We start from the raw sequence: 144,179 nt of genomic DNA on the forward strand, positions 1-144,179 counted from the left end.
CTGAATTTCTTCTTCTTTTATTAGATCAGGACATAATGATGTGTTTTGTAGTTGATGACGTCTTCTACTGTAAGAAGGACAGTATTTTGCTAAGACAGAGAAGATATAGGGGAGCAAGAGATTTTCTAGTGGGTTTGAGAGAAAGAAAGGACATAATTAGTTTGATTGCTACAGGCTAGGCTTGAGAAGGACATAGAAGCAGTTGAAACCTTAGGACAAGAATTCAAGAGTGTGAATGGGGCATGTGATTAAATTTATGTAGGAAAATTCTCTGAGTCCATAGGGACTTTGATCATTTGCACCCATTTCCCAAAACTGATTTCAGGAAACAGTTCTTAACTACACATGGAAATTGTTTCATTGGTTGCCAAGGTCTCAAAAGCCTTGCCAGAGGTCATGATAATTTTATAAGATGATACTGTATTAATTCAAGGGTTTTCAATTAAATTAGCAATAAAAATATAAGATGTGATTTTAAAAATTAGTTTGTAGCCAGTAAATGATGATGGATTTTTGCCATGCCTCTGGTGATTTTGTGTGAAACTTCTGATAGAAATATCTGGTTTTAATTTATTTTTCTGGATGCTTTATTAAAGACCCATGTGCAAGGAAAAAATTGAAAACAGACAACTTTAGATCCACTGTAAATTTCTCATGCCATCAGAAATACTAAGATAAATGTTTCTTTTGGCCACCATGCATGAAATGCAAGCAAGAAATAAAGTCAACTTCTGTCCTAATGCTCCTAACCAATAAAATGCAATGTGCATTGAGTCATCCTATTAAACCTACTAGCATAATCTATAGTTTGGATGAAATTACATATAAAAAGACAACAACAAAAGAAAAGCCCAAAACTCTGCACACAGCAAACTATTTCTGTTTTATTATCCGGCTTATATCCAATACCTAAAATGTAGAAGATAAGAAAATTAAAGTGGTCATTATTAATTTTTTAAATGGAAGCTTAGTAAGAAGTAGATTTATGCTTCCAGATCTCTTTCCAGCCATAGGAAGACCTGATGTGCTATATTCACCAGGGTTCCAGAATATATCACTGGTTCAAGGGTCGCATTTCAGAAACCAGTAAGATCGAGAGACTGGAAAGAATGATCACAGTAAAAATAACTTATGCAAATATCTTTTAAACAATGAAATGAGAGGGACTATTTTCTTGCATTTTATATTTTTAAAATTATAAGTAGTTTTCCTTTCCTTTCTTGAGGTTCTTTTTCGTTTTGTCTTTTTTAATGGGACACTACTATGTGGTCCTGGCTGACCTGGAATTTGCAGAGATTTGTCAGCCTCTGCTTCTCAAGTCCTAGGTGGGATTAAAGGTGTTCACTAACACACTCAGCTTTCTACACATCTTTTGTTTCCCACTATTTATCAAGTATTAGGCCAAATGAAGCAGCATGCCTGACCTTGTAATACTCAGGAGGCTGAGGTAGGAGGAGGATGAGTTTGAATCCAGCCTGGGCTACGTACTAAGATGTCAGAAGCAGGAGAACAGTGAAAGGGCAATGAGCTAGGCTACACGTTGGGAAAATAACCAGCAGAGACAGAGATGGTCTTTTCCTTAGATAACTGACTTTGCATTCTAAAGAAAGAAAACTACATTGAATTAAAACTCAGCAAGGGAGACACTAGGAAGGAAAAAAATACCATCCTAAGGATGTCTACACAAAGAATTGATGCAGTCACAAAAGCCAGAGCAGTAGATGTAAGAGCATTAGAAAAGATGTTTCTAGCATGTTTATAGACATAGCATGCCTAATAAATAGTGAAATAGTAATTAAGCTATTTGTCACCTGATATCACACAAAGTGTGGACATATTTTGCTCAGGGTTGGTTCAAAACTAGATCAATGATGTTATTAAAGGCATAGGCTCTTTCCTTTTCTATGTTCTTCCTTCCTATCTTGTTGGCCACCATTAATCTCTTCTTGCTCAGAAGATGCCACAACTCTGGATATTACGTCCTTATATAACGACCAACAAACGATGGATAAGGGGCATTGTTATTTCTTCTTCTTTCTTCTCTTCCTCCTCTTCCTCCTCCTCTTCTTCCTCCTCTGCCTCCTCTTCCTCCTCCTCCTCCTCCTCTTCTTTGCTCCTTCTCCTCCACCTCCCTTGTTGCTCCTCCTTCCCTGACCCAAGAAGTCTTTCTTTCTCATAAGGGATTTCAGATCTCACTTGCTCTGGACATAGTAATATGCTAGCTGCAAGATCTCTTCAGGGAAAGCAAGTATAGAGCAGTTTTGGTCTCGCTTTGTAGGTGTTAGGTTCCATCAACAAGGAAGAGGGAGATAGGAAGGGTCTGAGATGTATCTGCTCCCTCATACAATGATCTGGAGCTATGATTTGGAGGCCTAGGGCATAATGAGGGAAGCAAGAGTGCTCCAGTGAACAACCGCCTGTGGAAGCCTGGGGTATAAAATAGAAAAACTTACAGTGAATGTAGTGGAAGGAGGCTGGAGAAGAAGACGGGAAATAACTTGTTTTGAGCAGATCAGGTATTTTCTCTTTGCCCCCAAAGCAATGATAATTCCTTGGAAAGATTCATAAATCAATGCTACATAAATTGGTGGTCAGGATTTGCTAATCCAAAATGGACCATGGTAGGCATTTAGGTAAAGGTGAGAATAAAATTATATAGCTTGGGAATTATTGTAAGTAAAAAGAAAATCTTTATTTGATCAATATTTATTGCAGAATTTAAAAAGATTTTTTTTTTCCTGGAGGTAAGAAAAACCACTAGAAAATTGATCTTCGGGGCTGGAGAGATGACTCAGCAGTTGAGAATTCAGCTGCTCTTTTAGTCTTGGGTTCAATTCCCAGCACCCACAAGGCAGCACACAGAACTTGTCTGTAAGACCAGTTCCAAAGGGATCTGACACCCTCACACAGGCATGCATGCAGGCAAAACATCAATGCACGTAAAATAAAAGTAGATAAACCATAAAAACCAAAATCAATCTTATTTCTTGAAGGATTTTTGCTCTTGCTTCATATCATAGAACTTTCACAAAGGGCTAAAATGTACAAAATGCAAAGCAGAAGCAAAAGAAGAAGCCTGGACATTCATATAGAAATTTCTACGGTGGGATTGAAATTGGAGGACAGAAAGAGCCTCCCAATGAAGGTGACGTGTGGGCAAAATCGTAGGATGAAGGACAGAGACAGAGAGTAGGGGCAAGGAAAAGAGGAGGCCAATGGAGAAGAGTATTCCAGATGCTAGAAAAGCATCCTGGGCCTGAAGAATGTCCAAGGTAACGTCTTTCAGACAGAAGCGTGCCTGGTATATTTGGAAATATCTACTGGGTGTAGAATATGGCAGTTGAAGGGGAGCAGAGTCCAGTGTGAGGACTGAACCCAGGGTCATCTCCGTGAAAGCAAATGTCATGCGGCTGAGCTACATCCTCCCCTCTACACTTGCTCCTAAAATATCATAATAAGCTGTCTCTGGCTTTTCCGCTGATGAGCTGAGTTACAAAGCTCAGCTTGGGGTATTTAGGAGGAAAGAAGGGAATGTGTGACTTCTGATTCAAAGGCTTTGATTGCTGAGCTGAAGCTCACTGGGTAAATGCAAACATCCCTGCAAACGGGGACTGTGGTTTGGGTCAGAGTACTACTAGAAGAGGCAGGGAACATAGTAAAATTCTGAATATATTTGAAAGATTGAGGCAAAGTGTTACTAAGGACCACCCTAAGAGATTTGGCTAGATAGCTCTGCGGTAAAGTACTTGCCACCAAGTCTAAGACGTTAATTGGAACGAGAAATCTGACTGCTGAAAGTTGTTCTCTGTGGCTTCTAGCATTTGCATGCATACACACATAAATAAATACATTAAAAAAGAGTCATCACAGTATTGTAAATAGGCAGGTCAACACTATATCAATATTACAAACATTTCCCTCCACCCCCCCCCCCCCCCCGGCAATCTGCCAAGCTCTTGCAAAACTAATGTTCTCTCATCAATGTTGGGGTATCATTTGAGAAATAACGTTGAAAACATTAGTGGATGAAAAGGTGTATTAATACTCTGAAGGCTGAAGGAGGAGGGTTGTAAGTTGAAGTCTAGCTTGGATAACATCGCGAGATCCTGTCTCTTCTAAGAAACAAAGAAGCTAGGAAATGTAGTTCGGTGATAAACTGCACACAAGGATTTGACGTCCAAGTCCGTATTCGATGTCCCCGACTTGGAAGAAGAAAAAAAAAAAAGAAAAGAAAAGGGGCCAGGTAAGATTAGATAGGACGCTTGGAAGTTAAAGCTGGTTATCGTTTATAATCTTTGGTTATTGTTCCTTTTAATGGCCATTGGAATGGGATGGGTGACAAATGGAAAGGGATGACGGAGTTAGGAAGAGTAATCAAGATGGCTCCGCCCCTTTTCCGGGTGGGGGTGGAAACGAGGTGTTTGCTTGGTAGTGATGACAACCTTCCATCCTCTACCTTCAACCTCAAACCCAAGGTTTACCAGAAATCAAAGGCTTACAGGAGCAGATCACCAGGCCTTTGGCTACCTGTATGCTAGGTAGACAAACAAGCACTCTTCCAACTGAGCCATATCCCCAACCCCTAGATTTCATGTAAATCCATATGGCCTTTCTTTCTTTCTTTCTTTTCTTTTTTTTTTCTTTTTCTTTTTCTTTTTTTTTTTTTTTTTTAGCGAGGCTAGATTTTTAGTGTGGAAAATATGATCAATATAACTGCAGACCATCAAACTGAGTGCAGTCTGTTCTGAAGGCTTGAAAACAGAATCTGGCAACACTTTGGGGAAGTACTACTTTAGTTTCTCAAAGACTCAAGGAGCCCTCCGGCTCTTCCAGTGGGCTCAGCCTCAGATATTGTGACTTCTTTGAAAAATTATGAGTTACAGGTGTTCACATTTTTGGGCTTCTCAGCCTCAATGTAAATGACCAACCTTGCTAACAAGGACTACTTTTTAAAGAGACATCATTTGCATTCATTGAATCCTTTCATCCATTTTCCTCTTTATTTCTTTCAACTAGAACTTTAATTTCTTTTCTAGATCCTCAATATCAAAAGGAAAACAGTACATGAATCTGTTTCACTGCGGCCTCATTGCTTTGAGAACGAAGGAAGTGAGTCCCTAGCAGGGATCCGTACTCGCATCCTGGCGTTTGCACACAGGAAGATGGCGGCGGTCTCAATGTCAGTGTCGCTGAGACAGGCGTTTTTGAAGCGAAGGGCAGTGGCTACAGCTGCCGTTTCCGTCTGTAGAGTTCCATCCAGGTAACATAATTGTCAGCCTTGTCGACCTATTCATTCAGGATTCCCAGGTCACTCCACTTTGGGGGAGGCTGGGCCGGCTGGGCCCCGGAGGCGGCCTTGGGAACGCGTCCTCCGTTGACCCTTCTTGGGGATGCGGGGACGTATTCTGGTCTCTGGCAAGGCGCCTGCGGGGCCTTGGGCTCTCGAGAGCCCAGGGTGTGCAGCTGCGGGCGAGGGTCTGTGCGGAGGAGCTGTGTACCGGATCGTGGCTCCTGAGAAGGGGAGGAGTCTGGGCGACTTCTCTCCCAACGTCCTGCATCCCTTTCGTTTGTCACCTGTTTGCCCCATTCCAGCCTAGAAGGGTAAATCCCTGCTTTCCTTTCCCTGGCTTTAGGTAAATCCCAGCTTTCCTTTCCCTGGCTTTAGTTAATATCGACTGAGCTTCTAAGCAGAAAGGTTGTTATATTCGTCTTTCTGCATAAGAGGAAAACTTCTTAGGACTTCAGAGTTTATAGTACTATTCATCGGAAGGTTAGAGCGTACCTGTTTTCTATCTTTCTAACTGTGCGTTCCAAGCTTGAGTTCCACCACGGAGCTACGCTGTCAGGCAGCAAGGTGGCTTTTATTTTTATTTATTTATTTCGTTTGTTCGTTTGAGACAGATCACACTATGTAACCCTAGATGCCGGAAGGTTTCTCATCTACGTTTTTACTAACTCATAGCAATAGTGGAGGGATTGTTATCTTGTGACCTTGAAGCATTTTTGTGGTGACTGTCCCCCCCCCCCCCGCAGCATTACTTTATTTTACATATTCTCGTTTCCTGGGTTTGCTACTAGCACGTGTTTACACATAAAAGCATTTTAACCTATGTGATACTGTGTTCTATCGCTTGTCTCGAAGTTTGCACCTGTAAAGAGTGGCCTTGTATTGACAGCTGCATGCTGTGGAGACTACATTAAAAGTTTACAGTGACGATGGAAGACTGGAAGGGGTGGGAGGAATGTGATAACTAAAAAAAAAAAAAAAGAAGAAAAAGAAAAGAAAAGTCAGGCCCACTGGCACAGCGTTTAATGCCAGCTCTGGGGAGGTAGAACCAGAGGGCAGTTGGATCTCTGTGAGTTCCAGGACAGCCAGGGCTTCTTAGAGAGACTCTGTCTCAAACAAAACCAAACCACTAAATACCTTTAAGAAAGAAAAAAAAAAAAAGGAAAATGGGATCTATCAAAATGCTTGTTAAATAGTGTTAAGCTCGATACAAAGGGAATACAGAGTTAAAGGGAGCTGGTTAGAACTTTCGGAGGCAAATTTTGTTGCAGTTTTAAGTGGTGGTCGTTTTGTGGGAAAGAAAAGGTTGTCTTTAGTCAAGTTAGGAGATTTGTAAAAGGCTTCAGAGACTGGGGATATAGTTGAGTTGATATGGAGAGTGCCTAGCATTCATGAGGTACTGGGTTCAGTCTTCAGCACCTAATAAAACCTTCCTGGGGCACATAAACTCTAATCCCAGCACTCCAGCATTGCAGAAAGGGGTGGGGGTGGGGGGGCTTTTCTGTAAACAATAGTAGAGCAGTATGTGTGTGTGTGTGTATATATATATATATATATATATATATATATATATATATATATATATATATATATATATGTGTGTGTGTGTGTGTGTGTGTGTGTATAGTATACAGTTACTGGAAAATAAGTATTGTAATACTGGTGGAAAGTAAAAGATAAATTTGCAATTAAGTGTTTAAACATGAGGAACTTGGGAAATACCAAATTGTTCTCTAAGATAGCAATGATTATTTTATGTCTAACATGATGGTGATCTAGTTTAGATCTTTTCTACTTACATATTCTGGAGATTAATTTACATAACTTAATGCTAATGTGCTCATTATAGAACTTGAACTGAAAACAAATTTAAGGGATCATTAATGTATTTCTCAACAATTATGGTAGTTGAAGTTAAGATAATACTGGATTTTACAAATGGGTAGCTATTACTACACGTCTAAACTTACCACGTTTTTCTTGTAAATATGTTGTTTGAAATTTGAAAATAGTATATATAAGTCATATAAGATCATGCTTGTTTGTTTCATAGTTAAAAAGAAATTAAAACCCAGGGGAAATCATTTTGACTTCACACTACCACTTTTTTTTTTCTTTTTTAACTTTTATGATGTGCTTCTTTCTTGAGGCACTCATGTTTCCCCTCCCGTGTTTCTATGGAAACAGTACAGTATACCCTTAAATTAATGATTTGTAAAGACTGAATAATAAGAAATCCAACCCATCGGGGCAATTTAAATGTCAGTTTCTTTTAAAAATCTTTTTGTAATCCTTAAAGAAATGAAAGAGAGCCAGACCTGTGAGGCAAGCGTTGAGAGAGCATGTGGTGAGAGGCGGAGGGGTGGGGACGGGCGCCAGTGGTGGAAGGAAGCCCTTGCCTACTACACTGACGCTCGGATTCAATTATAATGTCAATGCAAGAAGAAAAACCAGCACGTAAGAAGGAAAAAGTGAAACCACAGCCATGTGTCCTGACTGGAGAGAAGTTGAGTAGGACTGGCACTGGCAGCTTGTGTTCAGTGGGCTTCCACTTCCAGGCCTGGAGAGGGTAAAGGCTTGCTTAGTGACCCATTCTTGCCCTTACTATCCCTAACTATCCTACGGGGTTTTCTGGCATAAATTGTACCTATTTAAGATGTGAGTCTATCAACAGGTAAGTTGGTTTTCTTTCAAAATAGTTACACATGGGACTTCAGATGGTTGTTGCCCTGCTTGTTTCCCCTTCATTTTAACATGATCGTGCATGTGTGTAGTCTCCCCTTCCCTCACAGGACTTCTCAGATTTAGACTGGATCTTGTGTTTTCCAACAGCATAGCTCTTGGGATAGCAGATGCCCAGAGGGTGTTAACTAGTCTCTATGTGAAGAGCAGGTATATGAGACTTTTGTGAAGTCTGTTTTGTGCTCCCAACCTTTGGCTGTATTTTGTGGCTTCATTTCCCACTGTGAGGTTGAGCCTGTAGAGACCTCCATGGAGGAAGTGGTCCTAAGTGGTCCTAGGATACTGGTTGACTTCAGTTCTGTGTTTCCTGTATCTTAATGGCAAGGAAAAGTCTAAATTGATAAACATTCAAGATCAGTAGGTTGGTTTCTACTTTACTAAATATTTTTGCTTACATTTACTTACTTTGTACGTGTATGTTTGGATACTCATTTGGAAAAGTAGGTCTTAAGAGTCATATTAGTGAGAGCCAGGTAGCTACTAGCCTACATAAATATGAATTAAAAATATCTTCTATTTGTATTTTAAAGAATTATTTGTAGTGGTCTGAGTTTAGGATATTCACCTTGAATTCAGTTAATTTCTGTATTGAGATTGTTTTATGAATGGATTTGTAGTTAACACAACTTGATAGTATCCTGACTCATTTTTTATTTACAAATTTAAGAACAGGAAGTGGAAATGAGTGATTTGAGAAGGGTGCTTACTAGAATGTGAGAACTTCTTTGGAATGAGAGTAACTGACTTTATATGAAGTGTAACTTTCTCAGGCAGAATGGGAAAAGATGGAGACCCTTGATTTCTGGGTTAACATGCTAGAATAGGTTTGGAGATGAACTGAATATAGAATTCAAATAGGACACAGATTATCTGCCCAGGCCAGACAGTTTTATATGGAGAAGCTTATAAAATTTGTCATCTTTTTATTATTTTTGTAGTATTTATTCTGAGTACAAATTCAGCATAGCTACCTTTTCTAACTTACTGTGATTCATTCAGCCTGTGCCAAGGACTTCCCTTAATATTGTGTCTTGTGTTTCCTTCAGTACCTGTGAATCAGGATGTTCTCATTCTTGTTTTTAGGTGAGCAGCCGGTACAAATGAGAAGTGACCTGAGTTCTCCTTCTAGAAAATAGTTTAGTTTACTCATCGCCATGTTGACTTCTGTGACAAATGTTATTTCTGATAACATTAAAATTAAAATTCCAATGTCTTCTGTTTTTTCTTGTAGCAGCATATATTCTTTATTCGCAAACTACTTGGTGCCCTTGTCTTTTACTCTGCTATTGTCTATGCAGTAGGAGGGATGAATGTTTTGGGTTTCGAAGAAAAAGAGTTTTCTTTCTGAATTTAGTATAAGTGATGTTTTTATAGGTGACTTTATTTTACTTTTTTATTTTGAGACCGTATTATTTGACTAGATTAGGATGAAATTTCCTGTGTACCTAACTGTGGGTGACCTTGAACTCCTGACCTTCCAACCTTCCTCTTCCAGGTTCAGAGAGTGTGGATGTGTCTTTTTATACTTGTAAGAAAAAAAAATGCATATAATGTATGTATTAAGTCCGGTATTCAGAACATACTTTAAGAATTTCTCTTATATATTACTTCCTGGCTGCAGCTCCCCACCCCCAGCCCCTTCCCCACCTCTCTTCTCCCTTTTCCATTGCTCCATTTTCCTTCAGAAAAGAGCTGGCTTCCCAGGGCTGTCAGCCAAACATGGCATACCAAGTTATAAGACTAGGCACAAACTCCTGATATCAGGGCTGCATGAGGCAACCCAGTAGAAGGAAAATGGTCCCACAAGCAGCCAAAAGAGACACAGCCTGCCCCTGTTCCCACTGTTAGTAGTCCCACAGGAAGGCCGAGCTGCACAACTAACTATAACCTGTAAGCAGAAGGCCTAGGTCAGTTTACCTATAGGTTTCCTAATTGTCAGTTTAGTTTCAGGAACCTCTATGAATCCCGGTTGTTGATCTGTGTGTTTTCTTGTGGTATCCTTGACCTCTCTGGCTCTGACAATTCTTCCTCTCTTTCTTCCTAGGGATCCTGGAGCTCTGTCTAAAAACAAGATTTTTCTTATAAACTTCCCTTATTGTTGGGAAACAATTATTATATTATGCCTTTAAGAAGTAGTGAGTATGCCAGCTATGCTTTCTGAGCTCTTGAGTCTGTTTTTTAAGTTGTTTTTTAAATTTTTTCATTAATTAACCAGCATCAAACACAGATTTATTAGTATTTGAGTGAAAAACAACATGATAGGCAAGCTATAAATCCTGACAGCTCTTTGGGGAGGGAGCAGAGAAGAGAGAAAGCAGTGGTGTTTGTAAGTCCCCCCATGGATGAAGAAGGGAGGGAGGGTAGCTTCAGAGAAGGGACGTCCCAGGGCATCAGGGAAGCCATGCTCAGGCTTTGGTCAGTATCTGAAAGAAAAAGAGAGGGAAAAGCAGACAGGCATGGTGTCAGCAGCATGGACGTGCCATCCGATCTACTGAGCTCAGTAAGAGGCTACCATGAGGCTGGGCGGTGGTGGCGCATGCCTTTAGTCCCAGCACTTGGGAGACAGAGGCAGGCAGATTTCTGAGTTCAAGGCCAAACTGGTCTACAGAGTGAGTTCCAGGACAGCCAGCTCTATACAGAGAAACCCGGTCTCGAAAAGCCAAAAACAAAACAAACACAAAAACAACAAACAAACAAACAAAAAAAACTGAAGCTACATGAGGACTGTGCTTCTGGGGAGAATAAATTCGTTATCTCCCTAAGGGAGTAATTATTCCTCCCACTTCCTTAGCAATGGGTGAACCAGCTTTCCTGAGAGGTGGTCTCTTGGCCACATGTAATTGACCAGCTGAACTGTATTAACTTAAAGAAATATTTATTTTGCGCGCTCTCTCTCTCTCTCTCTCTCTCTCTCTGTGTGTGTGTGTTTTGTCTGCATGTATATTTGTGTACCATGTGCTCACCTGGTATCTCAGGAGGTCAGAAGAGAGCCTTGGACCTCTGGATCTGGTGTTATAGATGGCTGTGAGCTACCATGTGCTGAGACTTGAACCCGGATCTTCTGGGAGAAGCAATAAATGCTTTTAACCTCTGAGCCCCTGGTATTAACTCTTTAAGGAGGAGAAAATAATATGTAAAATTTTAATCTTGAAGCAGATGAGAATGTTTGAAGACCAGAGGTCGAGTCCCATATTCTGATAAAGAGAAAATAGCTTTTTCTTAATAGCCCTTAACAAGAGCTCTGATATCCATCCTCAGTGGCCTACAGAACTACTCTAACAGTATTCCTCACTCAATAGTTAAGACCCTAAAGTCATTTAAAGGATGGCTGAGATTGGGAATGACTATAACCCAATTTCAAATTTTCAGTTTCAAATTCATTTTCTAGAAAGGATTCCTGTCATGACTGAAGTTTCTGTCTCATCCTCTGTAGCCTCTAGGCTGGAGGGCTCATTTAACTGAAATACCGACTGACTTCTGGGCCTGAACACTAAGGTGCTGATTCTGAATGACAAAGGATTGTTTGCTTTGGGCTTCTTGCACCTGCCCAACCAGTTCTAACCTGGCTTCATCATTTTACCTTTTTTAAAAAATATGTTTTGAATACCAAATAACAACCTATTAGAATTTTGTGTAAAATTCTGAGATTTAATGAAGCCATGCGTTATTAAAGCCTTGGGCCTGTGCGTCAGATTGCATTCTGTGACCTGAGTTCGGTACCCAGGACCCCCATGGTTAAAGGAGAGAACCAATTTCTACAAGTTGTCCTCTGACCTCTCCACATAAGCACATAGATATACACACAAAAATGAATAAATATAAAAATAAAATAAAATCTTGTACTCTTTTAAGGTTAAAAGAATATTGTTGTTAATACCTGAGTTCTTAAAAGAGAAAAAGCTTTTCTTTTAGTTTCCTAGTCTGAAGTGCCTAAAAGAATCTGTCGTAACTGAATTACATAGTAGCCACTCTTCTTTTCTTTTCTTTTCTTCTTTCTTTTTTCTTTTCTTTTTTTTTGCAGCTTCTTTCATCTAAATATTTGAATATTTTTGTAAACTATTCTGTGTTTTGTAAACTATTCTGTTTGGAGAAGGGGACAATTCGGAACTCCTGTTTCAAGTTCTTTCTGTCTGTTAAGTATTTTGCTAGGTAAATGCAGCCTTAAGTTATTTAGAGTTAATCAAATGGAATCTTTTCTTCTTTCCTGGATTCACAAGACTTACTTAAAAAAACAAAACAAAACAGGATTACCCTGCAATTTAGTGCTTGTTTTTTAAATGTCAGCTGTTCCTTAGAGTCTGTTATGTGCACTCAGGTACTTTTGCCACAAATACTGCTTCAGTAATTTTGATTTAGCTTATCTCTGGAGATTCTGATAGGAAGCGAGGGCTGAAAACTCTGACTGTTTTTTTTTCTTCCCCCTCTAAGTAGCTTTAATAAGTTTTATCTTCAAAGACTTCAAAAATATGGCTTTCTTTGGGAGAGGAATAAAGGAGATTTCCACAAACAAAAAAGCTTCATTTTTTTACATTATTCCTTTATGTACTAATGAGAGCTGGGGGCGGGTCAGCGGCCTAGAAGGCATTGAGGTAATTTGGAGAGAGGAGGCCATGCTGCTCCTCTCTAGAGACTCTTGTTCTTCATTTTGGAAGGGCTCAGGTTTAATCTAGCACAGCTGTTGAACTCTGCCCTCCAGAGTTTTAAGAAGAAAGTGTCTTATCCTTTATAGTGGAAATGTGCTTTTCAGGGAGGTGGTCTTTAGCTGGACATAATTCTTAAGAAAGTTCCTTACCTCTCTAGAGTTCTTTGTTTCACTGATATCCTAGAAGTGTTTCAGCCGAGAGTACGTTCTCCCTGGTACAGGTCTGATTGCTTTTGGAGTATGTTTTGCTGTGTCCTTAACAAAGCCAGGTGAAGAGTTATTTCTTTGTGTTTTCTAGGGCTCAAAAATATGTTCTTTGCTTTATTTGGCCACTTCATACACAAATAAGAGGCCCATGCTTGACAAAAGATCCTGTTCTAGATGACTGTTCAACAAGCCATATGCTTCCCCTAAAAATGTCATTCTGTCTTGATGAACTTTAAAGTAAATGCAGATGTTTTGAGTCTTTTGAGAACCATCACTCTGAATGGAAAGAGCACTTCTTTTCAAGGGATTTCTTCACTGTACTTAAAGATATTTGGATGAAATTTATACCTTTTGTTTTAATAGTTTGAAATTAATTTTAATATCCTTATTACACATAAGTTTTTGAGAAATAAAATATACCTCATAATACCACATTGATTAAGAGCTAGTATTTATTGAACTTTTTAAAAATATGAAACTTGAAGTACTTCGTAATAATTACTTTTAGGTAGTGAGAAAAATGTTAGTTTTTAATCAAAAGAGTGGCTTCTGCCTTCATAGGTTTAAAAGTCTAGTTCAGAGAGTCATACTTGAGTCATACTTGAGTCATAACTTGAGTTGGAAGAAAATTATTCTAGGTTGTCAGCCCTGCATTTAATGTAAGAATCTCTGGAATCTCTGCTGAAGACCTGAGTTTCTGGTAACTCTAGAAGCAGTTTTCTTCACTGTAACAAAGTGCCGTCTAGAAATACCAAGGGGGACCAGCTCATTGTGCTGAATGGTTTCCGTCCATGATGTGCTTCCTCCATTTCCAAGGACCTGTGATGAGGCAGAGCAGCACTGGAGCAGACGGGTGTGGCCTAGCGGCGTTGCTCACCTCAAGGCAGACTGGGCCGCTAATCAGGAAGGGGCCCTAGCTGGATCCTGTCCCCGAGGGCATCTGCCTCTTCGAGCTACACCCACCTCCCAAGTTACCAGTACTTTCCAACTAGTGCTGTTAGCTGGAAACCAAACCCTCAAGACATGAAGGGTGTGGGAGACACTTTATATTCAAACCATAACACACACACCCTGTTCTTTTATACTCATTGATAAGTGTTATTCCTCTGTGCTCTGCAGAGCCAGTCTTTCCCGTGTTCTTGCCATCCTTTCCTTGCCTAGGCTTAGCATCTTCAACTTGTTTACTCTATTAAAATGGCCAGATTTCCTTGATCCTTAGGATGTTGTAATGGTTAATTTTCTTTATCATCTTGGTTGGATTAAGAATGCCTAGGTGATTAGTGAAGAACTCATTTGGATGGGTCTGTGATAGTGATGGTACTGGATGATTAGAATGTAAGGGCTTTGGCACGATGAACGGCTTCTTAGATGGATTTATGCTATTAATGCATAATTTAGGAGACGATGCAAAGAAGGAGGTGTGTTCTTTAGGTGAAGTAAGTCATTTGAGATGTGAACTGGCATTTGTACCTTACTTTGTCCCTCCCTGTACGGCCTCCCTCTCTGTTTCCTGGAGTGCCAAGAATGAACAGTTTTCATGCCACATATTTTGCCCAACCTCATGGGGCCACATGACTGGATCAAAAAATCTGAAACTGTGGAGCAAAACAAAAATTCTTCCTTTTAACCTGTTCTCAGGCAATTCGTCACAGCTATGCAAAAGTAACGACAATACATGTTCTCTGTTTTGCCACTGTCTGTGTTTGACCTGTGTATTATAGTTTTGCTTAAGTGTGATTATCAGAGTTATGGTTCAGTGAGCTAATGTATCCTCTCTCCCTGTCTCCCTCTTCCTCCCTCCTTTTCTCTCTCCCTCCCTCCTTCCTTCCCTCCTTTCCTTCTTCCCCATCCTTCCCTTTCCTTCCTTCCTTCCTTCCTTCCTTCCTTCCTTCCTTCCATCCTTCCTTCTAAAGAAAGTAGGTTTATTTAGTAGTACACTGCAAAGGGTGGCAGGCTGGCCTATGTAAGAATGCCACCTGCAGTCTCCTTTCGTTTTATTTTTTTAGTTACTTTTATGAGTATGAAGTATTTAAGCTGTGTGTGTGTGTGTGTGTGTATATATATATATATATATATATATATATGCACCACATTTGTGTCTGATGCCCATGGGGGTCAGAAGAGGAACTTGGGTCCTCTAGACTATTGTCAGCGGCCATGTGGGTCCTGGGAACAGAACCTGAGTCCTCTTCAAGAGAAACAAGTGTTCTTTAGCATTCAACTGGCTCTTCAACCCCTCTTTTCATTTCTTATCAGTACCTTCTACAAACTAAAGGTTTTTTACAAGTTTATTAGGTGTTTCCCCAGTGCTGGCTAGACTTACACACTTGACACACAAACTAGAGTTATCCGAATGGACAGAATCTTAATTGAGAAAATGCCTCCATAAGATCCAGCTGTCGTGCAGTTTTTAAATTAGTTACTGATGGGAGAAGGCTCAGCAGGTTGTGGATTGGGCCATCCCTGGGCTGCTGGCCCTGGCTCTATCAGAAGGGAGCTAAGCCTTGGAGAGCGAGCCAGAAGTAAGCAGCCCCTCCCCACCCCATCCCACTACTATGGCCTCTGCATCAGCTCCAGCCTTCAGGTTCCTGCCCTGTTTGGGTTCCTGTCCTGACCTCCTTCAGTGATGAGCGGTGATGGAAGTGTAAGCTGACCCAACTTGCTATTTGGTCATGGTGTTTTGTCACAGCAGTAGAAACCCCAAGGGCTCCTTTCTTACTCATGGTCCCTTTTCTCTATTTTTAATTTGGAAATTTTGTGTTTCACTTTTAGAGGGTCTCTGCATGCTAGAAGCCCCACTGAGCTGCCCATGGGCACCAGTTTCCTTTCTCTGATCCCTGGGGTTAGCTTTGTATCAGGATGATGCTGAAAGGAAAAGAGCTGGGCACAGATTGTCTGGCTTCCTCTGTTTTCTTTTGAATTGACATAATTTTATTTCACAGATTTTTTATATGTTGTATTTTATTTTGTTTAAAAAACCTTTTATTCTTTTCTGAGCATTTCATACCTGAATACTCTACTTACATCATTTCTCTCTTTCTAAAACATCTTATTTCCCCCGAGATTGCTTTTTCGATCCATGGATTATTTAAAGTGTTTTGTTGGGCTGAGAACCGTCTGCCAGGTGTGTGAGTCCCTGACCTCCACACCAGCACCTTGAAGCAAATGAGGGAAGTCAAAATGCTCTCTTGATTTCCAAATATTAGTTTACTATTTTCTGAAAACTCAGCTCTGTAGAACTTCCTTTTTTCAGTGTCCACACTAAAACTTGTGGCTCTGCTGGCTGGCTTTGTGGTCTGCCCCCACAGTGGCGTGGATTCAGCCAGGGGCTAAGGGATCTAGAACAACAAGAAGGACACAAACTAAAACTCGTTGTTGCATGAGCCCACCCCTTAGAACCATCACTCCAGTGACTAGAGAGAGAGAGAACTTCAGTTTTTGCTCTTGCAGATGTTCATTGTTTCCTCTCTGGTGTGGTTTTGGGATTACCTGAGATTGGTGCCAGGCATATGACAGACAAAGCAAATAGTGGCTTCTACACTCCGAGCAGCACTTTGCTTTTTTGTTCCTTGGGGCAAATTGCTACAGAAGTGCTTATTTCTGTTGTCAGCTATGTGGAGCATAGGCTTGGAGCGTCAAGGTGGCGTGGTAAGGTAGGACTCACAGGTGTTTAGATGATGCTCCCAGTGCTGGAGCTTTCCCTGTGCTGCCTACTCTGTGCATCTTGTCCAGATGATGATGATGATCTTCTTCCTCCTTCTCCCTCCTCCTTCTCCCTCCTCCTCTCCCCTCCCCCCTTCTTCCTCCTCATCACATTCAATGGGAGAGACAAGTCGAGTGTATTTACTACAATACAACTAGAAGTTGCCTTGGATCCATTGTCCTTGGATGAATTATCTTAAAAGCTGATTACAATATTTCTTGCATTATAGCATACCTGAACGGACTTAAATGATCTAAATTACCTTAAAAAGTCTTCTTATCTTCAACTTTTCACACAGTTGTTTCTCAACTCTAGTGGGCAGATAGGAGGACTTCACATGTTAGAGTCTGGGAAATAAGGCAGAGAAAGTATTTCAGAGTGTATGGTCAGACCTTCCCTAGAGCTGGAGTTACAGGCAGCTGTGAGCCGCCTGGCCCAGGTGCTGGTGCCTGAACGAATTCTCTGGAGAGTAGTAGGCACTCTTAACCACTGAGCCATCTCTCTAGCCAGTCCCACCCCCACCCCCATCCCCACTCCCACCCCCTCTCAAAGACTTACTGCCTGTGCTGGCTTGAATTCCTAATCTCTCTGCCTCTACCCACCCTGTGCTGGGATTAGAGGTGTATGCCACCGTGTCCAGCTATTTTTGTAGGTTTTTAAAAGGCAGTTATTACTACTTTGTGTAAATGCTGGCATGCACAGCTACAGGATGCATGTAGTCGTCAGAGGACAGTTTTCAGGAGTCAATTCTCTTCTGTTTCCATCTTTTTGAGGCATGAAAACCAGATTTCTGTCATAGTATGTCATACCCCAGGCTAGCTATCCCTCAAGCTTCTGGGACATTCTCCTGTCTTTCTTCTCATGTTGTCACAGACGTGCTGGGATTAGAGATGTATGTCCCTCCTCCTGTGGTTTTAATTTTTGTTTTGTTTGTTTTGAGATAAGTGTGTCACTGTATTACCCTGGCTAGTGTGGAGTCACTGAGTTCTGCCTGCCTCTTCCTCTTATGTGCTGGAATTAGAGGCATACACCACCATATCAGACTTCCAAATGTGTGGTTTTGTTTTGTTTTGTTTTTATTGTTTGTTTAAAGACAAGCTTTGACAAGTTCTAGTAAGGAAAAGCTTGCATGGTTTACTTTTCCCCAGACTGTTCTGGCATGTTCTAATGGTATCACAGTCACCTGGGTCCATGAAAGCCAGTCTGCGTACTCTGTAGAAGTCCCATTTAATACCATTGCCACTATAGGGATGGACACCAGCTCTGACCAACATGTCATAGCATTCTGTTTGGATTTTCTTAAAGCTGGAGAGTGTTGTTGGTGAACTAGTTTCCCTGTGCCCTGACTGGTCATTTCAGAGTCTGCTTGTATACCAGCACAGCACATAGTTTTTTACTTATCATAGCAACTTGATTGACTCCATAGAGTTTTTCATCTTCTTTGTGGCTACTGTTTTCCTGCTTTAAGTGCAGGACAGCCTCCAAACAATAGCAGCTGCCAAGATAGCTAAGGAATAAGAAAAGCCAAATGTAATTATTTTTTACATTGGATTTTGGGGACTAAACTCAGGTCCTCAGGCTTGTGCAGGGAAGCAGTTTTACTGCTGAGCCATCTCTTTGGCCCCAGCTATGTCTTAAAAATGCTTTAAATTTTATATACACACATGCACATATGTATATGTATATGCACATAAATGTGTTAGGAAATATAATAGGAAATGAATTCTTATGGACTCACTGTTCAATTTAAGGACTAGAAAAATTGAGTTGCCTAGATGACTGAGTGGGTAGAGCACTTGCTGCACAAGGCAGACAGCCTGAGGTTGGTCTCTAGACCCCACATAAAGGTGGGAGGAGAGAGCCAGCCGCACAACGTTCTCATCTGATATCCACACATGCACTCATGTTCTCCTCTCTCTCTCTCTCTCTCTCTCTCTCTCTCTCTCTCTCTCTCTCTCACACACACACACACACACACACACACACACACACACACGAATAAAAATAACTATAAGGTACCTTTATTCTTTGTATGCTGTCAGGTTGAAAAATGAATTCCAGTTGGGTCCATATGTTAATCCTAGGAACCTAGTATTATTACCATATAGGAAAAGAGCTTTTACATATGTAATTGAGAATTTTGACAAGGGAAATTGTTATGGTGGTCCTGATATTAGCACAGTGACAGAGGAGTCTAAAGAGACAGTGTAGAGTTGGAAACAGGTAGAGTAATATATACTAACCAAATATAGTCCAACAGTCATATACCTACAGAAATCTAGATTAGGAACAGAGTCTGCCTTAAAGGTTTAGAATGAACTAGGCCTGCTGATATATTGATATTAATTAGAATGAAATTAAGACTTCTGACTTACAGTACTACAAGAATGAATATATATTGCTTTAGTCTAACAATTGTTTGGTAATTTATATTTGGTTATAGCTTGTATAGGAAACTAATATACTTTCTATTATCTACTTTGGCTTCTTTCTTTTCCTCCCTCCTCATATTCTCATATTCATATTCTCTCTCTCTCTCTCTCTCTCTCTCTCTCTCTCTCTGTCTGTCTGTCTGTCTGTCTAGGTATAGTGTAGGTATTGAGACCTACAGTGCCTGTGCATGGTAGGCAAGTGCTCTTCCATTGCACCTTATCCCCGGCCCTTTACCATGACTTTAAAAAATAATCATTATTTGTTCTTTGACAGTTTCATGTAAATAATATGTTCTGGTCACATTCTTTCATACCTTTTATCCTCTTCCTACCTCTTCCAATGTTCACCCACTCATCTCCATCCCATTCTCATGTCTTTGTTTTTGCCTTGTGATCCACTGGGTTTAACCAGGGTAACTCACCAGTGATTATGTTACTAAAGACAATGGCTTCTTTCCTCCCTGCAGTCCTAGACTATAATAGCTTCTCTGGATGGAGCCTCTTTTATGAGTCCCTTCCCCATCTGTAACTGAATATTTATGGGCCTGGTCTTGTGCAGATCCCATGCAGGCAACCATAGTTGTGTGTTTATGAATACCATGGCATGTCCTATTCCATGACTTTTTACCATCAGTTTATACTAAAGACTCAACTCACATAGGGCAGCTAACAGTATTTTTAAAACACTTAACACAGTAATCACATTAATTTACTTAGTGATCGTTTATTTAGTACTTAACCAGTACTAAATGGTTGTAGGAACTTGTAGGAACATGGATCTCCATTGGAAGCTCCTTGGTAAAGAGTTAAAGCCATAACTTGGTTTGAAGCTTTGCCACATACTTATTTTATACTTAACACAGATTGTAGACTTTGTCTCTACTCCCCCTGTGAGTCTGTATCTTCCCAGAATTCTAGACACATCTAATCAGGATGGTAAATGTAACCTTTATTCACCAGCTGTAATTGTTGTCTTAGAGACTTACTGCTGCATAAACTCACTCTAGCTTTCTGAACTCTGGCTGGCTGCTTTAACCTAGCTGTTCTGGCCTATATTCCTCTCTAAAATGACTGATTCAGTCTGGCTTCTCTTGGCTTCTTACTGAATTGTTCTGCTTGGCCTCTAACTCTGGCAATGTGTTCCAATCTTCTGGCTCCTTCTCATTCTCTGGCTCCTTCTGTCTTCCTCCTCATCCTGTCTCTGTAAAACTGTCCCAGTGCCTCCTCCCCCAGCCACCTTGTACTGGTCTCTTAAGTCACCTCTTTTTCCTTTTTCTTCTTGAGAATTGGATGTATCCTATCTCTGAGTCATTTTGTCAACTCTCTAATTCATCACTTTGTCCCTCACAGTGAGATTTGACTTTCAAATGTGTGCTTCTTTTAACAAACTAACTTTACCTTTACTGTTTGGGATTAAAGGTAATTATCTAGGGTGTGTCTTTATTCCAGCCTAAGGGGTTAAAGGTGTGTACTTTAATAAGGGCTTGTTGTATTCCTGCCAGATCACAGACCTAGAAGGTCTTTGGATGTGATCCCTTACCAGAGCAGCTTTAAAATTTCTCTACCCAGGACCTTCCATGGACATCTTGACCTCACTGGAGTTGAAACAATGTGTTGATGATCATAAGCCTTCATCACTCCCCTGCCTTTCCTTCCTAATTACTTTCATTAGAGTCTGATTGGTTTCTGAGCTAGAAACTTGTTTCATTCCTATGTCCTTTCTCTCAGGCCTTATTTATTCATCACTAAGTTCTTATATTTAAAAAATTACATGTATTTAATATGTGGGTGTGAACACACTTGTGCCATAGCACATGTACAACTTGCCATAGCACAGAGAACAATTTGCAGAAGTCAGTTCTTTTCTATCATTTGGGTCCTAGGGGTTGAATTCAAGTCATAATGCACATGTCCTTTACCTTTTCCTTTGGAGCCATTTCTCCAGTTCCTAGTCACTAAATTCTAATGTTTATTTTCCTCCAGTTGAGCTCCCATTTTCCCCATGATTCTTAGAAACATGTCATCCAGCTTCCAACTGGTCTGCATTTGAAGTTTTATTTGTACTTCAGGTTACATACAGGATTAAGTGTAGATTTCTCAGTGTGTTATGGAGTCCTTCATATTCTCTGCTCTCACCTTTTGTTCTTCTGTTCATTCCTGGACATTCAACTCCTCCCCTTTTTAAAAATAGGAATTGGTTATACAGTCCAGATTGGGACACATTTTTTACCTTACCCAAACTGACCTCAAATTTACGGTATTCCAGCCTTAGCCTCCCATGTGTTGTGGTAATAGGCAAATGCAACCATACCCACTGATATCTGCATTTTTAACAGCTTCCTCCTGGCCCAATCTATAGGCATACATTAATACTATTTTGGTGATTCTAAGTTACCTACAATTCCATAGTTCTTCTTTCCTTCATACTTGTCTGAGACTTCTGTGTCTCTGTCCTGCCCTGCCCCCAACACTGTTTCCTCACAGAGCTCCTGCTTATCCCCATGTAGCAGTTTTGTTACTGATTTGTTTAAACTCAAAGTTTAGAATAAGTGCCAATCTGTGTGGATTTGGGTTCCTACTGGCATATCCTTGTGTCCTGCATAAGCTAAATATACCTACTTGAGAGTTTATAGGTTTATCTTTAAATTTTGAAATCTTTGCAAAACCTTTTAAGAAATATTTGTGTGTGTATATGTGTGTGTGTGTGTGTGTGTGTGTGTATGAGGTATCCTGGGGATAGGACCTAGTCTAATATAAAATTAACTTTGTTTCTTATACACATAACATTATAATGTAGAACTTTCCATTTGTGATATCATGCTAGTGTTCAAATAGTTTGAAATTTTGGGAGCATTTTGAATTTCCAATGTTTGGATTAGAGATTCCCTGTACTCCGTGTCTCGTTGTGATAGTCTGTTACTTGTCCATATCCCTCTAGACTTAATCACTGATATCTGGAACTGTTTTGTCATTACCTATGTGTTTTCAGAGTATACCTGTGGAGTCACTAGATTATGGAATGATGTAGAAATTTTAAAAATACTGCTCAGTTCTCTTTCCAAGGATAGCATATGGGATATTTTATTTCTTTAAGATATATTTATTTTATTTTATTTGTTTATGCTTTTTGCCTGTGTATGTATACCACATATATGCCTGGTGCTCACAAAGGCCAGAAGAGGGCATTAGAGTCCCTGGAATTGGAGTTGTAGATGGTTGTGAGCTGCATGTGGGTGCTGAGAATTGAATCTGGTCCTCTTCAAGACCAAGTGCTCTTAGTTACTGAGCCATCTCTCTGGCTGCTATTTTAGTATTCTTGTGGAGCTTTGGATTTTAAATATAACCATTATGAATAGTAAGTAATATCATAGATTGCCTAAAAAAGATACACTGTTTAGTTTAACAGCCCATATTGTTTTTTCTATATTATTGAATAGTCACATTGCAAATTTTATCTTTTCTTTTTTCTTTTTTGATGATCTGTTTTATAGTGCTGGCTGGTCAGCTTGTAGCTCAGCCTGACCTTGAACTTGGTATAATTGTTCTGCCTTTACTTCCAAACTGTTGGGGTTGTAGTTATTTGCCACCACACCCTGTAATTGTAGACTTAAGATAGTATCTACTAACACAAATTAAGTAGAAATTCTGTCGGAAAGCTTTTTGTGTGGTTTGGATTTTTGCAGCATAGTTTTACAGGATTTCATAAAAGTGAAAATGTATTGGGATCGAAGTTCCCAGTAATGAACTAGTATTCTTTTTAATGATGAAAAGATATCATAGCCATATTATATAGACTTTAGACAGGAGACTACAGAATAAAATATGTATAGAACTACATAATACAATTTTGAGGTTGAACATTTATAAGTTCTAGATAGTATTTAGCAGGCCACATAATCTCATCTCCTTGATTTTGTTAATTCTTATTTATTTTAGTCATGCAACCAGTTAAAAAGTAATATCCTAAGAATTTAAGGTATATGAGAATTTCACAGATACTGTTACATTTAACTGTGCTAGTTTATTAGAATTTGAGAAGAGACAGAGTAAAAAGCATCAGTGGGCATATCTGGGAAGACAAAAATTTAATAGGTGTCTACTTTACAGTTTCAGCCAAAATGTGTTGTTGTTATATGAACATTAAAAATTTGTGGAAAGTATTTTCATTATCAACATGACTATTTCACTTGTAATAGGTGCTAAACGTCTGAATGATCCAAAGAGAAACGATACTAAGTGTTTTTAAATCATCTTAGTCTTGGGCATTGGATGCACAGAGAAATCAAAAATTCCTGACAGAGTAGTTTTGTCAGTTAAATTTCTTTGACAGTTTTAATGCATAGCAACCATGCTCCAGTGTGTATGCTCCCACTTTGTGCCTTGAAAACGTCTTGCATTTATCTGTATCATAGAAAATGTCTATTTGTCATTCAAAACCATGACAGTGAAGTTAGTGTGTGTGTACATATGTAGTGTGTGTGTGGCTAACTACTGGGTCTAGCATTTTGTTTAAGACGTTGAAGATGTTTCAATACATGATGGATAAATTCAGTGGAAATTACCATATCTATATACATTAAAAAAATAAGGTCTTGCTAATAAGTAGCCATAGCTGCCCTTGAACTTATATATCTGGAGATCCTCTTGCCTCAGTCTCATGTGCTGGGATTACTGGCATGTTTTTGTGGAGATTTTTGGTGAAGAATATGGCTAAAGAGGTCATGTAAAGAAGTTTAGGCTTGACCCCACAGATAGAGCCTATGAGAGGCCAATGGTGAAGCTGAGTTGCAACAGAAGATCCCAGTGTATTGGAGATGCCAGTACCATAAGATCATCACCAAGAACAGCAGCAGCAGTGGAGTGAAGTCAACCACAGCCTAGAGTGCAATAGAGGGCAAAGCTGGAGATGTGTGATCCAAGCCCTTTGGAGGAGCCCAGAAAATCATGTATGGATTCCAGACACTGGAATAAGAAGCTGTAAAGTTGAAGTTACCTTGAAGACCCAAAGATGTTTGAGATGTCAGAGCCTTGGGACATTTGCTGAGGAAAGCTGCTAACAGGGAATGGAACCAGTCCAGAAGAGAGAAGTTTGTTGCAGTCATCAAAGATGAAAAGGGAGCTGAAGAACTGAAGACCACTTTGACATCAGATATGGAGATGCAGAGTTTGGAGTTTGCCCAGCTGGTTTCCTGTCTTGCTTTTGGGATTGCAGTTAAGTGATTGGATGAATCTCAGAAGAGACTGAACTTTGAGCTTTTAACACTGTTGAGACTTCTGAAGACTATGGGTACTCTTGAAGCTGGACTAAATGTATTTTTGCATTATGCTATGTTTAGGTATGGTCCCCATAGACTCATGTGTTTGAACAAGCCTATGGGGCCCAGGGCATGGAATATGGTAGTTTGAAGATGCTTGGCCCAGGGAGTTGCTCCATTTGGGGGTGTGGCCTTGTTGGAGGAAGTATATCATTGTGAGCATAGGCTTAAGACCCTTTTCCTAGCTACATGGAAGCCAGTCTTCTCCTAGGGGCCTTCAGATGAAAATGTACCATGCCTGCCTAGATGCTGCCATGCTCCTACTTTGATGATAATGGAATGAACCTCTGAACCTGTAAGCAGTCCAATTAAATATTGTCCTTGGTAAAAGTTGCCTTGGTCATGTCTGTTCACAGCAGTAAAACCCTAACTAAGACACCTTGTGAATATGTGGTTTATAGGTTCTATGATGAAAATATTGGTTCATGAAAACTAAATAAAATCAGCACTTAAATACCAGGACTGGGCAGCTTAGAGAACAATGTCTTTCTCAAGGGTAAAATTTTCTTCTTTGGTCCAAAAGAAGCTCTAACCATTGGCTACCTGTATGCTGCAGAGCTTGCTAAGTTGTAAAACTTTGTTTAGTGATACCTGGGTAGTTTTTCTAGCCAACATATATTTCAAATTATATTTGATATTATAATATTATCAAATATATTTCATATTGCTCATTTCTGTCTTGGTTTATACCAGTGAAAAAAGATCTTTCCGTGTGTTTCAGTGAATGGTATTTGAAGTTCATAGCCATAAATAGTTCTGAGGAGGGTTAATTCATTGTTAAGAGTATGGTTTAAAATAAACTTGTATTAGATGGCAGTGTTAATACTGAAGAATTATTTCTTATGCAACAGCTGGACTAGCTAACATTTATATTAGGTACCAACCACTAAATAAGCGTTTTATGAACGTGGTCTCATTTAATTATTCTCACAGTATCTATATGCTATAGGTGAAAAATATCATTAGTAGTGTTTTCAGTATAATGTTGTGAATTAATTACATAGAGTTCTATATTGTATAATGAGTCTTGTACGATTGCCTCACATCTCTGAACCCTCTGAATCATTTTGATTACTACTATTGTTTCTGCCATTTAACTGTCAAAATGCTGTTAGCAGCTTCTTGAAGTTCTTGAAAAAGTTTTTGTTTAATTTTATGTTTGTGAGTGTTTTGTGTGTATGCATGTCCATGCACCATGAGTATGCCTGATGCCCACGGAGGCCAGAAGAAGAATCAGAGAGAGTTCCTGACGGTTGGGAGCCATCATGTGGGTGCTGAGAATCGAACCCCAGCCCTCTGACAACAGCTAGTTCCGACTGACAAAAAGAGCTCTTGTAGGTTGACAAGACATTGAAAGAGTATGGAAGGGTTTGCCTGAAGTGCTTCCATGCAAGCATGAGGATCTGAGTTCAGATCCCCAGCACCCATGTAAGATCCAGCTCTTTCACCCTGTGTCTGTAATCCCAGGCTGAGGGGGTGGAGACAAGAAAAGCTGAGCCTAGACTAACTGGTAGGTGCCAGGATCCAAGCCTGTCTTAAACCGTAAGGAAGAGAGTAACAGTTGACAACCTGTCTGGCCCTCCACATATGCAGACAGGGCTAGCACACCCACACACGAACATCCTCTCCCCACACAAATGAAAAGTGATGACAAGTGTCAAAACCTATAGTCCCTGAAATTCCCCTGCAAAATAATATTTCTGTTTAGAGTATGCAACTGCATATGAGAAAGATTTGATTATTGAACAAAGTGCTGTGTGATTATTATAACATCAAAAACTGTTCACATTGCTAGCTCTTGAAGGGAGTTGTAAAATACATCCTTTGCCTAGTATCAAAAGAGGCAAAAAAGAATTTATAAAGATAATTATCCTAAGGAAATTTATAATAAAGTTTAAATTTTTAAAAATTCTTCGTAAACGCCCAAACTTTTTAGGTGTGTGTGTGTGTGTGTGTTGGGTCAAATGTTCTGTAGCTATCTGATAAGTCCATTTGGTTCATAACACCTGTTGGCTCTAATATTTCTTTCTTTAGTTTTTGTTTGGATAAACTGTCCATTGGTGAGAGTGGAGCATTGAAGTCTCCAAGTTTTTAGTATTTAAAGAAAAGGGGAGAACTAGAACTAGACAATTACCTATTTATGGTTTAGAGGGAAAAAATGCTTTCAATTTTTTGGCAAAGGAAGTTTATGAATTTTAGAGTCTTAAATATAAATCTTTTTATCATCATAACATTTCAGGCATGGTTTACCAAATTTACATTACCTATGATATCAACATGTGGAGTCTGCAAAATGTTCTTTGTCACCTTAAGTCTGTGTTTTACTCCAGTGCCACCCCCTACAAAAGGTATCTTGTGAAGCTTTGCTTTTCCTATTTTTGAAATGTGTTTAGAATAATTTAAAATATAATACTTCTATTTTATGGGCCAATGAAAATAAATGTATAAAATTTGGTTAATTTTGCTTGTAATGAATAATATTTTTGTTTTATTTTTATTTTTTATTTTGATGCTGAAAAGTGAAGTAGGTAACTTAGACTATCTACTAGTGAATATATTTGACTAGTGGCATCAGTGACTTGCCCAGGCCTGCTTTCTCTGTTTTGTTCATGACAGCGTTTGTAAGTGCATTGTAAGAGTAATTGCTCTCACGTGTTTGCTTACACTATAAATCTATTAAGGAAGATTCAACATTAGCAACTGTTTCTATGCAAAATGTGGTGAACACTGGTGCCAGCTCAAGGTCTGAAAAATAGTAAGGGTGGCAATTGGTGGGACATATGGTCACAAAAAAGCATGACCATATTTTGTGTTACACAGACACTAGAAGTTTCTAAAAAGTGTATAATTTTTTTTCAAAAGTGTATGATTTCTTTTCAAAAGTGTTTAATTTTGGAAAGTTTGCTACATGATGCAGTACAAATGAATAATTATTGTGAAGTTCAGCAGCCCAATCTGGACTTCTAAAATTTTGCGAAATGAGTGGTTAATATATACAGACATAGTATTTCTACATGCATATGTGAAGAGATTTTCTCTAGGCAAAGTTACAAGCTACAACTTTGAAAACCTTTAGCGAGCCTTTCTCTTTATCAGGATAAACTTGGGTTCACCAGTCCGCACAAGCTATCCTTTTTCCTTTTGGCAGGTGTGTAGCTCAGGCTGGCATTGGATGTGCTGTTCTCTTCTCTCGGCCTTCCAAGTGCTGGCACTTCAGAAGTGCACCACTGGGGTTGGTCTCTGTCATTGCAATAAAACATTCATATATAAAGTAAAGGATCTGTTTCAAGTCATTAGCTTCCTGTTTGTTTACACTATTGTGACAATCAATATTGTCCTCTTCTGAACTTCATTATCCCAGTGGGAATTCTGACTCATTATCTGACATTTCTCTTCTCAGCCTGCCAGCCTCTGGTGGCCACCGATTTCCCTATGGGTTTTGATGCTTCTGGAAACACACAGGTGTTTTCCTCTGTAACTGCTTTACTTCACTCCCCTAATATCTTCCAGGTTCATCAATTTAATATTATGTGCTTCCAGAATCAGCTTCTTTAGAGTAGATGTTCTGATTTGTGTATACTTACCACATTGTGTTCATGTACTTAGCTATCAATAGATACTGGAATTGTTTCCATCTTTTGGCTCTTTGTGAGTAATGTTGCTATAAAATTGTTGAGTGTGCAACTATATTTTTGAATTCCTGCTTTCAGTGTCTTTGGTTATATACTGAGATGAAGTTATTGGATACTGTAGTGACTTCATTTTAACATTCTGAGGGGAGGCTGCACTGTTTTCCATAGTGCCACAATGAACAAATGCACAACCTTGCCAATTCTTGCAGGTTTCAATTTATCTGGTAATAATAACTTCTATGGTTGGGCATGAAGTAGTTTGGGTTTTGGTTTTGCTTTTTTAATTTTGAGACAGAGTGTCATTATTTAGCATATTTGTCAAGGTACTTGGTATGTTGACTAGGCTGGTCTGGAATGCACTGACTCTGCCTCTCACATGCTAGGATTAAAGGGGTTCACTACCAGACACAGCCTTGACCATAGTCTCTTACAGGTGTTTTGCTTGTTTACTTACATTTTCTTGAATATTTTTGTATGTTTTTTGTGTAGACATTAAGCTTGTAGCTCAGACATGTAGTCATTCCCTGTTAGCTTTGTAAGAAACTACTACACACACTCCCCAAGTGGCTACCTTTCTGTAGTCCAGTGGTGAGTGCTTTTCTCATCCATGCCAGCATTTGGTGTCACCAGTGTTTTGAAATTGAGATAGGGACTCTCTATGTAGCTCTAGCTGGCCTGGAATTTACTATATAGACCAGATTAGTGAAATTATTCTATTATTCACTATTGTTTTAATTTTAATTTGTAATTTTCAACTGACACATGATGTGGACCACTTTTCATACATGCCGATTATCATTGGGTTATTGTTACTGTATTGTTTGAGACTATAGGATCCTGCTATGTAGTCCTGGATGGTCTGCAACTGGATATGCAGATGAGGCTGGCTTGAACTCTGCCTCCTGTGATCTGAGGATTAGAATGTGCAGTGCCTTGCCCTCACTTTGTATCAGCTTTGATGAGGTGTCTCATAACATCTTTTGCCCACTTTTTATTTTTATTTTTATTTTTTTGGTTTTTTCGAGACAGGGTTTCTCTGTATAGTCCTGGCTGTCCTGGAACTCGCTCTGTAGACCAGGCTGGTCTTGAACTCAGAAATCTGCCTGCCTCTGCCTCCCAAGTGCTGGGATTAAAGGCATGTGCCACTACTGCCCGGCTTTTGCCCACTTTTTAACTACATTGTTTTCTTAGTGAAGTTTATAAAATGCTTGTAATGATGGATTTTTTTTTTTTTAATCAAGATAGATGTCTTGCAAAGATAGTCTCTTGGTCTATAGCTTTTGATTTTTAAAAACAGTACATTTTATAGAAAGAAAGGCTTTAATTTTAATGAAATGCACTTGATCCATTTTTGTATGTCATGAATCATTTCTGGTGATTACAAACTCAGTGCCAACTACAAGAGCACCTAAAATCTTGGTAGTTTTGCATCTTAATATTAGTTCAGTGATCTATCATGGGTAATTGTGGAGAAAGGTTTAAGGTTACTATATGATTAAGAGGAGAAGGCTCAGTGGGTACAGAACATGCTGCATAAGTACAGGACCTGAATTCAAGTCCCCAGAACTCATATAAAACAGGCCAGGTGTGACTCACAAGCCTGTAACTGTTGTTGGTGCTGGGGAGACCCAGACAGGCAGATCCCAAGACTGATGACCTGCTAGCTAAGGGGTGAACTGTCAGTTCAGTATGCCTTTCTCAAACGTTGAAGTGGAGAGTGATGGAGTAGCAGCCTCTGGCCTCACATGCGCATATTGGCACGACAGACAGACAGACAGACAGACAGACATAGCATTAAGATCATTATATAGGCTTTATTTTTCATCTTATTACATTGCCTTTGCTCCTTTCCTAAGGTCAGTTGATTTATATTTAAATAGTCTATTTATGGGCTATTAGTTGTGTTATATTGATTTATTTATCTTTTGGGTATCTACATCCAGACATGTTTTAAGTTCTACAATCAGGAAGTATCAGTCTTTTGACTTTGTTAATTTTATTTCAGCATTATATTGGCAGTCTTTGAATATGAACATTAGGACTGCCTTATAAATGTCCAATAAGTAACTAACTGGGATTTTGATATGGTTTATTTCATTATAGAATAATTTATGAAGAAATAATGTTTTAACAATATCAATTATCTCTGTTCATGAATAAAAAACATATCTTCATTATTTAGATATTTTATGATTTCCCCCATTAGACTTTTCCAGTTTTGCTTATAAAGATCTTGTACAGGTTGTTAGATTTTCATGTAAACGTTTATTTACAGTTGTGTCACTTAACTGTGGGAATCAATTCTGAGAAATGGATTGGTGCGTTCTTCATTGGAAAGACGTAGAGTATACATTGGTGAGCTGAAGCACCAGTGATATTATGAGGCTGTGATCCCATGGAAACCTCCCAGTTTGTTGATAAAATGCTCCTTTATGCCATGACTATATTGTTGTGTTGATGTTGTGTTTTTAATATCACATTTCATTTCTTTATTTTTATTTTTTTATTCAATATATTCTTTATTTACATTTCAAATGATTTCCCCTTTCTTTGATCCCCCTCCCTGAAAGTCCCATAAGCCCTCTTCCCTCCCCCTCCCCCCATTCCCCAATCCACCCCTTCCCGCTTCCCTGTCCTGGTATTCCCCTACACTGTTGCACTGAGCCTTTCCAGGACCAGGGGCCTCTCCTTCCTTCTTCTTGGGCATCATTTGATATGTGAATTGTTTATTTCACTTGTTTATTGATAGTAGCTAGGAAAGTTTACTTTGGTATATTAATGTTGTATTGTATAACCTCAATATTATAATCATTAACTATGATTGGAAGACCTTTCAGTGATTCATGTGTTTGTGCTCAGACAGACTATAATGACATTGACAAATAAAGACCATTTTATTCTTGTCTAACATGCTTAGTTTTCTTTTCTTTCTCCCCCTTCCCCTCCCCTCCCCTCCCCCCCTCTAATTCTATGTAGCACTGACTGGCTTGGAACTCTCTATGTAGACCAGGCTGACTTTGGTCTGCCTGCTTCTACTTCCCAAGTGCTGTGATTGAAGGTGCCTCCAGGCCCAGAGGTCTTCGTTTCCTATGTTTATTGCATTAACTGGAACTTGCAGTGCCTTACTGATTATATGTAGCTAGAGGAAATAGTCTTGCCTTTTTTTTTTTTTTCTGGTCTGGGAGGGAAAGCTTGTAGTTACTTATCATTAGGAATTATCTTAGTGCTTTTGTATATGTTTTGTTAACTGATGTTCCAGAAAAAAAGTCATGATTATGTTAAAGATTATTCAGAGGGTAGAATGTAGTGCAGTTGCAGAGGATCTGAGTTTGATTCCCAGCCCCTAAGTTGAGCATTTCACAACTGCTTCTAACTCCTGCTCCAGGATAGGCCTAGAGGGGTCACCAGTGCACACATGCACAGACCCACACACAGGTACACATAATTAAAATATTAAAGCTTAAAAATGTTTGAATTTGATGTATGTGAGTGTTTGACCTATGTTCATGTGTGTGCTCCACTGTGTGCAATGCTAGAGAGGCCTGGCGAGAGTATCAGATCCCATGGAACTACTCACAGCAGATCCAAGGCTGTGATGTGGCTTCTGGGAGCCGAATCCAGCTCCTCTGCAAGAGGAACAAGTGCTCTTAACCACCGAGCCGTCCTCTCTAGTCCTTACAAGATTCTACAAGGCTAACTTTAAAACTTTTACCTTTTGCTTACGTGTGTGCATGTGTACCATGTGTGTGCTTGGAGTTCCTGAGAGCAGAAGAGAATGTCAGATCCCCTGGAACTAAAAGTGAGTGTTCAAGAGCCAAACCTGAGTCCCCTGAAAGAACAGGAAGTGCTCTTAACTACTGAGCTGTCTCTTTTCTCTGCCCCTGTCTTCGTGTCATGCCAGGTTTATATAGTGCTCTTTTTGTTGTTGTTTTTTTGATTTGGTTTTTTTCCGAGACGGGGTTTCTCTGTATAGCCCTGACTGTTCTGGAACTCACTCTGTAGACCAGGCTGGCCTCGAACTCAGAAATCCGCCTGCCTCTGCCTCCCAGAGTGCTGGGATTACAGGTGTGCGCCACCACCGCCCAGCTTTTATATAGTGCTCTTTTTCTCTAGTTGCCTATAGTGAATGCTTAGATTGTTGAATTTCCATCCTGTGATATCCTTTGTATTCTATTACATAATGTTAGTTCCTATCACAAGTTTTCCTTGCTCACAGGAGGGAAAGAGCATCATTTTTCAAGTATATTAATTACTGTTATAAATCTAAATTATAAAGTATATTAGTTTTGATAAAGAAATTACAAGTGAAACATTTTCACTATTATTTTTTGAACTTAAAACACGTGTAGGATCTTTGTTGTTCCTTTTACTCTATGTTTCCCCAGAATATTAAAATGGCCTTATGAAAATTTTAGGACAGACACATGTACACAGTTATAATAAGTAAACAAAATTTAAAAAATAGTCTACCTAGAATATGGGTAAGGTGCAAACAGTAGTGAGCTAGCAGTGCACACCTGTTAGAATGGCTAATAACTACAATAATGGCCACAGTCAGTATTAGCAAAGGTAGAAAAAAAAAAGCCTCACATGCTGTTAGTGAGTATATAAGATTGTCCAGCCACTTTAAAAAGCAGTGTGGAAGTTTATTAAAAAGCATAATATCTTAACATAAGATTAGCAATTATTCACATAGGTATTTGCCTAAACGAGCTGAAATTATGTATCTACAAAAAAAATGCACCTTTGAGAGTTGTTTTTCCAAAATATCCCATTTTCTTCCATGAAGCTATGATTAGAGAATACAATTATTATATAGAGAATTCTTCCAACAAATTAGAACTATATTCATTTGTATTTACTGTAATCATCTAGACTTTAATTATTAGAAGTATTAGAGCAGTGTATTCCTCAGTTTAGAAACATAAAGAATAAAATCTGGAAGCAGAGGAACAGAGGAGTTAAGTGCTCACAGGAGCTAGTAAATTATAAAGCCAGAGTTAGAAATAGGGTCTCTCTCCATCTCTTTCTTTACAGTGGATTTACACACATACATACACACAAACACAGAAAACATTAGTTGTATACATTAAAGATGGTAGCTGATTATAACAGTAGAGCTGGCAGAAATTTACCCTTTGGGCAGAGAATTAAGATTAATACTTCAGAGATCTGGAAATATCAGTATAGTTACAAAAAGTGTTTATAGGATTCTTAATATTGTCCAGTTTTTGCTTTAGACTAGGTAGTACTGTTAGGAGTGCTTGTGTGAAGATTTGCTCAAGATGCTACTTTTTATCTTTGGGGCATATATTCAGTAATGGGAAGACCACATCAAATGATAATTCTGTGTTCAATTATTTAAAGATACTATCACATTATTTTACACAGTTCTGTACTATCTTATATTCTACAGAGATTCCAGTTTCTCTGTATTCCTGTCAATGAGGATGGTCTGGTTGTACATAACCTAAAAGATATGAAATAGCACTTCAATGTATTTTGATTTATATTTCTCTATTTCTTAACATTTTTCATGTAGTTTTTGGTCACTTATAGATAAATGCTAATGCTGACCCTTTTCCTGTTTTTATTTTATTTATTTTTTGCTACTAACTCTTTGACAGCTTGGGAGGAACTATCCCTATTCAGTGACTTGGTCTTGCCTGCTTGGTAAATTGAGTCTTATAAAACTTATAAAGTCTTATAAAACCTTTCTCCTTGCTTGTTGTCATCTTTACAGTACATTTGAGTTAAAAGATTATGTACTGTCGGTATTTTTCTGAGGGTCAGGAGCAAAACTGGTTATCAAATCAGGCCTTGTGTTTCCAAGGCTGATGCCACTGCACTGCTTCTGTCATGGTTGGAGTGATTAATGCTGTGCTCATAATTAACTCTGGCCCTTTGTTGCTCTATTAAATATTTGAAATTAGAGGACTTTTTTCCTGACATTTTAAATTTTATCTAGGGAGTATTTAACACATTGCCTATACAATAAATAAATTATATATGCTCTTCTATGTTGGGAAATTTTTCTGAAATTAAGTTCATGAATATATTATTTTAAATAAGCATTAGAATCCTGCTAGGCATGATGATGCATATCTTTGATTCCAGCACTCTAGAGGCTGGAATCAAAGGCGGAAGTGAAGGGCTCTCTGAGTTCAAGGCCACTGTGGTCAATCAAGATAGCAAGTTCCAGACAGGCCAGGTCTATATAGTATGACTTGGTCTTAAACAACACCCTACCCCATCCCACATAGACAATGCCAGAAAGGGTTAAGAATTCTGTAACTTTGGATGGCGGAGAAGCATCTTAAAAAATGCTCAACTTCATTAGTCATTAGGGAAATGCAAATCAAAACAACCCTGAGATTTCATCTTACACTAGTCAGAATGGCTAAGATTAAAAATTCAAGAGACAGCAGATGTTGGCGAGGATGTGGAGAAAGAGGAACACTCCTCTACTGCTGGTGGGGTTGCAAATTGGTACAACCACTCTGGAAATCAGTCTGGCGGTTCCTCCGAAAAATGGGCACCTTACTTCCAGAAGATCCTGCTATAGCACTCCTGGGCATATACCCAGAGGATTCCCCACCATGTAATAAGGATACATGCTCTACTATGTTCATAGCAGCCCTATTTATAATTGCCAGATGCTGGAAAGAACCCAGGTATCCCTCAACAGAAGAGTGGATGCAAAAAATGTGGTATATCTACACAATGGAGTACTATTCAGCCATTAGAAACAATGAATTCATGAAATTCTTAAGCAAATAGATGGAGCTAGAGAACATCATACTAAGTGAGGTAACCCAGACTCAAAAGGTGAATCATGGTATGCACTCACTAATAAGTGGATATTAACCTAGAAAACTGGAATACCCAAAACATAATCCACACATCAAATGAGGTACAAGAAGAAAGGAGGAGTGGCCCCTGGTTCTGGAAAGACTCAGTGAAGCAGTATTCGGCAAAACCAGAACGGGGAAGTGGGAAGGGTTGGGTGGGAGGACAGGGGAAGAGAAGGGGGCTTACGGGACTTTCGGGGAGTGGGGGGCTAGAAAAGGGAAAATCATTTGAAATGTAAATAAATTATATCGAATAAAAAAATTTAAAAAAAATTAAAATTAAAAAAAATGACAAAGAGAAAAAAAAAGAATTCTGTTTTAATCTGATTGCTATATAGCATGTCTTAAAAGGTTTTTTTTCATGTATAAAATTTTCTACGTCGCGGCCTTGGGGATGTAGCTGAGCCTGTAGAATACCTGCATGCATGCAGAAAATCCTGCGTTAGTCACATAAACTGACAGGATGCTATGGAGGCAAGGATGTGAGAAATTCCAGGACACCCTTGTCTACATAGGGAGTTCCAGGCTAGGGTATGTGAGACCTGTGTCAAAAGAAAAAGAAGTCAAGAAAGGACTTGACTCTGTGCCCATGTTACTTCCAACAACATTTTCTTTTTTAATTATCCATTCAGACCTTCTTTAGTTTTGTGAGCAAGATAGGGGACTGGACAAAGCACTAGTTAAATAACATTCTTTTTTTGTTTTTTTGTTTTTGTTTTTGTTTTTTGTTTTTTTTTTTTTGAGACAGGGTTTCTCTGTGTAGCCCTGGCTGTCTGGAACTCACTCTGTAGACCAGTCTGGCCTTGAACTCAGAAATCTGCCTGCCTCTGCCTCCCAAGTGCTGGGATTAAAAGCGTGAGCCACCACTGCCCGGCATTAAATAACACTCAAAGAATTTCTGATTGCTTTAAAATGAGAGTGAAGAAACTTGTTCATAACTCAGGACCCCTCCACACTGCCCAACTCCTTCCCTGATGCCATCATTTAGGAATCAGCATTCCAGAACAGTTGGTTACAGTTTGCATGCTTTTGCCTGGTCTTGACAAACCGACCACTGTACCCTCTTAGAGCGCACGCAGTCCAGTACTTGTCAGTGGTGGCTTTTTGTGAGAGTCTGTAGAGTGACATAAAGTGCCGCCTGTTGTGAGTTGTCAAGTGAGAGTTTGCCAAAAACTCAGCAGACAGAACTAATTGGGGAGAAAAGGGCTTTTGTGCTGTCTTTTTTTCCTTTCCTTTCCTTTTTAGTTTTAAGAAGACAGATACTGTTAAAACAGTGTGTTTATGTAAGTCTGGCTGCTGCTCTCTCTTCGTGGCAAGATCATCCTTTAACTCCACGTCTTGCACTGCAGGTTGTTGAGCACATCCACTTGGAAGCTGGCAGAGGACCAAACTCGGGACACACAGCTTATAAGAGTTGATGAGAAACTGGTAAGGACTTCCTTCCTACAACATGCTGCTGTGATTCTGCCATTTGGCATGGCTTTGTACAATAGATTATTCAGCATAGTAGTCTGAGTTCTTCTAGGAAAGTTATTTACAAACCTTAAGATTTTCATAATAAAATAAAAAATTTAATACTATGCAAACATCATAAATAAATATTAACAAATTAAAAGAAAAGTTTCTACTTTTGAAGTACTAATGAGTAGTAATTAGAACTCTTATTTTGAAATACATTGTTTTCAAATGTTCTTAGTTACGCTTCTGTTTAAGCTATATGATATCTACCAGTGTTCTCTGAATTAAATATATTGGGTCTATTTAGAACCATGCAGGGTTCTTATCACTCTGTGTTTATGTGTGCCCATAACCATCATTTCTGCATCCTAATGAGTTAAGCTACAACTAACAACAAATGAGGAATAATATTTTTTCTATCTTCAGTCAATAACACTTTGGCAGTTATCCTTTAAAATAGTCTTCAGAGTTTAAATATAGCTTGATATAAATGCTTATATATACAGCAGTAGAATATTGTAATGTTTTCAAGACTACTGGCACAAATGTCTAATAGTAGTATAAGTATGCACTTCATTTATTATGTAGTTTACTATATACATGGGAGTGTCTCCTAATTACCTCCTCCTAGGCAGGCTTTCTACACCAAGCTCCACCCCAGCATCACCAGTCCCTTTACACTGGTATACTTTTATCACTTAACTTTGAACCTGTGAGCACAATCCAAGCAAGTCACTCTGAACTCTCTACACTATTAAAGATAACAGATGTATAAATAAATAGAAAAGCAAGCAGATAGTTTGGAAAATTCATGGCTTAGCCCTCAGGCTAACTGCTTTTTATTCAAATGAACTATTAGACCTGTCTGTTGATACTAATTACCATCATCTTGGTGTGGCCTTCAGGGCTTTGCATGATTTCGGTTCTGATTTTCTGCTTAGGTTTGCTTTGTAGTATTTGTTTGTAAAGTATTCTGTAGACATAGAACTTGTTATTCTTCTTCTTGCTTTCAGAGTTTCTGTTCCCCCTACCTAGATGCTTCATACAAACTTCATCTATCCATTTAAAAATCATCATCAAATACATTGTTTAGTCAGGAATAAAAGGAACAGGCAGTTGTATGGAGAAGGAACTACTCTTAGCTATCATGTGTTCTAATCACCAGTTACTGACAACAGCCCTATGTTTGAATTTTCTTTTTTAGATTTTTTTTTTTATGTATTTTTTATGTACACTGTAGCTGTTTCAGACACACCAGAAGAGGACATCAGACCCCATTACAGATGTTTGTGAGCTGCCATGTGGTTGCTGGGAATTGAACTCAGGACCTCTGGAAGAGCAGCCAGTGCTCTCAACCACTGAGCCATCTCTGTAGCCTGTGATTGAACTTTCTTGATCATCTCTTTGAAACCCAGAGATTGGCTTATTGTTACAGTATCATTGTTGATTCAAGTTTTATAGAGTTTATTAATAGTGCTTCCTGATTCTATTTTAAAGAAGCATCTGATTTCTATATTACTCTAAGTAAGCCATTGAGGACTAGTTTAGTATGATGCTTTTACTTACATGTCACAAAATCAGTTGTATATCACCAGTGGATTTTGCTCTATATACATTGCCCCCAGTATTGTTATTTTTCTGGAAGTATGTTAGTCAAGTGCTGTATATTAGTCTATTAGAAATCTCCTGAGTTCCTGCACATAGTCACAGTTGTTGGAATAATATTTAAAGAGGGTAACCAAACCCCTAACTTAGAGTTTTAGTTATTTATTTTTATATTCCAATTGTAGGTAACAAAATACTGATGGATTTTCATGTCATGTTCATACACAGCTTCTAAAGAAGAGTTCAATAAGTAGCATAATGAGAAGAAGATCATGAACTCAGAAGAGCATTTACACACAGAGTATTTGAAATTAATTATATTTGCATTTTGAGCAGAAAAAATTTATACACATATGCGACATGTATGTATAAACATTAATGATTAAAGTATTTTAGAATGTAAATTTCATGAATATTTTATAGGATGTAGATCTATCACCTTAATGTTGTTCTTATGTAATATAAAACAATTTATTATGCCAGGTATGGTGGCGCATGCCTTTAATCCCAGCATTTAGGAGGCAGAGGCAGGTAGATTTCTGAGTTCAAGGTCAGTCTGGTCTGCAGAGTAAGTTCCAGGACAGCCAGGGCTACACAGAGAGACCCTGTCTTGGAGAAATGAAATGAAATGCAAAGGGGAAAGGGGAAGAAAACCAACCACCACCACCACCAACAACAAAACAGATTATAGAATTGGCATACTTTTGTTCGGTTTTTTTTTTTTTTTTTTTTTTTTTGGTTTGGTTGGTTAGTTATTAATACACCTGCTGTTTCGACAGAATCTAGTTAATTTTACTTTAAAAAAAAAAGTTTTACTCCCCCCTTCCCACCTACTCCCCCAGAGAAATCCTACAGGAGAATCCAGTAAATGAAACAGACAGAAGCTGAGCTGTTAGGGCCAGGGTTGCAGTCAACATGAGGGAGGGCTTTGGAGAAGACTCTAATCCATGAGACTGGGAGTCATAGTCTAATCTTTTACCTCTTTTATTGGACTAAACACGTGCTTCTTGACTTAAAACAGTCCCAGTTAATTGACCCTCATTTCCTTGGTAGGCTTCTGTTTGTTCTACGGATGAACCACACTTTAGAAAGTTGTTTCATATGTGAGTGTGGGAATAGATACATGTCTCCATTCTAATTAAGGAGGTAGAGCAGGAGGGTCTAGATTTCAAGATCATCCTTGGCTCTATAGCAAGATTGAGATCAGTCTGACTTCATGAGACCCTGTCTCAAAAATCAAAGAAACAAAAAGGCACTTTCTTAAGAAGAAAGTTAAGTCTTTTAAAATGAGAATACTCTATACTTTGATGCAAAAAACAAAATAACACAAAACAAAAACCCTTCGTGTATATCTGTGCCATAACCAAGATTTAACTCCCAAGTTCTAAATATAAATTTTTGGTACTAAATTTTAACTAAAATATATACAATTTCTAAACAATAAGGATGGAGGAGATCTTTGTAGCTTTGGGTTAGACAAATGATTTTTAGCTAGGACACCAGAAGAGTTCAATTCATGTTTTTTAAAAATCATAAAATTGAACATTTCACAATTAAAAGTGTGCTTAAAAACAAATGTAAGACAGGGCCAGTGAAATGCTCAGTAAATAAAGATTCCTGTTGCCAAACCTGGTGACCTGAATTTGATCATCAGATCTTATTTGGTAAAAGGAGAGAGCTGATACCAACAAATTGTCCTATGATTGTCACCTGGGGCTATGGAACGCATAAAAATAACCCACATATTCATACACACACAAGTAAATTAAAATGTAACAAATTTTTTTTTAAAGCTATGGGCCTTAAAGAGAAAGAAATGATATAGCAAGATAACCATAAGTAAAATATATTTGTTAAATAAATTAATGAAAATTATATCCAGAAAATGTATGTATCATGTATGCTAGCCTCAAATGGTATATGCTATATAATTTCATTTATATGATGTTCTAGGTGCTAGAAAACTCTAAGGATAAGAAATTTATTAGTGGTTAACAGGGCTGGGTATGGATCAGGAAGAACTAAATCTAAAAGAAATGCGGGAATTTCGAAGAGTAAAGTAACTGTTCCTGAGTGAGAGGTCCTCTCACCAAGATCCTCTGGTCAGACACCCCCACTTCTGTTGATTTGTGAAAGAGACAACAAGCCATAGAATTATACAATCACAGTAGCACATTTCCCTGTTGGCAAACTATGTTTTCAGAAAGGGTATGAAGGTCACTTCTTAATTTTATGTTAACTGCTTTTTCATATAACTGATCCGTTGTTCTAAGGTCTTCCCAAATAATCTGTAGGGTATGCCATTTTCTATGTCAACCTTTTCTGTATACTCAATTTGCTGCCAGATTTTTGGTCTGTTAAATTAAGATTGTCTTAAAGGATGGCCTGTGGGTGCGCATAAAAGACTTCTATGAAGTCAATTATTTTTCATAATTACACCATCTGTATTTGCCCTTCTCACTGTGTTACCCCCCCCCCCCCAAAACCCGAACAATCAAGGGGATACGTTACTAGTCATTGCATTCTTCTGTTCTTTGTAGTTACAGTTTAAAAAATATAAACAAGCTTCTGAAAGAAACAGTGAAAAAAATTTTAAAGCTTTAAATTTCAACCCTGTGTATACATCTTCTTATGCTCTAGGTAGCAAAGCAGAAATGTGTGTAGAACTTCTGCTACTCAGCAGAGCACAGGAATTGTCCTTAGGAACAACCTGTGTGCTTTCATATTGTTACAGACGGAATTCACCACTTTTTGTGGTACACTTTTTAACTGAAACTACATCAAGTTGACAGACTGACTGTGGTGGTTACATTAGTGTGTGGCAGACATTTTCCCAAAATTAACTTACTAACTTCAAGAAATGTTGTTCTTGGTGAACTTGAGCTTTCAAGTGAAAGTTAGACTTCTTTTTTTAGTTAAACACAGCATTATTGTGCATGACTGGACGACTGTGTAGGTGTGAGCACATGGGCCTGTGTGGGTGTGAGCACATGGGCCTGTGTGTGGCTGTACCTTGTGAAGTGCCGAGAAGCAGGGAGTCAGCCCCAGGGGTGGTGGCCTCCCTCAGGGGCTGCCCTCCTCTGTTTGAGCCATCATGTGGTTGCTGGGATTTGAACTCAGGACCTTCAGAAGAGCAGTCAGTGCTCTTAACCACTAAGCCATCTCTCCAGCCCCCCCCCCCCCCCTGTTTTGAGATGAAGCTCTCTTGCTAGTCTGGCTGTGTTAGCTGGTTGTGGGGTCCCAGGAATTCCCCAGTCTCTGCCTTGTCACTGCTGAAATTACAAGCGTGTAAGTCAGCCTGGCATTTAGCATGGCTGCTGAGGAACTGTATTCTCTCGCTTGCACTTTACCCACTGAGCTACCACACCAATCCTGAAAATTATAATTTTATAGAACTTGGTTCTGCTTCTGACTTATTATATTTGATGCCTTTGTAGTACTTTTTGCCTGTTTGGTGTGATAGGAATTTACATTAACAAATGTGATCTTTTAAAAATGTGGTGATGAAATATGTTTGGAATCTGTATTTGGAATAAATATGTATGTGTGTGTGTGTGTGTGTGTGTGTGTGTATATATATATATATATATATATATATATATATATATATATATATACACACACACACATATCTTAAGTCAGTATAACAAATGTATGATGATTCATGGATAAAGTTTTAAAGTTTAAAATAACAATGAATTATAACAAGATATGAAACTATTGGCTATATTGAAGAATTGGTTTTTCTGACTGTTTATTGAAAATGCAGTTTTCACATACTGGAACCAGAACGACATCCCATTACAACGTATGAACTCATTAGAAATCAGAACCCATCCCAGTAAGCTAGATATCTATTAAAGAGAGCTTCAAAAATAAAAAATATAACCTAACTTAAGAGTTTGTTACAATTTTAGTGTATTAGAATTTATCACAGTAAACATGTCTAGCTATAGCTTATTAACAAAACAAAACATCATTGGAATTCCAGTAATATTTAAGAGTATAACAAAATCGCGAGATGATAACAAGTCATCCCCAAGTCTTTGGGTGAGCAGCCCAGGGCTTTGAGTGCTCAGGTAATTTACCATAGCATGTCCTGCAGTTGCGCTGAATCTCTTTAGAATGCTGATGCCAGCGTTTCTGGAGCCACTGCAGACTTTGTTGCATGCAGGGTGTGGTGGCAAGTACTGCCTACCTTTGCATCACAGCAGCGCTCACAGTAGGGCCACTTGAAATGTAGCTCTTACACAGCCTTATGGAGAGCTTATGGAGAACTGGGAGCTCAGCAGATTTTATGTGGACTGTTACCAAGTCAGGTTTCATTTCTCCTAGCGTCAGCATAGACTTGATTATTATTTGTGACTTTTCAGATTCAAATGAAGCCTTTTTTTTTAACTTTTTAATTCTTATGTGCAGAATTTGCTGTCTAGGGTATAAATGAAGGAATCTGTATAGTGTTTTGTGAACACTTATTAGGATGATAAGTAATTTTTTTCTCAGCATCATTGCGCATTGACAATATGTACTCTGTCCTTAAGGCACTGAATGTAACAGAGAAAGTCTGTTAGCCTTTCCTAGGATAAGAACCATCTCTCCTTTGGGTACTATTCACAATGGCATTGTTACAGAACAAAATCTTCTGGGAGTAAAATTGTTTCCCTGGATTATTATTAATAAAGAGTGTAGTAAAAATTTAAGGATAACTCCTAAGAATGCTTTTGGGTTTTGTATATAAATTTCTACCTCTTTTTTTCACTAATGAGAATTCAAATATCAAATATTCAAAATACTCTTTAGAGTATAATATAATATATAATATATAATATTCTTATAAGCTTACATTTATGAGCATAGTTTTTTAAAAAACTTTTTTTGGATTGCACCATTATTGTTTCAAAACATGTGGAGCCTGCTGCAGATGTGAGGGAAGCCTGCAAACGCTGCTTTGCTTTTGGCTTTCCTAAGGGAGCAGCTGGGCCATGGAGGTTGGGGAAAGAGCGTCCTTACTTCTGGTTTTTTCCCCCTGTGTATGTCTCCCCATCCCAGTCTCTTCCGTCCATTTGATGAAGCTGCATGTGCAATGAGCATGTTGCCCTCTCATTCTTCCTGTGACTTTACAAGAGAGAGAAGGTAAACTTGTAATGTTCTTTTAAGATTCTGAGTAGTTGTTCTCCCTAAATAACCAAAACATGAGCTGTACTTGCATACAGTACACTTTTAATTGCTTTTAAATCAAATTAGTATGCATTTCATTTTAGTGTGCTGACTGCTTATTTGTCAAAATTTAAGTTAAAAATTTACTCCAGTAAGAATATGACTACAAAGATAGAAAAGGGAACCTTATCAGAGTTGTTTTCATTCTTACTGAAAGTACTACAAAGTGAGCTTGAACAGGTGGTCTTAGTAGATTAGTTTTATGAAAACTCTGTTGGCTGTCATCCCTTTGTTCAAAGTGTTCACTGAATGTTGTCACATGCCACTCATGCTTCCGGTGAGATGAGCCACTTTAAGCCAGATTAGATTATATTAAAGACCAGTTTATTGGGAAACTGCTCTCTGGCAGAGAATTCACTGACCCCAAAGACGGAGGCCAGGGAAGTCACCATGGGGGAAAGACAGAACGTGCAGAGAGAGAGGGAGAGAGACCATGAGCAAGCAAAATGTCTGTGTTATATAGGGAGGAGGCTCTGTGGCAAGGGCAGCCCAGCAGGGTCTGCCGAGCAGCGACTGAAGGATGCTGGGGACCCTGAAGTCTGGGTCTGTTTTGATATGTAAAATGTCCACCTTAGTCCATTGCCCCAGATCTAAGGCCAAATACTACTGACATTTGAAATCATTTTCATTTATATGCTTAATTATTTTGTTCATAAACTAGTTAATGCTACGTTTTTAACCTTTATGAAGGTATTATGGTTATGCGTATATCTTTAATTTAAAGCATATAAAGTAGAAAGCTTTTAGTAATTTATAAATCTGGGTTTTGGTTCTTTTGAGAGGATGGACAAGGGCAGCTGTCATTTCAAAGCTTTCTGGAAAAATGTTTTTATAGTATAATACTACTAATGTACAAATACTAGCATTTGGACAGTTTTAGTTGCCACTATTATTTTTTATCAAAAATCAGATATTCATGAAATATAATCATTGTTAGGTTTGGCCAGTTGTATTTTATTAAGTGCCTTCCAAATTGCCATAATATAGCAATTAAAGATGATCATTACTTGCAATAAATCATTGCTACCTGATAATAACCACATGGAACTTGCAGCAATCTTAGCTGGTGAGATTTTAATATTCTTATTTTAGATGTATGTAAACAGCTACTTATTTCAGTAAATTTTTTTGTTGCTTTGTCTTAAATATCTTCATGACTTCTACTTGTAAAATTTTTTTTCATTGAATAATCTTTTTTTGCAAACCTTCAAAAATAATGCAAGTAGATTTGTATATAAGTATTGTGTAGTTTTTTTTCTTATGTATTATAAAGTCTTGATAAAATTTATAAACTTAGATTTACAATTTACCAGTAAGTGACCCATACGGAAAGATAAAGCTCAGTGGAAGGGGTACACTTTCTTTGACTGGTTCCCCCCCCCTCCCCCCCTCCACGCCCCCCCCACCCCAGCAGGGGTCAGCTTTCCTTTGGTGAGATTACTTTCTGTTGGAGATGGCAGCACTATCTCTGTTAGATTATAAGTGGTGTCTGCAGTTGGGTTATGCAGCCTTCTAGCAGCTCAAGTGTCTGTTTTGTCTGGACTTTACTCACACACATTCTTTTGCAAAATTTCAAGGCTTTAGTCTGGAGTACTGGGTCAAAGAATATGTCTCTTTGAAGGGGAGACAGGGATTTTTTTTTTAGTGTTTTATTCACTAAGTAGTATTTCATTTTACATCAAAGAATATCAGTCTTTGTGAACCTACGACGGTGGCAGTTTAGCATGTGGGTTTTTCTCTTTCTTTCACTAAATACAGATAATGTTGCTTCAACTAAATAGGACTGCTTAAGATGCATGCGTAGAACTGTTTGATTTAAATGGTAAAGAAAGGCATTGGCTGACTATAAATGTTACTTTTCAATATCATTTATAGTTTGAAAAGTATTTTAGAGTGTTCTTCCCCGTGGACTGTTACCTAAACTACTTTAAAAAAAAAAGAAAAACAACAACAAAAAAAAGAGTAGTCATGAAGACTGCAGAGATCGTGATTCTAATTCTAAGGAAGTGAGGTAGCCACCCTGGGTTGGCCTCGTTAGCATTAGGAGCATGTGGGCATAACCCCAATGAACAAAAGTGTGGGCATTATTTTGAAAACTATCAAAGACTCAAACAATGAGGTATCTTTATACACTTAAACTAGAAAGTTTCTTTCTGTAATGGTTTCATGGGTTAACTGGTAATGCGTTAATAATCATAGAATGCTATTATTTTTAAGATGATTGTATTTCATGTTTGAATCACATAGCTATATATATAAGCATATACATTAATGTAAAACAGTTGTTATGTTTATATGTAAAATATACAATGAACTTGTCTAAGTAGAATTAAGGAGAAAATATTTCTACTCTTGATGGCATAACAATTTCAAAGCAAGTGCAGCTAACTTGTACATTTCATTTAACAATAATGATCATTAAGGCATATTATTTATATATATAATTTTTGTAGATAAGATTCCCTATAAAATGCAGAACTTTTATTTCTAAAATATGTTTCCAAAAATGTTATTCTGACATATCATTAGGCTGTATGAAACTTACACTTTTGAAATGTTACAAAGGAAATAAATGTGAAAAATAATAGCTTTTATATATAGACAGGAACCATTAAAGCTTAAAGAATAGCTATATTAAATTGCTGGAAGAACAAAAGCTCTTTCGTCTACAGTATTCAGCCATCTCTATTATCTGTGATTCTTCAGCAATTAAAGCAGATTATTTTCCTCTTTGTTCCTACTTAGAACACTTGAACAATACTGAAGAATTGAACTGACTGGAATGTTTTATCTTACAAAAGCTTTAAAGTTCTATGCACCAATTAGCAAAATACAGTAAAGGTTTAAACGTTAATAGCCACAACATGGTGAATGCACAGGCCTGTAGTATGCAAGGGCTGTGTACCAGTCCTATTGTGGGTTCCGGGACAGTAACTGTGTCTGTGCTTTCCTTGCCCTACTACCTCCTGTGGATGGAAAGTCTGAATAGGATTGGACACTTGTTCGTAAGAATTTCAAATTCTTGCGTGTTATAATATTGTCACTTTGGCTCTCATTAAGTTAGAGTTGATAATATTTTATTTATTAGGATTTATATAAAGCTTATTTTGCTAGTTTTAAGACAGTTCTAGTGTGGAAATACAAATCAGTCTGTTAGTACCAAATCCGAAGAGTTTGTTACTAACAAATCGGAAGAGTTTGAGCTGTATGCTATGATGTCCTTGCAGCAAGCGCTTGCCCAATGGTTTTCATTTATCACAATATAGCCAACCATTAAGTATTTGCTCTGTCTTTAAATAAATGTTTGTTTTGCAAATTGGTGCATAGAACTTTAAAGCTTTTGTGAGATAAAACTTTCCAGGCAGGATTTTGCTTGGTTTTGATCTCATTGATAGTAAGAAATATTGTGCTTTATGTTACAGCTTTTTAATTAGCCAATTTGCCAGATTGAAAAGACTTCATGTAAATAACCACTAGCTTGTTAAATGATTTATGTCCATCATTTTGTAGTAGATTTTCAGTAAAATTTGGGTAGTAGGAGGTAGAAATTTTGGTTGTAGCATATTTTGATAACATTTATTTTTCATTTCTATGTTATATATTCCAGGGAATAAGATGTAGAATTAGAGCAAAAGAAAGAAGAATACACATCCCAAAGTTTGAGGCTAACAAACTTTTTTCCCCTGTTTAGAGTTTCTAATTTTATATGACCTACTTTTTGCCTTAATTCATCTCTTATGAATAGTGCCTACAACATTACAGGTATTAGAATTTTTACAAAATGGGTCTGTTTTTAAAATTAGCAATGATGTAGAGGCTTCACTGTGGGAAATGTGCTGTGTCTCTGTAAAACAGCCTTTTTCTAAGCTACACATTTCTAAAAAAAATGTGTGAATGGGGTTTTGTTCAGTTGCTGTTTCATGTTCACACTTCTAAAGGCTTAAAGTTTACTGAATGTTAGTTAATGAAGTCTTCAAACTTTTTTCATGCTTCCTTACACATAAACTGTTTTAGTTTTCTTAAAGCAACACGGGAGATACAAATCTACAAAAATCCAGGCTGGGATTATTAATTTTAAGATGAAGATATGGATCTGATTACTATTATCATTTGCATGTATTATATAGTGACTATTGAGTATACATCATTGTAAAACAATCTTATCAATGAAAAGTAATTTAACCCAATTGAACACTACCAGCATTGACACTGTTGGTCCCTAGCCATTTCCTCTGTCTGCAGGGCTTCACATAGATGCTTTTCTGCCACAATGGTGCAATCTCAAAGTGTATTCCTTGACTGCCTACTTAAATAACCCGCACCTCTCCCAACCCTGGCCCTTCTGGGTTTGAATCCTAATTGAATTCAGGTTTGATATCCAAAGAGTCAAAAACGGGCTTCTAGTTTGAATACCATAATTATATTAGTCTGCCCTGTGCTAGGATATTTAGAGATTACAACACCTCTGTAGCTGCCTGGTGTTTTTCAAATAACACAATTCATAATTGTTTGTGGATATGCATTGAATAATTTCTAAAAAAAATACTTTTACATTCTTCATGTATGTTTTCGAGTGTTTTGAAAATTTACTATGTAACATATTCTAAGCCCTGAGAATAGACTGAGAAAAGGACATCCTTCCATCTTGGAGTTCATTTTCCCTGTTGTAAAGCATACAACCACTTGTTAATAATCAAATGAGTTCCATAAATTAAAGAACCTTACAAAAAACAAAACAAAAATCAAAGCTGGATGATAGGATAGAGTAGCAAGTAGGGATAAGGGTTATTTAAACAGGCAATCAAGGAACATGCTTTGGGATTGTGACAGATAAACTAAAATCTAAATGGTGGTGAAGAACCTTCTATGTGAAAGTCTAAAGTAAGAACATTTCTGATACAAGAAATGGCTTAAGGTTAACATGTAACAGAGCTGCTACTAGTCAGAACAGAAGGAAAACTGTCATACACGCATGCACCAGGAAGGTAGTTAGTTAATAACATTTTTCCAATAGATACCAAGAAAAATATGCTGTTGTCTTCTAAGTAGGGACTGGAAAGCCCCTCCTACATTTAAACTTTAAATCTTGCTCAGCCAGTGGCATGGCTGATGGTTGGTTGTTGTAGTCTGTCTTTATCTTAACCCTGTCCTTCTGGGTGGGTTTTAGAATTTGTCTCTCGTGATACACCTGTCTGTGTGGCTAGCCTCCTTTGTTTTTGTGACTATCCCTCTTCTGAATGTTAACTGACAATCATTTCTTCCTATCTGGCTGGCCAGATACCTTATTTTCTCCTCTCTTTCTCTCCTATTGAGAAGCCTTGAGTTCAATTCGACAGCTATTGATTGTCCCCAAGCTTTAAATGCCACTGTTGTGTTCTTAGCCTATCATCTCTTGCCCTGCTGGCCGTTGCTGTTCTTCCTAGGCTTTACAGCTGGGAGGACCATTGATGGCTTTCTTCCCTGGGCAGCAGGTGTGGCACTGTCAGATGCTGTGAGCACCAGTCCTCAGAAAGGCGCCTCTGGGTCAGTTTTAGTTCAATTCTTCCAAGTCCTATATCCAAAGTATGCACCTTCAAGACCTAGGAGGCAACCAAGGACAATGGCGATAGTCTATATTATTTTGAGAGTCTTTTTTACTTCCCTGACCAACAGTGCAAAAGGAAGTCTCCCATGCCTAGGGCTTTGACAGATAATCTGATTTTTGAAAGAACATTATTGCCCCAAGTAGCATGACTTCATTTAGACACCCCCCCACTCCCCGCATGCGCGCGTGTGTGTGTGTGTGTGTGTGTGTGTGTGTGTGTGCGTGTGCTTATATACACACACACATACATTTATATGTACTTTTAAGTACATTTAAAATAATGTTTTTCCTATGGCCTTTTTATACATCTTTGGTATTATTTGTCCCATCTCCCTTCTTTACCCTCTGTATTGCAGTCTTTCCTAGTTAGGTTTCTTATTACTTTGATAAAGCATGACCAAAGTCAACTTGAGGGAGGCAAGGGTTTATTTCAGCTCTCAAGTTTCACATCATAGTCCATCACTGATGGACTCAAACAGGGCAGGCACCTGCAGGCAGGAACTGATGCAGAGGCCATGGAGGGTTACTGCTTACTGTTGTTCCTCATAGTTTGCTCAGTCTGGTTTCTTATAGCATCCAGAGCCATCGTACATCAATCATCAGCCAAGAGAATCTCTACAAACTTGCATACATGCCAGTCTGGTGAGGATATTTCAATTGATGTTCCCTCTTTTGAGTGACTGTCTTTTGTCAAGTTGACATAAACCTTTGTAGCTGAGTTAGCATTTTTCCTTATAGCTTTTTTTCTTATCTTGGTATTTTTGACATTTTGATTATATTATTTAGAAGTTTTCTAGTCAATGTCTGTTGAGTTCTAAATGCCTTTTGTCCTTGGATGTCCATTTCTTCCTCTGGATTTGGGAAATGTTCTGCTATAATTCCGTTGCATAGATTCTCTGTGTCTTTAGTTTTTATCTGAGCTCTGCCTGTGCTGTGGATCTTTTGATTGTATTCTGGAGTTCTTTGACACTGGCCATGTGTCCTTTCACCCGTGCCCATTGCTTTTCCTTGACTGTTTTCCTTCATCCCTGACACTCTTTTTGTGGTCATGCTTTCCAGGGTGTTTTTATTTCAATCATTGAATTTTTCCTTTCCAGCATTTTACAATTTTTCCTATTGAAAATGGTCTTCCAAATGCTGTTGACTTTTTCATCTCTGTTACTGATTTTCTCATCAGTTTCCTTGACTCTTCATCTGTTGCTAGCCTTTCTTTCTTGGTCCTGGATTGACCTCCTCTACTTGTCTGTATCCTTTTTGAGTTTTGTAGTAGTGATGTTTTGAGGTTTTCCCCTTCCATTGCATGTGCTTCGCTTGCTATCTTTGGGTTCATGAGCTAGCTGGTGAGTCTGTCTTTTCCAGTAGCCCTGTTGCTTTGCTTGTTTGTGGTCCCACTTTTATTCTTGGTATTTCTGATTGACCAGCCTGCTCCTGGGGATTCAAATTCTACTACACCTCAGAGAGGAAAAAACAAAAAACAAACAAACAAAAAAAAAAAAACAAAAAACAACTGTTAAACTTCAACATTAAACCTGTTAAGGCTAGGAAGTACTCCAACAGTCAATAAAAGCCCATCCCATCTATCAGCAATGACAATAAATTAGAAAATGGCAGAACTAACTTAGGATGTATTTTGAAATAAAAATGACTAGGGTAAAGTAGGAGGACAGCAAAGGAGAAAGCAGAGGACGAGCAGGATCATGTAAATGAAAAAGAAAGGAGGGGAACAGAGAGGAGCAGGGAGGCTGAGAAAAAGGAACCAATGATTTACCAATACTAAGAACATTTGAAAACAAAACTGTAAGAAGTAGAATTAAAAATAAAAGTTTGTAAGAGTTTCACAGAAAATTGAAAAGGAAAAGAAAGCAAAGGGGGAAACCCAGAAAACGAAAAGGTTGCCCAATAATGGACAAAGCGAGCACATTTTGATGACTATATGAAGAGAAATAAAAAGCAAAAACATAAAGATGGGAGTTCTGTTTGTTTGTTTTTTTTAAAAAGGTGGAAAGTGCTAGTAAAAGTGTAGTTAACAAAAGAGAAAGGAGATGGGAAGGAGGAGAGTTGGAGCAGGCCTTCTGTTATCTGGATAACTGGAGACTGCTGGTTATGTGTGCAGGTTGGGGCGGGCTCAGTTGGACTTGGAAGCTCTGTCTTCCTGGTGGTTTGTACCAATGCTGAGCCTGTGCTACGCAAGTATTCGTGGTCTGACCGTTGTCTTCACATGTGTTTTATTTATTTTTCTGAACGCTGTGTTACGATACCTAATAAAGGGTTGTTTGGGCTCAGAGTGGGAGGGTATAAGCCATCAGTGCAGGTGAACCGCAGCAGTGTTCAAGGCAGCTCGTCACAGTGCAGTCAGGAGGCAGAAAAAGATGAGTTGCTGGTACTTGGCTAGGTGTCTCTTTTATAGTCCAAAATCAAGTCCCAAGGAACGCACGGCGCCACCCACTTTTAGGGTGGATCTTCACAACTCAACCTAATCAAGACAGGAGCTCCTTGCTTATTTAATCCCAAAGGTCAGTCCTAAACCCAGATACAAACAAACAACACTAAACAGACTTTAGCAGGATCCTCTTATATTTTTAAAAGAAGAAGAAAATTTCTCACAGGCCTGGCCATATTGCTAACCTAATCTGAACAATCCCTCACAGGAGTGCACAAAGGCTCCTAGGTGATTTTCAGGACTGTCAGGTTGATATTCAGCACTAAACATCACAGGTGACTTGCTTTCTTTGTATGTCAGGGGTATCTGCTAACCACACTTAGGTGTCCAGAATCTTTCCAACTAAGTGATCCTTGTGAAAGGTTCACCTAAGGGGTTGTGACCCTCGGGTTGGAGACCAGTGCTCTAGACATTCAGCCTGCCTGCCTCACCTCAGCCTCAAGACTATAAAATAGTAAGCTCCATTGCCGTCCTGGCCACTGAGGGCTTGGGACCTTAGTCTTTCCACTTGAGTGCCTCACCTGAACCTCCTGGGTACCTGCACTTTGAGCCTGTCAGCTTCTGGCACCTCTCTCTCCTCCCTCCTCTCCGATGTTTCTCATCCTGGGGCTGTGGTATGTTAAGTTCAAGTTCCTCTGACTTGATATTATTCTGTTTTCTCAGTCTCCCAAAGTAACTCAATTTTAAGCCACAGATTCATTTTCTCTCAAGATAGTGCACAGCCACTGGCCGCAAGTCATATAGAGAGATGGGACTCTTCCCAAGGCTAGCCCATTTGTTTCCTCATCTAAAGCAACAGCAAGAGTGAGACTTGGGAGCCATGTGACTGGAGCTGTGCCTGCCATAGATTCCCAGCTGATTCTCAGTTTTCAGCTTCCTGTCACTGCCTTCAGGACTTTCTGAAGACTCCCCATCTTTGGAGTTCAGTCCATTCTTTATTCTTTTTAACCAACTCTTATAGCTTCAGTGGGCTCTCTTACCTAAAGGATGAATTTCTTGAGATTAATTCTACTTGCCCAGAATTTGCTTTGTTTCCATTTGTAATAGTAGGGTTGACTCAGGCCCTTGGGGGTACTAAGCAAGTGCCCTACCAGTGAGCTACATCCCCATCCACTGCCTTATCTCCATTAATGTTTTATATAATAAAGAATGTATATTCTTAAAGTTTGTGAGTAACTTATAAATTATAATTATTTTTAAGTTACAATTTTAATTAAATATTTTTAAATTTTATTTCTATTTATTTCTATTTTTATTTCTAATGTGCGTGGTATTTCTAATGTTACAGCAGTAGTGGGTCCCTTAGGTCTGGACTTACAGATAGTTGTAAGCCATATATGGATGTTGGAACTTAAATGCAGGTCCTCTGCTAGACCAGCCAGTGCTCTTAACTGCTGGACCACCTCTCTAACCCCTACAATTAAAATGTAATTTTATTAATGGTATTATTTAAATTTTATATGCCATAACTTGTATTTTTGTCTATTCTGTCAGTTACCAATGAGAAGTGTTAACATCTTAAACTATGATTTGACTGATTCTATTATTTGGATGATGGATGATATCTTTGCTTTTCTTATTTTAAGTCTCTACTGTTAAGTCCATAAAGACAGAAGACTATTATCTGTTCCTCCTGAGGTGATGTCATACTCTTACATGACACTCCTCTTTATCCTGACACTAATGCTTGTTTGAAATCTTCTTTGATATTAATATAACTGTCTGGTTTCCTTATTCTCACTTTTGTATGGTATATATTGAATTCAAGTCCTTTACTTTTAATCTACTTGTGAATTTACATTACAGTTTTATCTTACTAATATATTTGGGTCTTGCTTTTTCATCCAGTTTGATGATCTATACCTTTTAATTTAGTGTTTAAAATAACTACTTAAAAAAAAAGAGCCTTCATAGCAGAATGGCTGGGCTTAAAGCCATTGCCTCGTCCTTTGTTTCCCACTTGTTCCATCTCAAGTCAGACAGGGTTTCTCTGTGTGGTCCTGGCTGTCCTGGAACTCACTCTGTAGACCAAGCTGGCCTCGAACTCAGAAATCCGCCTGCTTCTGCCTCCCAAGTGCTGGGATTACAGGCGTGCGCCACCACGCCTGGCTTTCAAATCTGTTTTTATGCCCTTTCCTCCTAGCCCCCTGGAGTTGCTCTTAGTGATTACAGAATATAGCCTTAGTTTTTCATAGTCCCAAATGGTTAGTCTTCCTTGTCAGTCACCTAAGATTTTGAATCACGTAGAAGTCACACTTCTGGGCATGCCCATGGTAAGCAGAGCTTAATGGCCTCCGCTGATAGGACTTTTGGAAGACCAGAATGCTAAGAGAAATGTGGGCACTAGAGGCTTATAAGGTTTCAGAAGGGAACAAGGATATAGGAACTGGGCTAGAAGACATTCATGGTCTAATGAGGCAAACAGTCTCCTTTGAGGGCTTGGAGAGATGGCTCAGGAGTTAAAAGCATGTACTGCTTTTCCAGGAGACCTGATGCAGTTCCCAGCACCCATGCTAGGATGCCGACAGCCACCTGTAATCCAGCTCCAGGGGATCCAAATGCCATCTTCTGTTCTCTGTGGGCACCTGCACACACATACACACACACACATACACACACACACCACCACCACCACCACCACCACATGAAAAAGAGAGTGAGTGGAGCAGAAAGATATTTATAATGTATGGTTTGGTGAGAAAAGCAGTGTGAGCTCAAAGTTTCAGACCTAGAGGCTGAGAGACGGCTCAGTAGTTAAGAGCCCTTGCTCTTTGAGAAGACATGGGTCTAGTTCCTTGCACCCATTTAGTAGCTCACAATCTTCCTTAAAAGAGACAAACACCATTAAAGAGAAACCTCAAGAGTTTACTATTAGTAGGATGATAGGAAAGGTGTTCTGAAGGCAAGCAAGTCCCATCCCCTTCTTGCCTCTCCCCATTAAAGGGAATTAAGTTGTGAAAATGCAAATCATTTGTAAAGAAAACTGGAACTGAGAATGTTCCCCAAAGGATTGCTTTCTTGTAAACCAGTGCCTAGCATACTGTTTTCTCAGGTAGACACAGGAGGAAGCCAGACTACATCTTTAGCTCGTCAACTAGTCTCTGTGGAACTGCTTCTCTAGGCATACAGTACACGGGCCTTATAGGATCATGGACACGGGCCTGAACCACGGTTTGGAAAGCTGCTGAGGCCGGACTGTGTTGGCCTGTTAGATTTCCTGAGAATCTAATAATGCAAGAAGCCATGAGGGTTGAGATAGCAGGACCATTCAGTAGTTGCCAAGGGCAGCTCCAGGCATGGGATGGAACCAACACAAGAAAGAGGCTGCCTGTAATAAGCCATAGAGCTGGAGGGGCGGGGTTATTCAAGCTCAGATAATTAGTTCCACTACAAGCTGTTGGTACCGAGACCTGTGAGGCCTGTGGCGTCATAAAGGCGACAATTAGAACAGTGTAACTATAGGCCTGTTTCCAAGGCAACAGCCGCCATAATACCCAGAATTCAATGGCCCACCTTTACCTGTAATTTATGTCATCACCCATATATAACTGGGTAGCATTTCTCCCCCTCTCTTTCTTTTCCTTCCTTCTTCCCTCCCGCTACCCCTTTCCCATCTTAAATAAAGCCCCACGTGGAACTGTTTGGTCTGGTTGGTGTATCTCACTGCGGCCCACATCTCCACTGCATCCCTGCCCCACGCGGCGGGCAGACAGGTGACCTGTGCTGTGGTGTAGGCAAACGACCTGCGTAGAAAAACCAGCACAAGCCCCAAGTGTCAAGCATATATCTGTAGAGTTTGGTGGTGCCCCTTTAGGTATCAATATTCGTTTGGTCTGGTGTTTCCTTGCTACGCTTCATTCCTCTCTTTTAATAAATAGATTTATTCTTTGCAATTGTTCATCGGAAACAAGTTTCTTGTCTTTTGAGTTTATAGGTACTCACAGTTAAAAAGTCTCTGTCTCAGGCATGGAGAGATGGCTCAGTGGTTATGACCTCTTGGTGTGCATGCAGTGTTTCAGTTCCCAGAACCCTCAGGAAACTCATTCCAGGAGATCCAGTTTGTTTTTCTGGCCTCTGAGAGGACACCAGGCACACAAGTGGTACGCTTACATACATGTAGGCAAACACTCTTACACATAAAATAAAAATAGTTCTTTTTATAAAAAATAGTCTGTCTCAGAATTGGGGCTGCACTTATTTTTGAGCAAGTTTGCAACTATAAAACTTCGGGGAACTTTTGGAGATGGCTACATTTGAATCTTGCATTGTGAGATGAACACGGAAGTTAAGGGGTCAGGATTGGTGTGTTAGGATTCACAGTGATGGGTTTTGTCTGTGTCATGTTGTCTGTGTAACTCTGTCAGTCTACAGGATTTAGAGTCATTGGATAGAGCACTCTGTGTCGGGCGGCGGGGAGTTCCACATTGAGCCCAGGACCAGCACTTGTCTCTGTTTGCACCCTCTTTGTGGACACAGTGTGACCTCCGCACACTCTCTGTAGACATAGTGTGTCTACCACACACTCTCGCCACCAGTCTCTCCTGATAGGATGGACCCTAGCACTCCTAAACTGCCAACCAGAGTGAACGCTACTTCCTTAAGTTGTGGTCATCAGGTATTGTGTCACGGCAACAATAGTAACACACATACAAAGTGGGAATCTTAAATTGCACTTCATGGATCACTATAGTCCTGTGTTGTGTTGATACACACTTTACATTTACATGTGCTCTAAACACCACAGTATTGATTTTACTTGCAAGAAGACTTGAAATTTTAAAGAAATTAACACAGAAGAAAAGTAGGACTGGGGTAGTAGCTCAGGTCGTTCAGTGCACGCTTGCTAGCATTAGGACCCGAGTCTGATGCCTAGGCTACACGTGGAGGAGCTGGCAGGGTGGCTCATGGTGTGGTCCCAGTTCTGGGGAAGCAGTGGCAGGAGGATCCTTGAAGACAGCTGGCATACTAAAGTGAGGAGCCTCAGGTCTCAAGAGACACGGCCTCAAGTTGGCTGGTTTCTGAGGACCAATCTAAGGTTATTCTCTGTACATATATTGCATGTACATATTTGCATGTGCACTTATATCTATATATAACTACACATGTGCATGTACATATACATGCAAAGAAGAAAACATTTACTCATAAAATTACCATTTTTATCATTCCTAATCACTTGAATTCAGTTTTGTCCACCCTTTTCTTTCAATCTGAAGAACTTCATTTAGTGTTTATCTTAGTGTAGATAACTTGAGACAGCTTCTCGTAGATCCTGACTGTCTGGAACTTTCCACCCCTGTTCTAAAAAACATTATATGGCAATAGCAAGACAGTTCAACAGGTAAAGGTGCCTGTCACCAATACTGATGAGTTTTATCCCCAGGACCCACATGCCATCATCAGAGGACAACTAACCCATGCAAGTTGTCCTCTGATCTCCACACATACACAGGGTGTGTGCACACCCATGCATGCGTACTCATACATACAAAGTAAAACATTTAAATCTAAAAGATCTTAAATTAGCTTGTCTGCCATAACAATGTATCATAGACTAAGTGGTTTGAATAACCGAAATTTGTTTTCTCACACTTCTAAAGGCTAGGATTTCAAGATCAGGGTGCCAGCAAGTTTGGGTTCTATTGAGGGTTCTCTTCTTGGTTTGTTGAGGCTGTCTTCTAGCCATGTCCTTAGTTAGATAAAAGACGGGAAAGCAGCCTTTCTGATGCCCTATTGTCAGGATCTGAGCAAAAGTCCCGGCTTAGTATCATATTTGGGCTTTTCTCTTCAATGTGGAATTTTAAAGAAGACACAGACCCTTAGCCCCTACCAGTCCCTTTATAGCATATGAAATTCTAGATGTAAGATCTTTTTTTAAAGATATAATTATTCTTTTATGTTATGAGTACATATGAGTACCCTCTAGCTGACTTCAGACACACTAGAAGAGGGTATCAGATCCCGTTACAGATGGTTGTGAGCCACCATGTGGTTGCTGGGAATTGAACTCAGGACTTTTGGAAGAGCAGTTAGTGGCCTCAACTGCTGAGCCATCTCTCTAGCAACTAGATCTTTATCTTATTACTTTAAGGCTGTCAGTTTGCTTTCATGCTTTTAAAAAATGTGATAAAATATATAAAACACAAAAGTTTTCATGTGCCCCAGTCACCGTCATCAGGTACATCCAGTATTGTGACATTGCTGTCAACTTCCTCCTCATTCTGACAGAAGCTGTGCTCATTAACTAGTAACTGCATGACCTTTCGTAGCTCTCATAATCTGTCCTGCTTATGAATGAATTTGTCCATCTGATAAGCTTCATAAGCAGAATCACAGAAGACTGCCTTTTACCGCTCACTGCATTTAACGTGTTTTCAGGGTCCACGTGTGCTGTGGCGTGTGTCAGAATTCTGTTCCTTTTAAAGGCCGTGTAACACTCCATTGTGGAAGTCATGTCGCATTATGCTTTTGCTGGCAGACACGAGTTATTTTCAGGTTTTGGCTCTTGTAAACAATGCTACTGTGAATATACACATTAAGGTGACTGTTGGAGTTCCTTCAGTTACTGGATTGTGTGATTACCTTATGTTTAACACTGTGGCTGCACCCCTGTGGGTCATGGTATCAGGGCTCTTGGCTCTCAGTCCCCGTTTCATTACTCCTTATGTCTGCCTTGCAGCATCACACTGTTTTATCTGCCATAATATCACAGTAAATTTAAAGGTCTACAGTGAACCCTGCATTTTTGTTATTTTTATAATTGTTTTCAAACAAAAATTATGTGTATTATTTGAGATAAATTTTTCTATTTCTGTCAAAATGTCATTGAAATTTTGTTTGGTTGGTTATTATTTTGAGATGTAGTCTCTATGTAGTCCTTGGTGACCTGGCCTCACAGAGATCTGCTTGCCTCTGCCTCCCAAGTGCTGAAATTAAAGTTAGGCATCACTTTGGGTAGCTATCATCATGAGGTTTTGGTAGGGTTGCAGTGATCTGTGATTGCTTTGGGTAGGAATATCTTTTTGATAGTATTAAGATTTCCAGTCCATTCCTATTGGATACTTACACTTATATCTTTAATTTCTTTAAAAATGTTTGTCATTTTGAGTATGCAAAACTTTTGCCCCTTTTGTTAAAAATTGTCTGTTTTATCTATTAAGACATTATGATGGGTTGTTATGTAACTTTCTATACAGATTGATCATTGCTATTATAAAAACACAATTGTTTTTTTGTGTGTTAATTTTGTACTCATCCAGTTTGCTAAATTTGCTTATTTGCTGTAACCAAGATTTCTTAGTGGTAATCTTAGAAGGTTTTCTACATCGTGATCTGGTAACAGATAATCAATCGTGTGTGTGTGTGTGTGTGTGTGTGTGTGTGTGTGTGTGTGTGTAATTAGATTTCTTGCCTAATCTTCCAGTGCTTTGTTGAAAATCACGGGTGGGCTCTGATGTTTAGTTCTTCACCTTAGAGGAAACAATTTCAGTTCAGTCTTTTGTCATTGTTCCCATATGCGGAATGTGTATAGCCTTCCTAAGTCCATAGTGAGGATCAGAGTCTTAAAATTGTTAAACTTTAGAAATTTGATTAAGCTGTTCTAATGTGTCATTTTAACCATGATTTTATTTGGGATTCATGGTTCCTTAAGTTGTTTTTCATATTTAGAAATCTTCTAGTTTTTTACATTTCTTCTTTTGGATTTTTCTTATGTGTATGGGTGGGGTTTTGTTTTGTTTTGTTTCGTTTAGTTTCGTTTCTCTTCATGTGTCCCTGTATACCACATACATGCGTTGTATTTGTGGAAGCCAGAAGAGGATAACAAATATTCCGTGGAGTTGGCGTTACATAAAATTATAAGCCTCCATATGGGTGCTGGGAATTGAACCCAGGCTCTCTCAGGGAATAGTCAGACCTCTTAACCACTGAGCTATCTCTCCAGCCTGTTTTTACAACTCTTAAACTCATACTATATGTTTGGTTGTTTGTTTTCTCAGTATTTTTCTGTCAGGTAGTTCAGTGTATTTAATTTCTGTTTTCTTACCTTTGATTTTAATGGCCTTTTCTTTAATGACCAACTTTTTGTTAATCTAGAATAGTATAATTTTAATTTTCAGTTCAGTTTCTATTTAATTCTTTTCTGAAGTTTCAAGTTCTTTGCTGAAATCTTCCACCTGTTCACTCATTTTGTTCATTTTTCTTTAAATCTTTAAACATACTATAGCAACTACATAAAACCTTTTGTCAGCTAATTTCAGTATATGTATCTTTGAGTCTATTTCTCTTATGTAGTAACTGATATTCTGAATGTTCTGTGTTGGAGAGTCCAGCCCTTGTCCTCCTCTGTAGAAAGAACTTTAATTTTATTCCAGCAGCCAGCTACTAGCAGATTCACTTGATGTCAGCTGCTAACATCAGTTTTAAATGTTACCTTGTAAAAGCAACAGATTAACTGCTCCTGAGTGTTTATAGGTGCGTTAAAGATGCCCTGCTTCTGAGCTCTAACCTTCGTCCATGTTGCCAGTTGGAGGCCGAGAATCCAGTAGAGTGCCCTCCTGGCTTTTAGGACCACACAGCACCCATCCTGTTTTGCCTTCTGCTCTTATTTGGAGTCTTCAGAGCACTGCCTCTCAGCTGTCACTTGCCCCTTGAGCTCTAAAGTTCCTTACTTGTTGCTCAGGGAGACCACTGCATCCTGCCTTAGGTCTCCATCACCTCCCACACCTACAGTCCCTATGTCCCCAGGCATAAACCTGAGAGTCAGAGGACCATGACTTGAGGTTTTCTCTTCAGCAATCACAGATTATCCCGTATTAGACAGTAGTAATCATAACTGGCAGGAGCAGCAGTCTGATCCCTGACTCCAGGAAGTTGCAGCAGAGTGCCACTGCTCCACACTGGTGTGTCTTCTACAGCACGGCTTTGCTAATGAATCTTTACTTCTGAAACAAACTTTCAGCAGTTTGCTGATGATGTTAACTGCCTATGTGACATATTACAGATACAGATTTATTTATGCTTCCTTTCCCTGCCAGACTCAGCTTAGTGATTGAGTCACATGCTTTGCCAAGATTCAGTTGTACTTGTGCCCATTACCTTTCTCTGCCAGTTACACCTAATGATAGAATCACAAGGCTCAATAGAATAGGATTTTGTGTATTCATTACAGAAGACACAGCACTTGGGAATTGTCAAGTTAGGGTTACCATTGCTATGATGAAACAATACGGTGACCAAAAGCAACTCTAGGAGGAAAGAAAGGCTTTATTTCATTCCCCATTCCAGGTAATGATTTATCATCAAAAAGCAGTCAGGACAGGAACTCACACAGGGCAGGATCCTGGAGGCCAGAGCTGATGCAGTGGCCACGGAGGGGAGCTGCTGACTGGCTTGCTCTCAATGGCTTGCTTTTTTTTTTTTTTTTTTTAAATAGAACCCACTACCACCAGCCCAGGGGTGGCTCTACCCAGAGTGGGCTGGGTCCTCCCCATCAGTCATTTACTAAGAAAATGCCCTACCGTCTTGCATATAGCCCATCTTAGAGAAACATGAGGCTCTTTCCTCTGATGCATCTAGCTTCTGTCAAGTTGACATAAAATTAACCAGCACAGTAATCAGATTACTGTCCTCAAAGAAAAGGTATTGTCTTGTATCAGCAGGTTATTAAAAGAAGGTGCCTGCATACCTTAAAAAGACAATAAAGGTACAATTTTTAATGAGTTCAATTCGTTCAACCCCCAAGTATGGCACATGTATTGATTGTCTGATGAAATGGCAGAAGCAGAGAAAGAAGTCCCTCTAATTTTCTTCCCTACCCATGACTCTTATATTGTAAAGCATAGCGAGGATTTAACTTTTGCCTGATGCAAATCATAGGGCTTTTATGTGAGAGCTGCCTTCCTTTGTGCTTAGAGTACAAGTGCATCCTTATCTCCAAAGATGACAAGTCGGGGGAAGAGTCTGAACGGACGGCTGAGGCATATGCTCTTGCTCTGTTACATCGCTTCACGACCACGGCCATGCATGCTGCAGACCTGCTGTTGTTGTCACGGGGTCTTCACGTCCTCATAAAGCTCTGTGTTATATAAAAGTTACATTAATATTTTTGCATGATTTTCTTTCTCTCAGTAAATTACATTTTTTCCTACTAAAGACCTCTGCTATCAATAGAGGAAAGGACATCATAAAACTGTAGCCAGATTTTAGACTGATTATTTTGCAAATATCTTTTTAATCTTACTTCACGTAGAAGAAGAAGAAGAAGAAGAAGAAGAAGAAGAAGAAGAAGAAGAAGAAGAAGAAGAAGAAGAAGATCAAAGAGAAAGAAGAAAAACCCACCTTAATTGCAAAAGATGTATTATGGAAGAACAACACTTGGAAACCAAATTACTCTCCTAAAAGAAAAGATATTTTCCAGTATCAGCAAATTATGAAAAGAATGTGTCAGCATACTTTCTGGTCATAATACAGTATTGAACGTGTGGGTGTGTGTGCCTGTGGACATCAAGTACATATTACCTCATGATCCTCTACAGTAGTAATAATGATGATGATGATGATGATGATGATGATAAGAGGTATAGTTAGCTAAACATGAAAATGAATTAAATATGAGCTCTGACAACCATAATTCTGTATAGAGGTGCAGCCTAGATTTTTTTAAAGTGACTTCCTCATATGTATTTCCAATTGTATGCCATGTCTGTGTGTGTGTGTGTGTGTGTGTGTGTGTGTGTGCGTGCTTAGTCTATACATACTGTATTTGTACCTGTTCATACATATGTGAAAGCTAGAAAACTACCTCAGATGCCATTCCTCGGGAATCTTCTACACCCCAAGTTTTTTGGGATGGGTGTGTCACTCACTGACCTTTGTTTTATTAGTTGCCTAAGCTGGCAGCCAGTGAACCCCAGAAATCTTCCTGCCTTTGCCTCCCAGCTCTAAAACTTACTGGGTCACCATACCCAGCTTGATTCTTATATGTTCTGGAGGTCATGTTTGGGCCTTCATGACTGTATAGTCTTTGCCTCCCCAAGTAGTTGGGACCACTGGTACCCAGTTTGCCAAATATTTTTATTAAATAAAAACCATTAGCCTTTGATGAACTAAGCTCTTTCTTTTTATTTCAAGCTTTCTTTTCTGATTTTATAGTTTAGTTTATTGCTCAAACCATCACTTAACTTTTTTAAGTTTATGCATTCTCATTTGGGCTGATAAACTTATTCAGTATTTATTTCATATGTAATTTTCTACTGCCATGGTTTCTGCTTTCATACCCCTTAGTATATATTATGTATATGCCTGTCTCTTATTACCAGGGAATAAAATTTAGATTTAGAAGTAACAGATTATTTTAAAACTATAATGTTATGTAATTCCAAGGCTCTTACAGCCTTTTAAAAAAATAGTTCTTAAAATATTACAAGGTATCTTAGGATAGTCAATTGACTTTCTGGAACATTGAAATTAAGCGAAGAAATATGACATTTTATCTGTTAAAACTTTTATCATTATTAAATTTCACAACTATTAAAATAGCATTTATGGGCTAGAGAATTGGTTCAGCACTTAGGATCACTTGTTGCTTTTGTAGGGGACCCAGATTTGGTTGTTAGTACCTACATAGTAGTTTACAACTGTCTGAAACTCCAAAGGCTCTGACAGGCTGGCTTCCACAGGCACCAGACATGCACAGGATGATACTCATATGTATAGGCAAATGCACAAATAAAATAAAAATAAGTCTTTTTGAAAAGAAAAGCTAGGCATGTCTTTACTCCCATCACTTCAAAAGGCAACGCTGGGTACATCTCTGTGAGTTTGAGGCCAGCTTGATCTACACAGCAAGTTTCAGGGCTCACTCCCACCCCAGGGCTGGGAGAAAGACCCAGAAAACAAAAAAATAAGGAAAAAACAATCATATTCATTATTTTTTTTAAAATGCCTCATTGAGCATACTAATTTTCAGTGGTTTGTTAGGCATGATTTTTGTTTGACTTTTTGTTTGTTTGTTTTGTTTTGAGGTAGGGTCTCACTGTGTAGACTAGGCTGGCTTCAAACTTGCAGAGATCTGCGTGCTCCTGAGTACTGGCATTAAACGCATGTGGGTGGCCACCATACCAAGAGAGCATGAAAATTTTAAGCATTTTTACTTTTAGTTTTCCCTAATAGAAAACAAATATTTGTTTCAAGTATATCTGAATCTTCCAATAGATTTTCCTGATTTACATGGTTGGAAAGCTTATTTTTATATTACAGCATTTTGTTATAAAATAACGTGTTGGTAGACTTAATTTGTGGTGCCATGTCTAATTATCTACTACTATAGAGGAAGAAAAGCAACATCTTGATTCATCAAAGTGTTCATGGCCGACATCCAGTAACAAGACAGATGGACAAGAGAAAAACATCACAAATTATTTAGCCAAAATTTTATGTGACACAGGAGGCTTCAAAAATAACCAAGGACTGGGGGAAAGCGGAGAGGTTTCCTCTTAGGTTCATAAGTGGGCAGGTGTGTAGACGTGTGACTGACTGAGAAGGTGAGGCTCTAACTGTTGCTCTTCAGCTGAGGTTAACAGCATCTATTTGTTTAGATTCTTCATAGACTCTGGGTTGGCTTAGGACAGGATGGCTACAGTGTGAATCTTAGCTCTTGTGTGAGGTAGGTCAGGGTTTTCTCTGGGAGACAGGAGGAATGTTAGAGAGTGACTTCTTACTATACTATTACTTCCAGCTCCGAATCACGACTTTATAATATGTAACGCCACAAAATAAAAACTGAAAGTGTTTGTGATTCCCATCAGTAATGAAGTTATTGCACATATGTATAATGTCCTAGAATTATAGTTCTGAGCAGCTTAGTTTTTTCTTTGTGTTCTTGTTTCTTCTTATAGTAGCTCTTACAAAGGAGTGCTCATTTGGAGTTAGTATGACTGTGATAGGGTCTCGGTATGTGGCCCCGGCTGGCCTGCAGCTCAACGAGCTCTCCCTGCCTCTTTTGTTAATTTTTTTTGTTCTTAGATATATTAAAAATTAAACTCATAGCAGTCATGTGGGACACACTCGTGATGTCTGCACTCAGGAAATGAAGCATGAACTTGCCATTAATCGGGTTATAGAAAGTAAGACAAAAATCGTAAACCAACAAAGTCAATCTTCTTTTCTCCTTGTAGTTTGAATTGAAGAACATACACTAAAGTCATGCTAACTGACGTAGATCTGTCTTCTGCCTTAAAAGGATAAAAGACAGTCAGGGATGGTTGGCACATACCTTTAATCCCTGCACTGGGAAGCAGAGGCAGAAGACCTCTGATCTTGAGGCCAGCCTAGTCTACAAGTGAGTTTCAGGCTCCCAGGGTTACATAGTGAGACTCTGTGGGGAGAGTAGAAATGGAAACTGATCTGCTGTTACATTGCTGACTAGCAGTATGGGAGTTTACCTCCTATTTTCAAAGTAAATCGATAATATTTCAGAAACTAGAAATTCTGACCACTTTTGTCACAGTTAATGAATTATTTATTTATAACTGTTTTAGGTCCAGTCAGTTTGAAGAAATTGAAGAAATCAGGATGACTGATTGGCCTCAAACAGTTGTATAGAGTATCCAGTTCTTACAAAGAGAAGGGCTAGGTATTTAGATTTTCTAGACATTAAGCAAAACTGCTGACTCAGTAAAGAATTACTAACTTACAATTTTCAAGGAAGACTAGATACTGTTCTGTATCTTGATACCAGCTTTATTATTAGTTCATCCTGTTTTTAAAAATATCCAGTAGTTTTCTTGAGAATAGAGTTGATGTCTACACTAGAGCACTGTGTCCACTGTATAACACGTTGGTGCTGGGTAACAACTTCCGTTCTTGGTTAACGTAAGCACTATATGTACATTATCTCGTCTTTAGCTTATAAGTAAGTTGATTTATGGATATGCAACAAAAGAGATTCGCTCATGGCTAAAAGTTGGGATTCAAACCCATTTTGATGTACCTGTTGCTATAGCGATTGCTTTTTCCTTTCAGAAGGACCTAAGAATAACAAACATATTTTTAGTTTGGAAAGGTTCTCTAGTTCTTGTTTTGTTTTTTTGTGTAATTTATAGTATTGTTTGCATGACGTCTTCCTACACTTAGTATACAGCTCTAACTTTGGTGCTGTGATAGCGGTACACAACATGGAAATCATAAGGTGTTACATCCAGTATTTACTGACCTGCTTTAATTTCCTTACCAGTTGGTTGGTTGAGCAAGCAAACAAAAACTGAATTTATTCTTACCACTCAGATTTACTTCAACATTTGTGATTATATCTGAATTCCTTTGACCACCGATTTTTTTTTAATTCTTCCAAAGTAAATAACTAGGTGGGATTATGTGTCCTGTAAACTCTATTTTGTAATTGCTTACTAAACCTGTAGTGAGGGGTTTTGTTTGTTTGTTTTGTTTTTTGGTCTAAGTTGCTGTTGGTTACCTAAAAGAAGGGTTTTTGGTCTGTCTGTCTAACATTCTTTTTTGACGTTTTCTTGCTATGTGGCTCAAGCTGACCCAGAAGTCACGATCTTCTTGCCTCTTCCTCCCTAGTGTTGAAATTACAGACAAGTATTATAAAAGGAAATTATTATTGAAAATCTAATTTTTGTTTAAACTTTTCATGATTGAAAGTCAAGACTTGAGGAGGGGGCTGGAGAGATATAGCATTAAGAGCACTGGCTATTCTTCCAGAAGACCCGAGTTCAATTCCCAGCACCCACATGGTGGCTCACAACTGTTGGTAACTCCAGTTCCAGGGGCTCTGACACCCTCACACAGACATGCAGGCAAAACACCAATGCACATAAAATAAAAATAAGTAAATTAAAAAAGAAAATCATGATTTGAAGTCTTTCATGATTGTAGAATATTAACAGTCATCAAATTTTAGGTCAGTTTAAGCTCTATTATAAACGTAAACATAATTGGTCTTTAATATTCTACAATAGTGTACTACTCTGAAACTATTGCCACTTAATCTTCTAATGGTTACTCTAGTAAATTTCTAGCTTCAGTCCGTGCTAATGCTGTTAGTGAACTAATTGCTAAAGAGCCTGGTAAACATTTTGACTTCTTTGGATGCAGCAAGATTTCTAGTAAAATGTCATCCAGAAATGTAAAAGTACATAATTATTTCTTTTTATAGTAAGGTGTGAACTGATAAGGGTAAGTGGGCGGGGCAACCAGAAGTAATTACTAAGGCCAGTGGCAATTTTGTGGTTTAATAAAGGCAGAAGCTAATTATTCAGTTTTTATTTAAGTGAAATGTTGCCAAAAAAGAAGGTTCCTGCAGAGCAGCTGCACTTCTTCAGTGTCACCCTAATTTACCAAAGACACAAGTGTCACAAACAGAACTTTTAAACTTGATATATAGCCACAGAAGGAAGGAGGCTTTTGTTTAGAGTGCATGCTGGAGAACTCCTTTATACAAATCAGCCGGCAGATGACGGACAATGATGAAAATTTGATTCTTTGAAGTCATAATAGTCATTGAAATGTGTGAAATTCTGGTATTGAAAAGAGAGCAGAGGCAAGACTCAAAATCCTGGGTGGTTGCAAGAGGCTTGCTGGGAGGGTTTTCTGCATGTTGACACCAACTTCCCATTGCTTGTTCCTTACTTCCTTTGTTGAAAAGAAAGAAAGTTGAATTCACACAAGTGGGAACGGATGATAACCGAATCAGCTTTTATATGGAAAGTTAGTATTGTATCATTTAACATTATTAGGATAATTATTCTTTAATAATAGAAGTTTCATTCTTAAACCAGCTGTTTAAAAGAAAGAACTTTTAAAATTCAACAAATCTGTGTATTGACTGTGTATTACTATGATTTACTAGGACTTAGGAATATTCTTAACTAGTGAGTTGAAGTTCTTTGGTACTAATTTGATGGCTTCTTATATCTTATATGACTTAATTTTCTGGATCTAAAGTATTTTGAATTAAAAAGAAAGTAGTAAAAGACAATCTTGACATCTTTCAGCCATTTCTTTCATAAAAGTAAGGTTTTTGAAAGATCACAGTGATCAGTATTTTAGTAAAAAAGTAGAAATCCATAGACAGTTCCATTAATTCACAGTTTAATTTATAGGTATTTTATTTGCTTGTTTGCAAAAGTTAAGTCACAGGTAGCTCAGGTGAGAAAGGAAACCACTGAAGATATTCAGAGTAGAAGGACTCGCAGATCCTTCCAAGAGTTACGGTGTTTGATTGGAACCTTGGAGTGGGAGCATTAACCCACTGCAGTGTGTGTACATTAGAGAACAGGATCCTGTCTTTGGCTGACGCTGTGTCAAATGATAACAACAATGTCAGTGCATTTTACAAGTCTGAGAAATAAGTTTGTCCAGGAGAGTCATCTGCAGAGACTTGGAATTTTTGAGCTTTTGTGTCCATTAGGTATCTGAGTACAGGAGCTGCAAGCTGTTTTCTTGTCTGTCCTGTAGCAGCTCAGCTGGGCTGCAGGGCTTACATCTTCTGCAGGCAAAAACAGTGAATCTCTGGGCAACTTGCAAGGGCTTCTTCAGTATTCAGAAACTCCTTGATTGAATATCAGCTTTAAATTGGGGCATGTATCAATAATTGGGAGAATTTAAGGAGACATGAAGCATGAGTTCAGATATAAGTATACATTTTATTGGCTTTATTTTGCAATGTATGTATCACAGTATAAAAGAGTAGAAAAACATTTTCTATAATCTCATTTTCTGGAGGTAACAAATTAATCGATGTTTCCTTTAATACAGTTGAACAAAAGCCACATAGCATAGTTTCATTCATTAGAAACTTGGCACAGAATAGAGGGGGTGATGTAGGATTTGAAGAAGATGCCTGCCCATTAATGTTATAGCATGCTTATAATGAGTGTTTATGCATTGCTGCACTATAACAGGGAAATATGATCTTAATCTAGGGGCTAGGAAGATGGTCAGCAGTTAAAAGTAGAATTGTTCTAGAGGGCACATGTGGCTCATACCTTCCTATAATTCCAGCTTCAGGAGATCTGACTTCCTCTTCTGAATTCTTCACCTACACTGGCATCTGAACATATCTGCATACAGACACACACATAAACACATAAATATTCTTAGAAATGTATTAGCCCAACATCATGAGAATGTTAGAGAATATTAAATAAATAACTAAATGGCTGTTGCAAAGAAAGAAATAATACACTGAGGACCTCCCAAAGAGGATTATGCTTCAGAAAGTCACTCCTTACAGTGTAACACTAGGGCTGGGACTATACCTTAGTGATAGAGTACTTGCTAGAGATTTAACACAGACCTGGTAAATGCTAAGCCAACACTGCCTCAGAAATAAATAAAGTCTCATTCTAAGTCAAACCTGGCAATTAAAAATTACCAAATGTTAACAGAGATACTGGGATTCCCTTTATGTTGCTTCATTAATGAAAGAATTTAAGAATCTCAGGGACAGTTTAGGTTTGAGTTTAAAAGGTAAACCCCAGGGCAGCAAAGCTACAGTTGTCCGGGGAGGGACGCAGAGAAGAGACATAGCTCTGCCATTGAGTTAAGGCCGAGTGGACGTCAGCGCATGATGGACAAGCAGCCAGCTGCCGGGCTAGGAGCTTTAAAAAAGACTCAAGGAAATGCCAGAGGACCGCCACAGCACTCAGGGAGGCAGAGGGAAGAGGATCTTTGTGGACAGCCAAGACTACACAGAGCCCTGTCTTGGAAATTCAAAATAATAAAAATTAAAGTAGTAGTAGTTTTCATTATTATGTAATTAATGTAATTAAAAAATCACCAAAGAAAGCAAACCTAGGCTCCGGCAACCATCTGAAAGAAAGAAACAGAAGAGAATAATGACAAGTTAGACCTTCTGAGTTCTTACTGTGAACTTTGTGGTGGCTCCTCATTAGGACTACACGAGCAGGTAGGAAAAGTACATTTTCTCTAATAAGCACCAATTACTCCTTCTATCACTTTAAAATGACTTAAGGTGAGCCCGCTTTCCTGAGGGATGGCACCTTGGTCAGATGATCTGCCAGTCCATGAAATTAACTCTCAAAAGGAGGCGGCCAGGCCAAATCCCCACCTACATGCAGATTCCATATATATATATTTTTGGGGAGTAGGGCTGGGAGACAACACTCCCTTATGGGCCTTCTGTGCTTCTATAACATCAGCTATCCCTGCTCACAAAGGAAGAACATACTGACTACAGACTCTTCAGATATTCCCATACTGGTCCAAGAGGGGGAAGGATTAGACGTAGAAGTTTAGGGTTATCGTTAACTATTGGATACAAGAGATTCTATCCAGAAAAGAAAGCAAAGGAATAGCAGTAGTCAAATACTTGCTTGGAATGCGCAATACCAATACAGGTTCAATCTGTACAAAGGAGACGAGGAATTTTTATGGCTCCTTTTTTACTGTACCCCCAACACCAATTCTCAAATTTAGTATTTACAGATAGCACAATAGAAACTGATGCAGTGATACCTTTCCTTGTCTCTCTAGGATATCACTACCTTAACTGGTGTTCCAGAAGAGCACATCAAAACCAGAAAGGTCAGGATCTTTGTTCCTGCTCGCAATAACATGCAGTCTGGAGTAAACAACACAAAGAAATGGAAGATGGAGTTTGATACTAGAGAGAGATGGGAAAATCCTTTGATGGGTTGGGCATCAACGTGAGTACTTTGCTTATTGTGTTCAGATTTTCTAATGAAAATATTGATTTTTTTCTTTCTTTAAAGAAAACACTAATTTTTCTTATAGCTAATATGCTTGTAAATATTCTTTTTAGTAGTGCTAGGTTTCACTATAACTGAAACACATGGAATTTTATATACATTTTTAAAACTTTAAACTTATAAACTTGCAGAAGTTCTATTCTGGATATGTTGAGATAAGCATCAAATATGTGGCATTCAAATATGACTATTGGTCGGAAATACTCTGGAAAAGATATCGGTAATCAAGCCACTATCTTGTTTTTCTTCGGTATGCTTTCTTTGAGACAAGCTCTCCCTAGGGAGCTCTAGCCAGCCTAGAACTGGCTGTACTGACCAGCCAGGCCTCAGGGTTCCTTCCTCTTCCCTTCTGCCTCCATAGTTTACCACCATGTTTTTCAACTAAACAGTACTCCTGGATAACCAAATCAGAATTCAGTTAACTTGAGGAAAACTTGTAATTTCCTGAGACCTTGTGATTAATATTCTTAACTAGCGAGTTAAAGTTCTTTGGTACTAATTTGATGGCTATAAATAATAAATTATAGTAGATAATAGATTAAGGCTATAAATAATAAATTATAAATTAATTTTTATAACATAGTATAATAAATTTTAGAAGATATCTTTTTTTCCCCTGTATCCAGGAGACTTTTTGTTAGATAGGTTTCTATTTTGAAATTTCAGTAGAATTATGTTGGGAAAATATATAAAACATGGTTAAGAACTCTTCACAAAGACCTGTTTGTTTCCCAGCAATTACACTGGATAGGTCACACTGTTTTTCATTCTAGCTCCAGGGCAGTTGGAGACCTCTGGCTTTTGCAGGCACCTGCATTCATGTACATATACTTACACACACACGCACACACACACACACACTTTAAAATAATAAAAATAAATCTTAAAATTTTGCATCTCAAATAAATGACTATACCTTAATTTGGGTTTTCAGTTTACCTATATTTTATTTTTATCATGATATATCTAATATTAGCATGTAGAATGTAGGAAAAATATTTAAAACCTTGGAAAATATTCTCTGACTCATCCACATCTTCAGCTTATAACTTTCTTTTTAATTCTCATTATTTAACAAGGAGGAGAAGGTATTTGTTCAATAAATTTTTGGTACTTACAGACTATATTTTGGTATATTGAAAGAGAAATGACTATAGGTCATACACATAAAATATTTTTCTTCAAACACCCAACATTTCCTCATGTGGGTGACCTAAACTTGGTGATTTTTTTTCCATATGTAGTAGATAATGCTTGCAATAGAGATGTAATAACATGGAAGATATAACAAAGACATAGTCTCAATGGTGAGGAAGTGTTAAAAGCACAAGAAGCATGGTCTGGGTACCTAGAAAGAAAATCTTTCTGTATGTTTAGAGGTTCTTTTCTGACTTGTCCTTAATACACAAATAGAAAAGACCAAGAGCCCTAGCCATGCCAACAGAAAAGGCCATTAGCTCTGCAGTTACTGTGCCAGCGCAGTGTACAAGTTTGATCCCAAGTATTTTTGATATTTTAGCAGAGGCAGATATGAGGCCTTGCTAGGGAAGTTGGCTTTGTGGCTAATGAACGTAGTTTTGGTTTTAAATATGGTGAATAAATACCATTGTTACCTATTTATACTATTATTAAAAAATTTAAAAGGCTACTTTCTAACGTATGCCTTGATCTTTGTTTTTAAGATTTTAAAATTCACATTTTTAAATACTATATTGACATTTTGTATCTGAAGTGCAAGCTGCTTATGCTCTTTTAATGACCAGAGACTTTAAATGTTAGAACTCAAAGGTAAAAGATTTAGCTTTATGTAAACTTGGAAAATATTATAAGATGCAAAAATCATTACAAGTTTGGCCCAAGATTTATTCAGTATAAATCTCCTTAATCCAATAGGGTACCATGGTGGGGACCAGAATGAACCATCCCTTGTCATTTAGGAGTACAGTGAGTTATTAAACGCACATATTTCTTCTTTATTTATTGTGTGTGCGTGTGTATGTATGTGTGCTCAGGTCATCGGGGTTGACAGCAAGCACCCTCAACCTACTGCGCTGTCATTTACAGAAGTATCAGTCTGTATCATTTCCTTTCTAGAAGCAGCAAGCATTTTGTTTCATGTCAAATGGACATAGCCATCTAATTTAAGCAGAGGTGTCCATGAATTGTGATATTGCTAATTCTCTCATTGTCTAATTGTCCATGTAGTATGCTTGACCCTTAATAATAGCCACTTACTGTGAACATGATTCTTAAGTTTGTGGTTAGCCCTTTGGCTTATCTGTGCCAACCTTTCCTCTAGCACTGTTTTGATTTTATTACAAAGTCACCTTTAAAAGGTGTTTGGATCTCTTGGCTCAGTTTTGTAAATTCTTCACTAAGTTATTGCCTCCTCCCCCTGATTGATTTTATGAACACGTAAACAAGTGCTTGTGTTTGTAGGTGAGGGTGATCTGGACACATGAAATGATTGGCTGGTCATTTCTATCCACGGTGGGCACATACTCTCTCACTCCACAGAAGAGAACTCAGTTAATACTAACTGTATCCTTGTGGATTTTTCTTTTCAGTGTATATTTGATTCAGTGCATAGATGTGACTTCATATACCTTCTGGTCAAATCCATTGGCATCTGCTGAGGATCAGGAAGCTTGCTGATGAAAGTTCCTCCTCAGGAGGAAGCTGATGGGGACAACACAGGGTAGAAGGAGGCCATGAGCCTCAGACCTGCCCTAGCATCCTGCTTCTTCCTTTATGACCTTCTAAACTCTTCAACGCAGGCTTCCTGTGTACACAGCTATACCTTTCTGTTGATGTCTCCATGTTCCTGAACTAACGAATTCTTAGGGGAAAACTGAACTATTTTCCAATATAGTTCCTTTGGGATGGAAGGAGTCTTTCTAGTTATTTCTGCTTTTGGTCTTTCATTTGTTTTCTCCGTTTTCCTAAGAGTCTATAATTGCTATGTATGTAGTTGTTAGTCAGGTAGATTTCTTAGAAACAAGCTTCTTTATCATAACTAACTTGGAACCTTACCATTGAGAATTGAGGAAATAGAGTACAAGTAAAAGTAGAAATATAAAAATTAAAAGACATGCAGCTGGAGAGGATAGGGTATGAGAGTTTATTGAAACCTCAAAGTGAGCCGTGACACATGGTAGAGTAGAGAGGATTCACGTAGAAAGAACAATTGGACTGATAGGAAATTTCATACAGCTTGTCTGTTCATAGAAACAAGTCTAACTTGACTAGTTGGTTACTTATAAGGTAATAATTAAGGAAAGAAAAAGTCTGAGAAAGAGTTCTGATGACGCTACACAAGTACTTAAATGGAGAGGAGGTAGAAACCATCGTGTAGACAGGAGAGACTATTTGAAGTGTTTGAACTGGCACTGAGTTTTGGAAATAAGTAATAGGAAGATAAATCTGGTAACCTGATAAAGATTGTGTTGGAACTTTAAAAAAGACAGAAAGATTAAGATCTGGTAGCAATATAACTTAGAAGACAGTATAAACTATAGATGAAGGAGAAGGAAACTGACACCCCAAGCTGAGAAAACGATCGTTTGTCACACTTTTTACCATGTAACTTACGTGTATTTCTCCATCAAGCTAAAATAATGAAAAATCTGTCATCTTTACTGGAAATTGAGGTTTTTAAAACTGTTCTTATTCTGAACTAAGCTATTGTGCTTGTTGAAACATCAGATCACTCAGTCATGTGATACTGGCACTTCTGAGGATAGTTTATTTTATTACCAACTGAGAAATTATATGCACTTTGAAAAGAAGCATCAATACAAAATTATCATGTTTTTGGTAGTAATATAGACAACCAATATAAGATTTTTTTCTTTTCTTACACGGGGAATTTATTACAAGAATGCATATAATTATAGGGATCATAAAGGAATCTCGGAAAAGCACCGCAGTGATGACCAGAACTTCATCAGCACTTTAGGAGACGTCAGGTCATAGAGAGCTCCCTCCAGGGTTTTGTTTATGTTTCAGATCTCGCTGATGTCCAGTTTACTCAGGATAGTTCTTCCTTTTTTATTCTTCTCAATATTGAGTGGCAAGTAGTACAGAGTGATGTTAGTTCTCTATGTAGTGAGGCATGACTTTACATTCTCAAACCTTCTTCCTCCACACCAAAGTGATAAACTTTCAGGTGTGTGCTTCCCATGACCAGTTTTATTCAGTTCTGAGGCTTAACATAGGAGAGCTCAAGGCGAGAACTTCAACAGCTAAGCTCAGTCCCTGCCTAGCCCTTTTCTTTCATATTTCTGAACAAATTTCAGAGAATGTTATTTTCATTTCTGAGAGATTCACATTAAACATTTGTAGCAAATACAGTTATATTTCTATAAGCATAATAATAATAGCAATATCTTGGAAACTGAGACATTTTAAAAAGTCTGTTTGGATTTATACACTAACAACACCAGTCTAAATTGAGGAGCACAGTTGGATGTCAGGTCTTCAAATGTTTGTTTTTTTTTGAAGTGGACTGCTGCCTTTACAAAAAACCCCACTTTTTAATGATTGAGAGTAGGTGCTGTCTTTTTGAGGATTCATAATATGGATGCTTTTTAACTGCATTCCAAGCAACCCATTATAAATAGAACATGTCACAGTCACCATGCATTTCCGACAGCCAAGCTACAGAGCATGGTGGTGCAGCGGTGAGGCTGCCACCACTGGTCCAGCAGGCTCGCTGCTTCCCGGCTGTTGCTCAGCATTCGCCTGACAGTTAAAAAGCAGCTAGGTGCTGGCAGCTCACGCCATAATCCCACCGCCTGGGAGGGAGAAGCAGGCCCAGGCAGAAAGAACCCTCTGAGTTCCAGGCCAGCCAGGGCTACGCAGAAAAAGCCTATCTCAAAAATCAATTGAGTGACCAAGAGAAAGAAAGAAAGAAAATCATTTTCTTGGACCAATGAGCTGGCTCAGTGGGTAAAAGTCAACTCCTGCAAGTTGTCCTGTGACTTCCACACGTGTACTAGGGCATGTGTAAACATGTACACACACACAGAAATATACACACAAAAATATACACATTGAGGTGTTTTCAAAAGAAAAACTGTTTTGAGTGCAGATTGCTCCATCGCCATCCTAAAGTGGAAAATCTTAAGTGAACCAACTATAAACTGATGTCTGCACCGGCACTTCTACTGCTCAGTAATGTTTAGATATTGAGATGTCAGTTTGGGACTCTTCTGGATTTTTTGTAATTTAAAGCTTTATCTTGTCATTTTTATTCAGAGATTATTACAGATAAAATAATTCTGTCATAATTTGCTTGATAGAATAACAACAGTATTTTCTAAGCATTGTATTTAAGACATTGTCTTGTAGCCAAAGCTTCATATTAAATCATGGGAATTCTTTCTTCTAGGGCTGATCCCCTCTCCAACATGGTTCTAACCTTCAGTGCCAAAGAAGATGCAATTGCCTTTGCAGAAAAAAATGGTATGACTCAGCCACCTGCCTCCTCCCTTCCTCTTCCTTCCCTCTTCCTTCCTTCCTAAATCGAGATAAGATTTTTGTGTTCTTAACCTTAAAATTACTTAAAAATATAAAATTTTTACAGATACTTAGCAGGACACCACAAAGCCAGTTTGTTCCCTGACACCCGCATGGTAGAAAGAACTAATGCCCATATGTTGTCCTTTGACCTCTGCATGAATGCAGTAAATATATGTAAAAAAAACATTTTTAAAGTGTTAAATATGGAATTTGAGCCAGAAAAAGTCTTTATGTATCTAACACAGTAATTTTTAGGCTTGTTTGTCTTTCTTCACATCAAAATTTCTCCCTGTCCTGATCCCAAAATATAAAATGGAATGTCCAATGTTACATCAAAGGCCAAACTTGAAACAGAGACAGAGGATGAGATCATTGGCTCACATATACCTTGTTTCTGGATTTTTCTGCAAAAATTCCCAACACTTAGTCACTTAAATTCTAATTGCATATATCATGAGGTGGTCTGTTTCAGTTTTAACATTTCACTGTAAAGTTTTTTCTTCTTTTGATCTAAAAATCTAATGCCCATTATTCTACCTAATAGCCTATTAATTGCTTGAAGGTAGTTATTATTATATTCATCCTAAACTTCCCTTTAAGCTTAAATGTCTACATTTACTCCTTTGGCAGATGTGGCAGGTCTAATACCAAACATAATTTCAGCCGTATGTTACATTTATGAAGCATAAGAACATGTAGAAGTAGTTTATGGCGATCTTGCTATAAACAAAATTTAAAAGTTCTTTAAAAATCATTTCCTAAGCCAGGCGGTGGTCACGCCTGTTAATCCCAGCACTCTGGGATGCAGAGGCGGATTTCTTAGTTCGAGGCCCACCTGATCTACAGAGTGAATTCCAGGACAGCCAGGGCTATAACAGAAAAACCCTGTCTCCGGGAAGGGGGGGTTGGAAATCCTGCTATTAAGCTAACATACTATAGTGGAAAGGAGGCATTGGGGCCAGAGCAGTCTCTATCCATTTTTGGTATATTTGAATCTATATTCATTTTTACAGTTAGGAGTACTTCTCATGGGCTGGAGAAATGGCTTAGTCATTAGGAATGCTGCTGTTCTTCCAGAGAACCTAGGTTCGGTTCCTAGCATACACATGGTAGCCCAGAGCTATCTGTGACTCATGCATGTGGTATCCAGATATATTTATATATCTATATATGCATGCAGGCAAGTCACATAAAATTTTAAATGGTGCATATGAAATAAGAATGTACAGTGTTTCCTGAATATTGGTAATTGGTTATGAGTCTCTGACCGCACCTGCTTCTTTGCATCTTTGCATATTGTGTCTCTTGTACTTAAAATGTACTACCGTGTATTTTTACCCAAATCATTGTGTTTGACAATATATGTGTTGCTGTGACTTTTCCTGGGAGACATGTAAACTGACGGCTATTCCCCTAGATAAAGCACCAACCAACAACAGACCAAAGAATCTATTGCTCCCGAGTCTACCTTAGTGGACCAGTGAGTTTATTGGATGGATGGCTCCAAGTTAACTATTATTGAAAAGCCCAACCATCCAGGGTGATGTCTCATAAAAACTATTTCCCTGGTGCTGACCACTCACTTTGTAGGCAGCCCCACTAAACAGTCTCCTTTCCCCAGTAAGTTTCCGTTGCTTATATAATCTCAACAAGGAGCCTGTGAGTCTCAACAGTTTCCTGAGCTTCTTTCCCTACCACAGGATGGAACAGTTGAATTTAAAGGAAATAGCCTGACAGCGTGTCATGAAATCTCTCTGTTTAATACAGAAAGTTTAATACAGCTAGGCTTCAATGTATATTTCTTATCTAGGAATGAGATAATAACTCAAGTACATTGGTAGTGTAAGGTGGTATATGTGAGAAATTAGCATTATCTACTCCATTTGATGTAAGAATGTGAAGGCACTGTAGATGTTTTCTAGAATATTTGTTGTACTTCCTCATTTAGCATTACGTAGCCTCTGATCTAAAGTCGAGTTCTGGGAGTAAACCGAACATGCTGAGCATACCCTGGGTTTAAAGCCAGACCAGCGGTATTTGAGGCCATGGCTGGTCACCATGACTGTACGATATTTGTGTCCATATGTAAAATGAGAGCTTCAGTGAGGATTAAATGAGTTAATAAAAAGCAAAGTGAGTAAATTGGATCTGACACATCGTGCATGAAAGTACATAAATATATCCTGTTAGTAATAGGCCAAAAGATTGTTCTTCAAAGACGTTTAAGTGTACTGTCCTTTGACACGTTTTGGCCAAGTTCTAAATTTCTTACATATGAAATTGTTGACTGCATAGCCATATGACTACTTTGATTCAAGATAGCATTGTGAAATATTTCTGCATTTTAATTAAGCAGCCCTATTCATGTTTTCCATCCTTTCAGCCTTCCGTACTTCATGTCTCACACCTTGCAAATTACTCATCTGGGGTTTGTATCATGAGTTCAGTAACAGGAAATCTAATTAAACTGTTAAATCCCTCGCTAGTCTTTCTCTAAGTGGTCACAAGGCATATATGACTACGGTTGCTATGTGAATTGCAGGTGTGAAGTAGACACTGCTGCTTTTGAAATCAGTTGATTTTCTAATTTGATTTACCTCCCCAGGAAAGAAAGTTGGTTAGTCAACGTCAGTAGGAAGTGTAACTTGAGAAAACTCAGCAGACAGGAACTTAGAAAACATTCTTTGTCTGTAGCACTGCAGAACTGAGTCACTGCTTTGTCTCAGCACCTTCACTAAGCCTGACGCATACATACTTATACTCTGTACCAGTGAAATTAAGGACTCTTTAGTCTCCAGAATTGAAAGTTATACCAAATGTTAGGATGATGTCATGCATCATGTTCACTGTGGAACTGTAATTTGCTGTGGTTCTTTAATAATTCTGTAACTTTCTACTTTTTCAGGTATACTGATAGCAAGGTATCTTAGTCACTGCTCTTCTGCTGTGAAGGACACCTTCACAGTTGATAATCAAGGCAACTTTTATGAAAGAACGCATTTAAGTGGACACTTTCAGTTTCAGAGGCTCAATGAACTATTACCATCCGGCAGGAGCACGGCAACAGGCGTGGTGCTGGAGGAGTAGCCCAGAGAGAGTTACAGCCTGATCTGCAGGCAGAAAGAGACTGTCTGTGCTGGGCTTTTGAAACCTCACATGGCCCCACTCCAGTGACACACTTCCTCCAACAAAGCCATACCTCTTAATCCTGACATCACTTTCGCTGACTAAGCATTCAACTATACGTGCCTATGACAGCCATTTTTATTCAAACCGCCATACAAGGTCTAAATAAATGGCTTGGAGGGCTACAGAATCCTTATAGCTTGAAAGATCTTTCTCAAATTCCCCAGCAACTCTCTCCATTATGATTTACTTCTCTTAGACTCTTGTAAGAGACATATAAATAAGCCTTCCTTTCCCTCATACCTAACATCATTTTATTGGGAGTTAATGCTATTAAAAGTTAGGCGAACCAATATCTAAATTACCAAAAGTAGGAGGACATTGAAATGCTTCAAGCAGATGGGCTGTCATATGCCTTTAATCCCTGTTCATGGAAGGCTTGAGATAGGAAGATTAGAAGTTCAAGGTTATCTTCAGCTATATGAGACCTATGTCAAAACAGATAGACAGGCAGGCAGGCAGGCAGGCAGACCGACAGACAGAAAAAACTTCCAAAGTACTGATGCATAAAGATGGCTGGATTAAGAGGTTAGCAACTAGCAAGTCCTTCAATATTGTCTTGCTGCCCTGGTTAACTTAACCAATAATGCATCACTATACTTGGTCTTTAGTACACATTGTTTTTCATATTTGAATGAGAAGGTGGGTTGGATAGGACCACCCTGTGACCTCATTGTTTTCTCTGTAGGGAAATGTGTTTGTGTTGGTAAATGTGACTATATTGAAAGTAAACTCAATGGCTCTCTGTTTATGAGTAGTGTATGTGTACTTTTCAGTAGTGCCAAGGTAAAACTGTCACAAAACAAAAAGTTAACTTATATACTCAGAATGTTCTGAAAACAGTGTATTTTTTTTTTAGTTTTTCCATTTGCCCAATATCTAAATGTTGATTTTTAGAAAGAGAAGTCATGATTGTCATTTCCTTACATAAAGTTATTTGTACAGAATTAATTCAATGAGTAGTAAATTTTTCAGATTTGCTTACTTTCTAGACATGTTTAGTGATCTCTGTTGACTTTCAGAGCGCAGGCAACAAATGTCATCATGACAAAGGTCAAAATTTAGAATAAATAATCCTATTTAGAACCCCAGGAAGCATGAATAGTCATTATTATTTATCACTCAAGGAAACTTATTAACAACTTGACCAAATTTTATTTAAAAAGTCATGGGCCAGTGAGGTGGCTCAGGCAATGAAAGCACTGATAACCTGAATTTAAATCCTTGGGATGACATAGTAGAAGGAGAGAACTCTAACTGCCTTCTCCTATGATAAAAAGTATTTTGACTGCTGCATTCTATTTAATAAGCACTTAGTCTGTTGGATAGCTTTTTATTGCTATTCCAAAATACCTAACTTAACCAAATTAAAAGTGATACATGGCCAGGCATGGACATTTCCCAGCCCGTGGGAGGCAGAAGTAGTCAGATCTCTGTGAGCTTGAAAGACAGTCTGGTCTGCATAGTGAGTTCCAGGACAGCCAGAGCTATGTAGAATCTCTCAATCTCTCTCTCTCTCTCTCTCTCTCTCTCTCTCTCTCTCTCTCTCTCTCTCACACACACACACACACACACACACACATACACACACACTGAGAGAGAGAGAGAGAGAGAGAGAGAGAGAGAGAGAGAGAGAGAGAGAGAGAGGCAGACAGACAGAAAGGAGAGAGAGAAGTGGGTACAGAGATATTTGGAGTATCTTTAAGAAAGACGGAGCCTTTCATGAGGAACCAAGGTCTAGAAACTTGATTACCACCTGTTGCAGGAAATATTAAAAAATTGAACCTGCCAATTCTCCGCAGTACCAGACTATACTCCTGTGCACCTGTCAGATCACCAACTCTCCAGCCACACCAGACCACAGGGCTCCTGCCAGGCCATCTCTCTGGCGCTTCCTCAGTTCCTCTCACTCCCATGTACCATGGTCAGCAATCTCAACACCTAATTACCCAGTAGAAACAAGGCTCTGAAAGCTTAAATAACCAGTCATATTTATATATCAATAAAATCACAATTTACAAGATGCCAATAAAAGCTTTGTCCCAATACTTCTAACCTTGTGAAATCAAAGCTTCTTGTGGCTGGAAAAGACAACACAGGTGCACATTGTTGGTGTTCTGTCTAAGCTCCACCCCACACCTACCAGGTATGCCCCGCCCCAGAGATCTGGCCCACTATAAGAGGGGCTACTTGCCCCTCCTCTTCCTCTCCGCTCTCCCACATACTCTCACCTCTCTGCCCCTTGGGCTCTCCTCTCCCCCCCATGGTCATGGCTGGCCTTCACTTCTCTACTCTCCCTCTCCCTCTCCCTCTGCCTCTCCCTCTCCCTCTCCCTCTCCTTCTCCCTCTCCCTCTCCCTCTCCCTCTCCCACTAACTCTCATCCCCTACTCTGAATAAACTCTATTCTATATCATGCCTGTGTGTGTGTGTGGTCCCTCAGGGAAAAGAGGGGCCTGCCTGGCTACCCCCTTTCCCACACCCCCCGTGCCACACTCCCTTGACCCCCAATCCTCTCCTTTTTAAGCCCCCACACACATCAACAGCCATCTTCCTTCCTCCCTACCCTCAGACTCCTCCGGCTCCTCTATCCTCAACTCTTAGTTCGCCTCCCTTTTCTCTGTTCAATCCTAGGCCTCCTACTGCCTTAATATGATTGGACTGGGAAAATCCTGCAACAACCCCCCATTACCAAAACTGCCCCAGCCAGTGGCTTTAATGGTAAATCATAAATTTAAAGAATGATAGTTCTAGACTACTGAGAGTTAGTTTTAGAAGTATGGTATAGATTTCTAGGGGAAAAAAAAAACAAGCAAAGGAATGGAAGAGTGTGAGGAGGGCATCTAAATAGAGAGTGGGAGGGTCCCACTGAGCTTCACTGTCTTGGAGTTATAAGGCTTTACTACGTGTCTGTGTGTGTGCGCGCAATGTAGCAAAGTGCATGAAATGCTGAGTCCAGGTCCTTCCCGGTGCTGGTATGCTGTTGAGTTTGGTTTCAAGGACTGGGATTTTCTCTCTTAGGGGAAAAAAGATAAGGGAATACCAGACTCCACTCCTGGCATCCCCAGCCTCTGGCAAGGACTAGGCTGCCCACATGCTCAAGGACATTTCAAGCATTTAGCCAAGAAAGAAATTGCTCACTTTTCTTTGTGGTCTTTTCACCCTGACTAGCCTAGAGAGTTTCTGTGCTTTGTTTGCATCAACAGTAGAAAAGATTTCACTCTGGCTTCTTGTTTGAGAAGTTTTCCTCAGCAGTTGCTTGGCCTTCTCGCCCTAGGGAAGAACATCTTGTCAGGAGAGTGCTTTGTGGAGGCAGCTGTTGACTTGACCTGGCAGTGCCTCAAGCAGACAGAGGAGAGGGAGGCTACCAGTCACAAGGCTTCTTCCATTAAACCCTGCTGCTCCCAGTGGTGCCACCTCTCTGACCAAGCCTTCACATGAGCCTTTGGGGGACATTTAAGTTCAAACCATAACAGTTAGATAAAGGGAATCCAGAAAAAAAATCTCACTTGGGGAAAGAAGGGCCAGAAACAGGAAGATGGGAGAAGGCCAGAGAGCCCTTGGCTCTGAGATTGCTCCTTTGGCTTAAGTCCTTGGCAGACTGAGGAACCAGCCTGACAGTACCTCTTTCAGAGCCACAACGCATACATTTCAGTGTGTGTGAAATGCCCTACAGACAGCAAATACTTTTCTGTCACACTAATGTGGGCTTTATCCTGAAGTTTTAAGGCTAATCTCCTTGAAGTATGTATGTATGTATGTATGTATATATATATATATATATATATATATCCTGATGTTTTCTGCAGTATACTTCAAGGTTGAAATATATTGCAGCATTCTTTAAAATCCTTTCATAATGTTGACATTGATTCTAAACTGTATGTGATCCTTGTTCTAGCCTTTGTTTTTGTAAGTATTTTGATATGTAAAGACGTTAAGGAGAAAGCCTGAGGTCAGTCATGGCTTCGCTTGTACAGGGCTGCTTGTGACCCAGTCTTGGCACCTGAGATTACTCTAGACCATACTGACCATTTGGTAGTGAGCACTGCTCTCCGTGTCCTGCTTAGAATTAAGCTGTGCTATTAATGTAAATAACCTCAAGATTTCAAATATTTAATGTGAAAAAACTATTAATAGTTTTTATTATGTGTTAATATTTTAAATCCTTTGAGCTAAGTAGGTGATTCCAAACTAATTTTTCATTCATTTATTTAGTGTCACTAATAAAAAATGAAATATGTTTTACACATTTCCACTGGACAGTACACATTTCCACTGGACAGAACAGTCATTAGCAGTACATAGGATATATATTGTATCTACATTCTAAATCTTTCACCAGCCAATATTTTAGATGTATATGAGAAACGAGGAGAAATTGCCTATTTTAATTTAACCAAACAAAAGTATTACACAGGTCTGTCTTTTTCCATCAGAATGTTCTCTTGAGACTAAAAGAGGTTTCCTTCCTCCATGCCGTTGCTAATTCCTAAAGTGTGCCCTCTCCTCTGCTGCCACGCCTCAATTGCACTGGAAGGCCGGCTCCCTGCTATGGGGTGGCTGAGAGTAGGAAGGGCTGAATGGCAGCCCCTCTGGCCACAGCTCATCCTTCACCTCCAGCTCTCCTAATCCCAAAATTGACAATCCAAGTGAAGAAAATTCGAACACCTCCCCCACCCCTTTGTCTTTCTGCTTTTATGCCACGCCCAATACCTCTAGCTCTGCTTGTGTCCCTGGGAACTCTTCAGATAACCTTGTTTGTAGAGAGGGGAAGAGGCTGAGGCCTCTGAAATGCAGATGAACCTTCCTTCTGTTCTTTGTGGGCTACAAAGACCAACCTTTCTCACCCAGGTGGCTTTTGTCTGTCCTTGGGCCCTGTGAAAGCTAGGCAGGAGGAGGAAGCTACCTCAGGGAGAGAGGAAGTGGGAGACTGCTGTGGAAAACTGGGATGGTGCTGCCCAAAATCTACTACCATTTACATGCTAATCAAAACCAGAAATGGCTTTTCTCCCTCTCGTTTGATCTGATTTGGAACTTTGTGACTTTTCCTCGGTTTGGCATTTTACCCCCCTGTGTTTTTCTCCATTGTTGTTAGCTGTAAAAGTCTTTGAAATTCTCAAAATGAAGGAAGGTTTTCCCCTGGAATGAGAGAGCTGAACAAGCTGTGAAATGCTTTGTGTTCCTGGAGGGTCTGTTGTGGAGGAAAACCTACCTCTGAAGACAGAGGTGAAGCCGGAAGAAACAGCTTCATGGCAGAGGGATTTAGGAGAGAACTTTATACTGATGGAGCGTGGGATTCAGGGCGCTCCACAGAATATGTCCATTAGAGAGGCGAAGGAAGGCAGAAGTCAAGGCAGATTACATTTAAGGGGGATAACGGTTAAGGTTTTTCTTTTGTTTTGTTCTTTGTTTTGTTTTTGTTTGAGATGGGGTCTTACATAGCATAGGATGGCTTAAAACTATTTTTATAATCTGGGTTATAATGGAACTCACAGTGATTCTCCTGGTGCAGGCACATATGTGCTTGAATTATAGGCATGCAACACTGTGACCAACAACTTCTAGGTTCTATGTCCTGTTCTTCGGGGAGTGCGGGAGGGGGGCGCAGGAAAAAGGACAGGAGCAAGTGGAAGGAATGGTCTGTGAGTGCCTTTCCTTCAGTTCAAGTCCTGCACTGCAGGCCAGTGCTCCAGGGGTCTCTGTAGAGACAAGGATATAGGAAGCATTGCAGTCACAGAAGAACAGCAGATGAAGAAATGCAGTAAGTTTGGTGTCAGGTAAAGGACTGTAGATTTCCAGAGTAATGTTTGTTGACCTAGAGAATAATAAGATCTAAACTAAGAAGTTAATTTTTTTTTAAAGTTTTCTGCTGTTAAGGAAAGCAGAACAAAGACTTTGATTGAAGGAAATGGAGCGGGTGGCCACTTAACAAATCTCCGGGAACTTAATGTTGTATGCTTCTGAGGAACTAGGAAGAAGGCAACCCCTGGGAGGCAAACAGATAAGGAGTGGAGGCGTGCCCAGGTAAGAAAGATAGTGAACTTCCAAGATGGCTGGCTTTTTCCTCATCCTCCACCTAACAAAAGCCTGACTTCTTAAAGCAAAGGCCTTGGAGGTGTTTCTGCTTCTCTCCTGACCACAGACCCGATAGTGGGCAGGCCCAAGAGTTAGAGGCCAGATTAGGACAAGTTACACAACAGTTGTGAGCCAATCAACAAATCTGTCTTTCTTCAAACCAGCCAACCCTAGATTAGGAAAGGGGAGGAAAACTCTTCAGATATTTAAAACCCCAGCCCTGGAAGAGTTTTGGTTTTTGACTTCCCCAACTCTCCCCACCCCACCCACTTTTGGGAGGGTCTGCTGCATGCTATGTGTCCCCACCCCCATAAATCCCTGTCTCACTTGCTGGTTCTGTCTGCTCCTTGTGGCAGTGTTTAAGATTTCTTTCCTGTTATTTGTTGTGCTTGAGATTTTCCCTGCCTTTTAATTCTTCATTGCCAGAGAAAAGGAACCCAATCAATACTCCTAGACTGGAGTACAACAGACATGCTTGTTTTGATTACCTTTTTACCCATTAATTTAAATCAGAGTGGCTAAGCATCTCTTGGCTTAACTTCTCTCCCAAAGCAGCTATTCATGCCAAATAAGTGTAGGCATTCCAAACTAACCTTTTCAGTGGGGATTTAAATGACCTTACCTGTAGAGTCTGAGAGTTGTGGGTTTGTTTTGTTTTGTTTAGGATTTCATTTTGGAATGGCAAAAATAAAAGTTGAGGGTCAAGAATTGTAGCTTAGCCATAGGGGCACATACCCAAGTGTAGACAAACCCTGGGTTTGCTATCCAGCACCAAAAAAAAAAAAAAAAAAAAAGATGTAAACACATAAGCTTGGAATAGGATCATAGTTGCCTAAAAAGTAAAACTTGGCTGCTCAATTCAAAGTCAAAGTAAAACAAAAAACAAATGGAGAGGCTAGCAGAACTGTCAAACCTTAACTCTTAACCTGAAGTCAGCAAAAACCTTTTCAAGTCATTGTAATAAACCAGAATATTTGCCATGGAAGGAAGTTGGGTACTGGAAGAATAACCTATATATTATATTATACAGGAAAACAATAACTTAGGACCTGAGCCCAGCAACATGAAGCAAACTTTGCTATTTCTACCCATTTGATAATTTTTTTCAGACTTACTGTTTTCATATGCCATAATCCAAGGAAGTCAACTTTCTGTATTCAAGTCTTTACTTCATGACATAAATATTCTTTCCCCTTGATAAATAAGTCATACCCCATCATGTTGTTCACAAAGTTTTTTCATTGTTTACATAAAAAGTTTTAATCTTTCTCATTATTGCATCAATTATCTTTTAGCTAGAGTTGCTTTGATTATGAAACCTCAAAGGGGCAAGTAGGCAATTGTGAGCTGGATGTGGTGGCTCACCCTGTGTTCCCAGCACTTGGGAGGTTCAGGCAGGAGGATCAGAAGCTCATGATTATCCTCTGTTATATGATGAATTTAACAGCATCTTGGGATAGATATGACTCTACCCCACCCCAAAAGTGCTAAATTTGATGAAATCATAGGTATTTGTACAGAATTTTGATTGAACAGAAAATGGTGTACCTTAGGAATTCTTTAGGTTTGTTGGTTCAGTTTGTTCTGTCTGCTGCTCATTGGCATTCCTTTTTTCTGGATGTAGGACTCATGGGGGTCTTGTATTCTATTTTAAAAGAAGGATAGACAGTTCTTTTAAAGCTTCAGACAAGAGCCAGAAATCAGACTAGCCTTTCTGCTATTGCTCTTTCATTATTAGATACCCAAATTCATATTTGGGTTAATGTTCTCTCAACCTTGTCATAATTAATAGCTCAGTAAACCACCTCACTTAGAAAAATCTTTATACTCATTAATGTCATTTGAGTTTAAAGACATTTATTTTGTGTCTGTGTATGTGTGTATGCATATACCTGTGCGTGTGTGTGTGTGTGTGTGTGTGTGTGTGTGTGTGTGTGTGTGTGTGTAGGTCGGAAAATAACTTGAAAGAATTGGTTTGCTCCTTCCTACATGTGTATTCCAGGGATTATATCAGGCACTCAGGTCAGCAAGCTTGGTGGCAAGCACCTTTGCCTGCCCAGCCATCCCGCCAGCATGTCACCTAAGGTTTTAATAATAATCTTAGAGAAATTATTTTTAAATAAAATGGCTGGATGGAATAATCAACCCAGTTAAAAGATACTTTTACATTCTCATGACTATAAGCATTAATTTGAAGTAATGCTGGTTTATTTTGATTGGTATGTTCAGAAAGAACACATTCAAATAGAATAAAAGTGTTTGTTTACCATTTTGGAAGTCTCCATAAGGCATCAGCAGGTTCGCCAACCACAGATAGGCATCCATCCCTACCAAAGAAGTGCCTGCCTGTGCTCGAGCCCGCTCACCAAAGCACAAGAGCATGCCCAACTCCACTTTTCTAATTTTAACATTGCCACAAAGTTTGTGACTTGCTTTTACAGACTGCCCATTTGATTGCCCTAATAAATGAAAAGAAGATAGCTCATTCATATAAACTAATAAAGCTTCACAATTTAGTGTTTATTAATTTATCTCTGTAGAACAGAGGTTATAAACTCTCTATGACCAGCTCCACTAGTATGTCTCTGACTCAGAAAAGCCTCTTTCTGTCTTTTGTGTATAGTGTGAATGAAAGAGGTGCATTTCATACCAATCAGAAAATATCAATGATGGGGTAAAGAGCAGAGCTTATGGGTCAGGGCCTAATTACGGCTCTCAAAGTTTCCTTAACCCCCATAAAGGGGGTTAAAACATTACTTGTTCCCCTGTGTCATAATATCTTGTGACTTAACCTTTTTAAATGTGTTAACAGAAAACAGCATCTAAGGTCTACAATAACTGAGGAGAACTCTTGTTTTAACCTGCCTACCTAATGTTCCCACCAATGTATTTTAAAGGTGACTCAATTTAAAACTTTGTTCTCTTACTATAAAACTTAACAGTTAGCAAACTGGAACTTGAATTTTTAGTAGATTTAATCTGTATTCCCTGGCTCTCTCATATTTGGCCTCTGAATAAAACAAACACATATATTAAAGAATTTTTACGTGAGATAAAAGAAGCCAGGCAGATGTTATACTCAGCCCAGAAAAGCAAGCCAAGAGTGTAAGCAGGGGCACTGCAAAGACACTACCAAAATGACTACTTGGCTACCTCATGGTCAGGAGAAAGGTTTTTATTGTGGATAAGAGAGAGCGTACATCTAGGGGCATCTGTAAGAGTCCAGATCAGTAAGAAAAAAAACAGACTGGACATGTCCAGTGGACTGTCCAGGGCTTCCTGTGAGAAGAATAGCAGAGAATAATGAGAGAGAATGGGGGGGGGGGAGGGCGCTTATGTATAGAGAGAGTGAGAAGTGAGCTGCGATGTAGAATATCTCTGGAATATTGGGAAGTGCGAAGGGCCAGGAGGCTAGCCTATGCTTTGAGATGTATAACAAATACACATGAAAAGGGACCTGAGGGGCCTTTGGTATGCACCCTAGGTACACTCAATAGAGAACCAGATAGATGTCTCTTCAGAGGAAGGGGAGATAGGGAAGTGGCTCTTCCCAACAGACAGAAGCAACACCCCCAACCCACCCCAGGTTCCTGAGGGGTGCTGGAAGTATGCACTTGCAACCCAATAGTCCAGAGTGAGCTGAGCCAAGCTTGTCATTTTGGACCATGACAGTGGGTTTGCCCTGTTTGGTTGCTTGGTTTTGTTTTTTAGACCTAATAAAGACATCATGAACTTATGTGGGGTAAACTGGCATTGAGATAAATTTCAAATAGAGACAAAATTGGTATTTCTAGAGTTAGGTCAGTAAGTGGGGGATAGGACAGAAGTTTTGTGCCTGTCACTGTAGCCATCCACTTTATGGGTGATAGTCATAGTCATGGTCTCTGACAGCAGAACACTGAAGTAGCAAATACTCAACTTCTATATACTTATTCTAGGAAAATGGAGGCGAGTTCATTCAAGCCTCTGCTCAGATCCTTTCATCAATTGATAACACTAATCAATTTGTAACCTCTTCTAAATACACTTTATTTAATAATTTATTGATTCATCTACAGTGATCTTGTAAACAACATACTAAATCACACCTGAACAAAACTTATCTAACATACATCTTGTCACATCATAGTCTTCTACCATGCCCAGGAACTATTTTAGTCAGTGAAACCACCCACAAGAAATAAAAATTGTGGTTGTAAATAGTCCTTGAAGAGGATTCTTGTCTGGAGTCTGAGGGCTGAACCAAGAAGACAGTGGGGTGCTTTGCTTGACCTCAGTCAGGAGGAGATTCAAAGACTGTTTCCTTTCTGTACATATTATAAGTGACCACATGCGGAGGGATGCAGAGATTTGGAGGCCACAAATGAATTTTTGTAAATCCGTGAATTTATAGGTATTACTTACCAAGGGTTTTTTGATGTTGTTGTTGTTTCTATGTAGCTCTTTGTTCCTAATCCTTGGTTGAGAGATTTTTGGCAGTTCAGTCATGAGGATGAGAATAAGGAAGAGAGAGTATTCCTTAGATGCCTGTAGAACTCTGGAATCACATTTCTTAAAGTAGTGTTCTTTCTGTGTGGTGGTTTGCTGGGGTTCCTAGTATTTCACGAGTTAAGTAGGACTGTGGGAATTCCTATGCATAACCCATTGCCCCAGATTAATTTCCACAAAATTTCTGCTCATGAATTTTAGATATTTGCATATGTCTTCTCAAGGGATTAAAAAATGTGTTCTAAATTTTTAAACCAATTTCCAGCTGTACTTTTGATTGGTTTGCTTTATGGCAAATTCTAAGTAGAATGTTTCCAATTAATGTTTTGGAAATAATTGTATTGCCATACAATCTGTATGGCAGATTGTTATTTGAAAAATTAAAGAGCCCATTGACTGTTGCATCAGAAGCTAGTGATGTTTTGCAAGATGCCAAGCTCTAGCAGGTAGGTGTAGGGTGTTTGTTATTCTAATGAATCTTCCAGATGCTGTGTGTGCTTTTTTTCTTTGCTTATTGACAGCCCAAGAAAGGATTGTTCGCCAGTTTATCCACACCTTAGTCACTTCCATATGTTTTCCAAAAGAATATCTAAGATACTGAACATCATTTCAAAGTGAGATATTTAAAGTGAAATTCCAGGAAAGGTTTCTCCCTTTCCTCTTTTGAAATGGTAGATGTCTGCTTTGCCTTCCACGAGGTGTGGTAATGCCAGACTATACTCTGGTGAAGCATCTTGAAACCTTCCATAACTACCAATGTGCCTCCCTCATTGTCTCAGAGACTTGCTTGTTCTGATCCCCGGAGGTGGTAGCAGGATCTTCCTGTTGTTTGTGTCACTTGCTGTGCTGTTGTGTTTACGCTTTGCAGCACAGTAGTAAACTGTTCCCTTCCACACAAATTCACATCAGAGTTTCTTATTATGTTATCAATGGAGAACCACCTTTCACAGGACTTTGAGAGTAAGTTTTGCCATAGGTAGTAAAAGAACAAACAAATGTGACTGTGTGTTTATTCCAGAGACATAAATGTAAATCAAAATGAATACTTTATCTCACATGAAAATCATAAGCTGACCATTGTGAGTTGGCTTGTTTTTTAAGGGCATTCATGTATGTGTGCATGTATATGCATGTATGTGAATATATGTGCAAATGTGAAAAGATTGCATTGTCATTGCATCAGAAATAGAGCAATCCAGCCACAGTGTAAAGATTTACAAAGTAAGATGGCCTGCTTTTGAAAAAGAAATTTATTATTGGACATTAAGGATCACATTTTAAGTTTCCTAAGCATTTGCCAGATGTACTTCTCTTACAAACTATTTTTGCGACAGCGTTCTACTGTGTGAGACAGCAGAGTCAACTCCTCTCCTCATGTAGGTGCTGCTGTGTGGATTTGTGGCTAATCTGTGCCATATGGCTACTCTGCAGTGGGAAGTGATGGCAGTCCCGGGAGCTCACTCTGTCCCTGGGCAGTTGCCTCGGACAGATTCAGGGACTTTGATCTTCATGTTGCACAGCTGGAAAAAGCAAGGGCTGGTTTTGAATGAACCAATAAGACGACTATGGGACCATTGTCATAGAGTGCACCTTAGCTTTATATAAGCAGTCTACAGACAGTGCACTGTTTCATATCAGATAGTTTGGATTATTTGGTTTAAAAAAAAGAAAAACAAACAAAAACTTACCTTTAAGTTGAAAAACTAGAAATTTGGATGTGAATATTTTACTGATATATTCTTGTTGCTCTATATTTCATGGAAAATTCTTTAGGAGTTTCAGAAATAAAAAAAGCAGGAGTTTATGTAGTATGTGTAAGTCATATAATTTACCCATCACTAAGTGCATGCTCAATATCTTCTTGAGTGTTGTTATTGTTATGAGTTCTGTCTTAATAATGTCCCAGAACAGAGCAGAGGTGTGATGAGTGATTGGAAATCCAGTGTTACACAGTCTTCCTTTCCTTTCACTGTCTGCTGTGACTGACATCAGCCACATGTCACCTCGTGGTGGCTGCCATTAGCCGTCCTCTTTCTAACCCCGTGCTCTCTGTCAGACAGGGCGCTTGTTTGTTCAGCTCTAGGAGCAAAGCTAGCTGTCTTCCACAGGGAACCATGAGGGGAGACTGCTTCTCCCTGGACCCTAACCAGTCCAAGTCTCTTCTGAATTGTTATAACCATCGATAACAAACGTAATCCAGGTTAGAGTCCATGAGAAAAACTAAACCAGTTTTTCATTTCTGTGTCTAAATAACCTGTCCCCTCATGGCACTGACCCGACAGCATTTTGAAAGTCTGTAACCAGAACAGATAATAGAGCTTTGCTTTAGGCTCTGATACAAGGGGAGCAGTTAGAATCCATAGGATTTGCAGGTCTCCGTTTCCTCTCAGGACATCATTACTCAACTGAAAAGTCTGTCTTGGCAGGTGGAGGAAGTGAGAAAGCATGCTCTCATCCACCATTTGGCAAAAGAATATCAGAATTCTCAAGTATGCCAACCAGTGACTGCCGTGACCAGCTTTAGAGTCAGCGTTAGAAGGCTTCTTAGCTCTTCCTCCACAGTTGTAACACTGTGGCATAGATTTGATTTTCAGGATTTTTTTTTTAAAGTCTTGTAAAAATATTTAAATAAAAATTTACACAATCAGATTGAGAGAAAGTGGGTAAAATAAAAATGGTAACTACAACATATATTTAAAGATATCCAGTTTTATGTAAGAGGTGGATAGTGTATAGCTTTAAAGTCAAAAGTCAAGTGTTAAAAAGGCTTTGACTCTTAGCCATATAATTTAGACCTATTGTCTAAGTGCTTTCTTTTTTTCTTTTTTCTTTTTTTTTTTTTGAATGTCTTGAAATGGAAATAACCATTTTATATACTTATTTTGTGAGATCAGCTTCTCTTTTTAAAGCTATATTATTTAAATTTTATGTTCATTGGTGTTTTGCCTGAATATATGTCTGTGAGAGTGTCAGATCCTCTGGGATTGGAGTTAGACAAGTTTGAGCTGCCCTGTGCGTGCTGGGAGTTGAACCTAGGTCCTGGACAAGCAGCTGGCTCTCCAGCTCGAATCAGCTTCTCTTAAGCTTCCGGCTTTCCTAATGAGGAATTACTCTGAGAGTAATACTGAGTGCATGAATTAAATAGGTATGTTTAACATGTTTTTTCTTAACCACTGTATTGTAATGAACTCACTCAATATCACACAGGTAAATTAAGGCAGCCATTCAAACATCTGCCATAGCCCAAGCTTTAGACTTCTCAGGGAACTTTATACAGTAAGAAAGGCCTGGGAGCTTCAGAGCTTCCCTTAGGGTTACACTTAAACTGCCAGTTACATTGCATGCAGTTATCCACCACAAAAAAAAAAAAAAAAAAAAAAAAAAAAAAAAAAAAAAAAAAAAAAAAAAAACTATCTTTAACTGATTAAAGATAGTCTAATGTTGAATTTGCCTTTCTGGTTTCCCATTTGCTTATGGATATTGAGTTTTGTTTGGACATTTACTGCTAACAATTGGATGGTAGAGAACCAAGTAGTTTCAGTGACAAAGTAGTTCATTGAAGGTCATGTTTTCCTTTCTCAGACAGTTACAGTAGGATACTTTGAGCTTCATGGGTTGGGTTTTATGGCATCATAGATAGTTGACTTCCAGCTATGGAGCCGCTGGCCTGAGTGCTACTCATGTAACTTTACTCCAACACTATCCTCATGAGGAGACACTAGGATTCCTTAGAATCGGTATCACTAAGAAGGCACTTGTGGCTGGACAGTGGTGGTTGCATACTTAGTTCCAGCACTTGGGATGCAGAGGCAGGTGGATCTCTGGGTTTGAAGATAGCCAAGGCTTTACAAAGAAACTCTGTCTCGAAAACCAAACAAAAAGTCACTTGTTTTGACTGTATAATACATATTTTGGACATTTTATAAATGATGGTCAAGAAGCATGAATGAAGATTAGTTATTTGAAAAAGAATCCTGAGAGAAATGAATGGTGGGAAAATGGAGTTTATAATAAAAAAATTAGAGTTGTAAGAGTGATTTAACTTAAGGAAACATGAGGGCAATGCTTCTGTCCAAGGAGGAGTGTTGATTGGAATGTTCCCTAAACACTAAAGGGCACTCGAGGGCACTCAGAACAGAGATGCTCTCCAAGTAAGTTCAGTCTCCAGAGTTTAAAACACACACACAAAAAGCATTTGGAGAAAAGATACAAACTCAGAAAACATTTTGACCAAAGGCTCTCAGTTTGGTTTGCCTTAAAATCTCCTGAAATTGAGAGTGTAAGTATAACTTAACTCTCCAGCCCCCACCAGATATTGTTTAGGTTCAACTGGCTTTTAGTCAGGTCTCAGTACTTGCATAGTTGGTTATGATTCAAACTAATCACCTAACCATTAAACAAAGGTTGAAAATAAGTTTTTACTTTAGTTAGTAAGGGGACAGAACTTGGTAATCTCAAGAGGAGTGATGGAGTGGAGGATAGGGAGAACTTTAGTATTTCAGATGTGTTCAGACCCTAGGCCTTAGAGCAGTGAGGTTAGCTATATTGTTGAATGTCCTTTGTACTGTTAAAGATGTCACATATTAACCCATGTATAGAAATCTGACTTTCTATAACCTTATAACTAAGCAAGAAATTTTTAGTAGAAATTAAATCATAGGTTACTCCTTCACTTTGAAATATGACAGCTCATCTTCAGGCAGTGTTTGGACTTTTGCACACAGGATTGAGAGGAAACAAATTACTAAATTTATATTTCAAATGTGTTGACATTTATTTTTGTTGATAAATGAACATGAAATTATACAAGTTAGCCTCTGCTTGCTTGCTGTATTTCTTAAGTATCCTCATTAATTCTGTTCCTGTGGGGTTTGTTTTGGTTTTGTTTTCCATCTAGGATGGAGCTATGACGTGGAAGAGAAGAAGGTTCCGAAACCCAAGTCCAAGTCTTATGGTGCAAACTTTTCTTGGAACAAAAGAACAAGAGTGTCTACAAAATAGGCTGGAGCTGGCTGCATTTCTGCTTGCCTGCAACTGAAGTGTCAGCTGTGCACTATTTATAGTCCATGGATAATGCACCTCTTAATCTCCTAATAAATGTGACCTTTAAACTACAGGTACACTTGGCAGTTTCTATTTTAAGTGTTTTTGATGTCTTACACTGAACACATTACAATTTCCTGCACAGACAGATGTGAGACGTTCACCCCTCTAGGAAATCAGAGCACTTAGAACCTCCTAATGTGAATGTCTGGAATCAGCTGCAGCCTATGTGGTTGCTGGCTGCTTTTTATAGCCACTCAAGTCAATATCATACATAAACTCCAAGCCATCGTTACTAAACTACTCTCTGGGGAATTCTTTTGTCACAGGTAGAGAAGGATATGATTATACTACAACCCAATGACCCTCAACTTAATTTCCTTATAGCCAATGTTCTCCTGTTTTACTGGAGATTTGTATTTTCTCAGTGCTTATGAACATAAAAGGATTTGTCTATAGAAGTTAAGCCCGTTCTTCCCAGTCCCATGCTCCCGAAAATAAGACTCAGACTCAAAATATATTTACAAATACCTTGGCCATATTGCTGGGCTTTTCTCTGACTAGATCATAACTTAAATCATCCCATTTATTCTAATCTACATTCTGCCATGTGGCTTATTACTTGGGCTCAGGTACCATATGTCCGTTTCCTCCCCTCTTCCTGGGAGAATCTTCCTTGCCTGGCTCTATCCCAGAATTCTTTCTGCCTCCCAGATGTCCACCTGCTAGTCCACCTTTTCCTATAGGCCGGAGGCTTTTTAATTGATAGGTGATGCATCCATACAATACACAAGATATTCTCTCTACATTTGTCCATACCAGTTTCTGCCATTTGACATCTGATGATTGTGAGAACTTCCAATGGAGATCTTTCATTCTTAGGAAATAAATTCAATACAAAATAAAACCAAGTGTTTGGAGACCTTTAGTGTTGCTATTATGTTTTTAAAATATAAATAAACAGACTTTACTGCATATTTTACTGTGGCCTAAATGATTACCCATGAAGCCATGTTCTCACTGGGCTCTTAGAAAGTCCCATGGCTTCTAACCTGCATAAACACCTTATTAGGGAGACACATTTCCAATTTTTCTAAGAAGAGAAATCAAGACTTAAAAAGGATTAAATAGTAGACTCAGGATGAATGACACTGGTCCCAGGTACTAAAGGTGACACCGGAGTTGCCTTCTTCAAACCCATGAACTTTGTTGCTTATAGTAGCTATAGAGAAATGTGCTTTAACAATAGCAGATTATTTCTTTATGTTACATGTTCTTCATTGTGCACGTTTACATTTTTTCCTGTTATTTCATGTATATCAATGGTAACACATTGCCTTAGCTCACAACAGTGCACCAGAGAATACAGTTTTCTTCTGAGGAGCACATTGGCAGTCGTTTAAAAACAAGTGAATGAATGCACACTGCATTTCATTAAAAAAAAAAAAAATCCACCTCTATTTAAACAGCTAAGGATGGACACAGATAAATAGAGAGATTTTTCTCTGTAAAATTGTCTCCAAGAACTAGTAAGTAGACCGTATAAATGTTTTATCAAAGAAGCTAAAGGAGAATTATGGAACTGCTAAAATGAGCAGTCCATGTCTGAGCTAGAGAGAGGTAGTGGAGCAGATAAAGACCCCTGCTGCCAAGCCTGGAGACCTGAATTCAGTTTGCTCCCTGGGGCCTCAGGTGAAAGGGAGGACATTCACTAGCACACTGTGACACACCCACCCAATCCCTCACACACACAGAGAAACTGTTCAACCAAGATTCATCCATATGAATTTTTAAAAAGGATGCCCAAGGTGCTTTGCTAAGTAAAAAGAAGCAAAGAATATGGTCCAATGAGAAGGCAATTTAACTTAGATTGCTTTCAAACACATTATATAGACTTTGGGAAGCTTCTACTGCATTAGGTGCACACCAAACCCTGGAATGGCCCACAGGTTTTAGCCTCCCCTCCCTGCAGTGCCTCCGTTATCCCCACTTTGCCTCCCCTCCCTCTTTGACTCTCCTTTCCCAGTCCCTGCCTCATGCATCTATAACCCACTATTGCATTTCACCTTCCTAGGGAGATCCATCCCTCACCGTAGTCCTTACTCTGTACCTAACCACTGTGCTTCTATAGATTGTAGCTTGTTTACTGAAGACTTAACAGCTAGCATCCACACAGAAGTGAACATATAACATATTTGTCTTTCTGGATCACTCATCTTGGAATAATTTTTTTCCTATCTCCTTTCATTTACCTACAAATTTCATTTTTTAATGGCAGTGTAATATTTCATTATCTATGTGTATCATTTTTTTTAACCATTCATCCATTCACAGACACCTAGGCTGTTTGTAATTTCTGACTTATGAGTAGAGCAGCAGTGATGGTTGGGCATTGAAGAGAAGAAAGAATTGGATACCTCAGTCAATTAAAATGTTAAACCTAAAAACAATCCAGGCACAAAACATCCAGGAAATCTGGAACACTATGAAAAGACCAAATCTATGAATAATAGACATAGAAGGAAAAGAAATCCAGAGTAAGGCACAAAAAATACTTTCTACAAGCTTATAGCTTACTGTCTACCCTAAAGAAGGGGTTGCCTATCAAGGTACAAGAAGCATAGAGAACACCAAACAGACTGAACCAGAAAAGAAATTCCCCACAACACTTAATAATCAAAACAGTAAACATAGAACAAAGAAAGAAACAAGAAAGAAAATGTCACAAGGAGGGGAAACCAGCCAAGTAACATGAAAGCAGATTTATTAGAATTACATCTGGTTAGTCAGTGGAGTCTAGCTATTTAGTATAGATTAGACACGAATTCAAACCAATTAGTTGTATTCAAACGCCAGTTTGGTGAGTCTAATAATGTTAGGTTTTTCTACACATTTGTAACCTGGAAAAGATAAAGATGAAGTGACTAAGATTATCGATGCACTGCTGATAACTGGTGATTGTACTTCCTGTGCACTGTGCAAGGTGCTGTGTCTTCTAAGGGCTTGCCGACTTCTTCAGCCCTATGAAATTAATCGTACACAATGATAGGACAGCCTGCTGCTCTGTGCACACTGCTCTGCACTGTTGATCATTCCATACGTGCTCTGATTGCAGGCATGGTGGAGTAGTACAGAAAACTGTAAAGAAGAATGCGACTACCAGGCATACTACTCTAATTGTTACAGTTAGGGTCTGTTTCTGCTGATTCATGCCTTTGTATACAGTTTTTACTTTTATAAAACAAAATTGTAATATTTTTACATTTGAAAAACACCACCACACTAAATGCCAAACCCTTTTTCCTTAATGTGTTACAGTTTCTGTCAACATTGTTCTATCACATAATACTTAATATCCAGAAAGTATAAATTTCATTATTTAACATTTGGATTTTTCCTTTTAAAAAGTTTCTTGCACCTCCATTGTAATAAGTAGCTGGGATCTCTTTAGGTAGACTATAAATGAATGGAAGGGGAGGGGCTATACTTTCCTGGGCTTACTCAGGCTAGCTCAGTGCACAATGCATTGCTGGAATAATCTCTCAAAATACTGTTAACACCCAAAACTTAACATTGAATGCTCAAAGTACTTACAAAATGATTTTTTTTTAATTGAGGAGTCAAAGTATTAAAAAATATAATTGTTTTCCTAAATAATTAAAAAATAATAATCTCTCAAAAAGTCTCAAAACACTGAAAAAGACCACCATATAATTAGTATATAGCCAATTTCTTTGAAGACAAATTTCAGTCTTAAATGAGTTTAAGTCACAAAACTGTGAAGGAAAATTAGATTCTGGGCTGTGGTTTAATTGATAACCTATAAATACAAACTGTTAGCACTGTTCTTTTGACTCTAATTAAGGGAGAAGATCTAAGCTGAGGGAAACCAAATGCTGGGATTCGGCACATCTTAGGAGGGAGGAAGCTTGAGTGTCTACACTTGGTGGTGGTGGTAGTGGCGGTTAGCAAGAACGAGCCCAAGAGATTCCACCCGTGCAGGAAGCATGCAGTTTTAATTACTCCTCTCTTTCTCTGACCAGATGCCAGAATCAACTTAAGGGAGGAAGGATTTATTTTGGCTCGTGGTTCTAGAAAGAAATTGTGGGTGTTAATAGCCATCGTGCTGGAGACAGCAGGGCAGAGCGAGCAAGTCTTGTAATGGCAACCAAGAAACAAAGAGAAAGCAAGGCCACACTCCACCCCCTGCCTTTCACCACCTCCCAATAATGGTCAGCAATTGTCCCTTCATTATGGTAGAGCCTTCATGACCTGAGCATCTTTGAAAATGCCCTCAGAGGTACATTCAGATCTCCTAGGCGTGTCTTAGCCAAGCAGTCCAGTGAAGAGGCACAAATGCAATACTGACTTTGAAAACTAAGTGTATTAATAATGTCATTTGGTAACAGTGTATTGTAATAGTAAATTTTCTCTTAATCCAAAAGTCATGGATATTTTTAAATATCACCAGATTTTCTCCAAGTTTGTTTGTTTTTCTTGTTCTTTATTTTTTTCATAAAAAGATGGACCGTTTGATGATGGAAACTCAGTTAACTGAAATGAGATTCGTGTCTTATTACACCTCCTTCTCGGGTGTAGATAAGATTTCATTGCTATACATGCTAGATATTTCAGAATATACCTTGGGGAGGACACCAACATATTACTCTATACATTGTAAGTGTTACGATAAAAGCAAATTCATGTATTCACTCACCATTTCTCACTTTACCTAATACTGTTCTTTGAGAGTGGAGGAGAGAGAAAGGGTCCTAAGCAGCCAGGCTGTCCTTCAGGATCCTTCTGCTTCTGCCTCCCAAGTGCTGCCATCTCGGGAATGTACACCACACCCAGATGTGCTATTGTTCTTCCTAATGATTTTTGTCAAGAGGAGAATTTGAAGAGGGGTTGGGGAGATGGCTCAGCAGTTAAGAGCACTGACTGTTCTTCCAGAGGTCCTGAGTTCAATTCCCAGCAACCACATGGTGGCTCGCAACCATCTACAGCGGAATCCAGTGCACTCTTCTGGTGTGTCTGACACACCATAACTCATATACACAAAACATACTCATATATACAAAATAAATCTTTTTTAAAAATTGGAGTATATTCTAAGTCAATAGTTCACATTTCCATTGGACTTCAAACTCCCTTTTTTGTTTGTTTTAGTTTATTTTGTTTCTTGAGAGAAGGTTTCTCTGTATAGTCCTGGATGTCCTGGAACTCAGATTAGTCTGGCCTTGAACTCAGATCCACCTGCCTCTGCCTCCCTGGTACAGACATTAAAGGCAGGTGCCACCACTCCCAGCTTTTTTTTTCTTTTAACATTTATTTTTATGTGTCTGAGTTTTGTATATATGTACAACACATGCATGTAGTGCCATCAGAGGCCAGAAGAGGGTGACAGATCCCCCAGAACTGGAGTTATAGAGGGTTGTGAGCCACCATATGGGTGCTAAGAGCCAAACTCAGGTCCTCTACATGAGCAGCAAGTGCCCTTAGTTACTGAGACTCCTGTCTCCCCTGCCTGTTCATGATTTTCGCTTTTTTCTATCATTGGACATTATTTAAGAAACCAAATTAGTCATTGTGTAGAATATCCCAAAATTTGGATTTCTTTGTTTCTTCGTGGTGAGATTTGGGTTCAACATTTATGGCAAGAGTGCTCTTTCTGTAATAAGTATGTTCTTCAAAAACTCTCTTTTGAGGGCACAAGTCATCGCCAAATACTGCTGATATTGAATTTGATCCATTTTGATGGCACTAATTTGAAAGTTGACATTTCCAAGGGCATGGATTCAGTTTCCCAATAAGTTTGTTATATAGCTGCTGGGACTTGAACTCAGGACTTCATGATCACAGACTGTTTTAAGTGAGCCATCTCTCTGGCCGGTGATTATCTCCAGGTTCTGACATTCCTGACATTCCTTTCAGATTTGCTAACTGGCCCAATTAGGGTTTTTTGGGATGTTTTTGTTATGTTTATTACTAGTGACTAACAGATTCCTTTATTCATATTCCTTACCAGTGCTTTCAAATCTTTCCTATTCCTTCATCGATCTCTGACATTTTACATTCCTTTGCACATTCTTTCCTCAGAACTAGAATCATTTCTCCAAGGAGCAGTGTTTGATTTTAGTGGAGAGCAAGATTTAGATGTCTTGTAGATTCTCATTGTTTCATCTAAAGACCCCCTGAGTAGATAGTTCACAGACACACAAACATATACTCATAACCGATTTCAGTCCTGTTGATACCAGGGCGACCATAGTCCTCCCTTAAGTTCTTAGTCTCATTAATAAAAGAACTTAAGAGGGAACCCAAACAGAAGCTCAAGGACTCAGAAGCTCCTTAGAGTGTAGAAGAAACACTCCCGGGCAGGCTCTTTGTAAATCTCTGCAGCTGCCTGGAGGAGGGGGAAAGAGGTGTGAAAGGCAAGCTGTTAAACTGTCAGTGGCAGGCCAGAAGTTGTTTGGGGGGTAGGGGGCGATGGGGTGCTTTAGAGACAGAATAAGGAAGCCCATAGTGCTAGGGAAAGCATGTGGGTGAGCTTAGCGTCGTCAGGTATATCCACCTGAACCTCATAACTACTAGGGACTCTGCTGGGGCCAGGGATTCAGGGAAGAAAAGGTGTTATCATAACATGAACCCTCTTCCCAGAGCTGCTCCCTAGCCAAGTTCTGCCTGACTGGGTCAGCTCTCATGGGAGAAGACAGGGGCGTGTCTCCACCTAGAGGGAGGCACCATGCTTTACCATGACCTTGCTGTCCTTCTTGTTCTCCCTGCCCTCTGGTGTCTACTATTAGAGTATTTGCTACTCATTTGTCATTTTCCACCATAAATGCAAAATGACTTAAAAGGGTTAAAGTGCTTGCTTTACACCTGCAAAATCCTAGGATTGATTCCCAGAACTGCTAAATGTATGTATGTATGTATCTATGTATGTATATTATGTACATAGATACATACGGATATTATGTATGTCCATACATACGGATGGATGGATAAAATTACTGCTCTGATACCAGCAGTACTACAGGTTTTAAAAAGTATGTGTGTGTGTCATATATGTGTGTGTATGTATGTATATATGTATGTGTGTGTGTGTGTATATATATGTTTCAGTTCAGAATATACTGTTTGAATTCCTTAGCAGAGCAGGTTGCAGTCTGGTCTCCTGCGAATGTTCTCTGACTAGGGTGTTGTTCCTCGTGAAACAAGGCAAAATGAAGAAAAGTCAGAAGAAGTCTTAAAATTGGCATCTGTACAAACCAGAAAACAAGCAACGTCTTTAGTTTTCCATTGTCATATGAAACAAAATTGTTAGTATTGTTTGATGAAGCATTTACTTTTTGGTGTGATTTGGTTTTCTGTTTATAAGTCTATGCTTGAAAAGATAAACACACTTCAAACTATGTTTAATACAAGATCCAATAAGCTATCCAGCTGCACAGCCATGACAGACAATAGGAAATGGAGGTCTGGACCTCGGCACAGCAGCCAGCAGGTCTCGGCTATGCAGTGATCTGGTAATAAGGAGAATAAGGAAGAGAGGAGAAGGGGCGAAAGCAGCCCCTTGGGGAAAGAGTTTCGGATAAATGAAGAGGAGGTGGGAAGGGAAGAAGGGAGAAAGCCGATAGCACACTCTTAAATGAAGAGTCTCCTTGGGATCGAAACCTACACATCTCTGGAATACTAGGTTCTGTCCGGTCAGAGAACGACATCCCACACAGCAGGCCTTGAGTAAGGGTTGTTGGTAGTGTCTCAGAAGCAAGGGCTCCTGGGTCCTTTTCCACCTTTCCCCCCAAGTACATCACAGAAGCCACAATTCCTCGTCCCTGGGGAAGGGCATTAACTATGGAAAAGCAAGTCATAAAGCCTGAGACTATTCTCTAACCTGCCATCTCTGAAAGTTGGCTTGAGTTCCTTTGTGACTGCATCCTGTCTCTAGACCTAGAGGAAAGGAGCACACAGGCCAATGTAGTCAGCCATGTTGCTACTAGACTGAAATAGTTCACCCTGGAATATGAGCAGATGCGCAGATCAGACAGAATGGGAAAATTCAGCAAACAATCTATCACATGTAGGTTGCAGGATATTTGATCACAGTGTGAACCTGAGATTGTGTTATTTACTGGAAAAACCTGTTTCCAGTTGTGGTGTGGCTCAGCGCTAACACACACCATTAATCCAAGAGCTTTTTGCTTTTGGTAAGCAGGATTGAATAAAGTCAACTATAGGTCAAGAGGCAGGGCAAGTAACCCCATTTGACAGGAAGTGAACACAGGGAAAGCCACAGAGAGTAAGAGGGAGTCGGGAGGTTGGATGGAGAGATGCTCAGGAAGTAGAAGGGAGGGACATTGTCTTTGGAAGGTTTTTTGAGAGGATGTACAGAAAGAGCTTTTCCCTTTGGGGACATCAGCTGAAGAAGAAAGTCAACTGTGTGTTTTCTCTGCCTCTGAGCTAGCAGGTTTTCACCACAATATCCAGCTCCCAAGTATTGGTAAAATCAAATGTTTGAGATTTTGTTTAAAAACAACAGAAGTTGGCATATGATAGAGACACCATTCCCAACACTTGGAGGGAAAGGCAACCTTTGAGTACTTTTAGGATAAGTTTGACTGTGGCATGCTTAGGAATAAACTGCAAACAGATCAAAGCCTTGACAGCAAGGAACAGAGGGAGTGTGCGCACAGATTTTTAAAAGAAATCATTAGTGAATTTCTCTGAAGCCTGAGTAGGGATAGGCTTCTTAGCTTTAATTCCTTTTAAATTTATGATTCACACAGAAAAGCAAATTCATAACTGTTACTTTATAAAATAACAATTTAAAATGTATACACACATACCCAAAGTGACTTCAGTAGTTAAAAAATACTGGAAGCTATTCAGATTTATCAACAGGCTGAAAGTTACAATTAGAAAAGAATAAGTTTTGGCATTCTTAACACACAAAGTGACTGGATAAATTTATTGTTATGAATATTGCAAAATAACTAGAAGAAGCTATGTGAGCTGACTGATGAGTTAACATGATATAGTCATTTCACTGTCTATATCTGTAGCCAAATATCACACTGCACTCCTTAAATATCATGCCAGTTAAAAACAAAACTTTTAAAAAAGAAACGTGATGACTGAATTACAGAATATCAAAAGCCCGGCTAAACCTACCTGTTTAGAAGGGAGAAAAGCTTTTCAAATTGATATGGAATAATCTCTAGGAAAAAGACAACTGCAATAAAGCAGGTCTCTGTGTGTAATATACATATGCATGTACACATATAGATAGGTGCACACATAATTCTATTTTCTGTATAGCAGAAGGCAAAACCAGAAACCAGTGTAATTCTCGACCTCCAGGGGATGGATGGGAGCCAAGCAGTGGGATTTGGAGATGAATGATACCTCTCTCTGGATAATTTTGTGTTGTTTTGACTCTTGGGAGCAGGTTAACATACTACATGTTTAAAGAAAAGTAAATCAAATGTGAGAAGAAAGAAGTCCTAAAATATAAAGCAAACAGAACCGATCCTGTGTGTACCTTAAATGAAACCAGAACCACAGTGAAGCAAAAGGGACGTGCACCCTCGGGTTACTTAGAACACAGTGTCCAACCTTGTATGCATGGCCTTAGATGTGGCTGGATGGCTGGAGAACATTTCAAACAAATGTTTGATTCAGTATGATTTCTTTATACCGTGGTACGAGTAACACAATTCTGAAACCAATTTACATATATACTGTGATTGTGTTAATAGGTACACTGTTATTTTGAAGTTGCCAGTTTTTTTTTTTTTCCCTACTGAGACAGTCTTACAAATATGGAATGGAGAAAGTAAGTTTCACGGAATGAAATAGGAATTACATAAAAGTAAACTTATTTCTAAAAATAACATACATGTGTAGACCTACTTGTACATAGACATTAATACATTTATATATACAGTACTTTCTTAATGTTATCCATTGAAGAACAAGAGTACACACAAACAGAAGAAAACAAAACAAAACAAAAAATCCATAAAACACAATTTCAATCCAGCACAGTGAGAATCTGGTCTGCACTGTGGTTCAGATCTCAAAGGCTCTCCCAAGGCCTTTATCTAAAAGCTTGACTCTCCAGAGCTGTTGAGAGATACTTGAAACCCGAAGAGCGTGAAGGAGATTCTGGTGCCTGGGTGAGTGACTTTGAAGAGAATATGTTTCTCTCATCATCCCACTGCCGGGATGTGACCCCAGTATTAGTCTCTCATGTGCTTCCATCACTGCGAGCTGCTACAGAACAGGACTGAGTGGTGAGGACAGAGACCCCCAGAACTGTGAGCTGAAGTAAACCTTTCCCTTATGAAGAGGACTGTCTTGAGAGGTTTACTGTGGTAATAGACTAGCACAGACTGACCGACATAGACAATGGGTATCCTGAAGAAAGAGTCAGCTCAGGAAGATGACTCGGCAGCTAAAGATGCTTGCCACCTAGCCTGACAACCTGAGAGAAGTTCTGGAGATTCGTGGTAGGAGGAGAGAAACTGAGTCCTGAAAGTTTAACTGCTGACCTCACATATGCACCATGGCACCCTCACCTACAGACAGACAGACAGACAGACAGACAGACACACACACACACGCACAATATAATTTCACACACACAAAGTATGTTAAGTGATTGTTTCTCTAACTACACTCAAAACAACATAGAATCGACTTTACAATTGGTTTATAAGAGAAATTTGAAAACAATTTGGTAGTAGACAACCAAAGCAGAGAAATATCTAGAATCCTGTGAGCTGAACTTAATGGACGACTGTTGTGATCTCCAAGGGATAGAATGCCTTCATAAACATGGATAGTGAAGGTTATGTTGACAAGGTTTCTGATGGAAATGAAGTCCAGGGAACTGGATAGAAGTTACCGAGGTTACACTGAAACCACCATGTAAAACTGGAAGAGAGCTGAGTTAAAAGCTGATGGGATTAGTTTATCTGGGAGGTGAGGTTTCCAGGGAGGAGAGTATGCAGGAAGTAGCCTGAAAATGACTAGTGGCTCTTAGATTTAAAGTGAGACATGGAAGCAGAAACAACAGCTAAGTGACAGAGAAAACTTTCAGTGTGACCTCAGCAGTAACATCAAGGTAGCCAGAGGATTAGCATTAAAAGGATTAGCATAATTAGAAAGATCAAAATGATAAATAAATAAACAAAAGGAAATAGATGACTAAGCTATAGTCATCTCAGAATCAGGTATGTAAAAATATACTTTCTCCCAGATTTTCAAGGTTTTTGTTTTGTTTTATCCTGAGCTTACAAAAGGGAACCTGTTTCCTGGGGCTTCCGGCTGTCAAGGCCATGGAGCCACTGGAGGCATACATGGTTCATATAAGCCTATTATAGACATTGGCATCTTCCACATGCTCCTGATTTTGAAAGAGTACACATGTAATTGTTACATGACAGTGAATGCTTCCACTGGGCTGTGGAAGGAAAGTCTGGTGGTCCAGGCACCATGTTACAGGGGAAAAGTCCCTGGAAGCATCTTTTGATAGGTGATGTGTGACGCTGTGGGGAACTACACTGGAGACCTCATGAAAGCAGAGATGTGAAATTCCTCCTGAGAGAGGTCCCAGAGAACAGTCAGCCCAAGAGGGTGGCCATGTGCATTGCTGCAGCAAATTAGTCCCTGGGGGAGAAACTGCACATGTTTGAGAATCCCACATCCCACCAGTGTTGCCAGATGCCACACATGGGGACTTCAGACTCAGTGTTTTCACTGCTGGGGTTTGCTCTGGCTTTGATCTGATGCTATTACCATTCCTTTCAAAATGGGAGTGTTTGTCCTGTACCATTGCATTTTGGAGGTGTGTAGCTTTTTGTCTGTTTGTTTCTTTGTTTTTTTGGCTTTACAGTTCAAAGCTGAGACTTTTGAGCAATGCTGGACCAGTTAAGGTTTTGGAGAGTCTTGGATAAGACTCTCCAAAGATTTTGCCTTAGAGATGAACAAGAGATTTTGTAGATGGGGGAAGGCTATAGTTAGGAGCTGGCATGTCCCTCCCAAAGCCCATGTGTTAAAAGCTTCTTTCCGAGCGTGGCACGGTACAGAGGAGGTGCACACGTGACTGTAGGATGCTGGCCTCTTCCCGCCTCTCCATGTCACCACATGAGCTAAGCAGTTCTGCTCCTATTACAGCTCACACAACCTTCAGAACTGAGCCCAAATGATCTTTCTCTCTATAAACTGTGTGTTGGGGTATTTGTTATAGTAATGAGATTCTGGGTAACACAGCCTACAACAGCATTTCTCCCTGAAATTAGCTGAGTCTTCCCCTAAAAAGTTGACTGAGTTAGTTATGATCAATACAAAATGAGCTAAAAAGCTCTCCATTCGCCCTCCAGTTCAAACAAACAAACAAAACCACAGCTTAGCTGGCATTAGTGTCCTGCATGTTTAACAGAACTCAGGAGTCAGAGGCAAGTGCATCTTTGAGAATTTGAGGCCAACCTGGTCTACATAACACCTTGTAGGACAGCCAGAGCTACGTAATAAGACCATGATTATAAAACAAAACTTTAAAAATGATATATGGAAATGTTAAATATCACTTGAAGGGGACGCTATTGGTGAAACCTAGAGAAATTGAACAGAAAAAAAAAACCCAACCACATAACAAGTATGAACCCACTGTTGGGGAAAATCTGAACTTGAAAGTTCATTATTGAAAACAGAGGTTATAATGAATGGCAAGCTAGTGCTAGAACCAGGTATATGGCTGCATACATGTGTGCCGCTGGCGTTTGGAAGACAGAGGCAGACAGAGCCTCTGTCTGCCACCCTGGTCTACACCGGAAATTCCAGCCCCACCCCCACCCCTCCAGGTCTACCCTGTGAGATCCTGTCTAAAAGAGGAACAGAGAGGAAGAATGAGAATTCATGCTTTAAAGGAGGATGCCAAGGACCCAGCGGCAAATTTGGAGGATACGCTGGAGTTGGAAAATCAACAACTTGAAAATATGATGGATAAAATTCAACTAGGCAGTGAGAATTACAGAATATCTGCATCCAAGACTTGACAGGTCCTTTATTGAAAATAATGCTAGTGACGCTAGTTAAATATAAAACGTTTGTAGAAGTTGACTCAAAGAACATACAAAAGAATCAAGATGCTTCTGCTGAAAACCTATCAATACTGTTAAAAGTAGAGATCTGTAACTTACATCAGGGCTGACGGCTCCTATACTGCCACCGTCACCTGCTCCACCTGTTCCAGATCTGGACTACAGGCTCCATGCCACAAGAAGTGAGGGCAGGTCGGGAGGACCAGAGGCTTGTAACTTTATAGAGCACTGCCTAAGAGACCCACTTTGATCGTGCCTCTGTAAGAAAGGGTTTCTTTTTTCCATCAAAGGGAGCTTGCCTGCCAAGAGCCAATATTCATAAATCCCCCACCTGGTAAAACTGCTTATGAACAGACCCCCATACATTCTGGGAGCGTGATGGCTCAGAGCAGCTGTCTCCATCTCCCATTCCCTCATACCCTTTGTGCCAATTCTTTTTAAACTAGGCAGTGGGAAGACCCCAGCCAATGGGGGAAAGGCTCAGTTACTGCCCATGTTACAATTAAAACTAAGTGAAGTTGGGTCCTGGTAACATGAAAATAATCCCCTTACCAAGTTGCTTTTGCCTTATGGATTGTGCAACAAGAAGAATATTTGGTTTTGGTATCCCAATATTAGTTTTCTCCACCCAGGACAATGAGGCTGCAACAAATATTGAATTACGTGTAACACTATGGTGATCCCAATAATCAACAGTGAGCTATTACCTGACTTAAGGACCTCACTGATCCCTCCCTAAAAATCCTTATATGCCCCACCTCTAGAATGCCTCCAACCAGCCAGGTGACCCCAGTACTGTGCTTCCATCCTTGTCTGCTGTCTCTGTGTGTTCTACATGGGTATAGTAGCCATATTAACTCTGTGGTGTTGAGAAATGATACACAACTTTAAATATCCCCAGCCATCATTCTATGATAAATAAACAGGTACCCAAACCTCAATTTGTCAGATGGGGAGAAGGTACTGCCCTGATTTCCTCCAGAAGAATGAAGTGGGCACATTCATATAAAAGGTCTGAGAGATGCCTAGAATCTATACATGGGCTGAATGGCCAGGTGTCCATACACAGGGTAACGCCTGCTTCCACAAACACAAAGACAGCAATGCACACTTTAAAGAACACAAAGCCACTAACACAACAGCAGCTGTAAGCAAAGTGGAGCTTCAGAGGTTGTCCACAGGTTCCCTGAGCTACCTGACCAAGAATTCAATATAATCTTAAGGTAGCCCAGTTGGCAAGAGAACACCAAGAGACAGCTAAGAGGAAATTATACATAAAGGAAACAAGGTGTCCAGCAAAGAGAAGTGGCTAGAAAGGAAACAGCCAAAATTCTCGAGGTAGAGAAGGTAATAACTGAAATAGAAACTTAAAGAGTGTTACCAGCAGACTCACACAGAAGAAAGAGGAAGAAAGAAACCTGGGGCTCTGACCCAACGCTCTGGATGCTACTTCTCATTCCCTGGGAATGCTAGAAACATGAAGATCAACCTTCTTGTTTCATGGAATTCAGATCACTGTATGAGATGGGGAAGGTGTCTGGGCTTTGCTCTACGTGCCAGCTCTTGCCCACGGTGGAGACCTGCCATTTCCGGTTGCCCACAAGGCGATGGAAGCCATCATCATCCCCTTAATGAAATACTATGTTTCCTAGAAACAACTTCTCTGGTGCAATTGCTGGGGACACGTGCAGAGAGCAGCACCATGGTTCTAGTCTGACCTCCTCTGACTTAGGACTCAAAAAAGCATAACTTTTGCCTTGTTTGTTTGTTTGTTTGTTTGTTTGTTTCAGATACTGGCCAAACGCATAACATGCTTTTGCTGGCCTTCTGGGCTTCTGCCATTTCTTTGAAGGCTTTTTGTCATGTGGCTGCCTACAGACCTCTACTGCAAACTGCATGGCTTTGTCCCTTTCCTGGCGACTGTGAAGTCTACAGCCTGCCTGCCCTGTTATTTTTCTCTTAAATGCTAATAAAATTGTCTCTGACCTTCCTTTCATGTTCATTTTTTAAGTGATTTTATTACTGAGATCAAGAACCCCAAAAGAGAAGCTAAAGGCCATTGGCATATTTTTGAAAAAAGAAAGGTAGAAATCTAGTCTGAACGAGAAATACTCGAAGTCCATGGAGGGAATGAGTGTACACAAAGCCCAGAATACTCCATGCAAACTGAAATAAGGTTTTCATGGAGACGCGGTATAAACATATTGTCAGAAATCAATGACAAAGACTTTTGAAAACAGCCAGAAAAAAAAAAAAGAATGACTTACTGCTTGTGAGGGAAACGCCCATATGACCACAAGCAGATTTCCCACCAGAGACCTTTCAGGTCAGGAAGAGTAGAGGATAGAGAGGCAAAGCGCTGAAAGGAAGGGCAAGTCCGCCTAGCAAATATCCTTCACAGCAAAGCTGGCCCTGAATCCTGACGTGGATAACAGAAAAGGCTTTCTCCCAGGAGAATAACAGGCAGAGATTCCATCCCGAGATCTGCCTTTTAGCAAGCGGCTGAAGCAACAGATAGTTAATTATCAACATAAAACAAAGACAAAACTAGCCGGCAAAAGTCAGCATCCACACAAATTCAGAATGTTCTAACCCTCACCGGGACGTTACTCCAGACTCCCTTTCACCTCCCTTCCTGGTAACGTCCCTTGAAAGAATTCAGACGAGGCATGCAGCACGATGCAGAAACCAGGTGGGGTTTATTAACAAGATATAGTGGACTGAGTGGGCGACAGCCAAAGGTAGCTACGTGTCTCGGTAGGCTTTGTACTACTTCTTAATCTTGGAACAGACATCACTCCTGTGGGACGTTTTATGTCTAGGTGACTGACAGTCCTGTGAGGGTCAACTCTTAAAGAAGAAGTTATGGTATGTAAGGCCTCCTGATGGATAGTAAACTCTTGACCTTCCAGCCAGTTCAGAAGGCCGAGTCTCTACCCAGGGCTGGGTACATGACTCAGATCCCATTCTTTTGATGAGTAACATGTAACAGATTAGTAGATTAGAAAGAACTGAAGCAAAACGAAAAATGAATCTTTAAAAACAAAACAAAAAAAAAGCCTGGGAGGAAGAGCTGTCCCTTGGCTCCGGGGACTTCTGCCTTCTGCCTTCTCATCTGTAGCTGTTCTGTCGAGAAGACTTTTGAGTTTTGAGTGCAGCTGTAATGTGTTCACCCTCTTTCACAAGGCATTTGAACCTATAAGGAAGGGCCATTGGGATGGCTCCCACTGCTTTTTACCTGCTACCAAATTAAGAGTGTTCATGGGCACACATGGAGTGGGCCTGAATTCATTTTCAAGTCAAAGACAGAGCAAGCTTCTAAAGGTCAGATTTGAAAGACAATAGCGAATCCACCATCTTCCACCCTTCTTCCCCATGAAAACCTTGAGACCCTTCCTTTTGGAAAACGGGGAGTGCTTTGCTTTGAGACAGCCTTTGTTCTGTTTTCCTGACTCAAAGCTCTCTCCTCATCTAATCTCTGTCTTCTAATTTGCTTTGGGAGTGGGGACAGCTAATACGGGACCACCAAGTCCCAGGAACAAGAGGAACCTTTCCGCTTCTGCTCTTATTTCTGCAAGCTGATGATTACAAGGAAGGACTCCATCTTCACTGGCCTTCAAAAATCTTCTGGTATCTAGCTATCTAGCAGAAGTTACCAAAAATAACTATAGATGCAGTATTTTAGATGCACTATTAAAAGGTGTAAATTCTGATGTCATAAACATGGCTGAAATGTTGAGGTTGATATCAAATTAAAATTGACTGTTACAAGTATTTTAGGTGTTGAGAAGAATGCATACTCTGATTACTGTGTTTACATACATATGTGTATATATGTATTATACATAATACTTAAGTCTTATAATAGAAAAGTTTAGGGTACAGACAGAAAATATAAAGGAATAAAAACCTGTCATGATGAAAAGAACACAATTCAACACAGAGAAATTAAGAGTCAAAGGAGTACAAAAGAGTCTGAAAACCATGAACGGCACGTACAGCTCTTCCCTATCTCTAATTCCCTTACATGTATTTGGCTAAAATTCTTTCATCAAAAGGCAGAGTGGGTGAAGCATTAAAAAACGTGGCAGTTAAAAAGAAAAGGGAAACAAGACACACAAAGCCCCCAAATCTGGGCAGTAAAAACACAAAGCTCAAGAGAGATGGGTGTGGGGGAATGCTGGCGAGTGTGGAGGTGGGGGGAGAGCATGGGGGAGTGTGGGGGAGAGTCACTAACTACAGTAGAGTCTTGCTCGACTCTGGTGAGCATAACTCAGGGGCCAGGGTCTAGGACAATGGACAGCCACCATAGCCACCGAAAACTACTGGTTTTCTGGTCTTCCATCTCCTGAACTTGAGTAAGTTTCAGAAAAGACTTTTATTGTGTTCAATGGTTTAAAAGCAAGCAAGCAGAGCTCTTAAGGGGCTGCCACTCAGGGTCTTTTCTAGAGGTCAATGAGACCTTTCTGGGTGGGATCACGGGAAAGGAAGTGGTCCCTCTGGTTGATCCACCCATCCTAGTGACTGGGCTAGAACTGTGGGCACACCTTGAGGGACCAGTGAACTGTATCTGATCACATACAGTTCCAAGGCTGCTGTGCTCACTGAATTGTGATATAAATGGAAAGAAAGATGAGAAGGAGAAGCCTGGACATAACAGTACCCTTAAATGTTGTTGTTTGCCCTTTCTGGCCTCTGACCAACATATATCTGCTAGCATAACCAAAGGCATCAAGGGCAAGGAAAAGAATAGCTGTATTTAAGGGTCTCCTCCCCCAACTTAAAATAACCATCTAGATTTCCTTCTGTCCTCATCAAAAGGATAAAAGAAAATATTGTGCAAAATAGTAACTGGGAATGAATAAAGTAGTTCTGCTTAGGTAAAATAGACTGTCAAAAATCTCACAGGCATACCTCAGCAAGCCTTTAAGACCAGCATTCAGAAGGCTGAGGCAGGAGGATCATGAGTTAGGCTGGATTATATGAGAGTTGAGAAAAAAGGTAAAAGGGGTAAGAGAGGAAAAGAGAGAAAAGAGAGGACAAGAGAAAATAGGAGAGAAAAGAGAAGAGAATAGGAGAGAAGAGAGGAGAAAAAAGGAAGGAGAAGAGAGAAGAGGAGAAGAGAGAGGAGAAGTCTAAATCTGATCTTCTAGTCTAAAGGTCTAAACTGAAGGCCAGAGTGTGTGGTCAGATAAAATGGTTGGGCCTCTGCCCACTGGGGTCCTCTCCTTCTTTCCCACTGTTGGTCAAGCCTTGGCTTTCCCCTGGCTAAAGAAGAGACACAAATAACCATCTTAACCCCTAATCACTGTATGAAATCGCATTAGTTGATCTAGTATACTGTTGTTCTTACAGTTTGTCTCAGAAAATAAAAATAAATTAATAAACACAAGCTACTAAACCTATTACAGAGACTAAGATAGCAAAAGTATAATAATTTAGGGGTCAATTCTTCAAAAATTATGTAACAGCCATGTATACAGAGCATGCCTTTAATCTCAGCAGTTAGGAGGCAGAGGTGGAGGATCGCAGAGGCAGGCAGATCTCTGTGAATTCAAGGCCAGTCAGGGCTATGTAGGAACACTCCATCTCAAAAATTAAAACCAAACCAAACAACAACAACAAAAAACTGCTCTAACTTGTAAGCATACAAGCAGCAAAAATGAAAGTGAACCTGATGGGAGATGGACAGCAAAGCAGTAATAATTTACAGCAATAAGTAGATGAGTGCACCAGAAAGCAATAGACTGCTACCACCAGGAGCCAAACGGAGCTAACAAAAACAACCAGACCATTCAAGTCAGCAGGAGAATCAAACATTCTTCCCCAACATACGGTCCCTCCAGGATATCGTGTTAGGCCACAAAAGTCTTAATAAACTTAAGGAGAATTAGATATCTCTCCTAATCATAACAGTATGAAACTAGAAACCAGTAAGAGGAGGAAAGTTGGAATCTGCACAAATATGTAAACAATTTCTAAAGGGAAATAAAAGTGTATCTTGAGACAAATAAGAACAGAAAGACAACATACCAGTGTGCAGCACACACAGTTTTAAGTGGAAACTTTATAGTGATAATAAATATCTACACTAAAAAAAGGGAAAACTCCAGAAATGAAGCTTACATCCCAAGGAGGTGAAGATAGCAAACTGAGCCACAGACTAGCCTAAGAAAGGAGAGATAATGTCATAACCCATTTTTTTTAAAGATAAAATTAAGAAACCTTTGGCTAGACTAGCAAAAGAAGAGAGAAATTGAACAAAATGAAAGAGGAACACAACAGATTTCATCAGAGGATCAGAGACAGCATGTCAGCAACCATTGCCAGCATACTGTTCACACTCTCATGAGACAGAAAAGTTCCTAAACATATTTAACCTATCTGAATCACGGAAAAAATAAATCTAAACAGAACAATGAGGGAGGAAATTAAATCGGCAATTAAAGGCTTCTTGACAAAGAAAAACCCAAGACTTGATGTCTCCATCCATAAATTCTACAACCCATTTCAAGAAGGAGTAATGGCCAAGCTTTTTCAAACTCCTACTGAAATGTAGAAAGTGAGGAAACACATCCAAGCTCATTTTGTAAACCCACATGACCTGCTATGGAGTCTGGCAAAAACCTTAAGGAAATAAAAGACCACTGTTTCCAAGGGATACACGCACCTCAAGAAAATGTTAAAATTTAACGGCACATTAAAATAATGCTACATCATGAGCTCACGGGCTCTATTCTTGTCATTCAGTAATTGGTCATCATTTCAGAACTTATAAATATGAGACATTACTTCACTAAAATGAAAGATAGGCATGATCATCACAATAGAAACAGAAGAGGTATAAAATGCAGTCTCTGGCTATGCCACAAGGGCTCGTGCCTGATGGTAGCACTTAGGAGCCAAGGTAGGATTGACATGAGTTTGAGGCTGGCTTGGGCTGGATAGTAAGTTGCAGGCTGGTTTGGTTAACACAGCCAAGACTCGATCTTAAACCAATGCAACATCTCAACAGCTGCTCAGCATAGCGAACGTTTAAGCCCAGGGTGATGCTAGAAGCCTCAGACCCCAGTGATTGTGAAGCTAAGATAGAAAGATTGCAAATTCAAGACAAGCCTGGGTTACATCACAAATTCAAAGCCAGCCTAGAATATATCAGGAGACCTCATCTCCAAAAACAAACAAATGAGTGGTAATAAACCTGAGGCAAATTGGGTATAGAAAGAATGCAGATGAATATAATAAAGGTCACAGATGTCACAAACATATCTTGCATCTCAAAAATGACATGCTGAAATTTGTCTTCAGAGATCAGGAGCAGGATAGGAAACTATCCTTCTTAGCATATCCATGTCTATCCACTATCATAAGCAAGAAAAATACAGAAGCAAACTAAATATAATTGTTTTGTTTTCCAGATGGATTAATCTTATATAAAGAAACCCCCTAAAAAGAAAGACAACTTTGAAGATCTCTCTCCCTTCTCTCCCTCTCTCTCTCTCTCTCTCTCTCTCTCTCTCTCTCTCTCTCTCCCTCCCCCCCTCTGTCTCACACACACACATATTAATCAACAAAAATCCCCTTTTAGAACTATTTGCCAATACAGTATAGGACATGGAAAATTTCGCCTTTGGTTCAAAATTACGATAAGGGAATATTAGTCACTGACTCCAAGTAGAGAGGACAGTGATAATTACCTGTTATAACAGGTATTAATTAATAATGTCTGTGGTTCCAGGCAAAGAGTCCAATAGACAGATGGTTTAACAGGATGGCTGCTCTGGGCAGAGAGCTTAACAAGTAAAAACTACCCGCTCCCTATAGGCAGATATTAATGGAAGTTTGAATTAATTGCTTTAAAGATGGTATGAAGTTATGTTGCTCTCATGAGTCTGACAGGATGCTCAAATTCTGTCTAACGTGGGCTCCCCAGGAATTTTGGGTTTGAATCCTGGCTTGACTAGCTGTCTGCTTATAAGTAGGTATGGATAGGAGTGTGAATCGTTGTTTTAAAGATGCTATAAAGGCATTTAGCTTTATTAAGTCTTATAGGATGATCGAATTCTAACATGGGCTCCATGGGAATTTTGGGTTTTTATCCTGCAGGGCAAAATAGAAAAAGCCTAAGAATAGGCACATACAGTATTTTAGTTTACTTCATTTGTTTTGTATTGTTTTAATTTTCAAAATGGGTGTGATGCTGAGTTTTGTGGTTATATTATTCCTCTGGGAGAGAGGTGAAAATAAAGGTTTTTCTGGTTACTGGCTCTAGGATATGCTGATTTGGGAGAAAGGTTTTGTTTATGTGTTTTTAGAAAAGGTGATTAGTATTTATACACCTTTCAGAGTAATAAGAATCAGATTTGATTGAGGGAGACCCCCAGAGAATTAAATTTCAGAGAATCAAAAAGTTATCCTGATGATACTAAAATTTTGCTTTGAGATTTGTATACTACAGACTATCCAGCCTTGGTGTGTCCCACCATCAGACATGCTGAACTGACCTGCTTGAACTCCTGATGTCTTGGACTTTCAGCCGGATCCAGTCAGGACACAGGCATCAGAGACTAAATCAATCGTTGGTGTGGCCTTCTTAAGGCCAACAAACTCCCCTATTTTCTCTACCCTTCTCCCCTCCTTCAAAGACACCTCAATGCCCATATTCAGCTTGAAGATGTTATGAAGAGTTGTCATCCCAGTTCCCTGGGCTTTGGGGCTAGAGGTGGTTATTCTAAGGCTGCATTTCTGGGAATTTTAAAAATGGTCATAATTGGAACAGGTAGGAAATAGCTAGAATTGATTGTCTAGCTATAATCTCATTTGGTAGAAATCTTTACAATAGCTACTAATTTGAAGTCATGATTTCCTATTTTGGTACAGAATTTATTTAAATGCAAAATCAAGGTTTTTATTGGTATAAATTCCTTGTATTGATACAAAAATTTTAAAAGTACATTACTTGAACCCAGTCCTTCTATAACTGTTATTACAAACTGATCTGAGATGATTAAGCCTGTGAGTTACGGGCCGAATAGCAAATTCATGGCTCTGAGTTTATGTTTAGGGTGTTTTCAGATATTTTAATTAGAAATAGCTGAGGATAGTTAACAGATAACAGTCCAGATTACTTTACATAGATAGTTGGTTTTCAAAAAATTCACAGAATGTGACATTTAATGTTATTTATTCACTTGTTGAAACAAATCTGCTCCTAACAGTTTCCTATTTGTGGATTCAAAGAAGCAGTTGAACATCTATACCTTCAGGTGAGGTTGTACTTTGTGGCTAGATGGCCACTGGGCAGAAATTGCCTACCTCTCCTACAGACCTGTACTGTTGTTCTTTTTTAAAATTAATTATTTATTTTTATTTATATGAGTAAACTGTAGTTGTCTTCAGACACACTGAAAGAGGGCACCAGATCTCATTACAGATGGTTGTGAGCCACCATGTGGTTGCTGGAAACTGAACTCAGTACCTCTGGAAGAGCAGTCAGTGCTCTTAACTGCTGAGCCATCCTCAAGCCCACCTGTACTGTTCTTGAAAGGACACAAGTTATCGGTTAGGACAGCTTAGTTTTGCCGAGACAGAATAAGCTAGTCCTTAATAACGCCTGTTTTTCAAGGTCTGTCAGAATATCCTGGACCAGAAGGCTGAGGACTGATGCTCCAACTTCCTGGCTTACTGGGGCTGTATAGGTAAGGCAGCTGTCTCTACAATTTGTCTCAGTTCCAGAAAGTATGTTAGGCTTCCTATATCTTCAGATAATGTTGGTCATTGTCAGATTTCTGATGGGGTTGAAAGACTACTTATAGTCTCATAGCCAACCCAGACTATTTAACATTGAGCGAACAGATTTGAGAGGATGGTTTTCAGATGGCACACAATCTAAAGCCAGGCCATAAGTCAGGTGTAGAATTATAAGTCTTTTAAGTTAGCAAAGATGACAAAGTGTTCTGTTTAATTGACAAAAATGATGGACTGGGTGTTGGGTCTATCTTGTTCTTTATAAATTACAAAATGGTTAAAAAAATAGCTTGGTATAGAGAATAAATATGCAGGCCAGTATAGTAGAGAAACAGGTATAGAAATAACACTACAATGTTACAAGTAAAGGAACAATAGTCTCCGTTTTTAATGTTAGGAAAATTGAATGTCCACAATCAGAAAAAAACTAGATCCTTCACCATGCCCAAAAATAAACTCCATATAGAACATAGACTTCAGTCTGAAAATTGAAACCACAAAACCCCTAGAAGGAAATGTAACCCCGCTGCCATCTTCGCTGCCTGATGGAGCAGAAAGGCAGCACCAGGTACTGAGATATCCTGAGTTTAAGATCTCTGGGGGCACAAACCGCCAGGGGTCTGCCTGCACCCAGGACCTGGACAGATCAGCTGTTTGTCTGTGTGCCAGCTAGTCATGGGTCCTGTGTCCTACGTGGTGATCAGCATTTGGAGTGACTCCCCCGCCAACATCTTCGCTCCATGACAGAGCAGAGAGGGAGCACCAGGTTCACCGAGACAACCCAAGTATAACATTGCTTGGGGCAAGACTCAGCGGGGCTCCAATGGCACACAAGAGGAGGACAGCACATCAGTAATCTGTGCCAGGGGAAACCCAGTCATCCAGTATTGCGGAAATAGCCTTATAGGCTCACAGGAGGTTGAAGTACCAGCCAGTGACCAACTAACACCAGTGAGAACTCGATGGCAAAAGGCAAACGTAGGAACATTGCTAACAGAAATCAAGGTAATATGGCAGCATCTGAACCCAATTCTCCAACAACAGCAAGTCGTAGATACTCCAACACACCAGAAAAACAAGATTTGGATTTAAAATCACTGGTCATGATGCTGTTAGAGGAACACAAGAAGGACATAGATAAATCTCTTAAAGAAATTCAGGAGAAAATGAATCAAAAGTTAGAAGCCCTTACAAGGGAAACACAAAAATTATTGAAAGAAATTCAGAAGAATATGGGTCAAAAGATAGAAGTCAATAAGGAGGAAAAACAAAAAACCACTTAAAGAAATACAGGAGAACTTGGGTCAACAGGCAGAAGTCATGAAAGAGGAAACACAAAAATCTCTTAAAGAATTACAGGAAAACACAAACAAGCAAGTGAAGGAGCTGAGCAAAACCATCCAGGATCTAAAACAGAAGTAGAAACAACTAAGAAATCGCAAAGGGAGACAACTTTGGAGATAGAAAACCTTGGGAAGAAATCAGGGGCCATAGATGCAAATATCAACAGCAGAATACAAGAGATAGAAGAAAGAATCTCAGATGCCGAAGATACCATAGAACCATGGACTCAACAGTCAAAGAAAATGCAAAATGCAAAAAGCTTGTAACCCAGAACATCCAGGAAATCCAGGACACAATGAGAAGACCAAACCTGAGGATAGATGAGAGTAAAGATTTACAACTTAAAGGGCCAGCAAATATCTTCAACAAAATTATGGATGAAAACTTCCCTAACAGTAAAAGAACTTTTAGGGGAATCAGTATTCCAGACCTCAAGCATTACTACAGAGCAATAGTGATAAAAACTGCATTGTACTGGTACAACGACAGGCAGGTAGATCAATGGAATAGGATTGAAGAACCAGAAATGAACCCACACACCTATGGTCACTTGATCTTCGACAAAGGAGCTGAAAACATCCAGTGGAAAAAAGATAACCTTTTCAACAAATGGTGATGGTTCAATTGGAGGTCAGCATGCAGAAGAATGAGAATTGATCCATTCTTATCTCCTTGTACTAAACTTCACTCCAAGTGGATCAAAGACCTCCACATAAAACCAGACACACTGAAACTAATAGAAAAGAAACTGGGGAAAACCCTTGAGGACATGGGCACAGGGGAAAAGTTCCTGAAAAGAACACCAATATCTTATGCTCTAAGATCAAGAATTGACAAATGGGACCTTATAAAATTACAAAGTTTCTGTAAGGCAAAGGACTCTGTCAAAAGGACAAAACGGCAACCAACAAATTGGGAAAGGATCTTCACCAACCCTAAATTCGACAGAGGGCTAATATCCAATATATACAAAGAACTCAAGAAGTTAGACCCCAGAGAACCAAATAACCCTATTAAAAAATGGGGTACAGAGATAAACAAAGAATTGTCACCTCAAGAAATTCGGATGGCTGAGAAGCACCTTAAGAAATGTTCAACATCATTAGTCATTAGGGAAATGCAAATCAAAACAACCCTGAGATTTCACCTCACACCAGTCAGAATGGCTAAGGTTAAAAACTCAGGAGACAGCAGGTGTTAGCGAGGATGCAGAGAAAGAGGAACACTCCTCCACTGCTGGTGGGATTGTAAGATGGTACAACCACTATGGAAATCAGTCTGGCAGTTCCTCAGAAAACTGAGCATGACACTTCCGGGGGACCCTGCTATACCACTCCTGGGCATATACCCAGAGGATTCCCTGACATGCAATAAGGACACATTCTCCACTATGTTCATAGCAGCCTTATTTATAATAGCCAGAAGCTGGAAAGAACCCAGATGTCCCTCAGTGGAGGAATGGATACAGAAAATGTGGTATATTTACACTATGGAATACTACTCAGTAATTAAAAGCAATGAATTCATGAAATTTTTAGGCAAATGGCTTGATCTGGAAAATATCATCCTAAGTGAGGTAACCCAAGCAAAAAAGAACACACATGGAATGCAATTACTGATAAGTGGATATTAATTAGCCCAGAAGCTCTGAATACTCAAGACACAATCAGCATATCAAATGATTCCCATGAAGAAGGAAGGCGAGGGCCCTGATCCTGGAAAGGCTTGATCCAGCATTGTAGGGGAGTTCCAGGACAGAGACATAGGAGGGGGGTGATTGGGGAATGGGTGGAGAGAAGAGGGCTTATGTGACATATGGGGAGGGGGAAACTGGAAAAGGGAAAAGCATTTAGAATGTAAGCAATTAATATAGAAAATTTAAAAAAAAGAAGTGATCCAACTAATTAAAATAAAAAGGCAACCTATGGAATGGTAGCAGATACTGTAAAACCCTGTATATCTACTTTTTAATTGGATTTGAGGCCTGTTTCAGAGGAAGGGGTTCATGCCTGGACCGCAAACCTAGTCAAGAGTCCATGACTCAGGACATCATGGGCCATAGTGGGGAACCTGATACTGTTGTTCTGATAAATGGGTAGGCTCTCAAACTGCCTTCTGGACATTTATGGTAATACCTAGAGTTAGTGCTACTGTCAAGCTGAACCAGAGAAGTTTCTTTCTGTTTGTTTGTGCTTGCTTTTTGAGACAGGGTTTCTCTTTATAGCTTTGGCTGTCTTGAAACTCACTCTGTAGACTAGGCTGGCCTTGAATGCAGCGATCTACCTGCCTGTGCCTCCTAAGCGCTGGGACTAAAGCTGCTGGCTTCTTTCTATAGTGCAGTGAATGCAGTCGCCAATAACTGGTTAAAGTGTGGAGGATATATGACTGTTGAGTGTTATCTATCTTATCTATATCTATGTATCTATATGTCTATATGTCTATATCTATATCCGCAAGGCTTGGGGAGAACAGGGGAAATCAGGTAAGAAGCTGGAGGATAGAAAGCAGTATTCTGCAGTACATGACATACTGTTGTTCCCATGAATTCACTGTAGCTATAGCTACCTGTACAGAACAAGCCATGAACATTTATCAGCATCCAAACAGGCAGGACTAAGTAGACACAAACACAAAATGGAGGGGGGGGGGGGGACATGAACCTGGGAAGGGGACATGTTAAGGGGACTTGTTTGGGAGAAAATGGGAGAAGGAATTGGTAGTGAGCAGGACTAAGACATATTCATGTATGAACTTATCGGTGAATAAAGAAAACGTATTTTTAATAATATCCCTCATCTAATAAGGAGATCAGCACCATGATATATAAAGAACTCATAAACTCAATTGCAAAGAATTACAAAGTAATAAGTAAATTTGAAATTTGGCACAAGGTTTAAATAAGCACCTCCCCAAAGATGGCATTAAAAGCCGGGCGGTGTTGGCACATGCCTTTAATCCCAGCACTTGGGAGGCAGAGGCAGGCATATTTTTGATTTCAAGGCCAGCCTGGTCTACAGAGTGAGTTCCAGGACAGCCAGGACTACACAGAGAAACCCTGTCTTGAAAAAACAAAACAAAACAAAAAAACAACCAACCAAACAAAAAAAAGATGGCATTAAAGAAAATGGCATTCAGCTAGACAATGGTGTGCCTGCCTTTAATCCCAGCACTTAGAAGGCAGAGGCAAGTGGATTTCTGATTTGGAGGCCAGCCTGGTCTACAGAGTGAGTTCTAGGACAGCCAGGGCTACACAGAGAAAACCTGTCTGGAAAAACAAAAACAAAAAGGAAAGAGAGAGAGAGAGAGAGAGAGAGAGAGAGAGAGAGAGAGAGAGAGAGAGAGAGAGAGAGAGAGAGAGAGAGAGAGAGAGAGAGAGAGAGAGAGAAAGAAAGAAAGAAAGAAAGAAAGAAAGAAAGAAAGAAAGAAAGAAAGAAAGAAAGAAAAGATGGCATTCAAGAGGCTGTCAGGTATATTAAAAAAAAAGTGTTTAAACATCACTAACCAGCAGAGAAACTCACACCAAACTACAATGTGACATCATTTGCACATCCTGCCATTGTAGAGACAAAAGAGGGATATTGGTGAGCAGGCAGGGAAGAGGAGCTTCAGCACGGGAGTGGAAACAGACGAGTGTATTTTCCATGGAAATCAGGTGGTGGTGACTTAAAAGGTCAATGTTTCATTTGGGTCATGAGAATTGACAACAGGATCTATGAGTCTTCTGGCTTTTTGTCCAAGGGAACTGAAATCAAGGTCTCAAAGACATGCTCCATACTTTACAAAGGTCACTGCAGTGTTACTCCCAATAGCCAAGATCCAGGAGCAACCGCCTAACTGCCTGCCATAGACATTCATGAAGAGGTGGATAAAGAACGTGGAGTAGGTAAGTGATGAATGTTGCTGGACATCTTTTAATGAAAGGAAATCTTGTCCTCCTACAACATGGATGCACATGAAAGAGATCTAAGTGAAATTATCTAAACATAAAAAGGCTTGGCAAAGAGCACCTTTACCCATTGAGTCATCTGGCCAGCCCTGATGATCTTACGCATATGTGGAAACTAAAATAGTCAAATGAACTCATCCTTAATATGCTAAAGTATGAGAACATTGACTCACCAAATGAGACTCTTCACAGATAAAGTTCTTAAAGTCAAAGCAGCCGAGTGGAAATGCTGAAATTGGAAAAGAAAATAACCATCATGAAAAACCTCACGAGAAGGGTCAACGATGGATTTTTACTGGCAGAAGAAGAGATCAGTGAATTTGAAGGCACACTGAGAAGATGCTTCTAACCTGTAGAACAAAGAGAGAAAGAAAACAACAACAACAACAACAACAACCAGGCACAAGCAGCTTTTCATCATAGGAATAAAGCACGCATCTGTAGAATGCTAGACATGGGTGGGCATCACATCAACGTCGCAAGCACAAGTGCATGTTTATGGCTCTGCACTCTAGACACATACCATGAAATAGACTGCACTAACATGAAGCCTCTAGCCGGGCTGAATTTCTGTGCCGATCTAAGGGAAAACCTCTCAGCCCATAAAAATGTCCACACTCCTTAACAGTCTGTGGACATGTAAAGATAAACGGTGAGGAGAGGCAGGATGGAGAGATGGTACTCAAGTTAACGCAAATATAGGTTCAGCTATATAAAATAAGTTCTGATTATCTGCTAAGTAACAATCTGACCAGGTTTATGTTCACATCTCCCTCCAACTCTGACCTCAGCTAGGAAAAAAACTTTTAAGAGTCTCATAGTTCATAAAGACACACATAGAGAATCTAGGCTAATCTTCCAATATCAAGGAACTTTTACTTCCGAATAATCTTAATCACATATACACATTTCTTTTTCTACATAAGGTAATACATTCAAAAGTTCAACAGGTCAGGCATGGAGACAGACTGGGTGAAGGCCATTATTCTGTCCATAAAAGCAGAAAAATGTATCCAATGTAACAATGGCTGAGCACTGCCTACCTGAATGAGAAGCATTAACCTGAACAACAAGAAGCTCAGTAAGTTCCAATTAGAATAACCACAAAAAATTCCCATACTTAAACACATCATGGGTAAACTCCCAGAACATGGAGACAGAGTTATCATGACAGCATCCATCAGCCCAAAGGAAGCCAAATAAAACTGACAACTGAATTCTCAAGAAAAAGGCCAGAACATGTCAAATAATGTAAAAGTAATTATATCTCTAACAAATTCTCCTTCAAAAATGAAAACCAAGTACAGACATTCCCAGATAAACAAGGACAGAATGATGATCAGACCTATCCTAAAAGAATTTTTCTTTACATTTTTATGTATTTTCCGTATTTGTGTGTGTATGTATATGTGGGAGAGAGAGAAGAGAGAGAGAGAGAGAGAGAGAGAGAGAGAGAGAGAGAGAGAGAGAGAGAGAGAGAGAGAGAGCCTCAGCACATTTGTGGAGGCCAGAGGATAGCTTGTGGGGAAATCAGTTCTCTCCTCCTCTCACATAGCCCTGGGGATCAGGCATCAACGTTGGCAGAAAGAGCCTTCACCCATTGAGCCATTTGGCCAGCCCTCCACCAACTTCTCAAATACCAACAAAAATCATTGCAAAGTCATATTTCTTTGAAAACATACATAATGATGTGACAGATGTGATAAAACACAGGAAGAATCAGAGAATGAAGCTGTAACGGAACACAGAATGACATCAATCAGTAAACAGAGTCTATGAAGAAGAGTGAACACCATAACAATAATGCAAACGATACTGTAATTACTCCTCTCTACTTTCACAGTGCATTTAAAAGATGAGCTAAGAGGACATGGCTGTCTAAAGCCCTTGACATGCCTGAGTCATCAAGACAATACAGGGAGCTATATTTATAACATGTATAACATATACCAATATGATAATTACACTGTGAGAACATGGGGGAATGAACACAGTTATATGTATTACATACATATATACACTATACACACACACACACATAAAGAGAGAGAGCAAAGTCTCTCCTCATCACTAGAACTTCATCATTGTTATTCGAAAGCACATGCTGATAAATTATGTATTATAAGTCCTGAAAGAACCTTCATGAAGATAACTCCCAACATATTTAAAAACTTAAGGAATAGATAAGATCATCATATAACACAAAAGATATGAGTAACAAAAGAGCAGAGGAACAGAAGTAGATGAGATCTGCACAAAATAAATCACAACATGAATATACAAATATAACTATGTCAATAATTATAAGTGTAAATAAGTTAAACACACAAGAAAACTAAATTTAAAGAGACTGTAAAACTAAATTTAAAATTAAAAAATCAACTCTATGATTACATATGTTAGATATTTTTAAAATCATATAAACTGGGCATGGTGGCTCATGCCTTTGATCCCAGGCCTGGAGAGACAGACAGAGTTGGCTCTCTGAGTTAGAGGCCAGCCTGGTCTACATAGTGAGGTCCAGGACAGCCAAGGCTATAGAGAGAAACTCTGTCTTGAAAAAAACAAACAAACAAACAAAATTCCCCAACCCCCAAACCCTTAGACATTAGTAGAGCATATACACCAATATCATACGAAAAGGGCTTTAAGGAAAATGGTATAAATGAAGGCAAAAAGAGGCTTCTTTATAAAAAGGGGCCAATTAATAACACAGATATAAGAATAAATCTGTGCGGATGAGACTCATCTGGGAGGAGAGAACCTCAATTTTTAAAAAAAGCCTCCAAAAGACAGGGAGGGGCTTTTCTTGATTACTGATTGATGTGGGAGGGCCCAGCCTATTGTGGGTATTGCTGCCCTTAGGCAGGTGTGTATATGGAATCTATCAAAAAGCCAGCTGAACAAGTCATGGGAGCAAGCCAGTAAACAACATTTCTCTTTGGCTTCAGCTTCAGTTCCTGCCTCCAGAGTCCTTCCCTGATTTCCTCAGTAATAGACTGTTACCTGGAAGTAAAAGAAAACCCTTTCTTTCCCAATTTGCTTTTGATGTTTTACCATAGCAATAAAAACCCTAAGATAAACTAGAAAACCTTAAGATAAGATATATTTACTAAAAATACAAAACAAACACTGACACATTTAGATGGAAAAATACACAGTCAACGATAGCAGCGGAGACTTCAATAACAAGATTTCACTCTTCATAAAGCCTACTATGTTAGTTTTCTGTGATCAAGGAATACTTAAGTCAGTTTAAAACACAAAAGATTTATTTCAGTTCAGTTTTGGTGACTGCCACCCAAGTCAAATTGCTCCTATTGCTTTGGGACTGTGACAGAGCAACACAAGATGACAGACTATGGATAGAGTCAACTATCAATGATTGGTAACCAGAAAGCAAAGGGAAAGAAGGGGAGGTGCCAGGGTCCTAACACACCCTTTGAGGGCACCCCATCTACATATGATGGAAGTCAACAGCTAAGTTCCACTTACTCCTATCAATGCTACAGCTGTTGACTAAACCATCAACACATGGGCCTTTAGGGGACACTTGTCCAAACTACAGCAGGTCAGATGATACAGTTCAGCAAAGACATAAAAGACTTAAATAACACTGTCACTAACTAGATCTAAATGGCATCTATGGAACATTCCACAGTGTGATGTGTTGACAGTCTTGGCTGTCAACTTAATTATTCCTGAAATGGACTACAATACAGACATGGAGGACACACCTGTATGAGAGATATTCTGCTTGGTTTGAAGTGGGTGGATCTACCTCTAGTTTGGAACTTCGAGTAAGAAGACACACTATGGATCCAGATCTTGAGGCAGCAAGCTACACCCTTAATCTGAGCTATACCTTCTGCCAGAAGTCTATATAAGGACAAGGAAGAAGAAAGGTTTTGTTGGTTGCCTACTTGCCTTGCTAGTACAATTATTCCTTCGCTCTCACAGGAGCCTACCTCTTCAGGATTGCAACATATTCAGACAAGCTGAGACACCCAGCCTGGTGAGACTGAGCAACTACTAGAGCCTTGAACTTGCTGTTTACACCTAGCCATTGTAGGATTAGTTGGATTGTAGCCTGTAAGTTACTCTAATAAATTCCCTTTATATTTACTTGTATTTAATATTTATATGTATAAAGAGAGATTCATTCCATACGTCTGTGACTCTAGAGAACCCTGACAAGTCCAGGAAATAAATCCTTCTCAAGTGTGCATTGATTTATTTTAAGGATATAAAATCAACTGAAAAGCATTAAAAGCAGGGATCAATTTAGTAGGATGGACCATACCATGAACCTTCCCACACTGGGGTTATAACAATGAAATTACAAATTAACAAGAAAAAAAATTAGAGAAACTCATGAGTTTACAGAAAACCAACAGTGATCTCTAAAATACCCATGGATGAAAAGGGCAAATTAGAAAACATTTAACTGAACAAAACAAATATAACATAGTAAATGTGCTCTGCCTCTAAGTGCCTCAATTATAAAGGAGAAAGACTGCAAAATAATGAGTCAACTTTCTACCTTAAAGAAAGCTGAAGACATGGGAAAGGTTAGTGAACAAATACATTGAGAATTTCTTTTGTTGATGATAGAAATGTCTCAAGATTGTGGGGAAAGTTGTACAACTCTAAGCATAATAGAATTATCTGAATTAGGCATGCACAAAAAAAGTGATATCTGGGCTGGAGAGATGGCTCAACAGTTAAGAGCACTGACTGCTCTTCCAGAGGTTCTGAGTTCAAATCCCAGCACCCACATGGTGACTCACAGCCATCTGTAGTGGGATCTGATGCCCTCCTCTGGTGTGGCTGAAGACAGTGTACTCCTATACATAAAATAAATAAATAATTTTTTTAAAAAAAGTGTTTTCTACAGTATATAAATTGTATCTCAAGAAGCTACTTGAAAAAATGAATCAAGCAAGAATCAAAATGAATTTAAATCTAGGGGAACTTTTTGATGAGCAGAAAGATATTTCCACAGTTTTTGCCTCCCACAGCGTCCTCATGATTTCAAGGAAAAGCCCAGTGGTAATGGCAGAAGACAAACAACACGACGCTTCACCAAAAGTCACATCACTACAAAAGGCAGACGTGCATCAGACAGTTCCAAATATGAGATTCTGAACAAAAACCTCCAACAAACTGAAAATGAGGACAGTTCTGTTAAAGGGGAAAGTGTGTGAGTGAATGAGTGTGTGTGTGTGTGTGTATACGCGCACACACACATCTACATATATATGAAAAATTTTATGTATATAAGCAGACTAAACAAAGCTAAAAAATTGGCAATTCAATATTGTACTGGATCTTAGGTTGTAAAACAATGTTTATGAAGAACACTGTTATCTGTTTAATAGATATTATAATATAGAAATTAAGATAACATAATCCAAATTAAATATATTTTTATTGATGAATATATACTAGTTGTGAAAGAGAGTAGTTATGAGGATATACATTGAAATGCGTAGGAGAAAAGGACTATTACGTGTATAATTTATTCTCAAATGGTTCAAAATAGAAATTTCTCTTACCTTACACATATACAGGTGTATGTGTAGAAAGGGGGAAGGAAGGGTGAGAAAGAGAAACTAAACATATGTAACAGGTGAGTTTACACAGTCAGTATATGAATGTATATTGTACTGCTGTGGTTTTTATGATTTTAAAAATAAACTTGTCATTATTTACAAATAAAAATATTTAAGTTCAAAGATTCTAAAGAACTAATGTGTTGGCACAGTGGGCGGGAGCATGAGGTCATACTGCATCTGAAGACTACCAAAGAGTGGTCAGGAGGTGGGGCTGGACCAACATTCCTCGCTCATCCATATTCTCCAGAAAGGCTCTACCTTTAAAGCTTCCCACAGCTCTCCAGAAGAGCAGCACTAGCTGGAAACTAGCTCAAACACATGAGCCTGTGGAGGACATTTTGCACCCAAGTACAACATTCCATCCCTGCCGCCCCCCAGCCTCATGGCCATCTAGGAATGTAAAATATTAACTATTCCTTCAAAAGCCCCACAGTCTTTAACAGCACCAGCACTGATCAAACATCTATGCCTCTTTTCAAGAAAATCTCTTACTCCATGAGATTCGCAGGCAAATGGATGGAACTAGAAAACATCATCCCGAGTGAGGTAGCCTAGTCACAAAAGGACACATATGGTAGGCACTCTCTGATAAGTGGATATTAGGCAAAAAGCTCTGAATACCCACCATACAATTCATAGACCATATGAAGCTCAAGAAGAAGGAAGCCCAAAGTGTGGATGTTTCAGTCCTACTTAGAAGGGGGAACAAAATAATCATGGGAGGTATACACTATGGACCCCGTGTGAAAATAATTCTATGCTGTGGTTTTTGGTAACTTTATGAATAAACAGTCTCATGGGGTAGAATTGTATCTTTGAGGAAACATGTCAGTATTCAAACAGTTTCTGATTTTATAGTATTTTGGATTTTGAATTGTGAGATCAGGGATGCTTAAACCATCAATAATTTTTGAAATTCCTTTTAGGAGTAATTCACAAAGAATTTATGCATCTCCTTGCCACTACCAGACATGATAGCATTTTTGAAATAGAAAAACTTTTTTGGTTTCGGGTCAGTAATTTCAACCCCCAAATCACTCATTAACTTAACTGGATCTTCCTTGCAAAGAACTGCTGGGCGCTCTGTTTGTATGCCAAAGCATATTTTCACTATGAAATTACTAAACTCTGAGAAACTAATGGTCTGAATTAGACCCATGCTCTTGGGAATGGCTGGACACACTGAGTAACCTTTGGTCCCTGCTTCTGTTTGCTACTTCATTTGTTTGATTTACATTACCAAGGTCATTAAGTTAGAACCCACTCACAGAAAACTGTAGTCACAATATAGGTAAAGAATCCCCTGTGTATTCCAATAATGGTTTTAAATCACTATAAACAAATAATAACACATAATAACCTATGGGTTTTCCCCAATCTATTCAGTACTGAAAGATATCGATTCTCTTCTCTGGTGGAATCCAGTTCCCATTTGTCGATGCTTTGGGATAGCTGGTGATGAAGAAAATGATACCTCTGATTAGGAAAGCAAGTGGTCTTGTTTTTTGGTTTTTTTTGGTTTTGTTTTTTGCTTTTGGTTTTGTTTTTTTGGTTTTGGGTTTTTTGTTTGTTTTTAATATTTATTTATTTTAGTGTCTGCGTCTAAGTGTTTTGTTGCATGTATATGTATGCCTGGTGCCTGCAGATGTCAGAAAGAGGAACTGGAGCACAGACGGTTCTAAGCCACTACATTGGTTCTAGGAACCAAAACTAGTTAGTTCTTCTACAGCAAGTGCTCTTAACCACTGAGCCATCTCGCCAACCCAAGATTTTTTTCTTCTTATAATGACCTTAGCAAAGCAAACCTGACATCATTTCTCTAAAGCTGCATGCCCATGCGTAACCTGGAGTGCCCAGGTCTCTTTTGGGAGGCAGCTTTCCAGTTCTAGCAGGGAACCATAAATTGTGCTATTAATTTCTATCTTTTAATAACAGACTTATTCTGTGTGTGTATGTGTGTGTGTATGTGTGTGTGTGTGCACATGTGTGCACATGTGTGCACGGAATTATAGACATTATGAGACACCTGATAAAGGTGCTAGGATCTAGACTCTGATCCTCTGATAGAACAGTAAGAGCCCTTAACTGTTGAGCCTTCTATACAGCCCCCCTTTTCTCTCTTTTCAGAACCAAGATTGGGCTGTTCATATCTTAAAAAAGAAAAGCTTAGACTCCTACATCTTTTGCTATAGAATGACAGTTGATTAGAGCATGCTTACAAGTTCTGATGAAGATGGTATATGATATGTATATGTGTATGTACATGAACATATATGTATTCATATGTATGTAATATATGTGTGGTATGTGTAATAAGTGTGTGATATGTGTGTTTCTCATATAACATTATGAAAATGGTATAGAATTAACAAGCCCATGGAATATCAGGTTGAATTTGGGTGTAATCTTGACTTTAAGTTGTGAAGTCTTCCCTATCTGACATAAGTGGAAATATGTATCCTAATTCACCGGGGAAGTCTCATACAATGGTTTCATACACCCATATAACATTCAGTTCTCTACGATGATGCCCTTTCATAACGACCTTTCTCCTAAAACTAAATTTTGATCTTAATTATAATGTTTATAGGTTAAAGGAAAGAAGGATTATATTCGGAGCCAACCCCCCCCCTAAAAAAAACCACTTAATGGTAGTAGAGAGCAGTGCTCATGGTCTTGAAAGCAGTAGAATTGTTAGCTCTCTTTGCAATAGTAATATTGTTATAGCATTTAATGGGCTCCACTGAAGGCTGATATGGAAAATGTTCTTCTTTCATTGTCCAAGCACACTGTGAGTTTAATACTAAACCTCACAAGATAGCTATGCTGGCTTCACCATTTCTCCCAAACATCCCATGTGAGTGACAAAAAATCACAATGTGATTAATGAGAGCAGAGCCTAGTGTTATTTGATGGTCAGCATGCTCAACCCATAAAAACAAATTTCCAAATTATTTTCCCCATAAACCTATTGAGTCTTGAAGTTTCCAAGTCGCTGCTTTCTCTGTTGTGGCTCAGCGCTTCCTGTAAATGTGCTCAGAGAAGGCCTTAGCATTTTGAAGTTCCGTCCATTGCTGTCTCTAACACTACCATAAAGAATTTCCAGACTTGCTTAATGCTTCGGGAGCTGGTGCAGCTTACACGGAGCAAGGCTCAAAGTGAAAGCTTGTGTTCAGCTACGCTCGTAGGAGATGGCTCGGGGGGTATGGAGTTTGATCCCAGGGACTCAGATGGAAAAAGGAAAGAATCAGCTCTTGCAGGTTGTCGGCTGACCTCTGCGCATGGGCTATGGCTTGGGAATGCCCCCCCATACCCCCCCACTGAATAAATAACAGTGTAATAATTTTAAAAAGTTAAAGGTGAAAAAAAGGACTCTCTTAGACATGTCCCTGTCATTGGAACCCATAAGGACATAGTAGAGATTTTGTTGTTTGCCTGTTTGTTTTGTTTCTGAGGCAGGTTCTCACTTATTTCAGGCTGGCCTTGAATTTGCCTTTAGCTGAGGATGGTCTTGAACTTCCAATCCTCCTAGCTCACCTCCTTAATGGTGGGATAATAGGCATATCTGGCGAGGTTCTGGGTTCTGGATCTCAGTCCCCAGAATCATTCATGCTAACTGGATAAGCACCCTATCAACCGAGCCGCATCCCCAACCAATGGATTTTAGGGGTTTTGTTGTTGTTGTTGTTGTTGTTGTTGTTGTTTGTTTGTTTTTTTAAATCTCCTTTCATCTTGTTGTGCAGAAGCAACCACAATATTTCCATCCAAAGATTTTTTTTCAGTACAGTCATACAAATATATATTTGAAACAATTATTTTTTCTTTTTTTAATTTGATATATTTTTTATTTACATTTCAAATGATTTCCCCTTTTCTAGCCCCCCCACTCCCTGAAAGTCCCATAAGCCCCCTTCCTTCCCCCTGTTCTCCCACCCACCCCTTCCCACTTCCCTGTTCTGGTTTTGCCTTATACTGCTGCACTGTGTCTTTCCAGAACCAGGGGCCACTCCTCCATTCTTCTTGTACCTCATTTGATGTGTGGATTAGGTTTTGGGTATTCCAGTTTTCTAGGTTAATATCCACTTATTAGTGAGTGCATACCATGATTCATCTTTTGAGTCTGGGTTACATCACTTAATATGATGTTCTCCAGCTCCATCCATTTGCCTAAGAATTTCATGAATTCATTGTTTCTAAAGGCTGAATAGTACTCCATTGTGTATATATACCACATTTTTTGTATCCATTCTTCCGTTGAGGGATACCTGGGTTCTTTCCAGCTTCTGGCAATTATAAATAGGGCTGCTATGAACATAGTGGAGCATGTGTCCTTACTGCATGCTGAAGAATCCTCTGGATATATGCCCAGGAGTGGTATAGCAGGATCTTCTGGAAGTGAGGTGCCCAGTTTTCTGAGGAACCGCCAGACTGATTTCCAGAGTGGTTGTACCAATTTGCAACCCCACCAGCAGTGGAGGATTTTAGTTTTTAAGCGACCAACTGCATGGTATAAGATACTCTCAGAATGGGAGTTTTGCCAATAAGGTAAAAACAAAGACATGAAAGCAGTGATCTCTGAGACCATGAATCTACTACTTTCTTTGTAGAAATCGTGAGTCAATATTAGCTGGTGCGCAGAATATGCATTGTAGTTAAACTAGGTATCCATGGTACTTGTTAAATGTAAGCTATTTATCAAGTTCTCCTTTAGACAACCTAGAACCACTTCACAGAGAGGTAGAGTTTTTAAAAGCCATCTGACTCATCAATACAAAGAAAAGTTTAAATGCAAGTAAGGATTTCCAGTTTCCTTCTAATGGTTATAGATCATAGCAAACCCTCTTCAGTTACAAATATCTAGGTGATTCATACAAATAACACAGGAAACAGTAATTACAAAGCAGAGTGAAAAACAGAAAAGTCGGGTCATCAACCTCAACGGAGGAGTAACTTGAACTCCTTGGGTCAGCAAGAACAAGGACGGACGCTTGCAGAGCAGGAAGGGGCAGCCCTTGGTACTAAGACTCCTGGGAATGCACTGAGGCACTGGCCTGCAGATGATAGACGTCTAGCAGCAGAAGGACAGACCTCTCCATGAAAGAAGGACCAAACGGACTCCACCTGGGTAAATTTGTCCCTGGGCTTCAGGGGAAGACTTCCCTGAGAATTCATTATTGAAAGAAAGCCTGAAGACCTGGAGCTCATTCATGTCACAGAGACGTTTCTACAACCAAAGCAGACAGGATTCCTACACCCCGACTGCCGCAGATCACCGTAAAAATGAGCTGATAAAGAAAACCGATTAGACTATAGGAGAGTGCATCCTGCTGTGAGGCATGCGCAGACTGAGAGCAGATTCAAGGCATGCGCAGACCCTGAGCAAACTCAACAAACACGAGAAGTAACATTGTAATTTCTAAAGCTAATAGAAGAGTCTGAAAGGAAAAACCTAAAATTGCTGTGTTTTAAAAAGTTAAGGTTGTTTATGATAAGAAGAGACTTCACAGAGTACATAGGAGGATGTAAAGAATACCAGAATTAATTTCTTCTTTCTCCTCTTTCTCTTCTTCCCTTTCTTCTTCTCCTCCTCTTTCTCTTCCTCCACTTCTTCCTTCCTCCTTCCCCCTTCTCCCTTTTCCTTCTCCTTCCCACATCCTCCTTCTCTTCCTCACATTGTGTGTGTGTGTGCGCATGTGTACACATGCCCATGCCCGGGTGCCCTTGTGTATGGAGGTCTCAAGACAGCTTGCAGGAAATAGGACAACTTCTTTCTATTATGTAAGTTCTGGGCTTCAGAAGCACATTGTAAGGCTTGATGGAAAACACCTTTTCCCACTGAGCCATCTTGCCAGCCCCCTTGAAGTGGAAGTGTCTAGTTCTGACATGTGATGCAGACTCACATGATATTTTGCCACGGCAAGACCCATGAGAGATGTGTGATACTTTAGAAATAGTGTGAATAGGACTCTATGGACAGTGACAGGGCACTTGCATAGCTAGCTGTGCAGCTCTTGGCTGGTCTTGAATCTTTGCTGATCTTCACTGTGTTGAGACACAGTAGAGAACTCCGGGCATTTCTGCTACTCCTGGTCAGCCCTGCTGACTCTTGCGTATTAGACAGGTGCCTGGTGGGTTTTGTTGGATCACGGGCCATTGCTGATTTGTGTTTGGTGACACTTTTGAACTAGACTGTTATCCTAACACTACTGAACTGGACTGCAGCACATGCCCTTGGCCTATTTACCATATTTTCTCCTCTACTTTTGGGGAGTGGGCTAGATGTGGGGGTTGACACATTTAGAACCCTTATTAAAGTAGGGTTTTTTTTTAATCTAAGTCTACAACCCCTAAATAATTTTTCAAAGTGAAAAACCAAAACTCAAGCCCTGGACCCCAATGGTCCATGTGTTCAATTTTTGGGCTTCAGTAATAATAGAAAGTGATTGCATCATTTAGACATAGGGCCTATCGGGAGATACCTGGATTATTGGAGACCCTTCTCTGAGAATGGCTTCTTAACATAGTCCTTATGGAAAACCTGTTACTCACTGGCCTCTCTCTGGCTTCCTGTCCCACACACTTTCTCCTTCACATTTAAGCTCTTGGCATCCATAAAACCATGTGATTCAGGGACCCTCACCCGAGCCGTATATTTACTACAATAATGGAAAATTACATAATTCAATGAATAAACCTCAATGGTTAGAACAACAACAATAGGATTAATTTGTAGAAATTGAATAATATAGAAGATGGGGATTGGTGAAGAGAATTCAACTCTCAGGAAGAAGACAGCAATATTGGTAGCCTTTGCTAAGAAACATAACCTTTGGACAAGGGCTGAAGAGATGGCTCAGTGGTAGAACACGCACTGTTCTTACAAGCAGAGCTGGGTTTAGTTCCCAGCAGCCACATTGCGCGATCCACAACTGCCCGTAACTCCAGCTCCAGAAAATCAGATATCCTCTACTGGATGCTTCGTACACTGTACACTCATGTGCACATACACATATTCACATAATTAAAAATAGTACGCATAAATCTGAAACCAGGCAATATTGTCATATAGAAATGCTTAACTTCTGTTTTCTTTTCCTTTTTGATTTTTTAGAGACTGGGTTCCTCTGGGTAGTCTTGGCCATCCTGGATCTAACTCTGTAGGCCAGGCTAGCCTTCAACTCTACTTCAGAACCATTTGCCTCTGCTCCTGAGTGAGAAGTGCTTAATTTCTAAGCCAGCAGAGAAATAAAAGTCAGAGTAAAAAACAAAGTTTAATGAGTCTATTAAATTACATACACATACACATGCACATATGTACACACATATATAGACACACACACATGCACACATGCACACACACAAATGTATACACACATGTACACATCTGTACCTTCATATTATTTCACAAATAAAACTTCAATAAATTGAAGCACACCAGTAATTTTAATTTAGGATGGAAGCCTAGCTATCCTAGTTAGCTTAAACTATCAATTTGACACGGACTAGAGTTATGTGAGAAAGAGATTTCAATTGAAGAATTCCCCAGATCAGAATAGCCTATGCCCATGCCTATGAGGTGTTACCTTGATTGATGTGGATGGTCTATCCCACTGTGGGCACAACTGTTTCCTAGGCAGGTAATACTGGGCTTTACTGGAAAGCTAGCTAAGTATGAGGAGTCAGCAGTTCTCCTCCATGGTTTCTGCCTTCAGTTCCTGCTTGAGTTTCTTCCCTCAGTGGTGCACTCAACTAGTGAGTTGAGAAAAACCTCCCCTTAGTTGATTTTAGTCATGGTGTTTGTCACAGCAACAGAACGAAACTAGATTAGCAGTGAACATTAGTAACACAGTGGAAACAGGACCTTCTACGCTTGTTTCTTGCAGAACCATCAACTGGGACAACTAGCCACCCATAAAAATACCTTCATTAGCGCTAGAGAAACAAGGTGAAAGACTACAACACTTGGGTGCAAATCAAAAATAAGAAAAGCTACATTAGAAAGGGCAAGAACCCTCTTTTCTGTAATCCTAAGCAGCACAGTGTGGAAAGAGATGCCAACACTTGTGGGCAGAGAAGCAAGTGAGCACTGGACTTTGCCTGAGATGTCAAAGACCAGCTTAGCACTGTAGAACTGACAGGTAGACATATCCCAGTAAAATCCATCTCCCATGGCCCCAAAGTTTAAGCTAGTACTCATGGATTGCATTTCTAGGCATATCACACCAGCAAGCACACCCCAGCAGCTCTGTGATCAAGTCTGCCAATATCAGTAAAGTGATCTGAGTGGCCCTGAGCCTTCTCTGTAGTGTCAGGCCAACTCTCACAAGCACACACTCTAAAGTGCCTCAAAGCTGAGTCTGCTCTCCCCCAATTACCAGGCACTCCCCCATGAATCCAAACTTTAGCACTATGCCTGTGACGGATTTAATGAGAATGGCCTATATAGGTTCATATATTTGAATACCTGGTCCGTAGCTGGTGGAACTATTTGAGAAGGATTAGGAGGTATGGCCTTGTTGGAGGAGGTGTGTCACTAAGGGTGGGCTTAGAAGCCTCAAAAGTCTTTACCATTCCCAGTATCACTAACTCTTTTTGCCTCACAGTTGTACCTCAAGATGTAAGTTCTCAGCTACTCTTCCAGTGGCATATTCACCTGCCTGTTTCCAGGATCCACACAGTGAGGGTCATGAACTCTAACTCCCATGAACTCCTAAATTAGATTTTAAGTTGCTTCAGTCATGGTGTTTTGTCATGGCAATAGGAAATAACTACGATAACCAAAGCTTATCACAGGCTATATTTTCATCCCTAGATCCCAGATTGGCATCTGTCATGGAGACCTATTCAAGATGGACCCCCACAGAGATAGGCTGGAGGCCCAGGGAACACCATGATGAGGTGATCCCCTGAAGCCCATGCTCCAAGTCCCAAAAGTCCCAAGTTCTAAGCTTGTCCCCTAATAGACCTCAGTGCCAGGCTAGTTTCCATGAACCCAGGCTTTGAGACACCAGCTCTTTGTGACTGAAGATTCTAGGGAAGCCCTCATGACCTAGAGTCAGCAGTTAGAGAAATTCTATTAATATGGTTTTTAGAACAACACCCATGTAACTATCCTCCAGGCTAGCCCATCTATCCAGGCTCCAATTCAGTCTCCACGGCTTTAAGCTCCAGGATGGCTTATACACCAGACTAACACCCATGATTCCAGCTTCAGACCGGCCCCTGAAAAACTAGACTCCAAGCTGGCTTCTGCATTAGGCCAGCTTCTAGTACCAGGCAGTCTTCATGACCCTAATATTTAGGCCTTCTTTGTGAAGCCTTGCATCTGAGCTTACTCCATTGTTCACAAGTGCAGTGCTAACTCTGGTAACTACTGGTAAACCATATCTGCAGAACAAGCTTCTAGAGCAGTCCCATAGATCAGATATGCCACGGTAGACTCAGCTCTAGGCCCACTTTCCTGGTCTTTCAATAGGTCCATCCAGTAGATCTGTAGAACAGGAGCCACCCACCCTTCTGCTGAACTAGACTCATAAGCAAGCCTGCTTGAGGGAACCTTAGACAAGCCTACCTGGAGATCCTGCCAGACGGATATTCTGGCATCTCCAGGTGCCCTAACTGGTGAAACATTTTCTCAGCTTCCAGAGACTAAAATGAATCCCTATTTCCTTAGATGCACAAACACCAGTGCCTCGCAAGAAAGATCATGAACAATCTGGAAATATGGCATCACCAGAAAAAGCAAGTAAAGCACAAGGAAAGTGACCCTACCAGAAGAAATGAAAGTTTATAAACTGACTGGCAAAGGATTCAAGGCTTAAAGATGCCAAGTGGGTTACAACAGACTACAGATCAACCACTGAACAAAACCAGAAAAAGGATTCATCAACAAAATAGGATGTTCAGCAAAGAGACAGAAAAGCCCTGGGGGAAGACAGGAGGGAAACTCTGGGCCTAAAGAATTCAAGGACTAAGCTGAAAAAAAATCCCACAGTCAACTTTAACATTGAAGTTGATCAAGTAGAAGAATGAACCAGAGCGCTAAGAGACAAACCCCAAAATTACCCAGGGAGAGGAACAAAAGGAAAAGCAATGAAGAGAAACAACAAAAGCAAAAGAGGGAAGTTTCAAATTATAGCCAATTACAAAGACAGGAGAAAGATGACTGACCAGAAAGCTTCCATAGAGGAATAGTGTCTGATCACTTCCTATATCTGTAGCTGTGTAGCCACGTATGTCCTGGAAAGTTGTGGAATTACACTAAAATTCAGTTCAAGTGATACAGCACCTAGACATATCATCCATTGACATCTAAAGATAAAGAGAACATCTAGAAAGTTGCAAGAACATATCAGATAAGAGGGAGTTCTAACAGTCTCCACTGTAGAAACAGTATGGTCCAAGGCCAGTGGCAAAACAACTCCCAACCAGAAATACTGTATCTGGCAAAACTGTCTCTCAGAATGGAAGAAATCAAAAATTTCCTCAGATAAAAGTGTAGGAACTTTGTGACCACCAGATCTCTGTCTCAGAGGAGATGCTCCTGGGAGTTCTTCATGGGGAAGAGAAGGAGTCATGATTACTAATACAAGAACATACACAAGCATAAAGTCAAACTCAGAATGCCCTTACAATGTGGTAATGTGTAAACCATTTCTATATCCAGAATGACTATGAAAAAACAAATGTATTGAGGGGGGTGCTGGAGAGATAGCTCAAGGTTAAGAGCACTGACCACTCTTTGAAAGGTCCTGGGTTCAGTTCCCAGTGCTGTAACTCTCAACTGTCTGTAACTCCAGTTCCTGGGGTTCTGACACCCTCCTCTGGCATCCAAGGGTACCAGGCATGGATGTGGTGTGCAGATATATATGCAGGAAAAATACTCTACACATAAAATAAAAGTACTGCAGCTAGAACACTTTTGTATGTTTTTCCCCCCCCTGAAATAGGCTTTCTCTGTATAGCCCTGGCTGTCTTGGAACTCACCCTGTAGACCAGGCTGGTCTCAAACTCAGAAATCCACCTGCCTCTGCCTCCCAAGTGCTGGGATTAAAGGTGTGCACTACTACTACCCAGCTAACTAGAACATTTTTAAGGATACATAATATATAAAGATGTGAACTAAGAGATTAAAATATAGATGGAAGAACCTTTTTCTCCCTGTGATCCAAGTTAAAGTGTCAGCAGTTTAAAATAGCCTAATATAAGATTATTGTAAGTTTGTTGGAGGGGGGGTGTTTTTGTTTTTGGCTTTTGTTTGTTTGGTTCTAGACAAAGGTTCATTGCATATTCCTGCCTGCCCTGGAACTTGCTACGTAGATCGATCTGGCCTCATAGTCAGAGATCTGCCTGCTTCTGCCTCCTAAGTGCTGGGATTAAAGGCATGTGCCACCACTGCCTGGCAAAAGTAAGATATTTTACACTAGCCTCATAGAAATTCCCAAGCAATGACTCAAAAAGTTAAATATCACATGATTTCAATCATATTTATTGTAAGATTTTAAATAAATATTTTTTGTTGTTGATTTGTTTTGAGTTTTTTGGTTTGTATGACATGAAAGTAAAAGAGGGACTTTGGGGAGGAAAGGCATAAAGGGAATGGGTGAGAAAGGTATTATATATTATTATATATATTACTATTATAATATAGTAATAGAATAGTTGACTATATTAAACACATATATAAACACACACCTCCTGACAATAACAGTAATGACCACAATAATCATCATAGAAACCCAACACACCCAAGATGCAGTCACATACTATCTCTAAATGACACTGGCCTCAGGGGCAGCACAGATGAGAAGAAATGAAAACGACATTTCATGCACACAGAAGTCAAAGAAACACAGGCGACCATATGTACGTTATATGAAATGGATTTTAAGTCAAAAGTGTAAGATGAGAAAATGAAGGACATGGCACAGTGATAAGAGGAGCTAGCAATTATGAAGAAATGCACCTTAGAGAAGCAATTACATGGCCTATATATTGATTAATCAGAAAAAAAGAAACCAGGAAAGAAATTTCAGGCTTCCATTATACCCTTGTGACAGGCTTAACAGACAGACACCGAGAACACTATCTAGCCGCAACCAAATATATATTCCTCTCAAGTGACAGAATATGTATGGATCCGGCTCCAGAAGAGATTATCTGCTAGGCCACAAAATAAGTCAGAGTATTTAGGAAGGTCGATATCATATCAGGTATCTTCTCCAGCCGCAGTGATACGAAAATGAAAATCAAGAACAAGAAAATTCACAAGTACACAAGACTTGGCAACCTGCTCCTAAAAAATCCCATAGACCTCCCCCTCCAAAAAAATATTCAAAATTTGCTGAGACAAATGAAAATGAACATATAAGATGTATTTGGTGGTTTGAATAGGTTTGGCCCTTAAAAGACTCATGTGTTTGGATGCTTGGTCATAGAATGTTCAGAGAGACCTTAGGCTAAGGGTGGCACTGTTAGGAGGTGTGGCCTTGTTGGAGTAGGTATTGAAGGAAGTATGTCTTTGCATTGGACTTTGCAGTCATAAATATGCTCAAGTTGCACCCAGTGTGACTGACAGCCTTCATCCATTGCCTGTGGATCAAGAGGTAGAACTCTCAGCCCCGTCTCCAGCATCGTGGACACCTGCATGCTGACAAACTCCCGCCATGATGACAATGGACTAAAGTCTGATACTGTAAGCCAGTCCCAAAGAAATGTTTTCCTTTGTAAGAGTCACCTTGGCTATGGTGTCTCTTCACAGCAATGGAAAACCAAACTAAGACAGAGACCAAACATGTGGCCTGGAAAAATCGGGTAGAGGAGATTATAGCAATAAATGCCTATGTCAAAACAAATGAACAAGATAAACAGCCTACTATTACAATACAAGGAACTGGATTAAAAATAACCCAGCATTGGTAAGAAAGAGAAACAAGACAGGAGTCAGAAATAAACGTGCAACATGTAGCCGCAACCAGAACAATAGAAAGGTCAACAAAACTAGCAATTGGTTGTTTTTTTTTTTTTTCAAAGATAAACTTAAAATACTTAGCTAAATATGAAGGATTAAGTTAGGGATGTAGGGATGAAGAGATGGTTAACTGGATAAAGTGCTTTGCCCAAATCATAAATATTTGAGTTTAGAACCCTAGAACCTACATAAAAGGCAGGCACGCTGTTGGCTGCCTGTAACCTTCTCTCTTAGGAGGCAGACAAGGATCCCCCCTCCCCGTTCCCCCCCCAAGCAATCGGGTGAGGTACACTAGGTGAAATCAGGGAGTTTTAAGTTCCGTGAGAGACCCTGCCTCAGAATGTCAGAGTGGGCAGTGAATAAGGAACCACTGAGCCTCCACATGCAGGCACACTGGGGAATGCATTCGGGCCTGCACATGTAACCACATACATGCTCCCACACACATGTGAATATACATATACACATGTATACAAACACAGACACACAGAAAGAAAGAATGGAGCTAGAATAAGGTAACGTGGCAATGTTAGGTTGGTGGCACAGGAAATAAATATGTGTAAGAAGCACTATGAAATCCATATGCCAGGAAATTGGCTGTCCTAGAAGAAATTTTCCCATCAAACAAAAAGCCTCACATATCTAAGAAGTTGGAGAATTAGGAACAAAATCATAACATTTCAAATATGAATTAAAAGGCTCTATTGATAACTTGTGCTACACTGAAGGAGGATGCAGAGAAAAAGACAGTTAACTATGAACATAGAGATATATTATACACATTTTCGAAGTAAAGTTCAGTGAGGTAGCAGCTCATCTCAAAAGACCATAGAACAACTTTGAGGAAAATCCAAGACAACAGAAAGAATGAAATCACATAGATGTGGAATGAAAAAGCAGTAAGAAAATCAAGTTCTTGCATACACAAGACTCTACTGTTGTCGATCAATCAGAGACATCAGTCATTATCAGTGAAAAGGAACAGTTAAGCTGGGATTTTTTTTTTAAAAAACAAAACAAAACCAAACCACCCAGCCAAATGCAATGCAGAATGCTGTGTGGGCTCTGGGACTAAAAATTGACATCAATGGAAATTTGTTCAAGTCCAAAAGAAGCCTGATGCTTAGGAGTAAATAAACTGTTAACTTCGCTGTTTGGGACCCATGGACCACAGTTACATACGCTGTTATCATCAGGAGACACTTGGAGAAGGGCATCCTGAAACATTCTGACATTTTTGCATTTTGCTCTAAGACTATTCCAAAGTTAAAACTAAACTCGAAGAAATCATGTTTAAGTTTTGGATTCCATTAGCTCTGATGCTTCCATCTACAACATAAGGACATTCACGACATAGTTTGAATGTCTGCTTCCTTTGTAAGCCACAAAGATGCATATCAATAGTTTTTCTTTGAAGAACAGACCAGAGTATGACCTTTGCAAGAAGAAAAATGGGGGAATACATCAGACAAAAGTTATGCCCACAAACCCAGTCTACACAGTAATGGGAGTCCTTTCAAACAACGACAAGGACCTGAAGAATGATGGATGCCCAAGGTTGTCCATTGGTGTACACAAACACACACACATACACACATACACAAAATACCACACCACACACTCACACAACACCACACACACACCATATAACACAGCACATAACACACACTACACACTACACACCACACACTGCAAACATACACACATACCATACACACACCATTTAACACACCATATAACATACCACATAACACACACAGCACATAACACACATACCACATAACACACACACACACATCACATAACACACACACCACATAACACACACACACACACACACACACACAGTAATGTTTTTATTAAGAGAAAAACCTAAAGATTACAAATTATATGTTTTCTACTCACTGATGGGCATTATGGAGTGTCAAAAAAACACCAAGAAAGTCTTCAGTTGCTGTAGTGGCTTCTCCCTTTCAAGGAGATCCTGGTATTCCTGAGGCTACAAGCACCATGTGGAGCCCACATTCCCTCTGCTCCTATAGGAAGATGTATGTAGAAAAATGCAGGCTGTAATTTATATTAGTCCCAATAAAAACATCATATCCTACCACAGGACAGGCAGTGCAGCTAAACCATAATAAAAGCTAACACGAAAGCAAGTCTCCGAGGTGAGTGTAAAGAGCTGAAGCGATCCAGAGGTCAACATTTTCCAGAAGCAAGTTGGACAGGGACAATGAAAATCCTTCAGGGTATTTGGTTTAGAAAAAAAAATTCCGCCGGCACATATTTATATAACTGTTTTAAATGAAGGCAAAATATGTCTGGAGCTCTTCACAGGATAAGAAAGTGCCTCATATTTATCTGTCGTACCGTATCATCATTTATTTTACTTAAGAACATCAAAAGAGTTCCCTTTGTGTATTTTCCTCCATTTATGGAGGGGGAAGAATGTTCAGAGAGACCTTAGGCTAAGTGGTAAATCCTTATGAGCTGGTATGTCGCCACTGTTTGACCAAATACCACTCACACAGTAAACACCACAGGTCCTTTCTTCTTATACTTTGATAGCTACACTTTTGGAAGTGCCTAAGAACTTTCCGGGACATCCAAGGGACACAAAACCTGACCTGATCCTCACTGGCTATGGAGGAAGTATGAGAGTGAACGTTCTTTTCCCATTGGTTTCCTTCTACCCAGGCCAAGATGTCCCTCCAGGTATTGACAGTGCTCACAATGCCCATGGTCTTGACAGCCTCTGTTTGGATAAGCTTCTTCCTCCTCTGTAAAATAGGGATAGTGAATGGACCTGTCTCAGGGCTACTGCGTGGGTTGAGAAAGAATTCAACCGCCACAGTGAGAAAGTTGCTGGCAATAGAGATGCACTGAAGGCTTAATGTATATCCCATGCATGAGTAGACACGGGAATGGATGAACACATGGAAGAATGAATTCCCCCACTTACTTCTGGAAAAGCAACATGTAAATCTATGGTGTGGCTCTCCTACTGCCTGGGATGTTCTTCTGAATAGCGAAGGATGAACAGGGAGTTGAAATTGAGCCCAACAATTGGATAGCCATGGATCTAGCTTAGCTGGATATGAAACTCCAAACTCTTCCCTGGCCTTCAGGTTGCAAGCTAATTATTCTGTTTCTAATTACAATAAAATCTTGCTTCCTTTGTTTTACCCAGACCCTAACACACACACACACACACACAGACACACACACTTCCCAACTTTCATTCCCAACTGAAATATCTCTA

At 39.4% G+C, this 144,179-nt stretch overlaps 1 protein-coding gene across 1 annotated transcript; it reads left to right on the plus strand.

Annotated features, from left to right (window-relative positions):
• The first annotated feature begins 5,130 nt into the window (after positions 1–5,130).
• On the plus strand, positions 5,131–94,256 carry Ndufs4 (NADH:ubiquinone oxidoreductase subunit S4). The gene is made up of 5 exons (XM_052159781.1): positions 5,131–5,260; positions 36,161–36,239; positions 69,632–69,804; positions 75,260–75,333; positions 94,038–94,256. Exons 1-5 carry the CDS (start codon positions 5,163–5,165, stop codon positions 94,139–94,141), a joined length of 528 nt encoding a protein of 175 aa, XP_052015741.1. The 5' UTR covers positions 5,131–5,162; the 3' UTR covers positions 94,142–94,256.
• Positions 94,257–144,179: the final 49,923 nt, after the last annotated feature.

The sequence above is a fragment of the Apodemus sylvaticus genome, chromosome 16 (assembly GCF_947179515.1).
Source record: "Apodemus sylvaticus chromosome 16, mApoSyl1.1, whole genome shotgun sequence".
Lineage (NCBI taxonomy): Eukaryota > Metazoa > Chordata > Mammalia > Rodentia > Muridae > Apodemus > Apodemus sylvaticus.

Bases quoted from the DNA above. Each gene is read 5' to 3' on its own strand.
- Ndufs4 (XM_052159781.1), top strand. From the start codon at position 5,163: ATGGCGGCGGTCTCAATGTCAGTGTCGCTGAGACAGGCGTTTTTGAAG. The intron at 5,261-36,160 runs GTAACATAATTG...CTTGCACTGCAG, and splicing joins GTCTGTAGAGTTCCATCCAG to GTTGTTGAGCACATCCACTT. The intron at 36,240-69,631 runs GTAAGGACTTCC...TTGTCTCTCTAG, and splicing joins TAAGAGTTGATGAGAAACTG to GATATCACTACCTTAACTGG.